The following is a 144179-nucleotide window of genomic DNA, read 5'->3' as shown; positions in this document are numbered from 1 at the left end:
CCGTATATATCAACATATATCACTCTATGGCCCTTTCTATCTGTATTATATATATGTATATATGTGAATGTATATATATATATATATATATATATATATATATATATATATATATATATATATATATATCTGACAGGGAAAGTGACAGGCAAGCTACACCTTTCACTGTGGACTTGTCGGTGTATACTGTTTCCTGGACTCCGCACGTTTGTGTCTGTACCTGTCACATTACACACCTGCCATAGGTTAGGGTTACCAGCTGTCTCACTTTGCGAGGGACAGTCCCTCTCTGGGTAGTTGTGTCCTGCAAAATATTTGTAAACATGGCAAATGTGCTGAGACTGTAGGACATACTTATTTCCTATAGTTTATGTAATAGTTGCATAAAACAGTTATTCTGTATCTGAACCACCTATATGTTATAGAAACAGAATAAGTAAGTAAGTAAACATTACAAGAATAAACATTTATCTAAGCAAAACAGTGAAGTTCTGATGTTTGTACTGGCCGGGTGTATGTGTTGGTCTGCAGACATCTGACGTATGTCCCACATTGGTCATTTGCAGAGGTGGCAACCCTACCATAGGTACATCTTGGCTAGCAATAGTGTTAGGTGATTCTATACATGATTGCATGTTCTACTGCTGGCAGTGGTTGTTTTACCCTTCAGAGCAGGTGCTATTAGTACAGGGATGAATAATGCTGGTTTTACCTGTTCTGGACATCATTGACTGTGATCTGTGCGATATTCGGAGAAGCTTATCCCTGTTTCACTTACCAGCAGTGGGCAATGCATATTCCCGCTAACGTGTGCTAAACATGATCTGATGACCTGCATCTGACATGCATTACTCGTGCCTTCGGGATTACATTACATCCCTTGCAGGACGTGGGACTGGGAACATGCACGACGGTCACTGCATTTAACACATGGATATCTGGGATATGTATACGTGTTATGTCATTTTGTACGTGGAGTATACTACGGCTGTTACTCCATAGTGCACTCACATGGGTAACTCAGTTAGTTTACATATTGATGAGTCCAGTTAATGGTGTGTCCATGTGATGTTTACTAGATGTGCTCCGGCATTGGGTATGTATATCACAGTGAGCCACACACAATACTGTGCTACACCTTCAAACGACCTTAGGTGGGGCATGCTGGGGTGACGAATACCTGTCATGGGTACAACCCATGCCTTGACACAACATCCATGATTTTATTATGAGGAGCCCCTCATTAACGCAGCAGGGACTCCATGATGAGTGTGTGCAGAACAGTGCTTACACACATGTGCTCCCGCGATTTCATCTTTTCCACTAATTAACAGTTGGTTACTCAATGTTGTGGTGACAGCGGACACTGTTTGCCCCATTTGGTGCATGGCCTCTGACAATCAGCCATGTACCTGGGAACCTATACACACAGCACCACCATATGCTGATAGGCGCATGTACTGTTCAGGTGTTGACATTCCGTGTTCCAATAGCTGTTGTGTGTACAGTGTTTGAGGGCTGCCTATGTAGGATTCACACAGTGGGCCACCTATACATTACAAATTACAGGTGGTCGTGTTTGTGTGCCATCCATTTTACTGTGTGTGCAGGTGGAGAGGTGTGTCAGTCCATAGGGGCCTACACTGTCAGAGCATGTGCTATACATTCCCTGTTTGCCAAGGCGTAGGCATATTGGGCATGCCTCTGTCTGCCTACTGGGACTGGCACAGTGTGTTCGTGGTCTGAATCCCTCTGTGCCTGTGATGGCCTTGGCAATTGTGGTGGGCTATGAGGGCCTTCACCATTTTGTCCCTGCTGCAGCTGGTTCCGCAGGATCATATTATGTAGCATGGCACGTACTATGACGATGTGGGCACACGTGCCTGGAGAGTACTGCAAGGCTCCACCAGATGTGTCCAAGCACCGGAACCATGATTTCAGCATCCCAAACGCATGCTCTATGATGATTCTGGTTTGTGCATGTGCCTCATTATGGCATTCTTGCATGGGTCTGTGTGCATTTCTGATGGGAGTCATCTCCATGGCTCCAATGCATAGCCAGCATCCCCCACAAGGTGGCCATGTGGGATGTCCCCCCTGGCAACTACCTGATACAGCTGTGAGGCATGCCAGATATGGGAGTCATGGTAGCTTCCAGAGCTGCCAGCACACACATCCATGATAATGCCCTGGGCATTGCACATGACCTGGCAGTTGATGGAGTGGAATCCCTTGCGGTTTATGTAGTGCATACCATGCTCACCGGGTGGTGACTTGATTTGTATGTGCGTGCAGTCTATCGCACCCAGTACCTCCGGGTAGTGTGCCACATGGTGGAAGTGATGCATATTGCTGGCCAACTCCTCCTGAGTTCAGGGGAAGTATATATGCTCATTGGCATGTGGTAACATGGCATCCAGGAACTGGTGTAGTACCCTGGATGCCGATGCCTGTGAGATCCCCATTATATCTCCAGTTGGCCTTTGAAAGGTACCTGTGGCTAGTTTTCGCAAGATTACACATACCTTCGTGTCCACTGGGATGGGTTCCCCTCTGTTGTTTCTGGTTCTCAGGTGTGGCCGGCACAGCTCCACTATTTGCTGTAAAATGTCCCTGTTCACCCTGTAATGGTCTACTATCTCCAGATCATGTAGCCCCTGGTAGGTTACCCTTGGTCTGAACACTCTTCTCCTCCTCCGGGGCCTGCGGTGGTTGTCGGCATCCTCCTCCACAACACCGTCAGTCTCTAACACATGCTGATGAATCACAGCTATGGCAGCTCCCAACATGTACATTTTAAAAGTTCCCCGTGTGTTTACACCTATGGTGCAGTGTTTGGGAATACACAGGTGTGTGTAGCGTGTTTTCACACTTTATACTATTGTGCAGTGAACACCGATGATGTCATAGGGTGTGTATGTACGATCGTAGCTACAGGGTATCTTATGTGTTTTACTACCGGAACTACTATTGTGGTGCCTTTGGTGTTGAATTACATTTGGCTGCCGTGGATTACCTCTTGACCTTCCCTTTACATTTCTGCACGTTCCACCTATCATTTTCTGGCATGCATCCAGCAGCCTGCTTTCATTTGTACTTTCCTAGACCAGGCTTATCTTGCGTAATGTGTGCTATTGCCGGTCTACTGTTGGTTTGCTTTGCTCTGCTATGACAGATCTCCTATCTTTGCAATCCAATGCCTCCCCTCCTTTCTTTGCATTCCAATGCCTCCCCTATCCTGTTTTGCAGGTTTCTGCGAGCAGACTTGTCAGCTGCCGTCGATTGGCAGCCGTGCGGTGATTGGTGTTAATTGCTCATTAGTACTCCAATTACCCTACTTTGGCATTTCCTTCTTTTCTTCCCCTGACCTTCCTGTTTGTGCTATTGTTTGCGGTGCGTGCATCCGCTTACCGGGTTTCGGGCATGTTTTCATCCCCATACACATGCGCTTTCGGGCACCATGTGTGCTCTCAGCTAAACAATTCTATACCTTCCTCCCCACCCCTGTCCTGCAGCTTTGCTTAGCAACGGCCAGGCCAGATTTGCATTGCTCCAATGTGCTTACTGCTATGGTGGCACACCCCCTGCTGATGTCATGTATCTGCTCTAAGCCACTCCTTGGTGTTATAGTGCTGCGCCGTATGGTACAACCTTCATCCGGCAGGCCGTTTGTGATTCAGTATTACCTGCCTCATTTGCATGGCATTGACTACTAATTCATAGTTACCGCGCCGAACACTGTCGCAGGCTGTTAGCAACCCTTGCACCTTGGTTGTGGTGTTCCATGCCTACCATTGCGTATTATGGTGTAAACCTGATTTATATTACATTGCGATTTTATGACATTTTTATGTAATTTCTTTATGTTCCTGTTTGCGCACACATGCCCTGCGGTTGTACTGTGCGTTACTGTGGACATGACATTAAATGTTGTTTTTATGTGTTTTGCATCTTTTCTTATGCCATTGGCTGTGTATTTAGCCATTGGCATATGTTACCTTTGTAATACATGAGTCTGGTCCGCTTCCATAGCTCCGATGTTCTGTTTGGGAAAATGTAAACCGTGTTTTTTGGTTTACATTTCTGTGGGCTTACGCTATGCCTGCACCACTTCATGAATCGCTATCTGCCTTCATTTGCATGGTGCGACACTGCGCATGGGGTGATTGGCATACCTATGCCGTGGGCTGCGCAGTTCTGGCGTACGCCGGTAGTGCACGTGGAATTGGATCGTACCTGAATCGCTCGATGGCCATATTTGGCATTATTCCACCTACGCTACGCCTGCGCCTGGCGCAAGCTTCATGAGTCCCGGGGATAATTGCTTTAACAGAAGCCTGGCTAAATAAAACATAGCTAACTCAGAAGTTGTCCCTTCTGGCTACAATATCATTAGACAAGACAGACCACTTCTTAAAGGGGGTGGAACTGCCTTACTGTATAAGTCCAACTTAACTGTATGTCATTTACCAAACGCCTACCCCTCCCCCAATAACTGGGACATATTTATCTCACAACTTCAACTTCACCCTAAAAAGGTCATCACCACAATTGTGATCTATATTCCACCTGGTAATACACCTACTAGCCTTGAAGACTTCTTATCTTGGTGTTCTTCCACATACTCACAAGAAACCCTTATTCTGGGAGATTTCAACCTAGATTGGTTCACCTGCATATCAGAACCACAAAGTAATCTGATAAATCTCCATGGCTACCAGCAGCTAGTCCAAATTCCAACTATATGTGATAAAAAATCTTAAAGGGAATCCATCCTTGACTGGGTCCTAACTAACAACCCCCACATTTTACCCCCACGCAGGCAGTCTCCCAGACACCTTAAGTGACCACAACATAATTTACTTTATACGTAGTAGAACAAGCATATGCAAAACCACTAACTATATATCCACTAGAAACACAAAAAAATCTCTCCTGAGGTCCTCAATACTTTACTCTGTAACTGTGTCTGGACCCCCCCTAAAAACCCTCCTACTCCTATATTTCAACAAAATATTTCTACAACACCTAGACACTGTCGATCCATTGTGCAAAATCAAGCTTAGAACCTCTATAAACCCTTGGCTCAGTAAAGAAACCAAACAAATCCTCAAGTCCAGAGACACGGCCTGGCTTTACTATCAAAAAAACAAAGAAACACAAAACCTAACTAAGTACCAAGAACTGAGCAAACATCCAAGAAAATGCATTAGGCTGGACAAAATATCCAACTACGCGACATTGCAAACTAAATACCAACACAACCCCCAAAAATTTTGGAAAAAATGTAAACCAGCTACTAAAACCCACCCAAAAGGCTACCCCCAAACCAACAACCCCTGACACTAAAGTTACCATCGAAACACAATTCAACTCCAACTTTGTGAACTCAATTCTATCCTTAGTATTGCAGGACAGTTCCTTCCTTACTACCCCCCCAATACAAATAACACTAATACAAGCTTTACCTTCAAAACAGTTTCCACCACTTCAATCAAAAGCATGCTCTCCAAGCTAAAAACCTCATCAACAGCAGCCGACCTACTCCCCAGCTATTTCTTGAAACTCACAGCAGATGCTATTGCTATCCCAATCTCTACATAAAGGTGGGACCTCCACTGAACTTAATAACTACAGACCCATTGCTTTACTCTCCCCCCTTGCCAAAATCCTAGAAAAATGCATCCATACCCAGATGCTAAAATATCTCCTAGACAGCAACATCCTGTCACCTACTGAGCATGGTTTCAGACCTGCCCATATTACCACTAAGCCCTCCTCTGCTTCACAGACACAGTAAACCATCTCAAAAATGAAGGCCTGCAGGTGTCAACTCTTTTTCTTGGATATGTCCAAAGCATTTTACACAGTCTCGTACCAAATCCTGCTAAACAAACTAAACCAATATCACCTATCAAATTCCACTCTTACCTGGTTCCAAAACTACTTAACTGGCAGGTACCAAGCTGTGAAATGGTTAAATTCTCTCTCTCCTCAGCTGCCCATAACTATAGGAGTCCCACATGGTTCTATCTTAGGACCACTAGTATGCACAGTCTTCACAAATGACCTCCATACCTCCACACAGCATGCATCTATCATTCAATATGTAGATGACACTACCTTAATCTGTGCTGCACAAAACATTCCCACCCTCCTGCAAACAACTCAACTAGCATTCTCTGATGTTGAAAACTACCTAACCAAAGCCCAACTTATCCTCAATCCAAAGAAAACTCAGCTTGTGATTATAACCAGTTCTAACAAAAACACTGATATGAGTCAATTCACTATCTACTCCACAAATCCTACTTCAGTCACTCCAGTGGTACAGGCTAAGCTACTGGTAATAACCATAGACTCCCACCTAAAATGTGATAGTCATCTCAACTTAACTATTAAAAAAGTACATGGCAAACTGGAATCACTCTACCATATCAAACAATATCTTACCAACAACACAAGATCAGCCATTGTTCAGTCCCAACTTCTATGCACCCTACTCTATCCATCTCCCATTCTGACTAATCTCAACAAAACTGAACTAAGAAAAATGGAAGCCTGCTATAACAGAATTGCCCGCTTTGCTGCAAATTGCTCATATAGAACTCATCACTGTACTGCTTTGAGACAGCTTCACTGGCTTGAACTGCCCAAACTCCTAACCTACAATCAGCTCTGCCTCTGTCATTCTATTACCTCCCCAATAAGTGTCCTACCCTCAAAAACCTAGTACATCACTCAGCCAAAAGGCCTCTTAGATCATCAAGCAAACTACAGGAGGCCCGGGGAGAAATGCTCCAGATGCATGTCTTTGGAACTACTACTAGAAGTCACAAACAGCTACAATAGAGTTGGAGATGCACTATATAGTAGTTAATTGGCTAAAAAATGGAACTCTGTCCCCACTAGCATTCAAAACACATAATCCAAAACCTCCTTTAAAGACCTCATCAGGCAACATCTTAAGCAAAGTTGGCAGTGCCATGATTGCTCCCCAGGCTAGTGAAAATGGATAAGGTACACATACTAAACCTAGAGTACTTGATTAAGATTGATAACTCTTCTCACAAACACTGGCTAATCTACAATGTATGTACTCTACCTGTGTACTATGTATGTATTCTACTTATGTTCCAAATTTCAGCTGTACACCACAACTCTATTAAGTACCTTTATTTTTAAATTTTTTGTTCTCTCCTCTGTAACTGTTGATGTGCTGCATACCACTGTAAAAACATGTCTTTTGTAATTTGTGTGTATACTGATCATGTCTAAATGTATCTGTAGTTTTTCTATGTGGAGCTTTTCTCCCTGGGTCTCTGTTGAAAAAGGGCCTTTTCAGCTCAGTCAGACACCCCCGGTTAACAAATGTAAAACAAATAGAATAAAATAAATATGAATACTCTCAAAGGTTAAAATATTCTCTAAAAGATCAGCCACAATCAAAAGTTTAAATATATTTAATAATAAATAAGAAAAGAACATGAAAATACGATATATAGCAAAAAAAGAGAAAGCCAGAAGTCCACCACAACTTGCCTTTAATCAGCAACAAACAGCACAGTTTTCGAGTATCGCTCTTAGGTAGCGCTGTCACCTCACAGTAAGATGCTGTCCAGTTCGACTCTCAGCTAGAGCGTCTTCTGCGTGGAGACATGCGTGAATAGCTGTACCTTCATTGAAGGTTGTGCGTTAGGGCTGGCAACTCAGCACGTAAAAATCAACTGCCAATCATTAGCGGACCGGAGTTCCACTGTGGCGACCCCCAACCGGGAAAAGCCAAAAGACACACACACACTCTTCATCAGTAATTCAAACAGACAATTCAGTGCATTAAATAATACAAAGCAGCCAATCATTAATTATAAAATTGCCCTATTCATATTTAAAGTGCCCTTATTAACCATGTCGCCACCACTTTTATTCAAGAATATTACCTGTAAAATTCTAAATTTAAGCTTATGCCCTACACCCTCCATCTCTACATGTTTCTCCTGGGCATTAGTCAAGACTCTCCTTCTTATGTCATATAGATGTGCACTTATTCTATCTTTCAACTTTTTTATTGTTTTTTCCAATATAGAAACTTGCACATTGTACACAATGTGCAAAATAGACCACATTTTCAGATATAAAGTCTCCTTTCACTTTAAAAAGTAATGCTCTCCACTAATCGGATGCTTAAACTTAAATCTGTACAAATACCACTACAGTGTGCACAGTTATAACAAGGAACTGTTCCAATTTTTCCACAGTCCTTCACAACCCCTATGTCCTTTCTCATTTCTTTAAAGCATAGTTGTTTCAGATTTCTCTCTCTTTAATATGTAAAATAGGTTCTATCCCCTATTATTTTACCAGTCTCATGATCTGAAGACAAAATTTTCCAGTTCTTCTGAATTATCTTTTTTATCAAATCTGTGTACCTATTATATGTTGTTATATATTGTATATTATTATTCTTAAATTTTCTATTCACAGAAGTAGTAGTTACAACATTCTCTTCAGTTGTCAAAAAATAAGGTTGTGCTCCATCATTTCTTAAAGACTTTACTATATTTTTAGATCTATCAATCAGCGAGGCATTGTATCCTTTACTTTGAAATTCAAATGCCATACTTTCCATTTGTTTAATAAGACAGAGCTATCTGAATACAGATGGATAAATTATTTTAGGGCCGATCACCCCCCAGGTCTGAATAGCACTGTAAGTATTAAACCTGCCTTAAGAGACAGGCATAATAATATATAAATGAAATGTATTAATTAAATGTTTATTAGTGCATTTTAGCTAGGTTTTTTATAGAAATTTTTTATATAGAGAAAGTATGTTTTAAATTTGAAATGGACAATTTAAATTTGAATAGGGCAATTTTATAATTAATGAGTTAAGTAATGATTGGCTGCTTTGTATTATTTAATGCACTAAATTGTCTGTTTGAATTACTGATGAAGAGTGATACTCGAAAGCTTTGCTGTTTGTTGCTGATTAAAGGCAAGTTGTGGTGGACTTCTGGCTTTCTCTTTTTTTGCTGTTTACGTTGGTTTTTGGTTGGGAAGACCTTTGACTCCAGGAGAATTTTTCATTTTTACTGAAATACGATATATCTATTAACAATAAACAGCAGAGTTTCAGCCACAGGAAATATTAAAATAACACAGATGAATAGGTTCACACAGATACAGAAAAACAGTACTTAACTAATCTCTATATATTTGTCTGACTAATCTAAAGTGTTACTATTCCCTGGTCACTTACTAGAGCAAGGCAAGATTAAGTTGGTGAGTGATCCTCCTATGTAAGGTTGCCAAAACAGAGTGCCATGAGACTTCAGTCTCAACTAATAGTAACACCTTATTTTTGTCTTAGATTACAGAATGACATCACATGCATCTGGTCATCTGACTTCTGGTTCCCATGCAACTCCCCTGGCTAGAATCTGTCAGGATTTATCACCTAGTATGTGTCGATAATGCACACACAGAGAGTGCCTTGCTAAGATCTGCTGCAGCTTCTTGAAGTAATAAAACAATTTCAAACTTCCACCATTTCAGAGTAGCAAATAGTTCACCCCAAAGACAATGCAGAAAGCTTCCTAGTACAGACTTTTTGTCTCTGGCTGCATTGAGAACTGTAAGATACAATCTTTATGGCCTAAATTACTGATGTAATGTCTTACTATTTCTCAAAGTTAGCTGGAGCTGAGGTTAACCTCTTTTCTTCCAGTATTCTCTGTTACAATGGATACATTTAATCAGTACAGTCTGATGGACATGTGTATTACTTTTTCTGGCCAGCAGGAAACACAGTTGATACATTTTAACACAAGCAACTTTACAAATAAAATTTCAACACAAGCATCTGTACAAATCAGTTCTCTATACAAATGGCATATAAGTCATTACAAGCTTCAAGCTAACTGTGCTGGCACATGTTGCACATCTACTGCCCTACTTCTCCTGGCATAACTAGCAATAGCTCACATTGTCACACTAACCACTGTATCATTTGGCAAGGCAAATATTTCTGACAGGTAAAATTATCAGTTCAACAACACAAATGCAGATATACTAGGCATTTATGTGGCTATGCACCCTGTGCATCAGACATAAAGATTTTGTATCCATGAATCCAAAAGAGAGAAAACAGGGATATAGCAGAGTTATCATCACTTGCACAGGGTATTGTGAGGAAGGAGGCCTAGGCTGACACAAAAGGTTGGTGAGTGTGTGTGTGTGAGAAAGGGAAGCATACAGGCTGTGTGTGTGTGTCTGTAGGGGCTCTTCATGTGAAAGTGGTGTGTGAGAGTCTGCATGAACACAGCCAAGCTCAGTGCTAGCTCTATGTCTTGGTATGTTGGACAGGTATGAGCTGTGCATGCTAGAGGTGGCAGTTCATTGTTGTCACCCCAACCATGGAAAATGGCTCTGACAGGTGTTGCACTGGCACCTCCATGCCAAAGGTCAGATGAAGCGCTGCTACCTGAGCATGACCGATGTCTGATGGATGTTCTCCCTTCATGGGAACACCCAGGGTGATACCCCCCATGGGCTGCCATGCATGGGTGTAGACAGCACATTCCCCAATGGACCAGTGGAAGTACTGCCACTATGGGAGCATGATTGGGAAAGGCCATGTTGGGTCTCAGCAGATGTTGTGGCTAACCTACACCCAAGAGGATGCTATTCCTCTCCCAGCAGATGTTCCATCACAGACTCTGCTTGTTCTATGACAGACACCCCTCGATCCATCACAGACACCCCTCATTACAACGTGTCATTCATCTGATTCAAAGAATTGGTGACACAGTGGAGGTGGTCACACATGTTAGATTGTGCTACATCCACAACCCTGAACCTTTGTCTGGAACATCTTTCTGGATGTACCTGTGCCTCTGTGATGGCCCTAAACATACATTGAGTGACACAGAAAGAGACGCAGCAGGTGGAGGAGGAATTGCAGGTGGAGGAGGGACTGCAGGACCCCTCTGAGCACCCCGATCAACCATCCTGAATGGCACCTCACTAACGCTTTGAGTATGGCCAGACTCAATAGTTACTGAAGCCACAGTAGCCATACTTCCCTTCCCAATGTCATTAGCCTCTATCTGTGCTATATCTGTGGACTCAGTGGACTGGGTAGGCAAACGCCTACTGACTATATCTGGGGAAGAAGAAAAGGATGTATGTATGTCAACCTCTGTGTCAGATTCAACCTCTGCACCCCAAATGGTTCCTCAGTTTCACCACAATAATCATCAGTGCCTGATGAGACACTGACATCAGATGGCATGGGGCCCACAGGCTCACTGTCATGATCACCTGTGATAAAAAGGAAGAAACACTGGCAAACATTAATACCTGCACTACTATGGTGCAGTATATGCTAAACAACTAACAGTGCTACCACTATTACAAAAAGCACAGCAATACACACAGCAAGCCAAAAACGATGCATTAGATTTCTAGAAAGTGATCTGCAGTACTGAAATAACTTGATTTGGCTTACTACCTGCAGGAGGCCTACTTTGCTGGATTTCTGATGGTCCTGAAATAAGTTAAGCAAGAGGTAAGGCCAGCATTATCACATTTAACAATAAGACAGGGGGTACTACATGTACTCCATGTTACTTTAACAAGAATGTGGCTGACAACTCCAAACTGAACTTATCACTGTACTAATATTCAATCTCACCCCAAAAAACACGTGACACAGAAGTAACTTTTATGTTAATTGCTTTGCTATACAACAGTATTGAACTGATCATAACAAACCCTACCTGGAAGTTCTTCCTGTGACTGAGAAGGAGGTGCACCCAAATCAATGACATATTGTAGGCCACTCGGCTGTGAGTTGTCATGTGTCAAAAGATTCACCAGGAATTCCTCATTGGAGGTGAGAGATGGTTCTGCAGCAGGGTCACCCTCAGTTACCCTCTGGTCTCAGGTAACAGCAGCTGCACACCTCCTTGCAGATGTAAGCATATCAGTGGCCCTGTGGCTCACCTGCTCATAAGTACAGCCATGGCTCCCCATGGCATTTATGTTAGGAATTATTTGCTGCCATATCCTCAGCCTCTCTGTCATATTGGGGCAATCCCTTCCAAGAAGAAAAGCATCATGTTGAGGTAGTGCATCCACTATGATTATAGGTTCATAGGTAGGTACTAGGCTATCGGCCCTGGGGCCTATACAAGCCCAGCCAAAAAGGTACCCTGGCTTTTGCCACCCAAGAAAATTATTTTCCTGTGCCACTGTCAAGCAGAGCCACAGAGGTGATCGTGACATTTTCAGTCCTGACACACAACAGAATGATAATACACATAACTACAAAGTAACTGTTACCAGAAAAAAAACAGTTAAGGTAGGCAGTCAGTAATATCAACTGGAAAAACATAACACATACATCATATGTGAAATACTAGCAACAAGCAGGATGCAAAACAAGGAGAGCAGAAAGGGCAACATATCCTTGTATGTGCCATAGCAGTAACTCAACTGTGCCACCCCCAATAGAACAGTCCAATCTAGTTTGTGACATAATAGTAACTTCTCTTTGCTTCCTCTATCCACTAAAGAAAAGGCACATGAACCATTTTGCTAAAAATCACATTTGAAATGCTAAACATGCATTCAAAGGACCTGTCCCTGAAATATTTGTACATATGTATCACACAGCTTACTATTTTCATGTACTGTCAATCATTTGTACCTTTGAAATGGCTTGACAAACATGGCCATGCCATCAGTGCACTTCTAACTAATGCATACAGATAACAGTGTAAAAGGCTTTGCTTCACATTATTCATTAATATATGCCAGCTTATGCATCATGCACATAAAAAATGACAGCATACATGCTAGAATTCAATACTTCTCTGTAAAGATAGCTTGGGAAATATTTTGCTTTGTTGAACATGCAGTAAGTATCCTCACCATCAGTTTGGCTAGCTACACATTAGCCTTTTTATAATGGAGTAGATTACTAATGGATATCATCTGTCAGGGCTATATTTCAGAGATGCTAATTACAGCATAAGCAGCTGAATTGCATGCTAATCAACCAATCTGGTGGAGCTTTTCAAAAAGTTATAAAGCAACCATTTAGACTCCATGCTGTTTTTTCCTGTGGATTTCAAAGGTAGTGGAGTACAGACACAGAAAGTCTACACAGACAGAATGTTAGGAGCTGCTGCTGCTGCTTAACTCCATTTGGATGTGCTACAGGCTACAGCAATGCTGCTCCTGCTGCCAATTGGCCTAGGCTGAGACAAAGAAGATTTTTCAGGATTTATTTAACTTATCACAGCATACATGACATGGACATTGTACAGTGCTACAGGTTGGACAGGGACACAATGCAGAACCCTGCAACCTCTGCTGGACTCAACTCAGAGCTACAACCTTTATCTTCCCATGTATTGGCTGTGTACTGCTTGTATCACAGTCAGCCCTGAACTAATACTGTGTCAACATCTGCATTTACAAGGTAAGTCCTGAGCCTGTACTGTATTGGATAATAATATTATGACATGTCTTTGTATTGCATCACTTGGTAGAGTAAGCAACTACAAGGTGGGAAATTTGTACAGAAATGTATGTCACATATGACAACAGAGACTTAATTGACTTCTATGTGTCTATTAGCAAGTAGTAGGCCTCAGGCCTCAAAGATTCATACCTTGATACCTCCCCAAAATAATGACAATCACTGCATTCCCTCAGTTTAGCACCATACATTTGAAATGGAAAATCATAGCAGAGAAGTTTGAAAGCAATGAAAAACATGTCAGTTTCCAGCTTCACCACCCTCACAAGATCAAACTGGCAGGATGCAAAACAAGGAGAGTAACAATTTTATTTATTTATTTATTTTTGTTTTTATTTTTATTTTATGTTTGTTTATCGGGATAGTCCGACTGGAAACAGGTCCATTTCCAGCGGATGCCTGAGGAGAAAAGCTCCAACAGATATAATACATGAGCAAAGATTTAACACCATAAGTAGAAGTTCAAAAACACAGAAGGTAACAATAATAAAAACAGAGACAATATTTAAAAAAAATTTTAAAACACATTCATATTATAAAAATGGGCATGACATTGTATCAGAAATCTATAGCATGTGGTACTTAATTATGACAACTGATGGAGTTTTTTGAGTATATGATTAATAGGGCCTCGTTCTGTATATAAGATATGTACAGTAGTTAAACTTTAAAGTATGATCATATTTACTGTCTTGCCAGTGAAACTGGAATCCCATAACAGTTTCCCTAATATAATGGCTTATATTTTAACCCGAGAAGTAACATGATCATAGCCAGTTGCTTGAGAAGTGGGTTTTCAGGAGTTTTTTAAATCGAGTAGTGGCATTATATGAAGTTATATGGCTAGGTAGAGTATTCCGGGTCTATATTAGAACATCGAGGTTTCAAAACTTCGAATGTTCTAATATCGAACCCTATTCATCGAAAGCTGAAAACATCGAACATACAGAACAGCAAATTTTTTCCTAGGGAAAAAATTTGCTGTTCCAAAACACATACACACAACACAAGCACACCAAACAAACAGCAATCCACACACATACACCTAAAATCTTACACCTAACCCTACACTAAACTATACACACACCACTAACTATCCACTTACTTTAACCCAAACCCTAACCCTAAGGTCCATCACTATTGCATACTCACCTCACCCGCACCCTAACCCTAAATCACCTACCACGCCCTAACACTCACATCCACACAATCGCACACTTACCTGACCTGTGCCCTAACCCTAACTGACCTAACCTACCCTAGCCCTCACGTCCACACAATCACACACATACCTAACCCGCACCCTACCCTAACTAACCTAACCTGAAACCGACCCATAACTTTCCACCAGAGCACTGAAAATACCGAAGCAACAGAAATGGACAACCAAATTCTTTCCCTAGGAAAAAATTCAGTTTTCTGTTGCTTCGATATTTTCAGCTTTCGATGAATAAGGTTCAATAGTAGAACATTCAAAGTTTTGAAACTTTGATGTTCTAATATAGACCCATGTATTCCAAATTTTAGCAATTGAACAGCCAAAGAGAGACTTACCAGCATTATTCTTATATTTGTTGACATTTAGGAGGTACTGATTAGTAGATCTTAAGGGTCTAGTAGTAGTATAGGTTTGAATTAGATCTTGGAGTGCAGAAGTTTTGTCAGGAAGGTAGTATAACCTGTGTGCTACTGACAACTGAGTAAATATCAAAAGTTGAGGCAGCTCAAACCAGTTTAGCTGCTTAAGGGATAGACAGTGGTGTGACCTATATGTGGCTTCAGTGGCAAACTTGGCAATCTTGTAATAGCAAGATTCCATCTTGTTAAAATCGGCTTGGTGGTGATTAGTCAGGATTGGGGAGGCATAGAGGAGGATGGATAAGTGATGAGTCCTTGCTATTGTGGCTTTGGTATGTTTATTGATAAAGTGTTTATTCCTGTGGAGGAGCCAAGCTTTTTTTTAACTTTCTTGATAGTTTGAGCTATGTGGATGTCCAATCTAAGGTTGTTGTCTATTTCTACACAAAGCAGATTGATCTGTGTGGTTGGACTGATTTGGATATTATCTTTAGAACATATGCTAAAATTATTGTCTAGAGGGGGGCTCTACCTGGGCTGAAAAGAATAAGGTTTTTTTTGTGGGGGTTAAGAATAAGTTTTGCATTAGTAAACCATGTTTCAGCTAAAGTAAAGTTAATTTGGGTTAGGGTGTGCAGTTCTTTTATTGTGGGAGTGGCACATATAAGGGTGGTGTCATCAGCATATTGTACTACTGAGGTAGTACGTGTGGAGGAGGAGAGCTGGTTGGTGAAAAGAGAGAACAGCAATGGGCCAAGGATGAAGACTTGAGTGACACCTAAGGTTACTGGTAACAGAGGGGATAATTTGTTTTGCCATAGGACTGCTTGTTGCTGGCCTGATAAGTAGTTGTTAAACCAAGAGATAAAGGAGGGGATAATTTTCAGGGTGGACAGAGTTTTGAGAAGTATATTGTGGTTAACCATGTTAAAAGCTTTTAATAGGTCTAAGAATATGGAAGATACTAGTAGGCCCTTGTTACTGTAGTGGTTAACTGTGTTAGTAAAAGACAGTAGTGCTGTGGTGGTGCTATGGGAGGGTCTAAAGCCATGCTGTGCTTTGGATAACAAGTTGTTATTATGGAGGTACTGCATTAGTTGAGTATGAACAACTCTTTCTAATATTTTAGATAAGGGTGATAGAATAGCGATTGGTCGGTAGTTAGTGAGTTCTAAGGAGTTACCTCCTTTGTGTAACAATAGCAACATAGCCTCATTTGTGCTATAACAGTAGCTCAGCCTGACTCCACTCCCCATTATACCCTATCATGTTCCATGATAAGAACCCACCTTTGCTCCCCACCTCCAAAACAGCAGTCTGTGCTTGTTTATGGCATCCAGCCTTCCATTAATTTGATGGCAAGTGCATATCATATTGTCCCTAGTGAATATCCTCACACATTTTAAGGTAAAATATATAGACTGCCTTACACACTGCATGTCTCTGAGTACTGTCCAGATAAATGACGAATGACCAAAAAACACAGAAAGGTAGGACACAGCTGTATATTTGCAAGGAATAATCATAGCAGGTTGTGTGATCAAGTGCACTACATCCAAATATATTACAAAGAATGCATTTACAAATAACAGATCATGCCTTGATTTCAGTGTACATTCAGATGCACTTGGTTGTGTGAGGAATTATATCTGCAAAGGCATTTGCAGGGCAAAGATGGATTAAGTCCTCCTCCTGCTTTGTGGCAATGCATTGCAGTGAGAGTTGGGATCTAGACCTATGTAGTCATATCTCATTTGTACTAACTGTATGTCTGTATGTCATAAATTGATTTTTCACATATTAATTAATTCTCCATGTTTTATACTTCTTTACTTTTTTTGTTTTTAGGTGGGAGCCACTGTTTGCACGTTGCTCCACTCAGCACAAATGGCTTTGGCTATGTGTATTTCATTTGCACGTAGAGCAGCTCTGCACAAACCAGATGAATGGATTACCCAGGTAGCAGACAGGATCCAAACAGCCAGAATCATACACTGGATACATTCAATTAATACTATTGGCCAACACACAAATACATTTCCTGACAGAGCACATTCTCAGTCAACGTGTTTGCATGTTAGTAAGCGATGTGCAACACTTCCAAATGTTGCAAATCTAGAAAGTAACACTCCCAGTAAGCATGATACCTGCAATTAGCAGGAAAACATCATTCTGTATTGGTCTTGATCTGTGATTTGCATAGCTGGTGTTCCTGGAGAGTTTTTGAGATTCCCTGCGGAAAATGTTGTGTCCAGGAGTCAAATGTGTTTGTTGAACTTCTAGTGAATGAACATGGGCCCAGGCTGTTGCAGATGGACTATCATGGCTCAAATTAAAAGGCAGAGTCATGGAATAGAATGCAAAACACAGAAATCCTCTACCAACTAATAAAACAGCTGGTGTAAAATAAATATAGTTGAAGTAGCAAACAAACACCAACTGTACCACAGCTAGGAAGTTTATTATAAAACAGGTATGGCTTTCAGGGATGTGCCCCTTCATCAGACAACTCACAAAAACAATTCATTCCTTATATAGTAGAAGCACCTGCTATCAATTAAGTCTTAAAGATACCTAGCTGTGGTACAGTTGGTGTTTGTTTGCTTCTTCAAGTGTCATGGGAATACTCTGACCCTGGCTCTGACCTGTACTATAGGTCTATTCCGCACTTGCGGACAATGTAGGAACCATTACAAAGATCTCAGAATGAGGAAGAGGGATACACTTAATCATTGGATCAAATAATGTAGGACTGGGGGCACCCCAGAGATTTGTAAGTATCACAGAGACTACTTGTCAGAGTTAAATGCTAGATATAGTCAGCATTGATATGCTTAATGGTATTCTCTTGTGTTCTGTTTTTTCTACAGCCATTACAGACCAGGAAATGAATGTGTGAACTCATGCCACTAGAATGGCACAGATATGAGGTGCATGTGGTATGTATGCATTCTGACAGTGGGGTTATTTTAGAATTAAAAGTTACAATGCATGTATTTGTTACTTATACAGTTGTATCAAGTTGAGCATTCATTTCTTAACTCTAATAGGGAAGTATGCATGCACTACTCTGGAGGAGAGAACAGCAGTCCATTATCATAAAGGCTGTGCCTTCAAAATCCACACTTCTGAAATATACAGTATTGCTAAGGTTTCATCAGTACTGCAATGTAACATCAGAGCTGTAAAGCAGTGTCACCACTGGCTTGCTGTAAACTATAATCGGTATATTTGAACCACACATATGTCCACTGTATGCACACATCAAGGATTGCTTACTGCAATCTGTAGTATATTGTGCAAATGTTAGGAGATGGGTAGTCTTAACAGTAAGCAAAGGAATTTGTTAGGAGTTTGTAGTGTTAAAAGTAAAAGTAACAGAATACAGTAGAATAATTGTATCAATGCTTTGTATGCCACCTATAACATTACTAATGTTCTCGCTTTTTTTTTCTCTCACCCCAAACTTTTTTCTCTTTTTTTGTGTTTATTATTTTCTTTTTTGTGTGTTTATTTTTTTTTGTTTTTCCCACAGCAGGGTAGGACTGTCCCACGTGATCCACATGCCCTCAATCCTACAGCACCACTGCCCAGCACTTCTAGTGCAGACCCTAGTAGCACCACCTCTGCTGCCCCTGTAATAGTAGGTTCCTCAGGTAGTTTTGCCCTGGAGGATAGGCCTGTGACTACATCTGGGAGCAGTGGCAGAGGGGATGAGTTTATCACCATTGATGAACTACTAGGGATAGTGCGTAGGATTGTGCACAGCACTGTTGGTGCATGCCTATGCCAGATGGAGACAATGCTCTTCATCATTGTATTAAATAACACAAGGAGACACAGATGTCAGACACTGCAGCCATCTTTGCAGTGAGATGACAGTGATGACAATCCACTGGGTGAAGGCTTGATTCTCACTGTCACCCAACCTGGCATCAATGGTTTTGCGATGTCCCCACCCTCAACCCAACTATGGTGTTCATGCACCCCATGTGTCCGTCAATGTCCCTCTCTCATGTCTTGTTTGTCTTGTCTGTCTATAACTGCTTCCTCACCTGCCCAACTCACCACACCCAGAAATTCCTACAGCCCTTCCCCAACATTCCTACCTCTCTCCCTCTCACAAAAACCCAGCACCCATCCCAGAAAAAAGTATCATTCCATACATAGCTCTCCATTGCACACATCTTCATGACACACATGATTCTGTCCAATTCTATATACAACAGATTGTGTTGTGGTCACTCGTCTCTCTGGAGGTGACAGTCCAAATTCAGCAAAATTTGTGCATATATGTTCATGTTTTATTCTTGAAGAAAATGATAGCTATGGTTCTTTCTTACATCCTTGATACATATTCCTACCTTGCTTTCACTTTATTCATCCCCTTGCTCATTCCCTATTTCATCACTTTCCTGTCTTTCTCATTTCTTTTCTTTAAAGCATAATTGCACTAGGGTACAGATTGTGCACTAACACACAGCTATGGCAAAAATCAGTTCTAAGTATTATATAGTTGGACTGGAAACCAGTACCATCTAGCCATATTTTAGACAGTCCATACCAACTATCACACTTCAGAATTTGGATTTACATGTAAAATTATTTGGCACTGTTAACATACAGATTCAAACAAAGTACCATCTGAACAAAAAGAATGTGCATATTATTACATTAACAAGTGGTGCTACACACTCAGTTGATTAGCAGGGGTATTTTAAAGAGTGTATAGCAAATGGCAGACTTAGCTGCTGTTGTATACACCTGCTAGTTAACTGAATCTCTGGTTGCAGTAACTAATGCACTTAATGCAGTGAGAAGTTCATTTTTGGGGCAGATGGTTTAGCTATAGGTAATACATTAAAGTATTTTGGTAGTTGTGTTGCTTATCAGTATTGCACATCACACCACTCACTACTGCTGTACAAGACTAAATGAGTATTGTGCAATGGTGCTTTATAAAACATTACAGGGGATTGTGCAATGCTGCATCAAAAATGTAATGAAGAATATACTGCATTAGTGATATTAGTAGCAAGCATGAGGAAATACAAAGGGAAATCTTTCCTAAACTGTGTCACTTATAATTGAATGTATTAAATACATCTTCTAGGTAACTTAATCCATGGCAGCAGGTGTTAATGCATTGTTGATGGAGGCAGGGGATACTGGTTTGAATATAGGTGGAAATAATTTTACAAATGTGTATGATACTTTAAATATATCTACTTATATTGCTGCCTTTTTAAATGAATTCCATGAGCAATTAAAACTATTGGAAGATAACTTGTATCAGATACATAGGTATCTATGGCAGAGACTACATCTGGAAGCCTGCTTGTTCCATAAGGTGGTCCCCAGAGGCATGTGGGTTTTCTGCATGCCTACTTATGGGGACACACATCCATCTTTACTTAAACAATGGCAGGACCTTAATATAAATTTGGGCTTTGACTATGTGAAGTTGCTACTTAAATACTTTTTACCGTTGGAGACGGATCTTCGTAGTAAAACTGATATGCTGTATCAGAAATTAACTGAACGTTTCAACTCTGATTATTGTCAAGAGAAACTGTGCTCTATCTTTTCACAAGTAAAATTATTTAGTGACAGACTAGGAAAAACAAAGCAACGCAAACTGAGAAGGGACTTCCAAGATTTTCAGAATGGCCATGTGTTTGTATGGCCGAGGTCACAGGTTAATCGACAGACAGCACAGGCATCATCCCGTAATCAACCAGCCAATGTTGGTATTAGTGAGGTTATGAATGTGATACCTAGCTCCACATTGATATCCATCAACATTCATTCATCCAACCAGACTGATGTATCATCGACCAGAATCAACAGTTTGGATCCTATCGAATTGCCCCATACTGATACACCTCCTCCGAATCAGGAAGCGTTGTTTGGGCATCGCAATTCAGGAGCCATACCTAAGAGTAATGCTCCATCTGCAACTGCTGCCCCCCTTTTTTTACCTTTCCAAAAGAAATACACACAACAACAAAGGGGGCGTTCCAACAGCAGAGGGCCAAGAAAGCGCAAGTTTTCGGAAAAAAGGAATGCATCGAACAGAAAGATGAGGTATTGACTTCCTTGGTATTCAATCATTCTAGTGCTTGCTTGGGTGCTCATACGCTTAGTCTCCTTGACAGAGGGCTGAATTTCATCCCAGCGGCTACATCATCTTTGGTAGAGTCCCTTATTGACCTAAGGCTTTTTTGTCGATGTTTATGTTTAAAATTATTCTTTTGTAACAATGGTGAGCCTACCACAGTGACTGAATCGCCTATACCGTTCAGGAACAAGAGCACCTTTGTTCCACCGATGCCCCCTATGGTGGAATGTTTCCTGGACTTGTGTGAGAAGGATCTTTATGAACTTTTCTCAGGAGCCCACCATAAGAAAGGGAGATTTTACAACCTTACCAGGCATGAAAACCAAGCACTTGTTGATCTAAAGACAAATAGTATGTTGGTAGTGAAACCTGCGGACAAAGGGGGGGGGGAGTTGTTGTTTTAGATACTGATGAGTACATAAAATGTATGACCAATATGCTATCTGATGAATTGACTTACAAGAGTATATCCAGCAGTGAAGTATATAATATCATACAAACAGTGAAGGATACCTTGTATGATCTTTTACTTTGTAGACAGATCAGTGTGGAGTTGCATGAATATTTTTCCAGAACTCACCCTGTTGTACCAGTACTGAAGGGGTTACCCAAAATCCATAAACAAGCCTGGCCTATACCAATGAGACCAATAGTGTCAGGTGAAGGCTGGATAACCTCCAAAATATCAGCCTTTTTGGAGAGTATTCTACGACCTGTAGTCGACAGTTGTCCTACCATTCTAAAGGACACGTACCAACTGTTAGAGAGTATAAAAAGTTTACATCTAGATTTGGATAATAAACAACACTTCCTTATAACTATGGATGTAGAAAAATTGTTTACTTCAATCCCTAATGATGTTGCGATACAATACGTTAGAGAACTTTTACATAAAGTAACAACTTTCTCTAATGACAGGGTTATACTTGTCTGTCAATTACTTGACATTATTTTGAACAACAATGTCTTTATGTTTGGTGATAGGTATTTCTTACAAACATGGGGGGTGGCCATGGGCACCCCCTGTGCTAATACCTACGCCAATTTGGTTGTCTTCTGGTGGGAACAACTATTTTTGTTCCAACATGAGTCATCCAAATCCATAAAATTTTATAAACGATTTGTGGATGACATACTTATTGTATGGGAAGGCACCATTGAAGACTTTGACAGGTTCTTGGGATACTTGGAATCTACAACTGATTTCCTTAGGTTTACTAAAGAATATTCTCCTGAACAGGTTCATTTCTTAGATGTTACACTTAGGTTGACTAATGAAGGGAGTATCCTACCAACCCTGTATAGGAAATCGGTATGGAAGAACGATATTCTAGCTTATGATAGCATGCACCCCAGGCATACGTTCCAAGGCATTGTTAGAAGTCAGTTCACCAGAATATCTAGACTTTGTTACGATGAACAAGACTTGCTGAGAGAGGCTGATACAATGGAGCTTTTATTTAGGAACAGGGGTTATGACTCAGTTATGGTCAGGAAGATAAGACATGAGGTCTTGGGAGACGTAGAACCTATGGGTTTACATGGCCCCGTGGTCTCCGACGGCTATAAACACAAGAAATTCTATGAACATAGGAATTATGGGTTCATGGTGAACTACACTGTCAAATACACGAGTGATATTGAAAGAATAAGACATATAATAAGGAAGAATTGGAATGTTTTAGTCATACATAAACAGGTCAGGGATATTATAGGTGTCAGGCCCAGGTTTTGTTATAAGAACAGTGACAACCTTAAATTTCTTCTGTGCAATGATCAACATGTGACCAATGTTAGAGGTCCCGATAAATTGGTCCTTGGGGAAGTTGTGACTAAAGGCACGATTGCTACCAATGCAATAGGTGCAACAGCATCACTAAGACACAAACTTACCAACACCCTACTATGGACATCACCTTCCAACCCAATTTATATGCTAGTTGTAATACTAGAAATGTGGTATATTTGGCCACATGTTCTACATGTACATCTTTTTATGTAGGGCTGACCAAGAGGAAGCTGAGAGATCGTATCTATGACCATCTCTACAGCATCCGTAGGCAAGATGATACTAATGCCCTGGCCAGGCATGTTAAAGAACATGACACACATTCCTTTACCTTTAGGGTGCTGCAAGTATTGGCAATGAGCATGAGAGGGGGAGATAATGATAATGCTTTAGCTAGAGCTGAGCTTTATTGGATCTTAAGGCTGGCAGCTCATTTACCCCCTGGATTGAACAATTTTATCTCTATTAAGCCAGTACTGTTAGACAGAAAGTGACATCAAATGTATGGTGACATAGGTACTATTGACTATTTTAGTTTTTGAAACTTTCGTCCTATTGATTTTGATGGTTTAATACAAATTTAGTTATTGTTTATGTTTATAGTTTTGTTTTAAGTTTTGTAAATGAGCATAGCAATTTAGTATAATAATATTCTAAGTATAATACATATTATCAGTCGTTTTACATACTATTTTTTTAGTTTATATATGTGAAGACATATGTCATTCATATGAAATTATTATTCATGCATATTTCTTCCTGTATTTGGTGTTGAATGGAATTTTCCAACATATATTCAGTGTGCTTTCACACATGTGTTTTTTCCGTGGGTATATCTGATAGTTTTGGTTCACTTTAGTCTGTATTGTGTAATATGGTGCTTGATGTATTGAACAGTTGCACTTTCCAGTTTTCAAAGAGTGTGTTTGTTCTCAGACACTCAGCTTCATTTACTTTTTTGTTTCTTGTATAGTCATGTGACCTATAGGCAACAACATGTCTGCCTAACAATGTGTTTACTTGCGACATTGTCCTTGGTTCGTATTACACTTTGATGCTTGTTGGGACTAATCTATTACAAGATCGTCTATTTTGTCTAGTCGCTTTGTTGGGTTCATGCTGTAACAAGTTGTTGGCCAAAATGGTTTATATTGGGGCCCTTAGGATCTGTTACCAGGTATGGTTCTTTACTAATATGTTTGTTTCTAAGCGGATACATCAGTTGTCCTTTTACATGTTTGTTTATCGTTTTGTTTTACTGCTTCGTACGTATGGAGCTTTATGTATATCTCTATAACGGCAATATTTGTATCTGTCGTTTTATGTTTTTGATTATCAAAGGGTTGCTATGTAGCTCCATGTTTGTGGAGTTTGTTATGTATATACTATAGTTTGTTTGTTGCACTATGGTTATACAATTTAAATGGTTTTACGGTTACCATTGAATAAGAGTCTATTTAACATCAGTGCATTTATATTGAGCCGTATACTTTGGCAATGACAATTTGGCTTCTTCTGTTTTGGGTTTAAACTTATATTTAAACTGATTCAACAGGGGATTGTATGGGATGTGATCTATTCATGTGCCGATTGGATATATTTCCGGATGTGTTTCTTTTGATACCTGTGAGATGTGTTTATTTAATATATCTTTGCCGGTTCATTAGTTTTTGTTATTGAAGCTTGCAGCTTTGATTGTATCACCCTTATTGTTACGGAAATGGTGCATTTAGTTTCCAGCTTCTGGAAAATGAGACATGAGACTATGCTGTACATACAGAAGTTTTATACTGTTGTTTTTAAATACATTTTCTATTTTACTTTGTTATTAAGCCGTAAGGCTGATAACTCTAGCAGTAATCATTGATTGATAGACAAAATAACTAAGATATATTTCATTAATTCAATTATTGATTTATTGGCTAACGATCCCGCCAAAATGGATTGTATTTAAGTCTGTATTATTCTTTGTGAATTTATCTGATGAAGCGTAGCTTTGCACTCTGTAAAGCGCGCTTATTTATCTTTTATTAAAGAGTTTTTTGGACTTTTACGGTGTCTCATGCTTGGACTTTGACAATAGTGAAGATCTAGAATCGTGTTGGTGTCTCCTACTTTTGCTTTTGTGAATTTTACAAATGTGTATGATACTTTAAATATATCTACTTATATTGCTGCCTTTCACCATTGCTTTGCAGTCATGCACACGGTACACCACTGTGCAATAATTCTTTAAAGAAAAGAAATTGGGAAGACAGGAAAGTGGTGAAATGGTAAGCAAGCAGGGGAATGGACAATGTGAAAACAAGGCAGGAATGTGCAGGAAGGATGTAGGAAAGAACCATAGCTATCCATTACTTCCAGAATAAAACATACACATTTTGCTGAATTTGGTCCGTCAGTTCCAGAGAGAGGGGTGACCACAACACAACCTGTTGTAGAGAGAACTGGAAAGCATCATGTGTGCCATGAAGACACATGTGTAAAACGGAGAGCTATGTATGGGACAATATTTTTTTTTGTGGGACAGGTGCCCATTTTTTTGAGAGATAGAGAGAAGAATGTTGGGGAAAAGCTGTAGGAATGTCTGACTGAGGTAAGCGGGGCAGGTGAGGAAGCAATTGCAGAAAGACCAGATAAACAAGACAAGAGATGGGATGGTGAAGGATACGTGAGGTGGGTGAACACCATGGATGGGGAATAGGGTCAGAAATCTTGGTTGCATGCATATTTAGTTGGTTGACAGTGAGAATCTAGTCCTCACCCAGTAGACTGTCATCATTATCACCTCATTGCACCACTGGCTGCAGTGCCTGATATCTGTACCTCCTACAGGTCTGTGCACTAGGATGGAGAGCAGGCACTCCATCCAGCATAGGCATGCAACAACAGTGTGACACACAATCCTATGCACTATCCCTAGCAGATAAACTCACCCCTCCACCACTGCTCCCAGAGGGTGCCACAGGCCTATCCTCCAGGGTAGAACTACATGCAGGGCCATGTAGTGCAGGGCAGCAGAGGGTCTGGCACCAGGTACTGCACCAGACATGCTGGGCAGTGGTGCTGTAGGCAGTAGAGGGGGGTAGATAGCTCCTGTGGGCAGTCCTAGCCTGCTGTACTGTGGGGAAACACAAAAAATAAAAAAGTAAACATACATACACAAGAAAAGAAAGTAATAAGCACAAAAAGAGAGAGAATGGTTAGGGTGAGAGAAAAAGGGAGAACATTAGTAACTTCATATGTGACATATAGAGTATTGATATGATTATTTGACTCTATTATGTTACCTTTACTTTTCACACTACAAACACCTAAAATGTTTCTTCCTCACTTTTATAACAGAAGCACACTATAGTACAGATTGTAGCCACCAACCCTTGACGTGTGCATATATTGTACCTATGGGTGTTCCAGTTATACTGACTGCAGTTTACAGAACTTTTACAGAACTTGATTTGTGCCACTTGTATAAATGCATGAAGTTATATTCCAATAATGACGAAAAGCTAATAGTATTGTATATTTGGAAAATGTGGCTTTTAAACCCACAACCGATGACTACACTAAAATACTGTACTGTTCTTTTGTCCTACAGACTACACCATGCATACTTTCCTTTTACAGTTTAGAGATGCATGCTCACTGTTATTTGAGAATATGGCACCATTGTTTTGTGCAACAGACTTAGGCATGCATAGTTTATTTTACAGTTGGGCTATGCATGCTCTATTTGACACAACTCTATTAAATACCAACTAAGTGGTCCTTAACTGTTAATGCTACAGAATTACTGTACAAATTATTATTATTAAAATACTATTTAGACAGTACTGTTCTGATGCATACATACCACATGCTGGTCGCATCTTTACTAGATGTGCAGCATGGGACCATACATTCGAGTCTCTCTCCTCAGCAGCTGTGGAAAAAACAGAACAGAACACCATTATGAATACCAATCTTGATTATATTTAGCTTTTAACTATTACAATTGCTAAATAAATTTGATACTTACACATCTGTGGGGTGTCCCCTGCCTAACATTCCCCAATCCAAAAGTTGAGGGTATCCCACTTCCTCCTCTGGAGGTCATCAAAAAGATGTCTGCATTGCTCACCTATGCGGTGATACCTGTCGCACTGGTTAAGGTCCTGACAACACTATTCCAGGCTTCAGACTTATATTCTGAGCCTGAATAGTCCTGCTGCAGCAACCTGGGCCCATGCTGTTTAACTAGGAGTCCAACAAAAATCTTGGACTCCTGGAGACATCAATGTTGATCCCAAAAGCACATACCCTCTCCAGCAGCTCCAGACATGCCTGTCATAGTTTAAGCTCAATGTCCAATGAGCATTTCTCACCTATTGCATTTTATATGCTGCTGTTTCTTGATTATTACATGTCTTGTGCTTACTGAGAGTGTGCACATTTTGGTTTTGCAACATTTGAAAACTTTACGCATTGCTTACCATCATGCAAATGTAGTAAGTGAGATGGCATACAGCCTTGTACGGTGTCTGTGCAATATTAAGTGATGAGCAACAGTAGCAAGCACTGGAATTTGAAGATTATTTTGTATACGGGCAGTTGTGTAAATGTGCTACTCAAATGTACCATGTCTATGGTTCTCCTGCACTTACAGCTATTGCTCCAAGAAGGTTGAGAAAACAGTTGTATATGTTGCACTCACTTAATTACTATAATCTGCAATCTCACAAGGATAAAACAAAATTTGCAAAACCTGCACCAGAACCCCAGACCATCTGCACTCCACACCTACACTTAACATCAACTGCCATGGGATTAGTGGGATGACATTAGCTATCTTAGTAGTTATTGTATGGTTCTTGCTGTTAATTGTAGTGCAATGCCACTTACCGTGTTTGCATGCTGCACAATATTATTAATTGAATGCATCCGGTCCATATGTGTGGCTGTCTGGGTCTTGTCTACAACCTGGGTGGTCCATTCCTCTGGTTTGTGCTCTGCTGTACTTCATGCAAGCAAGGTGAGCACAGCTAAACATGTTTATGCCAGGTGGTGCATTGCTCAAACACTGGCAAAAAAAAAAAGAAAACAAAAAGAAATTAAGACACAAAAGGCAGACTGTCCAGTTTTGCATAAAGTCCAGATATTTGCATCATATTTTTAGCCCGTTCCTTGTAACATGTGTGGTTTATTGTGAAATCACTGAAGATCGCAGTCAATATATATAATGACATACATTTCTGCTCCATGCTTCATAGCCTTCAAAACTGTGTGACCACATTACAGGCACAAAAAGTTTGTGTGTATTTGTCTTCATTCAGTATTCAGATTTTGCAGCCAGTAACTCCAGTGTGAGCAATGAAACCTTGCTTACACATGCTACACATCATTAATATTCATGTTGCGAGGCTGTGCGATGCAGCTCAATGAGCAGTATAGCATACACAAATATACTCTGTGTAGGCTCTGCGCAGAACTTACATGGAGTTTATTGACTCTAGATCGTAGTTTATTTCAACATAAGAAAAGTATGTTAAAGATGTGCAGAAGTTTGGAATCAGTCTTAACTGGCATTCGGTATCAGTGATGCAACAGGTAGCACACTTGTCTTTAGTGCCAGAAAACCTGATGTGTGTGGGTTTTATTTGTACTTCAGGTGATTGGATTCGGTGCAGCTTTAGGGGGATGCTGCATGCCTGAGTATATCATCCTTCAGATGAGATGTTAAACTCAGATCCCATCTGCTTGAGTTGGTGGTAACTGGGATGGAAGTAAATAATACTTTGGCACCTATTAAGAAAAGTAGGGGAATTTCCTAAATGCCATGGCAAATTTCCCCTTTGCATTAGAAATACCACCTCAGTTCTACCCTAAAAAGAGGTCCCTGTCCCAGTGGGACTATCACAGCTGACAAAGGGTAAATAAATAAAGAAAACAAACTGGATAATTTTTGGATAGAAATATGTGGTATTCTTTTTTTCTTTTACAAAGGTCTCCAAGTTAATTTGAAAGAGAAACAAGAGCTGAAATATGTCAAATAATAATTTATATTCACAAGAAAAGTTATTTAAGCAATTTAAAGGTGATCTGATAGAAAAAGATTTTAGCTTCTCCTTTTTTTCACTTTCTCCACTGGATCCTGAGCAACTTACAGAATGTCAGGAAAATTATACCGAGAAACAAATTGATGAAGATTAAATGAGTTACTTCATAGCTTAAGAGTTTTAAGTTCAAGTATTGCCTGGTTTCAGGTAATGTATGCATACCTCTCAAGTTTACCTCACTATGAGAAACATTCCTTATTTTGAATCTTAAAAGGTCCATCAAAGGGGCTGTCACGCATTCATTCCAAATATCTAGTAATTCATCAAAGGATTTTTTATAAGCGCAACATAACACGTTTTAACCATCCTATACGCTTCCTAGTTGAAGTTGTTGGTCAAACTTTTAGTAAGTGTTCCACATTTTCCCCATTTGTTCCACTTTATGAGAGATAGTATTCTACATCTTGGAAATGGAAGGTCAAAAGCTATGAGTGTAACTTCTTAAAGAAATGTGACTGATTTGTTTTGAAAAATGAAATATGGTATAATTTGTTATTGCAAAAGGCCTTCTCAAAATCTTTAAACTGCATTGTTTGTTCTGCAGGTCATTCAAAGTTCATGGTGGAGATTCAGTAAAACCTACATGGAAATTTTTCACCATGTGCACATAATGTTACGATGTGCACATGGCCGCAAAAAGTTTTAGATTCAATAAACTCTGAGTAGCGAGGTACACTCACGTGCAAACATGGTAAATTCCATGGCATGCAAATTACGGCATACGTAGCTGAATTGCATGCTAACAAACCACATCAACACAGTGGAATGATTCAACAATCTGTAAGGCAACCATGTAGACTCTCTACTCTTGTTGTATACCAAAACTTTTCGAATACAGTCATGGATAGTAGTCTACTCAGAAACAAGGGCATGTAAAACTCATTAGATTTGCATAGAACTAACATGCAACAGCAGACACATTATTACATTATTAGACAGGGTGAATGCTACAATAGTAGAGTAGCAATAGCAACAAGCCTTTTTAAGTGCCATGACATAAATGTAGCTTCGCTCCCCTACCGCCAAATGAAGAATATACTCATAAGAGATGTAGACAGCTAAAAGTGTAAACCCCGTGAAACAGAGTAATCATACTGTCATGTAAGTATATGCAGTATGTAGCTTATGGAATACAGTCACATTTTTTTCAAAAACTGTATTCCTCTGTGCAGATATATAACAACATTTACAACATTGGGCTTCCCTTCAGTTTCCCTTCCTACATGGTTACCAACCATGCAGATTCAGGTTTGTTAGCATGGTGAAAATGCAAATGATGTCAAAACTCATTAGAATTGCTGAATCACAAAATACTGTAACCATGTAGGGATGTTCACTATGTGCAGACACTTCCACAGTGTTTGTTTTCAATGGATGGCAACAGTGAATGATGACATCGGGGGGGGGGGGGTGTCAGGTTCCACTTACAGAGATAACCATGTAGATCTGTGAAAGTGCATGTAATCAGTGCAGAATTCACAATTATTTTGTTTCATGCTCTTTATCTTTTGTTAAAATGTGTCATCTCTGTCCACTTTAAGTTATTTTTTAATTATTTTTGTCACTGTTTGTGAAATATGGTGCTTAGGGCAATCACAGAAAATGGATGAATAAATGGCAGGCTTCTCTGTGCTTGACATTCCTCTAGCTGCACGAGTATGTGTAGAGCTGGAGTACTGATGGTCCTGAGTTCTGCTACAGGGTACACAAACCTTAAATCAGATTTTGTGCTCCATGTTTGTGTGATATCATAGGAATGGAGGAAAGTAACAACAATATTGCCTGTGTTTACCTTATTTAAGTTGTAGAATATGAATGACCAAAGTATGTGCTTAAGGAAATTGAGTATGTGAAAATCTGTATGCATTGAGATGAACTTTGTACTGTGAACTCTGAGTAAATTGTGAATAGTGGAAAGCACTGAAAAACAGGAGCCTGCTTGAAAGCAGGAAATGTGCCTTATATGGAAGTGTATCAGATTTTCTTTCTCTGCTTAGAGATGTAGTAATGTGAACTGCTTTAAGACTACGGGTAAACCATTCATTGGTTAATTGTCTTTTGTACTAATATAATTGGTCTAGTTTATATTTCTGTACTGTCAGCAGTATCACCAGTATATAAGCGTATGCATTCCTTTGTTCTGGGAGTCTCCCTGGTACTTTCCATGAGACTCCCACACGTGTGTAATAAATACCACTGAAAGAGAGGAAGAAGTGTCTTGTCCTCATTTAAGGTAAAATGTTAAATGCAACACAGTGTAGGTGCGAGCAGTGGTGTGAAGGTATGCATCATGCACTAATAAACAACAATGGAGTTAACACACTCAGTTAAGCAGCAGGTGTGTTTCACAGGTGTTAATTACAGCATAAGCAGGCGATTTTCAGCATGGTGGAGCTATTCAACAAGCTATAAAGCATCCATGTAGCCTCCATCCTAGCTTCTCCTGAATACGTCAATACCTTTGGAGTAGATACAAGGAAATTTCAAATAGACATAACTGCTAGGGTCTGCTGCAGCTCTGCTCTATATGTATGTGCTAGAAGTTGAAGTCAGTGCTTCTGGTGCTGGTGACAATAGACCTTGGAGAAGGAGAAGAGTGTTCAGACCCAGGGTAACTGTTCAGATGCAACATGACCTTTAGATTGTAGATTACTACAGGGTGGACAGGGGGATACTACAAGAACTCTGTGAGTTCTGCCACCCTCAACTCAGAAGCAGAGCCAACAGAGGGGAACCCATCCCAGTGGAAGCTAAGGTATGTATAGCCCTTAGAATCTTAGCTGCAGGTACCTTTCAAAGACCAACTGGGGACATGATGGGTGTGTCACAGGCATCAGCCTCCAGGATCCTCCACCAATTCTGGATGCTATTCTCATACATGCCAGTGAGCACATATGTTCTCCCCATAGATCTGAGGAGAGGGCCAGCAATATGCAACAGTTCTACTGTGTAGCACACTACCCTGAAATACTGGGTGACATAGATTGCACTCATATATGCATTAAGCACCACCTGTTGAGCAGGGTAGAATCTACATTAACCCCAAGGGTTACCACTACATCAACTGCCAAGTCATGTCTAATACCCAGATAATTATGTTGAATGTGTGTGCTGGCAACCCTGGCAGTTATCATGACTCCCATATCTGGCAAACATCACAGCTGTACCAGATGTTTGTTAAGGGGGAAATCCCACAGGATCATTTACTGGGAGATGCTGGCTATACATTCATGGCACATCAGAATTGCACACACAGACACAGAAGAATGCCATAATGAGGCACACACTCAAACCCAAAACATCCTAGAGCATGCGTCGGGCTGCTGAAGTCATGGTTCCAGTGCCTAGATGCATCTGGTGGAGCCCTGCAGTATAGTCCATGCACATCTACACAAATCTTCACAGTATGTGCTATGCTACACAGTCTGATCCTGTGGAAACAGCAACAGCAGGATTAGTAAGGGGAATGGACACACATCCCCCAACAATGCCTAGGTCAACACAGCCACAGTCAGAGAAGGAATTGCGAAGGCCACCAGCTTCTATGGCTGGAGGCAGATATAAGCATGCTTAGCATGCTCTTGCTTTGGCTAACAGACAATGCATAGTACATTTACTGACCATCTAGATGCCTAATACCTTTTTCCTACTCACATATAGCAAAATCAATGCCAGGCAACTCACACAAACTTTACTTTCCCATGTATTGGCTGTGTACTGCTTAAATCTTAAAACTGTAGAAGGTAAGTTCTAAACCTAGAGTGTATTCTTTAATAAAATTATGGCATATCCTTGTATTTCTTAACTTGGTGCAATAATCAAGCAAATAGTGGTGGATTTGTAAAGAAAAAACATTGGCATGTGACAGCAGAGACTTATTTTACTTATATGTGTCTATTAGTAAGTAGTAGGCCTCAGGCATGAAAAATACGCACAGTCATACCTCTTAAAAGTACTGGCGATCAGTGCATGCCCTTAGTTTAGCACCATCCTTTTGTATTGGTAAATCATTAAAGAGAGAAGTTAGAAAGTGATAATGCGCATTGCAGTTTCTGACTTTACAGCCCTTCACAAAATCGAACAAGAAGCAGGATACAGAACAAGGAGAGTAACAAGAGTATCATATCCTTGTTTTTGCCATAGCAGTAACTCACCTTTGCTCCCCACAAAAAGAACAGGCTATGCTTGTTTGTGACATAAGAGTAACTGAGCTTTGTTCTCCCCAAAGATTGCAGTGTACCCTTGTTTGTGCCATAACAGTAACTCACCTATGCTACCCCAAAAAGAACAGTATATGGTTGCGTTTGCCATTTGACCTGGACTTCAGTAGTTGGCAACTGCATATAATTTTACTCCTAAAGTTAATATACTCATACAACTTATGGTCAAATATATTGAATGCATTACACACTGCATGCTTCACACTACTGGTCAGATAACTGATGAATTACCAGGAAACCAAAAAATGTAAGACACAGCTATACATTTGCAAGCATAATCATAACGGGTTGCATGCTCAGTAAGTACACTACATTCAAATATAATAATAATTAAATGTACAAATAACAGTTGATGGTTTGATAGCAGTGCACTTTCTGTTGCAGTTGGTTGTGTGAAGAATGACTTCAGCCCTTTGCTGCAAAGCTGTTTCTGTGGCATAAAGGAATAAGGCACCCATCTGGTTTTCTGAAGATGTATTGGTGTGAGAGTTCAAATCCTGAGCTATGTAGAAATATTTAATGTGTACTATCATGTTCTACTGTGTATATTATACATTGGTTTTCCTCATTTCATGTAGTTCTGCTTTATTTTTTTATTACTTTTACTGGACAACAAATACATTACAGGTTTAGCTGTGTTCATTTGTTTTGTGCAAGCAGCCACACTGAGGAAGCAGGACAAACCAGACTACTTAGAAACAAGACAGCTACAAATATAAACCAGATGTACTCCATAAATGCTCTCGGGCACAGCAAAAAACAGGCCTGGAGTACAGATGGAATTATCAGATGTTTGCAGTGCAGCTCTTGTTTGTACACTGCTTACCTCAAGCAGGTATATCTCACATGCATGTACACTTTGTTCACCATCACACAAACCAGCTGCTCACTGCTCTATGGGACTGTATATATATATATCATGTTTCATTACTGGTGTTTATTCTCCATTTAATTTGTCTCACATAAAACTACATGTGGAAACATTCCAAACCAAGGGTTTGATTTAATTATGCATCATATATTTGCAATACATTCATGTGTTGGCCTCTCCAACACCACCACGCACTATAGCACTGGGATCTCAGTACTTTTTCCACACATATATCAACCATACTACAAAGAGTAATATATAATATTGTGTTCTCTATCATAGACAGTACCAGTTGACGGTGCTCACAACCTCACTCTACTAAACTCAAACATCCAACTATGCTCATTAAGGGTACTTGTGTTGCTACACAGCTAGGCTTCTAAACAGCTGAGTACTATTAGTGCTATTAGGGTACTAGCCTCATATAATGCTATGAAGCTATGTGAATAGGTAGGCCTTCCAAGCTGTTGTACACCACATAGCCTGCTGATCTCTTCTACTATAAATGCACTTGCACTCTTGTATAAATTGGACTGGTGTCATGGTGCTTGAATAAAGTACTGTGTTTTGTATTCTGTGCACTTAGGGGTTCAGTTCTCACTATAGTCGACTGTGTGTGTGTGTGTGTGTGTGTGTGTGTGTGTGTGTGTGTGTGTCTAGTTAGCAGACCAGATGCATCATCCTACAGTTACTTCTCCAAGGGCATTGATTGCCAGTATTTTGATACTTGCACATGTCTACACATCCATTTCATGAAGCCCTCCCATACTATTGTCTCCCACATGGCCTACTGATGTTATCTATGATAATTTCACCTGCACTTCTGTAAAAGTCAGACTTGTACAGTGGTGCTTACATTAAATACTGTGTTCTGTAGTCTGTGCATTTAGATAGGTAGGGGTTGTACTTTCACTGTAGTCAACTGTGTCTGTTAACTGTTTCTTGACATTACTGAGAGCCTTTTACACCATCATGTGGGACATTTATTTTGTCTTTAACAGACATTGCTGATGTCATCAGCTATAAACTGTTTGTCTGACACACTCCAAGTCAGACTTGAGCTGGGGCGCTTGTGTAAGGTACTGTATGCTCTGTACTTGCATAGGTAGGGATTCTATTCTCACTGTAGTGAATGTGTGGGTCTGTTAGCTGTTGCTTGACACATCTACATTATAAGAACGAATGCTTAAAATGTCAAACACATCTTTGTCGATGCGTTTTAAGTGAATGCTCTTATAGGCGAAAGCTGACAAAGTTGAAACTGACATACTCAAAATATTTTAGTTGTCCAACTCCAATCCCCCACTGCTGCATTGAACATGAACTGCAAACATAGTAAATTTCACTTGTTATGAACACCATCAATATATGCTACAATCCTTCCTGTCTGTAAAGTAAATGAAGTAACCATACCAATTGCCAACAGTAAATCTCCAAAATTACACTTGACCAAAATGGCACTTTCCCGAAACACAAATCAGTTAACCCACATACACTATTTTTTCTCTAATTTTTGAAGGGGGGCTGTGCCCCCCTGCACCCCCATGTGGGGGGTTGTGCCCCCATACCCCATGCTAATTATATATACCAACTCCGAGATCACACTAAAATTGAGGTAAACGTGCATAATTCATAATGTACACATCTTTATGTCACTGCTACAATTTCATGTGCTGGCCAACTATGACAACTCAAACTTGAACTTAATGTTTTAGATCTTTAGAGCTTTCACTTATAAGAGCATTTGCTTAAAATCTGTCGACAAACTGGTGCTCGACATTTTAAGCATTCGTTGTTATAATATAGACCCTTGCTTGACATTACCAAGAGAATTTTACACCAGAATGTGGGACACATATTCTGTCTTTAATAGACACTGCTGATGTCATCAGCTATAAACTGTTGTCTGACACACCCCAAGTCAGGCTTGAGTTGTTGCACTTGTGTAAAGTACTGTGTTCTATAGTCTCTGTACTTAGATAGGTAGGATTCTGTTATCATTGTAGTCAACTGTTTTATGTGTTTGCTAGCTATTGCTTGGCAGTACTGAGAGCTTTTTACACCAGCATGTGCGACATTTATTCTGGGCTCAACAGTCTATGCTAATGTCATCAGCTATATGATAGTTTCGCATCTGCAGTAATCCCAACAGGCCATGGTCAGACAGTGGGCTTGAGGCCAGGCAGATATGACCTAATCCTATACCACACAGATTACAATGACATGGCTTTTAATCTATCCACATACAATATGGCATGGCTTGTTGCCTCTGTGTTATGTTGATGAGAAAGGCCTGTGGTCTATCCAGCTACTGCATGTGTCCATTGAGAATAATGCAAAGCAGACCATTATACTGTTTTACTGTTTTGATCAGGTTTCACTGTAGTGCTGTCATACAATCCTAATATCTGCATATGATGGTGTGTCTTATGCACACCACATGTCTGTACTGGGAAATCCTTAAAGAGAAAAGTTAGAAATTGATGATACACATTGAAGTTTCTTACTTCACAACTTTACCAGTGAAATCAGCATAAGGTTGTGACATTTTGATGCTGTAAACTTTTGAACTTTTCAAGAAGATTTTAAGTTCATGGTAAATTGACCACTTCAACAACACAAATAAAGATATACTAAGCAATAAGTTACCTATGCACTGTGATCATCATTCAGAAGATATTTGTATCCTTGAATTCAAAAGATAGAAAACAGGGATATGGCATAGTTATCATCATTTGCAGACAATGCTGTTGAGGGGTAGAGAGCAGGAAGCCTAGGCTGACACACAAGGTCAGTGAGTATGTGTGAGTAAGAAAGAGAAGGCAGGCATATGTATAAAACAACAAATGGCCATTGAGACTAAATGAGTAACTGTAGAGTATGTGTATCTGTATGGGTTATTCAGGTGAAATAGTTGTGTGAGTGTGTGCATGACCACAGCCAGTCTCTGTGCTCACTCTATGTCTTGGTCTGCCAGACAGGTGTTATCCATGCTTGGTAGAGGTGGCAGTTCATCACTGTAATTCCCAACCAGGAGAACTGGCTCTGACAGGAGCTGCACTTGCATGTTGACATCCAGGACAAAGGTTAGAGGCAGTGCTGCCACTTAAATGTGACTGATGTCTGCTGGACTAGCCTCCTTCATGGGGATTCCCATGACCATAACCTGCCACACCTGTGTGTGGACAGCAAACTCACTGATGGAAAATTGAAAATATAGAACTGTTGCTTTGTGCCACAGACTAAGGCATGCATACTTTCATTTACAGTTGAGATTTTCATGCTAAGGTTTGATACAACTGCATTAAATACCAAATAAGCTATTTTTAACTTTTAATGCTACAATAACAGTACTGTTTTGATGCATATATACCACATGTGTCTCTCATCCCTGCCAGTCATGTGGCATGGTTCCTGACATTCAAAGATCTCCCAGTGGGAGCTGTGGAAAAAACAGAACAGAACAGAATACCAATATGAATACCAGCCTTGCCTATATTCAGTTTTTAACTCTTACAAGTAGTCACTGTATTTGATACTCACATATCTGCGGTGTATCTGCAGTCCTAAATTCCCCAATCCAATGATTGAGAGTATCACTCTTCTAACTCCTGAGGTCATTAAAATTGTGTTGACATTGTTCACCAGTGTGGGGGATACCTGTAGCACTGGTCAAAACCCTGACAACACTATCCTTTGCTTCAGATTTGTACTCTGAGCCTGAATTGTCCCTCTGCAGTAACTGGGGCCCATTATGCTTAACTAGGAATCCAACAAATACTTTGGACTCCTGGACACTCCACCTCTGAGGTAGGAAGTGCACTCCCACCCCGCAATAACTACAGGAGATCATGCCCAATGTAGCATGAGGTTTTCCTGCCAATTTCATTTTGTATCCTGATGTTTTGCTGCCACTTCCAGTTATTGCATGCTTAATGGGTGTGCGCAATGTTTGAAAATGTTGCTTGATGCTTACCATCATGCAAACATGGTGCTTGGGAGTGTGCAGTGTTGAGAAACATTGGTTAGCAATGGAAGTTCAAGTTTATTGGATGTACAGGTCTTTGTGTATTGTATGTGTTTTAGGCAAAAGTGAAGGCCATGCCAGTCCAAACAGCAGCAATACACTGCCAACAGACTAGTTTCATGACATATCCTATTCTACTATTTTTGGTTTTGGTAGTCCACTTCCAGTGTTTGCTCTACATAGCACATTATGCAAGCAGTGGCAAAAAAAATAAATAAATGAACAAGACTAAAGAAAGGGAAAAACAAATGCTGTGCTGTCATACAATCCTTGAGCAAAATCAGTGCTGTCTGTGTCATAGCACTCAACCTTCCATCTCCAAAATTAGGAATAGCAACCCTCATAATGTAGAACAAATGGGCAAAATGTGGAAAACATACTAATGGCATACTAACATCTGAAACTATGAAAGTTATATGATGGTTAAAATGTGCTGCTTTTACCTACATAAAAGATCTCTTAATGAATTAATGTGATTAATTTCTATTTACCCTAGGTATCAGTAAAAGCTTTCATAACACTGGATGTGTGACAGACCCTTTCAATGAGGAACTTCATGACACATGAACTTTTTAAGACCCCAAATGAGGTACATTCCTCTTAATGAGGTACAATTGCGAAGTATGATATGTGTAGTCCTGGTGGTCGTGGCATTTTGCGCAAATGCGCACACCAGAGCAGCTTGGATTTACACAGAATTGCTATCTGTGTTTGCTTCAAGCTTTTCACAGACAGCATCCTTCCACATACATGCTCTCTGCATTCATCTAAGAGGTTTCACAGCCAGCAACACTACTGCGAGCCATGAAACCTTGCTTAGGCACACCAGGCCTCATAAATATAGGCTCATAGGTTCATAGTAAGTACTAGGCTATCTTCCCAAGGGCATTTATAAACCTAGCCAGAATGTGTTGTCTTTCACCACACCCTTAGATTAGTTCCCTGTGCCTCTGTCCAGCAGAGCCATCAGTTGCCTGGCCACTGTCCAGCAGAGCCATTAGTTCCCTGCACCACTGTCCAGCAGAGCCAGTGCAGTTATCCCCCGGGTAAATTTTCTGTTTCCCATCCACCCATCAAGGCTTCTCTTGAAGAGTGTTAGTGAGGTGCTCTGCCTGATGTATACTGGAATCCTGTCCCAAAGCATGGGGAGTCTCTGGGATAGGAATCTATCCCTCCAGCATGTCCTATTTATCATTGGGGTGAGGTTTATATCTGTAGAGCGTGTGGCTCTCTGGGATTTGTTTTTTTTTAGGTGGAGCATGTCCATCAATTCTGGGTTGAATGTGGCCTTGTATGTCAGGCAGAGATCACCTCTGAGTAAGCGGATTGCAACTGAGTACAGCTGGAGTTTCTTGAGTTGGGCTGCATAGGGCATCTGTTTGAGGCCAATAATCCTCTTGGTGAGGTACTTTTGTGGCCTTTCCAGCTGTTGCAGGTGTCTTGTAAGGTACATCCCAAATGGGGCATTGTATTCTATGATGGGTCTAATGCGTGATGAGTAGAGAGGCACAATAACCTCTTTTGTTCTAGATGCGAACCCTTTTGTGATTAGGTGGGCCACATAGAAGGATTTTCTAACCACCTTGGCAATATGATTATCAAAGGAGAGATTACTATCTACTTGGGTCCCCAGATCCCTTATTACATTTTATGTATTTAGGGGACTACCACCTATGTGGTAGTTTGCGGGTATTTTGTTTTTTCCAAAGGGAATGACTATTCACTTTTTGGCATTTAGCTTGAGGCCATGAATTTGACACCAGGTATCTGTCTCAGTGAGACCCATCTGAAGGGTGTCTGTATCAGCTGAAGAATCAATTATGGCCCCTAGTTTGCAGTCGTCTGCAAACTTTGTCAGCCATAGTCCTCCTATGCTTGCCTGTACCTCTGAAAAGTATATACCGAACAGGAGGGGTCCTAGGACTGAGCCCTGAGGAATGCCACTTGTAACCAGTTTAGAGTCGGACATAGAGCCTGCAACTCTCACCATGTGGGTTCTATCCATGAGCCAGTTGGCAACCCATCTCATGACATAGGGGTTTATGTTCAAGCTGGTGAGCTTGTCTATAATACTAAAATGGGGAATGGTGTTGAAAGCCTTTGTGAGGTCTAGGTATGCTGTGTGGACCTCCTTTCCCTCGTCTAATGCCTTGCCAACCATCTCAAAGAAGTCCACCAGGTTTAGGAGGCATGATCTGCCCTTAACAAAACTAAACTGGGTAGGGTCCAAGGTTTGGAGGTTCCCAATGTCTCTGTTAATTAGTTCCATGATGATGTGTTCCATAGCCTTGCAGACCAGGCTAGTCAGGCTTATAGGGTGATAGTTCCCAGGGTCCGTTGTGGCTCCACCTTTGTGGAGCAGGATAACTGTTGCTGTGCGCCACTCTATGGGTACATAGCCTGTAGAGAGGCTGAGTTTGAACAGTGTGTTTAGGTGAGGGGTTAGTTCATTTTGGAGCTCTTGTAAGACACAGCCTGGGACCCCGTCCGGTCCCATTGAAGCTGTGTTTTTGGCTTTGGTAAGGGCTGTTTTAACCTGTGCATCAGTGACTTGATGGGGCCCTACATTCGTCTGGTATGCTTATGGGCCCTTTAGGGGTGAAGTGTGCACTAAACCTGTCTGCCAGAATGTTTGCAATATCAGTTGGTTCAGTGTATTTTGTGCCATTTTGCACTAACTCAGAGCAGATCTGAGAGTTTCCACTTAGGTTCTTGACATAGCTAAAGAACGCCTTGTGGTTATCTTTGGAGTCATTGGCAATTTTTCTTTCGAAACTAGCCTTGGATGATTTAATGAGGGATTGTAGTTTTTTGCTGATACTGATCAGGGATGTCTTTCCTTCTTGGGTATTTACTCTTTTCTGTACTAGTTTCCTCCTTCTGTTGTTTACTTTGTTTATGGCAGGGGTCCACCAGACTGGTTTCCTTTTCTTGGAGGAGTGAGTCTTGGTTTTACTTGGGATAGCACGATCCATGCATTCCTGCAGATGCTCATAGAGTGCCTTTGTACAGGTTTCAGCAGCTTGGACAGCATTGTCCTTTAGTATGGGGGTTGTGAACCTTTCCACCTCAGTCTTAAGTAATGTGAAGTTTGCTTTTGAAAAGGTTTTCATGGTGGTTTCCTTGATTGGGGGTGGGGCAGAATGTGGATATCCAGAGTGATTAGTCTATGGTCTGATCTAACCAGTGAGGGGTTGACTTCCGGTGTGGAACACCGGTCGCCCATGTTGGTGATGACCACGTCCAATTTGTTGTTCCCTCTGGTGGGGGTGTTGACCAATTGATCCAGGGTGTTTGAGTTTATAAATTCTAGGAAGCGTTGGGCAAGGGAGTTAGTACTTGAGTAGTTCTCCCAGTTTATGTTTGGGTAATTGAAATCACTCGGTATTAAGGTGTTTGATAGGACCTTCATATTTCCCAGTGTCTCCAGAAATGCGGAATGGGGGGTCCTGGGCCATGGTGGGTGATCTGTAGCAAGCTACAATTTGGATTGCAGTTTGGCCCATTGTTAGTTGCACATGGATGATCTCTGATGCATTGTGCTGTGCCACTAACCTGGAGGTGTGGGTATCCTTGATGAATATGGATACACCCCCGCCTTTTGTGTTTCGGTCCTGGTTCTGTGGCCAAAAGGTATGGTATGAGTTATAGCCTAGTAGTGCTGGGGTGCTCTCAGGAGCCTTAAACCATGTTTCTGTTATTGCACAGATGTCGATGTTCTCTATACTGAGGAGAGCCTTGAGTGCATGCATTTTGAGGTTTAGACTTCTGGCATTGAGCAGCATTACCCTCAGTTTTTGGTTACTTGTGCTATTTATGGTGGTGAGTTTGTCTTTTCAGCCTTGCCTAAAAAAGGCACTATGGGGGGAGCAAGAGCCTTGGCCAGTATTCGAAAGCCTAAGGGTGACAAGTGCAAGCCATCTCTTGCGAAGCAACGTGGTTTGTTGAGCATGTCATCCCAGGTGGACAGATACTGGATCCCCTTTGAATGACACCAAAAACTTAGCCAATTGTTGAAATTGATCATTTTTTCTTTATACTGTGGCATCATTCTTGGTGAGGGCAGGATGCTACTCAGAGTCAGGGTCATACCGGCCTGGGCTACATGATCAGAGAGCTCTTCCATGTCTCTTTTCATGTAGTCCAGTTTGGTACGTCTCAGGTCATTTATACCAACATGGACAATGACAGAGTTGTATTTGTACTTGTTCTGGAGTGACCTGAGTGCTTGTGTTATGTGGCAGATCCTGGCACCTGACAGGCAGTTAACTGTAACCTTCTCCTTGTCCAGCCTAGTTAGTGGGACATCAGTATGCCTGACTATAGAGTCACCTATTACTAGTGTGTTGGGTATGTTATTTTGCGTTAAGGTCTGTGATTACATGGTACACTGATTATGTGAAGTATGTGTTTCATGGTTGGTGATAGGGTGTGGAGGTTGCTTGGATGTCTGCTTTGGAGGTCTCTGTTGCTTTCGCAGATTTTTATTTAGAGCCTCCGAGTATGTTTTCATGTATTCATGTGTGTTATTTGCCAGTGTTGGTGTATTAGGTCTATGTGAGACTAGTGGTGTGTTGCAAGTATTACCTTTCTCCTCTTGACTGTCAGTTCCAGTCTTGGGTTGAGAGAGCTTTGCCTCCAGTTTGCCTGTATAATTACATCTCTCGCATATATTAGTGTTTGGTGGTAGGAGGAGAGGGTTGTCTGTGTACATGAGGCAATTGTAACATTGCCTCAAAATGCCCAGATTCACCAGTTGGACTGGAGAGTACACTGGAAACTGCCCTTTGGACATGCCTGAATAGATAGAGTAAGCTGTTTTTCTGATTGGCTGGTGGGGACGAATAGAGAGCCTTGTCCTTCTGGACAGTATGGGGGGGGTCTAGTGCTAGGGTTAATTAGTGCTTGCTATGAGTTTTAAGCAAATGCTTGACTGTGAAATGAATGGTTTGAGTGCTAAAGTTGAAGGTTTGTCTAGTTCCAAGGGAAAAATTAAAGAGTAGACCTCGTGGAGCCGAGAATAGTTTAACTCTAGCAAAATGGTGCTGACCGGTGCACAACACAAAACTGCACAAATACGGTTTTTATAGCAGAGAAGTGAAAGAGATAGAAATTAGCCTAAAATGGCTGATAGGCTGCTCAAAGCTCCCCTCTCTCACAGGTGAACAGAGAAACTTCCTTCTTGCCAAGTAAGATATGGGCAACACAGAAACTTGTAAGTCAGCTCTGGATTCAGCAATAACCTGAAAACTGGACTATACTAGTTCAAAAAGGCGGGTAACAAGTATATATATTTTTTTTCAGAAAATACAGTAGATACAATCAAAACAACACTTTACATGCACAGAAAAGGCTATTGCACTTTAGTGTGTAGCCTACAACAGTTAAACAGATTATTTAAACACAAAAATGACTTAATGCAAGTGCAGGCAGCAAATAAGTAAATATGTAGCAATAACAAACTTTTTAAATCACAGATTTGCTAAAAAAAAACTGGAGCTTTAGGCGGAATTAGTTAAGACAGCAAGAAAAGCAGGAAAGTGATACTTAATCACTCCAAAGTCACTCCTTTGTCTCACTGCTGCTGTAGACTCTGCAATACACCTAGAAGGCACTTGCCGAGTGGAATACAAGTGTAAAAACTGTGCCAATGAGGTTTTTATAGCAGGGAAGTGAAAGAAATAGAAATTAGCCCAAAATGGCCAATAAACTGAAACCACTCCTCCAGGGACAGATAGGCTGCTCAAAGCTCCCCTCTCTCACAGGTGAACAGAGAAACTTCCTTCTATCCAAGTAAGGTATGGGCAACACAGAAACTTGTAACACAGCCCTGGATTCAGCAATAACCTGAAAACTGGACTATACTAGTTCAGAAAGACGGGAAACAAGTATTCTTTTTTTCAGAAAATAGAGCAGATAGAATCAAAATTAGGCCAAAATGGCCAATAAACTACTAATTTGTGGCCTGAAACCACTCCTCCAGGGACAGATAGCATGCTCAAAGCTCCCCTCTCTCATAGGTGAACAGAGAAACTTCCTTCTATCCAAGTAAGGTATGGCAACACAGAAACTTGTAACACAGTCCTGGATTCAGCAATAACCTGAAAACTGGGCTACATTAATTCAGAAAGGTGAGAAACAAGTATATATATATATATATATATATATATATATATATTTTTTTTTTTTTTTTTTTTTCCAGAAAATAGAGCAGATATAATCAAAACAACACTTTACCCAATTAACCAGTTAAAAAGCTTAAAACTGAGCCCTGTTCCAGCAGTCTTCAATCAGACAAGTTCTAACTGCACAGTCCTGCCACTAGGGTACAGAGAAACCTTCTCCAAAATAGACAGCCTGGATCAGTGCACACGTTATACAAACAAAGCTAGATCCAGCCAGCCTGAATCTAGTCTATGCTACAGCAAACAGTTCAAGTAAGCATGCGCAATAAGCCTTTAACCAGAAATTCCCAGCTCAGAAGGGCAGAATCTAGCCTCTCCTCCCACAAGAGTGCAGACCACAAACCTTCTTAATATAAAATAACTGGCCTGAAGCCCAAGTGCTTAACCCAGAACTAATACACTTTTAGAATAACAGACACTGGGCCTTCAATCAGCAGTTCCCAACTTAGAAGATTTATGCTACCTGTCCTGCCACAACAGTGCAGACCACAAACCTTCTTAATGTAAAACAACTGGTTTGAAGCCCAAGTGCTTAAACCAAGGGCCTTAGAATAACAGTTACAAATTAATCAGGCTACTAACAAGCAGTAATAAAGGCAACAGAATAAATTCAATCGAGTACTTTTAAGAAGAGGCAAAAGCAAAATAAGGTAATAAAGTAGGAAGAAACACAAATACAGTAAGGCAGATGAAGTGCAAATTTTTTTTTTGAGACGGAGGAAACAGAGCAGATTAAGATACTATATTGGAATGTCCTTCCCAAGTGCTCTCTCTGTACACCACAGAGGAGACGGGACTGGTAGGAGTATCCGAAATCAAAATATGATCTCACTGTACTCAGCTGAGTGAGCAAATGAGATGGGTCCAGGAGGAGTGTGCAAAAATAGATTTACAGCAGGGGCAGGCAATTCCAAAGTCACTAAGATTAACACCACCAGGAAACAGGGAGGCGGTTGGGGAACTAACTGCAGAGAGACAGAGACACAATATTTACTGAATCAAAGACACACTGACTCAAATCTTAAATAAGTGCAGAGAAAACTATACTTAAATCAGTTTGTGTCAACTGCAGAGAGACAGAGACACAATATTTACTGAATCAAAGACACACAATATTTACTGACTCAAATCTTAAATAAATGCAGAGAAAAATATACTTAAATCAGATTGTGTCCAGTTGATATATGCAGACAAGTCTCAGTAGCCAGCAACTCGATTTAAAATGATTCACAATGCAAAGTGATGAGCAACATTGTGTCCATGGCAAATTTATGTGTAGGCTTGGTGCAAAGCCTACACAGAGTTTATTGAATCCAGGGACATATCTTATATCCATTTAAGCTTCACAGTGTATTTTTTCCAGAAGATTTGTATCATTTTGATAAGATCAAAAAGCTTAAAATTTGCAACATCTGGTCTTGATCAAGAACCAATGTCAAGTGGCATTTTTACAACTCTATGTGCTGCACCTGTGGGAAACTGGGCAGTGCATTCTTTTGGAAACAGTTTTTTTAAGTACAGAAAGCAACTCATTAAACAGAAACGGGAAAAGGACACACTCCATCTTATTTCTCAGGTACTCATAAAATAAAAGATTGTAATAATTTGGTCTCTCAAACTGGGATTTTTTGGAGCTGAACATTTTGAAACTCCAATAAATCTAGTCAAAATGAACAGTTAAGATTGTTACTGACTAAAGCAACTATTGCATAATTTTGAATGGATTTGTTAGTTGCAATAAAATGAACAGCTGTAGTAGTCAAGGGTTTTAAATGCACATTATGATAGTTATTTTTTTTCAAATAGTTGTTGCATTTCTTATTTAAGTAGCCTGGAAGAAAAAATGGTTTTACATTATTTATAAAACTAAATCACTGATGGAAGCCACAGTGGTACAGCGGTAACGTTGTTGCCTCACAGCAAGAGGTTCTCCTGTTCGATTCATGGCTGGAGTGCTTTCTGTGTGGAGTCTGCATGTCCTCCTCGCAGTCGAGTGGCTTCCGAAAGACATGCGTGAATGGGTGTGCCTTCTCTGAAGGTTGGGCATCAGGCTAGCAACTTGGCACCATAAAAAAATCTACTGCCAATCATTAGCGGACCGGAGTTCCGCTGTGGCGACCCCGAACCAGGAAAAGACAAACAATAAAACTAAATCACTGATATTACTCTGTCCATTACATATTCAGACTTTCAATCACATCAGCTGCAGCCTTACCAACTTGAACCATAGCAGAAATGTGTCTTGAATATCTGTATCATTGAACAAAAGGAAAGAATTTGGCATTGAAGTAGTTGTAGAATGGGTGGTATATTTTTGGTAAAATCAGTTGCTTTATGTAGAGTCACAGCCCTAAAGCTCAGTCAGTGTTTCTTTCTTCTTCTTGTTTTTTTTCTCCTTTTGTCTCCTGTTGTGAATTTGATTTTGTGAATATGTTAAAGTAATTTCATTTCTTCAACGAAATCACTTTGTGAAGCACAGCCATGTAACTTACAGCACTGATTCATCAAGGTACATAATCCTGTCCTCGCCGTGACTTGCTAATACTTAGGTAATGCCCAAATTGAGGTAGATGAGAAATTTATATGGTTCACAGGCTTCACTTTTGATAAGCCGTACTTTTTCTAGAACACTAGATGATCATCTGGGATACTACTGTGGCTGAGCCAATATAGTGCTGGAAAGTTTCAGAATCCAGTATGCCCAATTACATTTTTGGGAGCTTTTAGGGAAATGTAATCCTCTGAGATGCATGTATGGTATTCACATTTGACTCCAACCTTGTACCAGTTCTCTTTCCAGTCTGTGTCTATGAGCTACTTCCTGGTCAAAAAGAGGATTGAGATATAGGCAAATGTGGCAACCAAGACTTCTCTGTACAGTTCTCTCTTTATAGCTGGATCAATGCAAAAATAAATATATTTTGTTAGCAAATAGTGTTTTTTTGACATGTAATGCATCTACACTTTCTGGCATTTGCTACTAGTTCTTCCAACTTTTAAGCATGCAACAAACCATCATGGTGTTTTGCAGTCACACACAGGGCACTATTTAAACCACTATATTCATAATGCTTGCCATTTGCTTTCATCCTTTACACAATAACTTCCAGTATTGGAAACATTCAAAGTCTGCTCAATTACTTTATTGTACTCTGTCTATGGTAAATTGTATTGGACTGTTAATCATAATTGTGCTTTTTAATGTTTCCCACTATTGTTAAAGATACAAGGCAATGTTTATTAAATGCTGACCATGGATTCAGCTTATGCAAAAGATCTTGTATAAACTTGCTTTAAAAAGCTAATCTTATGAAACTATTCTAGAGCATTGAGTTAGACTATTTTAATGTTTGACTGACTTTTAAATTATTTTTGTTCTGTACCTGCTGATTACTGCCTGCATGTAAGTATAGATGTGCAGTGTCTTGCAGCTTTTATGTCGTTAGGTGTTAATGACTGAGCAAGCCTTAATGCTCATTAATGGGTAATTTTGCACTTAGAATGTTGTTGCAAAGATGTGAGTGTAGCACATCATATTAGTCACTGGGGTATATTTAAAAAAGAAATCTTGGCAGGCAGTGGCAAACAAAAAAACAAAATACAGGAAGATTATGTTGCAATGCTGATTTAGCTTTTTAATATGATAAAGGTGAATATGGATTATACTAACCACCATCAGCATTCATCTCCCCGTGAAATCCCTTTGCCATCTAAAAACTACTTGACGTGTATTTAGCAAGCATTTTCATATTTATTTGATGATTTCATAACAGATGTAGCATGAAATAAACTCATATGTTGTGTTTTTATCATGTAAACAAAACACTTAAAACTAAAAATAAAAGAATAATAGACCGAGTAGCCTATCAGAGTATGTTTTTTTCAGTATCATAAAGCATCTGACTTTCTTATATTATGTAGTTTTGTTATTCTTTTGAAATATTTCATAAATCTGTCTGATAAATTCCCTTTTACTCAGTCATAATTTTACTTGTAAAGATTAGTTTCATTTTCATAGCATACTATACCTGCTGTGTATTATAAATAACAAGCGAGGTAAAGGACTTGTATTAATATGGGTATGGATACAGTTTTCTATAAATGAATATTTCAATTAAGCTACAAAATGGTACAGCATATGTGAAATGGATGCATTAAAATGCTACTGGGAAACAAGGTTGTAGACCATGGTAAATTCTTTATATATATATATATATATATATATATATATATATATATATATATATAGATATATATGATTATCATTTAATTTTACATTTTTATATTTTAAAATACCTGTTTAGGGTTGGCACCTTCCCTTTCCTGCCTTCTAAGCTACTGGCAACATTCCCCCCCTTCAAGGTGATGTACGAGTGGTGATGTACGTTTTTAACCTAGATTGGCAAACATCTTCTTATCCCTCTTCAGTGCATCATATCTTCTGGCTCCCAGATAAGCTTCTAATAAGCAACAAGACCCCGGTGCCTCTTCTACTGCTTACATCCACTGGACACCTGAATCTTATTTTGGACCCTGCTTCCTCATATGGTTTATGTTAAACACCTTCTTATCCCCCCTCAGTGCATTGTGGCTTCTGGCTCCCAGTTAAGCTTCTAATAAGCAATAAGACTGCAGTGCCTCTTCTACTGCTTACATCCACTGGACACCTGAATCTTATTTTGGACCCTGCTTTCTCATATGTTTTATGTTAAACACCTTTTCATGCCCCCTCAGTGCATCATGGCTCCTGGCTCTGAGATAAGCTCCTAATAACAATAAGACCCAGTGCCTCTTCTACTGCTTACATCTGCTGGATGCCTGAATCTTATTTTGGACCCTGCTTCTGCATATGGTTTATGTTAAACACCTTCTTATCCCCCCTCAGTGCATCGTATAAGCTTCTAATAAGCAACAAGACCCCAGTGCCTCTTCTACTGCTTACATCTGCTGGATGCCTGAATCTTATTTTGGACACTGCTTCCTCATATGGTTTATTTTAAACACCTTTTCATCACCCCTGAGTGCATCATGGCTCCTGGCCCCTAGATAAGCTTCTAATAAGCAATAAGACCCCAGTGCCTCTTCTACTGCTTACATCCACTGGACACCTGAATTCTATTTTGGACCCTGTTTCCTCGTATGGTTCATGTTAAACACCTTCTCATCCCCCCTCAGTGCATCATGGCTCCTGGCTCCCAGATAAGCTTCTAATAAGCAATAAGACCCCAGTGTCTCTTTTACTGCTTACATCCACTGGACACCTGAATCTTATTTTGGACCCTGTTTCCTCATATTGTTTATGTTAAACACCTTCTCATTCACCCTCAGTGCATCATGGCTCCTGACTCCCAGATAAGCTCCTAATAAGCAATAAGAGCCCAGTGCCTCTTCTACTGATTGCATCCACTTGATGCCTGACTCTTATTTTGGACCCAGCTTCCTCATGTGGTTTATGTATGTGTCTGGGAACTTACCTTCCACCCAACTTTAACTTTATCTATCTCATTGCTATTGTTTTGTGGTGCCCTAGTACATCACCTTGCCACTGCTATCCCTACTCTGTCACTTAACTCAGTATTCCCAGCTTTCATAGTCTATACTGTCCTATCTACCCTTCTTTGCTTCCTTCTGGGATTCTCCTAATATTTTTCTCTCATTCTCCCTCCTTCAGCACTTTTCCTTCTCTCCCCATCCCCCTTAATTGGTTCTATCGCTATCTACTCTCCACTACTTCTTGTACACCCTCTAAAACAACTACTTATAATTTTCTCTTTCCCATTTTTTACCCACCTTATCTCCTCTATTGGCATTTTTCAGTCATATTTCCTCTGCCCCTACCTTCTTTGCTGCAATGTTTCCTCCCCAATTCCTCTCCTTTCCTTAAGTTGCTGATTGTTTTTCTTTTCTTCAAAGCCTAACTGGAAAGGACTTGCTTGCTCCATTTGCCCTTCACTCCACTCAGGCTCAGTCCAGTCCCCTACCCTACCCCATTACCACCCACCCCATAGCAATTACATGTATGGTTAACCATAGCCCACCCATAATCCAATCAAGCCATCTACACCCAGCCCCACCCACTCAATATATCTAACTAACCAACCCTCTAACCAATCACTCTACCATCATTATTTACTACTTCCTCCCACTTTCTATATTAGTAACTGCCCCCCACTCCCCACAATCCTCCTCTAGGACTTCTGCATTCATCTCATAACTATGACACTACTAGCTATGACCATACTATTCCTGCCTCTGTCTCTATCTCTTTCATTCCTTTTTTATCTCACACTTCTTTCCACTCACACACAATTTGTATCCACCTCTACCACTTCTGCCCAATTCCCCAACCACGATCGTACTCCAAAATATCTTCTGGTCTCTACTCCACAAATACATTGATATTCCTTAAACCCAAAATCCTTTCATACTCACATAACACTCTACTTACCACTCCTCACAACACAGTACAACTTTAAGCGCAAACTGCTATCAGCACTACACTCAGAGAGGACCACTACCCTATCTCAATGTGGGGGCACCCACCCCAACCCTGGACCTACTCCATTTGCCTCTTCAACCTCCCAAATCTCACATATCCCTAAAGCTCACCACCATTAACATACAAAGTATTAGAAACAAATCCCAGAATTTCATGCTGGGATATCCTATTCCAGACCTGATATAATTACTGTAACGGAGACATGGCTAAAGCCATGCATAAAAGACATGGAATTTCTCCCTCCATATTTCTCCTGTCTAAGATCAGACAGACCTCACAAGAAAGGGGAGGAGTTGCACTTCTGTACCCTAACTCCTTTACCGTCATTCCCCACTCAAACTCTATTCCACAATTCTCCACAGTAGAACTCATCATAGCACATTTACAAATGAACAAATTCAAAAGTATCTGCCTGGTAGTCATATATATCCCACCAGGTAAAAATATTCCTATATTAGAATAAATCTTAGCCTGGACCTCAAACAATATCCACAAAGAAACAATAATCTTAGGTGATGCTAACATAAACTGGTTAGATCATACAAATACCTCTCCCAATATAGCCATCAATCTCTGTAACTTTATTCAACTTATTACTAGCATAACCCGACCTAGAAATAATAACAACAGTGGTTTCATTCTCAACTGTATTTTATTTTCTGACCCTAACAAAATTTCTTCAGCAGGAACTCTCCCCTGCAATATTAGAGATCATCAGCCTGCCTACATAACATGCAACACCTCCACTACCTTAACCCACCACCAATACAGACCCACCAGAAATCTAGCTAACTTCAACCCAACAAACCTCAATGATACATGCAGTAAAATAAACTGGAGTACTCTAAAATTCCTTCCCCTGGACAAAGTCATTGAATTATTCAGTTTAACATTCCTAAACATCCTCAATAGAATGGCACCCCTTCGAAACAAAAGAATAAAAACAAATCATGCAATCTGGCTTTCTAGAGAAACCAAATAACTTATGACAACAAGAGACAGAACATGGAAAAAAATGGCAGAAAAGCAAAAACCCCATTGAACTCCAGCTCTTCAAACAGCTCTGCAACCAAGTCAAACGTCTAGTCATTAAAAATAAAAAAACAATATTATCTCCATCTCCAAAATAGCTGTAACTATAACCTAAAAAGATTTTGGAACTCATTCTCTACTCTACTAAATCCTGGCCAAAAGCAACCCATGCCCAAATCCTGACAAAACCCTGCTGAACTCGCTTCACTCTTCAATTCCTACTTTATAGAGACTATATCCAAACTGGCTGCCAGCTTTCCTCAAACTAATCATAACAACAACCCCACAACTCATTCTTCATCAACAAACTCTTCTCCCCAACCTTTTACTTTTGCTCCTGTTCCTACTTCCATTATAACCAAGCTCTTACTAAAACTCAAACATGGTAGTACTGGCCCAGACAATCTACCCTCTGAGTAGCTACAAATGTCAGCCAAATCTATAAGCTACCCCATCAGTATTCTCATAAATAGGTCTATCCAAGAATCCTACATACCCTCCCTCTGGAAAAAAAGCCTGCATAATTACCTTACATAAAGGTGGCAACAAAACAAAAATCTCTAATTTCTGCCCTATTGCCATACCATCCTCCATCTCTAAAATAATGGAAAATGCATCCAAACCCAACTTATGAATTATCTACTCCAAAATCAACTCCTTTCCACCACTGAGCATGGCTTTTGACCTGGACACAGCACTATAACTGATCTCCTATCCTTCTTGAACATTGTCAACCTCAATTGCAATGATGGCAAACTTATCTTTGCACTCTTCCTCAATCTATCTAAGGCCTTTGACACCATCTCCCATTCTCTCCTCCTTTCTAAGCTCTCATTCCTAGGCATGTCCACTTCTGCTCTTGACTGGTTTACCAACTATTTTACTAACAGACAACAATCTACCAAATCCAATAGACTGTTTCAGCTGAGGTGGCAGAGTGTCTATTAAACTGTGCTTTTTTGTTTGTACTCGCCTTAGTCATTCTTTGGATTTCTGTTATTTTTGTGGTTCTGCAACAATTTACCAAATGGCTTCACTTCCTCTCACCTTTTCTCAATACTGCCACAGGAGTTAACCAAGGATCAATCTTAGGACCCATTCTTTTCAGTCTTTTCATTAATGACTTTCATTTTGCTATCACTCATGGATCGGTAGTATAATATGCAGATGATTCTACTATTATCTGCACCGGCACCTCAGAATTAGAACTTCTTACCATGACCCAAAAAACTTTCTCTACTACTGAACTTTGGTTGACAAACAGCCATCTTGCCCTTAACCCCAATAAAACCAAACTCCTGATCTTTACACCCAAACAAAAACACCACACTTATTAAATCAAACTTTACCATCTAGTCATCCAACAAAACTGCCATAGAGGTAGTCCCCCATGCCAAGTTACTCAGCGATATTGTAGATGATAACAACATTCAACTAACACATCCACAGCAATATCAAAAAATTGCACCAAAAACTCGGTATCCTTTATAGACATCAACACTTCTTAAACTACTCTACTAGAAAAACATTTGCCCAAACCTTTCTCCTACCCTCTCTCCTCTACAGTGCCCCCATTCTTAAAAACATCCAGTCCTGCTTAAAAACTAAGATGGACACCTGCTATAACAAAATTGCTAAGTTTGTGACCTGTGCAAAATACTCTTCCCATCACCGCCATTCTTTACAATCTCTGAACTAGATTGAACTCCAACAACATCTCACATACATGCAACTGTCTACAGTTCACAAAATTTCTGCATGGGGGATTGATACAGTGGGGTTAGGAAATTAACTTTTTCCCACTGTAATGCGATCTTGGAGTTGGTATATTTAATTTACGGGGTGTGTGTGGGGGGTGGTGCAGGCAGGCTTACACAAATGTAGTAAAAAGTGTATTTGGTAGTTTGGTGTTGTTATATGTGGAGAGGATGTTATTTTCTTGTGATGTGTAGTGTTAGATCTTATGAAATTCAATGTTTTGGGTTTTAGATGTTCTGGTCTCAATGTTATGAAATGAGATGTTATGGGTTTCAGATGTTTTGAAGTAGACCCATTAAACACTATATACATTGGATACCTTTACATGCATCAACATTGATTTCAAAACTTCTAGCAACATAATTGAACTAAGTTCCAAGTATTTCTCCTGATTGTATATAACTTACAAAATGATTATCACTTTGGAAACTCTTGTTTAGCTAACTTCTATTATTTTGTATTCTGTTATGGAGCTTTTCTCCCAGGGCCTCCACTGAAAATTGGCACTGATTTCAGCCCAGTGGACTTTCACAGTCAACAAAAGCAAATAAATAAATAAATAATAAAATTGAAGATAGCTTTGACTGCAATACCTGTATCACATAAATACCTGCATCACATAAATAACCCTAGATTTTCCCTATTTTCCTTTACCTAATTTTTGGATTACATAACTTAAATGGTTGTAGCCTATTAACTTGGCAAACAGATGACACTAGATAATTTGTAAATACACTTGTTAGTACTACTGTATGTGCCTTTAATGTTTCACTGATTTATATGTTATATGCCTTCTTTAATATCTCACTTGTTCATTTGTTCTATGCTTGCTTGTTTATCCCTCTGCTTTTAATTATTGTTAATAAACTGTGGAGCTTTTCTCCACGGGCCTCCGCTGTAAATGGACCTCTGTCCAGTCTGACTATCCCTGTTAACAAATGTAAAATAAAATAAAATAAATAAATAAAATAAAAATACCCATGGTGAAAAAAAGACAGAGGTGCAAATTCAATATAGCTTACATGGTCCAGTAAAATCATGTGAGTGTCGTGTTGTTTTGCATTCAGTAAGAACAGCAGTTCTACATGCTGTGTAGAGAATCTCAAACTCGGTAAACATTGTAGCATGCTAATTATACCACAAGCAGCTGAATTGTATGCTAATTAACCAATCCAAGATGGAGGAGCTATTCAACAAGCTATAAAGCAACCGTGTAGACTCAGTGCTGGTTTTCCCTGCTAATTCCAAAATTTGTTGGAATACAACCACAGAAACTAGGCTACACAGAAAGAATGTTAGGGGCTGCTGTTGCTCTTATTCATGTTTATGTGCAGCAGGCCCAAGTCTATGCTGCTGCTGCTAATAGACCTTGGCCAAGAAGGAGAAGGGTGTTTAGACCCCATTTAACTTCTCAAAATCTGCATGAGGTGGAAATTATAGAGAGCTACAGGGTGGGTAGAGACACACTACAGGAACTCTGCAAACTCTGTCATCCTCAGCTGACAGTAAGGGCAAACCAGTGGAACCAATCTCAGTGAAGACTAAGGTATATGTAGCACTTTTAGCTACAGGAACCTTTCATAGACCAACAGGGGACATGCTAGGGCTGTCACAGGCATCAGCATCAAGGATCCTCCATCAATTCCTGAATGCTATATTACAACATGCCAGTGAGTACATATATTTTCCCAGAGCTATGCAGGAGTTCTACCTGTAGCACATTACCCTGAAATCCTAGGTGCCTCAGCCTGTACACTTGTAGAAATCAAAGCACTACCCAGGGAACAGGGAAGGGTGTATATAAACAGAAAAGACTTCCACTCCATTAATTTCCAGGTCATGTGTAATGCTAAGGGAATCATCCTGAATGTGTGTGCTGGCCTCCCTAACAGTTACCATGACTCGCATATCTAGGACAACTTTACAACTTTTAACTGTATGAGGGTCATTTACTTTGGGATGCAGGTTATGCATTGGAACCGTGGCTGATGACACCCATCAGAAATGCACACACACCAACTGAAGAACACTATAATGAGGCACACACTCAAAAAAGAAATACCATACAGCATGTGTCTGGGCTGCTGAAGTCACAGTTCTGGTGCCTAGGTACATCTGGAAGAGCCTTGCAGTACAATCCCTGTACATGTGCTGAATTATTTACCATATGTGCCATGCTTCACAACATTATCATGAGAAAGCAGCTTCATCAGGAACAGCAAGGGGAAGAGCCACACATCCCACTACAGGCAAGGTCACCACAGCGACACTCAGGTGAGGTGTCAGAGAGGGAACCAGCAGCCACTGTAGGTGTAGGCAGATGTAGATGTGCACAATATGCCCTTGCCCTGGCCAAGAGGCAATGGGTAGCACACACATTCACCACCTAAGGGGCTAAAACCTTCATCCTATGCACATAAATACAGTAACATTGATGCCAGGCAATACTCACAACCATTACTTACCCATGTTATGGCTGTGTACTGCTAGCATCAGAGAGAACCATCCCAGAGCTAAAACTCTTGCAACTTCTAGATGTCAAAGGTAAGTATTGAACATAGAGTAGTAAAATAAATGTTTAAGAATACAAAGGAATGGCATATCATTGCATACTGTTACTTGGTAATGTAAGTAAGTATAAGGTGGGTGATTTTTACAGCAATTACATCAAGACTTGACAGCAGTGACTTATGTGAATACATATGTCCTCTATCAACTAATAGGCCTAATGTATCAAAGAATCACACATTCCTACATATAAAATGTTCAGATTGTCACTGCATGTCCACAGTTTGGCCTCATATTTTTGTACTGGCAAATAATTAAAGAGTGAAGTTAGAAAATAATAGCAAACATTTCAGTTTCAGACTTCATGTCCCTCAGAAGAAAACGCAAAAATAGTAATGCAAACCTGTTATTCTATCTACTGTCTAAGTTTGTAAGACCATGATTTTTAAATCTCTCCCCATTGTTGGGCCTTTATCACACTTTATTTTATGGCTTGGTCCAGCTTTGTTGGTCTAAGGGGTTTGGAGGGATGTACATATTACACAAACCTATAAGAAAGCAGTACAATTTGCAAAACAGCATCACAAACATAAATATACTAAGCACTAAGTCAGGTATGCACCCTGAGCATCAGACAAAAGACTTATGTATTCCTGAGTCCAAAAGATAAAAGACAAGGATATGATACAGTTATCATCATTTGCAAAGAGTGGTGTGTGTGTGTGTGTGTGTGTGTGTGTGTGTGTGTGTGTGTGTGTTTGTGTGTGTGTGTGTGTGTGTGTGTGTGTGTGTGTGTGTGTGTGTGTGTGTGTGTGTGTGTGTTGGGGGGCAGGAGGTCTAGGCTGACACAAAAGGTAGTATGTGCGTGTGAGTAAGAAAGAGAACAGACATATATTTAGATAAAGTATCAAATGGCCACTAACACAAAATTAGCTTTAATCCTCACAACTAACCCGTGTAACTTTTATGTGTGTCTGTATGGGCACTCCAGATAAATGAGTGTCTGCAGGAACACTGTCAAGCACTGAGCTAGCTGTACATCCTGGCATGTTAGACAGGTGTGAGCCATACATGGTAGAGATGGCAGTTCATCCTCTTTGTCCCCAACCCTCAGAACTGGCTCTGCCATGAGTTGCACTGGCATGTCCATTCCCATGGTCAGATGCACTGCTGCTACCTGAATGTGACTGATGTCTACTGGATGATTTCTCCTCACAAGTATGCCAAAGACCGTGACCCCTTGGCCTGCCACCTCTGATTGTGGACACCTCAACCACTGATGGAGCAGTGGAAGTAGTGCCACTACAGAAGCATGATCAGGTACTGCCACATCAGCTAGCATCAGATAATGTGACTGACCTATGTCCATGTGGATGCCATCCCCCTCCCAATAGATGTTCCATTGCAGACACCACCTGTTCCAATGTGTCATTCATCCGATCCATTGAATCAGCAACACAGTGGAGGCAGTCATGCATGTCAGCTGGTGCCACATCTACAACCTTAAGCATTTCCTCAAAGACCCTATTGGAACATGCCTGCACCTTCATGATGGCCCTAAATATAAGTTGGGTGGCACAGAAAAACACACCAAGATCAGGTGGATTATAGACAGCAGGCTTCCTCTGAGCACTCCTAACAACCTTCCTGTGTGCTATGGCCAGAGTCAACAGGCAATGAAGCCACAGTAACCAGACTACCCTGGTCAAGTTTCTCACCCTCCACCTGTCCAATATCTGAAGGTTCACTGAAATGGTTTTGTGCAGGCCTACTGGCTATGTCCAATGGAATTACAGGAGATGGCTGAAAGTCAACCCTTGTGTCAGATTCAACCTCTATACCACCTCCCTCCCCAGACTGTATCTGTGTTTGGCCACCATCATCATCAGAGTCTGCTGATACTCTGATATCAAGTGGTAAGTGTCCTAGACTTCCTCTGCCCAGATCACCTGTGATAATAAGCAACAAGCACAGGAAAGAAAATAGCTACACTACTACAATTTAATATATGCTAAAAAACTAAGACTGATGCCATCATCACAGATTTACAACAATACACACACTGTCCTAACACCCACCTCACACATATGGATAAATGCATTTTTATGTCCAATGCTCATCAGTACTGAAATAAAAATATTTGGCTTACCATGTGCAGATGACTCCACACTGGCTAGGGAAGATGGTCTTGGAAGAAGTTAAGCAAAATGTAAGGACACCATTATTACAATACCAATAACAAAGGGGAGGGTTGACTTTATATATCCATTAACAATACATTTAACTGAAACTTGGATGACACATCCACCCCAAGCCTATGTGTAATAAACCAAAATATGCTGTTAACTATATCAATCTGTAGCCTCCTCCAAAAAATATTAAATCAACTTAACTATTGCTTTCAATATTTTACTATACAAGAAATCTTTAAATATTGACAAATATAAGCTACCTGCAAACTCATACTGAGACGTACTCATCCTCCATGAAACATCAGCACCAACATCAATCACATGCTTTTGTGCACTTTTCACTGAGCTCCCTGGATCCCAGACAGTGGACAGGAAATCTTCATTTGATATCAGTGGTGGTTCTGTAACAGCCTTCCCAGTAGCCAGCTGTCAACGGGCCACTGCAGCTGCTCTCCTCTGTGTCAATTAAATCATGTCAGTGGTCCTGTGATGCACATGATCATATGTTCTCCTTCATTCTCCAACAGCATTGATGTAATTCACTATCTCGTTCCAAATTTGCATTATTCCAGACATATCCCCACGTCCTTTCTCAAGCAGAAAGGCACCATGTTGATAAAAGGCTTGTATAATCACATTGTTCTCTGAGTCATTGAAGGTGGGGGTTTGTGGGATTCGGATGCTTGGATGCCATAGCCCTAGGTGATGTAAAGCACAAAAGAAGAAAAAAAAAAAAAAAAAAACTACAAGGGGAGGGGTTGGGGCAACCCCGTACTGAGACAGGAACATTGGAACCAATAGAGGAAATAATTAGAGTGGGTGGAAAGTGGACTTTCAATGATTTTAATATTTTTAACTATTCTTATGTTATTCCGACAAAAACCCACTTTGATTTGTTTTCCAAAGGATTTGGTTTCATACCACAAAGGAAGGTGAACATTTTTAAATTATTAGTTGATTTTAAATTGTTTATTAGGAAGAAGAATCTTGAAATATTTTTTAAAGGAAAACATTTTAACGATACTGGTGGCAAATTGGTGCGTAAGAGTACTTTTAATCCCCCTTTGCACCCTCAGTTGAAAAATTTTTAATTGACATTGGAGAAGGAAATAAGAAAAACGCTTGGCAAGCATTCAGTACACCCAAATTTAACACTTGCAGAGAAAGATATTTTAGGCAACTTGAGTAATGATAGAAATGTTAGAGTTATGAAGCCGGACGAGGGTGGCGGAGTAGTATTCATGGACCACATTATTTATGAGGGCAAAATGTTGGATATTTTGAATGACATAGACAAATATAGTAGAACATCTATTCATGAGATAAATCTTGCATATAAAAAAATAAATATTTTATTAAACGATTTGTTATTAGAAGGGTCTATTGATTAAAAACGTACAAATTTTTATATGTAGAAAAAACAAAAATACCATCAATTTTCAGGATCCCTAAGGCACATAAGGATACGAATGATCCACCATTAAGGGCTATTGTATCTTCTGAGGGATCAATAACAGCACCACTTGCTAAATTTATTGACACTAAGATTAAGACACTTATAGATGAAAATGGCATCATATTAAAAGACTCATGGGATTTTTTTGAGGAAGTTAGACATTTCTAAACACAAAGAAACAATTTTTTTGAGGAAGTTAGACATTTCTAAACACAAAGAAACAAGAGGTTTTGGTACACTTGATGTTGTTGACCTGTTTACCAGTATTCCCCATGAAGTAGGACTTGAGTGGTTCGAAGAGATGTTAATATCTTGTAAAGGCATTTCTAATAATGATTTTAGAACTATACTTGTTCTTATGGAAGTTGTTCTTAAAAACAACTTTTTATTTTTTGAAGGGGAATACTACAGACAGGCTAGGGGTGTAGCGATGGGTGTACATTGTGCACCAACTTATGCAAACATCATTATGGCATATTGGGAAAGTAAATATATCTTAACTCCTAATTATGAAAATATGTGGACATTGTACTGTAGATTCCATGATGACCTATGTTTTTTATGGAACGGTACTGAAGAAGAGTTTGACCTATTTGTAGACTACATTAATGGGACTACTACTTTTCTTAAATTCACAAAGTATTTTAATACTCAACAAGTGAATTACCTAGATGTGAATATTGTTAGGTCTGAAGATGGATTTGTTTCTAGGGTACACAGAAAGGACACTTTCTCCAATACATATCTACATTTTACAAGTTCCCACCCTTTTTACCAGAAGAAAAGTGTATTAAAAGGGCAGATGGTTAGAATAAGCAGAATGACTTCTGATGATGCCATTTTTGCAAAAGAGTGTGACCTTTTGAGATTTATGTTCCTTAATAGAGGCTATCCTGAGGAAATGGTTGATGAGATTTTTCAACAAATATGTGAAGGGAGGCAGGACAGATTTGCCCCAATTTTGGGCAAATGTGAAAATATAGTACCTCTCGTTGTGTCCAACACCAAATGTGATAATGGATATACATCTGGTATAATCACTACCTATGATGGACAATCTGGTATTGTAAGAAAGATTTTTGACAGAGAATGGAAACATTTTGCCAAGGTGTCGGATTTAGATTTTATTTTTGAAAATGAAATTAAATATATCTACAAAAGAGGAAACAATATAAAGGGTCTGTTAGAAAGGGGTAGTGATAGTAGGTGTTACAACAATAACAATAAATACAGTAAGAAAAAAACAGGTGTATTTAAATGTGGAGCCTGTGGTTACTGTAAGTATTTAAAAACAGGTGAATCTTGTCATTTATTGGCTCGGCAAAGAACACTAACAGTAAAATCTTTTGTGAATTGTAACACTAGGGGAATTATTTATATTGCATTGTGTAAAAAATGTGAGGCATTTTATATAGGAAAAAGTGAGAGAAAGATTAAACAGCGAATTTATGAGCATCTATATGATATTAGAACAAGATGCGAAACTAATTCCCTATACAAACACACTACTACATGCAAGGAAGCAAGTTTTGAGTTCTTTGTGTTGGAAGTTGTTCCAACGGACCCTAGAGGTGGAATGTGGGAAACGCTTGTAGAATACAGGGAGCTTTATTGGCAGATAGTGCTAGAATCTAATAAACATCCAGATATCAATGATTTGATTTCATTAGCCCCTGTGTTGAAGTTAAGATCAGCAAAGTTATAACTTTATGTTGGTATTTGATGCTTTGTATGCATCTTATACATATACACACATATCCCCTTTATTTACATATATATACATTTTTTCTGATTGTAGTTCCTGTTAACTCCAGTAGAGGGAAGTATGGTATTACATTATATATTCCTATATGTATTTATCTGATTGTTTTTAATTTTTAAATATATATATATATATTTATTAGGTAGTTTTAACAGATATTTTTATTGTATTAATATTTTATATACACACACTATTTATAAATTAGATTGCTGCTATTTTCATTCTGTACTAACTATATTTTACTCTGTACTAAATGCATTTTCACTTAGGTAATTGGAATTGATTAATTAAAGTGTTTTATTGGTTGTTTTTTAGGGTGTGAGTATTTAAACTAGTGTTTGTTTCATATATATTGTATCTGATGAAGTTTTTGACGAAACGTGGAGGTTGTATTAGCTACGTATTATACTGTGTTTGGTTGTTGTCGTTGTTTATGTTACCTGCTGCTCAATAAACTTTTAATGCATCTTCGCTGAAGACCTGGTACCTTTCTTTCGTTTATCCCAGACAGTGGACAGGAAATCTTCATTTGATATCAGTGGTGGTTCTGTAACAGCCTTCCCAGTAGCCAGCTGTCAACGGGCCACTGCAGCTGCTCTCCTCTGGGTCAATTAAATCATGTCAGTGGTCCTGTGATGCTCCTGATCATATGTTCTCCTTCATTCTCCAACAGCATTTATGTAATTCACTATCTCGTTCCAAATTTGCATTCTTCCAGACATATCCCCACGTCCTTTTTCAAGCAGAAAGGCACCATGTTGATAAAAGGCTTGTATAATCACATTGTTCTCTGAGTCATTGAAGGTGGGGGTTTGTGGGATTCGCATGCTTGGATGCCATAGCCCTAGGTGATGTAAAGCACAAAAGAAGGCTAGAACACATAAGTATCACATAAACGTCCTGCTTAGATATAACATGTTATTAACTTTTCAAAATTACCCACTGGAGAAACCAAAAAAAACTTCATTTATTCAAATATAAAAAAAGGTTATGTGGTTGTAACATATAACAGTCACATAGAAACCAAGGATTGATCCAAAACAAGGACTAACAATAGGAAAGGAAACATTTGTAAAAACATTTTTGATTGTGGCAAAACAGAAATGGAACTTGGCTCTCCCACACCCAAAATAACAGGCAAATAACATTTTGTACCAAACAAGGAATAACACCTCAGTCAATTGTTATAAGTGCTTTCACACAATCTGTCCCCAAAACATGTATACACATTTACCACAGAATAGTATTTTTTATGCAATTGCCAGCGCTCCTCTAGAGATGTCTATGGGGCATCCTAGAAGGCTAGCATCCCTGTGTCATTGACAACATAGGACATTTATGTTTCACTGAAATAACATAGAAGAGTGTAAACAGAAACAGTTATAAGAGTAACACATGTAATGAAAGTTAGTTAAGTCTGTCAGGGCAATTCAGTAAAGCCTACAGAGTCATTTTTCACAATGCACACATGGCTGTAGGAAGTTTTAGATTCAGTAAGCGCTATGTAGCAGCTTGCACCACCATGCAAACAATATGAACACACTGTGGCATACTAATTACTGCATAAACCACTGAATTACATGCTAATTAACCAATCCAACATGGTTTAGCTATTCAACAAGCTGTAAAGCATCCACGTAGACTCTGTGTGGGCTTTCACTGCGAATTCCAAAACTTTTGGAATACAGCTATGGAAAGGACTCTACGTGGACAGAAAATAAAGTTAAATGTGGGAGATTTGTACAGAATTGACCTTAACATGTAACAGCAGAGACATATTTCAGTTAGACAGGCTGGATGCAAGAAAAAGAGAGTAACAATAGCAAACAGAACTGCAGCTTTGCTCCCCAACAACCCAAATGAACAGGCAAATGACACATTTGGCTAAGAATGCATGATTGAAATGTTAAAAGTGCTAAGAAATGACTTGTCCCTGAAACATGTTTACAGATTTAGTAGAGAATATTCCATGTGAAGATATTGCCAAACATATATACCTGTGAAGTGCCCTGACAAATGTGCACATGCCATCAGTACACTTGTAACTAATGCAGACAAATAAAAGTGTAAAAGCGTGTGCTAATCAAAATAAATATAAAAACCATTAAACAGACTATTCATAGTTACATGTCATGCACATTATGTAGCTGATGAAATGCAGGCATGTCTTGTCAAAATCAGTAGTCATCTGTGCAGATATATCACAAAGTAATATCCTCTCTTCTCTGTTTAACATATAAACAATATGGTTCCCTTTCAGTATCCCTAGCTACATGGTTGCTGTCTGGTGTGGATTCAGGGCTGTTAGCACGGTGAAGATGCAAATGAGGTGTGAACTCATTAGAATCCCAAATCCTTGACTCCATGTATCAAATGTAAACATAGTGCAGGCACTCTCTCAGTATTTGTGTTTAATGGCTGGCAGCTGTGAAATGATTATATCAGGTGGGTGTGTCAGGTTAGACTTAGAATGTGTTACATCTATGTCTGTCAAGGCTGGAAATGCAAGTTAGCAGCGCACAATTCACAGGTTCTGTTTCATTGATATCCAACCTCATCTTCATTTGTTGGCAAATTGTGTTTTCACTGTCAGTTCCTTATTATTATTTTATTATTTTTTAGCCATTGTTTGTGTGATGTGGCATTTAGAGCAATCACAGAAAATGGAGGAATGAATGGAAGGTTTGTCTGTGCTTACCTCATTTGTGCAGTGTTGTGCAGCAGGCAAAAGGGAAACCTTAAGAATGATTAGTACATAAGGGATTGCCATGTAAATATTCCAATGGCAGCATTGCTAAAGACTGACAGTTAGTATTGAGTCTCTGGAATACACCTGCTACTAAACTGACTCTGTGGCAGCATGTGTTAATGCAGTTAATGCAGTGATAAATTCCTTTTTGAGTCCAGATGATACTGGGTTTGAATACAGCTGTACCTAATACTTTTAACTACTATCGTATTACCATTGCTGCACGTTGGTGCATGATGTGCACCATTGCACAATAACACATTAAAAGAAAGAATGGGGAAGATAGGGCAGTGGTGAAATGGGGAGCAAACAGGGGAAGAACAAATGGAAAGCAATACAGGAATGTGCAGGATGGAGGTAGGAAAGAACCATAGCTATCCATTACTTCAACAGTAAAAACTGATAATGTATGCAGAATATTACCTAAATTTGGACTGTCACTTCCAGAGAGAGAGAGAGGTGACCACAACACAATCATGTTGTATAGAAAACTGGACCAAATAAAGTGTGTCAAGAAGACATGTGCAAAATGGAGAGCTATGTATGGGACAATTTTATTATTATTATTTTTTTTGTGGTACATGTGCCCATTTTTTTGAGAGACAGAGAGGCATGTTGGGGAAGGGATGTAGGTACATCTGGGTCTGGTAGGTTGGATAGGTGAGGAAGCAACTACAGAAAGACAAGACAAAGAAGACAAGGGACAAAGATGGTGATGGCCACAAGAGGTCAATGGACACCATGGATGGGGTGAAGGTGGGGACATCCTGGACCTATGGTCATCAAGATGGGTGACAATGAGAATCAAATCCTCACCCACAGGACTGATATCACTGTCACCTCACACCACCACTGGCTGGAAAACTTGATGACTCCTTCTCCTCCTTCTTCTGGTACTACATAAAATGAGGGAGAGCAGCATCTCCAGCCGGCACAGTTATGCACCAAGAGTGCAGTGCACAACCCTATGCACCATCCCTTGCAACTTGATAAGGATGGTAAACTCACCACCTATGCCACTGTTCCCAGAAGGAACCACTGGACTAGCTAGCCACCAGGGCAGAACTACCTGAGGGGTAAGGTAGTGTAGGGGCAGCAGAGGTGGTGCTGCCAGGTTGGATCCCAGATGTGATGGGCAACAGTGCCATAGCCAGTGGAGTGGGGGCAGGCAGATCCAGTGGAGCAGGGTACCCCGCTGTGCTATGGAGCATTTTGTGATGTGGTATACATGGATGACATGGATACATTCTGATGACATAATAAAATAAAGCAAAAAAATAAAAAAGAGAGATAAGGATTGGGGGTGAGAGAAAAAAAGAGAGATAAAATTGGTACCTTCATATGTGACATACAATGCATTAATACAGTTATTTGACTCTATTATCTTAACCTATAATCTTAAGACTATCACCCCTAACAGATAACTTTTACTTTTAAGACTACCAGCTCCTAACAGATTCACACTATACTGCAGATTGCAGCAAGGACTCCTTTACATGTGCATATATTGCACATATGCATGTTCCAATTATAGAGATTACAGTTTACAGAAGGGCATGTCTGCCACTGGTATAGAGTTTTTACTTTAAACCTTTAAGTTACAATTCAATTGTATCATCGCAATTGGAGATAGCGGATGGTTTGTCCACCTATAATATGTCTCCTAATAATAAACTTTTTATGGACACTACTAATGATATTGCTTTTAGTAATGCTGTCTGTGAAATTGTAACTAATAGCAGTGGGGATTTTAAAGTGTGTAATTTTACATCTATAGAGATTGATGCTGAAACAATTGACCTGTTATCAAAAGGTATGACATATGTTCCTTCCAGAAATGCAAATATTGCTAATTTATTAATGGCTATTAAAATATATATCAGGATGTTTAATTTTAGGGTAATGTCACCTGCTTCAGACCCTTTCAAGATTTCTAGTACATTCAACACTCCTTTCCATCCAGGTCTACAATTATATGAAAAATTATGTGAAATTGACTTAAGAAATGTGTTGAATAATAACACACATAATTCTAAGTCTAATATTTTGACTAGTGAAAGAGAAATAATTGAAAAATTGAGAAATCAGGGCTTAAGGATTATGAAACTAGATAAGGGTGGGGGGGTTGTGTTAATGGATCATGCTGAATATAATAAAAGGATGTTGGATAATTTGGATGGAGAAGTTTATGTGTTGGTAAGCATTAATGAATTAAATTTAGCTTATAAAAGAATCAGAGAACAGATCAAAGACATGTTTATAGAAGGCATAATATCTATAAAAGAATTTAATTATCTTAGTATGCCTTCACCAATTATGCCTACTATCTTTGGAATTCCCAAAATCCATAAAATTATATATTTTCTACCTATGAGACCAGTAGTTGATGGTAGAAGGTCTATAACTAGTGCCTGCACAAAATATATAGGCACTAGTTTAAAGGGGTTATTGAGCAAGGAAGAACAGGTGTGCAGTGATTCATAGAACTTCTTGGAAAAAAATTAATCAGGTGGAATTTCACAAAAAAGATCTACTTGTTATGATAGATGTTAAAGACCTTTATACTGTTATCCACATGAACTAGGTATACAACGGTTTATTGAGGTCTTACAAGAAAAAAAATGTTCTCCAAGAAACAAATTAACACATATGAGGAAATGCTTGAACTTATTTTGAAAAATAATTTTGTTTACTTTGAGGGCAAGCATTATGTGCAATTATCAGGGGTGGCAATGAGTTCTAATTGTGGTTTACTCTTTGCATATTTGGTTATGATACATTGGGAAAAAACAATTTGTCATGAATAGCGCCTACAAGGAAGGTCTCAGATTTTACACAAGATACCAGGATGACATTGTTCATATTTGAAAAGATTCTAAAAACACATTGGAGAAATGTATTACTTTTTATTAATAGTAGCACTGAGTTTTTTTGTTTTTAGCTACGAGTATAACAATATAGGTATACCATTTATTGATGTATATTTAGGGAAAGATTTTAATGTTAAGGCATATATAGCAAACATTTATAGCAAACCTGCATGCTCAAACACTATGCTTCATTATAGTAGTGCACATCCTCCACATCAAGAAAGAGCCGTCATAAAAGGACAGTTCGTTAGAGCTACCCAAATGATTAGTAGGGAGTCTGATTTTTTTTGAAAGAATGTCACCTGATGGAGAGTATGTTTTTACAAACAGGTTAGAAGGCTAAAGGAAAAGGTGATTCATAAAAGGGAAATGGAACATTTTAACCTGATTTTATCAGAAGGACCCCAACATTTTAATAAATTTCAACCAATGGAACTTGTGCAGAATAATGTTTATAGTTGTTGTCTTGCCACTACTTACAACATGGAAAGTGATATCTAATGATGATGTTGAAACAAGCATGAAGTTAGGAAATAGTCCAGTTACAGTTTACCAAAAGGGTAGTTGTTTAAAAAACTTATTTGAGAAACACCACCATGATTTGGGTACTGGTGTAACAGGTATGAGTAAATGTGGCTGTTGTCACTATTGTAAATATGTTATGGTTGGTGCTGAATTTATGCTTAACAGCAGACGAGCTAGGATGAAACAATTTTAACTGCCTAACAGTGTGGTCTCTGTTGCTTTATGCCAGATTTGTAAAACGTATTATGTTGGTAAAACTGAGCAAACTTTAAAGCAAAGGATTTACAAACATATTTATGATATTAGGAGTAATAAGAACATTAATGCACTCATCAAACATATTATACCTAACCCTGACCACCAGTTTAAATTTACTGTTTTGGAACAGATTACACTGAATATTAGAGGCAGTTGTTGGTCCCTGCTTCTAGAAGTTAGACAGCTATATTGGCAATTCAATTTCAATGCTATTAATTATCCAGGTCTCAATGAACACTGTTCCATAGCATGTCTATTAAAATTGAATGATTTTGATGGATAGACTAAAATATTGTGATGAACCTGTACAGCAACAGTAATTTTTGAAGTTGTGATTTTATTTAATTTATAATATCTCTTTTTCTTTTTCTAGGGTACTGTCTGTATTTGAAAATGGAATAGAGGAACACTTAGTTTAAAGTGTGTTGGTATTTTTTTATTTATATAACAAAATGTTGTGATCGCTGTTTTAAAACCTGAATGATTTTTAATGTATCATGTTACTTGCTTTCGCAGTCTATTTAAACTTACAATTTTAGGTTAGTATTATTTCTGAAGTCCCATGAAACATAAGATGAAAGTGCTTATTGTTGTTATGGATTTTTGTACTTAGTGGTTGTACATGATTAAAACTTAATTTGGATTATATCATTGATTTGCTCTGTTCCTCATTTGTCTGGCATTTGTGCTCAGTTTTGTTTTTGTGGTTTTATGGTGCTCTGCTATTTCCTCATGGATGGTTGCAACAGAGAGAAAGTAATACAAAATAGTGATGTAAATCACTACTTAAGTATTATGACATCATCACAGCTATGAATTCAGCAGGTTTCTGAACATGAATCAATATACCAAAGAAACCATATAACATCCCACCTAGTCTGGTTTCAGAATGCTAAATGCAAAAATATGCTACAAGTAATTATTTATGTAATTGTTATGCCTTTTATCCTCTGGCACAAATCTACTTCCATATAATTTGTATTTGACAAGATAGTATACTTCATCAACTACCAAATTATTTGGTAGTAAACAAAGTGCATTGAGGAAACCATGTTCAGACATGGACAGGTCATACAAATTCCACAAGATTATGTTGTAGACCTATAGCTCAGAAGCAATGCTCATACCATTGAGCACTGAATCTTTGCTTTGGGGTTTTGTAAAGTCTGAACAGAGTGTGTTTGTGATATAAGTGCAGCCCTAAAATGCAAAATGTTGAGGGTTGTGTATTTGTTTAAATACGATGCAAATAATTTGACCTGCATAAGATTTGTACTCTATATAAAAAGGTATAAGGATTTATATATTGCTACATGATATACTGCTATTTAATTTTATGTGATTATTATTACTGGTGCTAACTTCCAGTTTGCTTTTGTAGAATTTCTTCATTAGATGTATATAAATTATTCAAGATGTAAGTATTTTATCTCAGAATAGCATGTATTGCGTTTCCAATTAATTAAATATGTTCTCATTCAAATTGTATATCTCAGTATTTATGCATTTAGTTATCTGTTTTAGTTATGTGTTTATTCTGTTTGCTTGTTTTACTCTTTCTTTCTTTTCTTCTTTACTTATTTCTCATTTTCTGTGCTCTCTTACCAGCCAATCACAAAGCTTTCCATTGAACAAATATTACCCTGTCCAAGGTGGGATGCCATCCAGGCAGCCTTGCGGGTGTTTTGAGGTTTTGACAGCACTTCAGTAAAGAGAGGTTTTATTCATTTCTTTTAAGTATAACCCTCCTCCAATGGTCATCTGAACACTTGCATCATTGCAAGGGCTATCTATGCCATCTTGTGCATATATGAGTGTTCCCCACATGTGCTAACAGGAGCTACCATCACCAGCTTTGGAAACCACTGTCATACTTCCCAGCACAATCTTACTTCATCCTGATAGGCCTCTGATATTCAGTTGCAGCCCTTTAATAAGCACAGTGCCATGAGCCAGATGGTAACCATCTTCCCTCACCCACCAGAATGAGCTTGTCCCAGTCTCTCTGCCTGCACCATCAAGCACCTGAGTTGCTATTCAAACTTGGGTTTCCTGGGTTGGAGTCAGAGCTTTATCCCTCTGTGCATCTGGCAAAAACATTAATTGCTTACTTTAGTATTTATTAGTTTTTTACTTAAATGAGTGTGGTATTGAACCTATTGGCATGCTTTTATGTATTTTGAATACTAACTGTATTATAATACTAACTGTATGTTGCATAAATACATTGAATCTGAGGGTCATGCTGCTCAATGCTAGAAGTCTAAATCTCAAGATGCTCAAAGCACTCCTCAAAATGGAGAACATCAACATTTGTGCTGTAACAGAGACCTGGTTTAAAGCAGCAGAAAGCACTCCTGTGCTACCAGGCTATAACTCATTCCACACCTTCTGGCCACAGAACATGGACCAAAGCTCCAAACACAGTGGTGTCTCCATATTCGCTGACATGGGAGGGTTTCAGACAATTAGCTACCAAACACTTACTAGCTCACAATTATTTAACCTACACTGAGAAATCCCACACTCACTTTACAGAATTTTGGAAATCATTTTTTGAACATATTCTAGCTTGAAGTTGGCATATACAATCAATGATGGAATTTTGTCATACTGTTTTGCATTATGTTTTATTATTCAGCAATGTATTCTCTGGTCATATTACTACCTGTCTATTAATATTGTTAAATTTTACTGTATCTGTTTTCACAAAAAAAAAGGAAATAAAAATTTAGATACTTGTCATTGATCTAATTAATTTACTTTAATATTAAGTGATATCTAACTTGCTGTATGTTATTGAACTCCTGGAATGTACAGTGTGGTGCATCATAGTTTCACTGTCTGTTTATCATGCATTCTTAATGAGACAATCTTACTTTTGTGAGGACTTTAGTTGTCCAAAAATTAACAGGTGCACCCTCTCATGTGCAAATCATTATGAAAGTGAGTTTTTAGTGGTCGCACAAGATAGGAGCTTACTACAGTTGGTAAGTTTTCCCATGACAGAAAATAACATTATTGATTTAGCTTTTAGTAACATAATTAATTTTTATAAATTCAGTGAAGCGAAATGCAATCCTTGGAACTTCCGATCATATACATATAAAATTATGCTTACTTTGAGATGCTATTAAATTAAGCACTGTTATAGAATATAACTAAAACCATTACACAATGTTAGAGGTTGTTATTAAGAATATTGAATGACTGGCTGTTTCTAGAACACACTGGGGAAGATGTTTTGGGAAAACCTGAAGAGACTGTGTGTGGAATCTATCTATGACCCTTCTTTTACAGCTAATTCCTCCATGATGGACTATGTATAATCAGTGGCTAGAAAAATTAATTAAGAAAAAAAGATGTTTAGTTAGGCCCAGCATAGCTAAGAAACTCATAGATGGTGATGTCAGGCCTGTCAATTTAACTGATAGTACAAAGTTGTTGTTTTTTTATATGCAAACTCTAAAATAGAGGAAATGCCTGCTGAAGGGCCTTTTTGTTTTAGTAAAAACTTGGTGTTTCCAACTCTCAGTCCTACATTCAGTGGTTGACATTCCACCATTAATGTCTCTTTTATTTTTATTCATTTTTTTATTTGGTTTTAAAACAATAGATACATTAATCAATTATAAAACAAAATTATAAAACAAATAACTATTTATAGAGCTCTACAGCTGATCAATGCATCAACGTTTTATATATCAACAGCAATTAATATTTTTCAAGCAAGTCTTTAAGTTTAAGCCAAGATTTATATAAATGTGTAATATTAGAAGTTCTTATCTTTATAGTGTGCAATTCACTACTGCAAGCAATTTTTGACATACTAATATGTTCAACACTAGTGGGGGTAACTTTACTTTTCCAATTTTTAGTTATTACTTTTCTGGGTATATCAAGACTAGACAAAAGAAGAAGCATTTGTTGTTTTGGAATTATATCAGGAATCTGAGCATTAAATAAAGGTAAAGAATTAGAAATAATACATCTATCTGACCAAAGAGCCTGAATGAAGTTATTCATTTCATTCCAAAAAGGGGAGATGACTCATATTCATATATCATATGCATCCAATCAGCTATTATTTCAGAATCACATCTCCAGAATTTAATTCTATCTGATTAATACATAATTGTAATTTTGTTAGGCATGACAAAAGCTCAGTGTAAACATTTCCAAGTGAAACCTTTCCAGTATAACAAAGATGTGGTTTTGTCTTGCATTCTTCAGTGGAATATTCATTATTAATTGTCTAAAAATGTGAAATTGCACCTAAGAATTTTATAAATTTGTGGCAAATATGGTTTATTTTGCATTGCATTATTATTGCTATTTACTAAGAACTCCAATTATTTGGGGACTTATTTCTTATCTAGGTTAAATATCTTATTTATCTCTGTGTTCACAAAGTCTCTAAATATTTGTAAAATTAACCACATCTCAGAATCGTGATTGTATATGGATCTTAAATTTTCAGCAGTACATATATCAGTACTATTTAAAAATGATGCTAATGGTGGAGTTCAAAATGGCCGCTGTTCTGTAAACACTGCTATCACCTAACTCTCTGATATACCCTGGATTAAAACAAACACAGAAGGCAATGCAGAATTAATAATACAGAAATAACTGTAGATATTTACTGCTAATATCATCCAGCAAATAAAAGGGGAAGAAAAAGTGACAGATTCAGCTCAGAAACAGCAGGATTAACTAAGACTTCTGAATAACAGCTTAAGCCATGTCCTACTAAAGCCCTGCATCTGACTACAAGATTGGTAAAACACTGTACAGCAATATCTCAAAAGAGGAAAATAATATGGAAACAACAACAACTAAGACCAAATTCTCAGTACTAGCCTCACATGAGAAAGACACAACTTCAAAAAGACAAAAGACAACTAAACAAACTGACAACTCTAAAACTACAAATAAATCCAAGACAGACCTGCCAGATAATCTGGAAGACATAAAAACTACCTTATTACCTATTCAGCAAGCAATAAAGGACTTAGCATTACAATTTCAATCCTTGGATGACTCATTTAGCCAAATAATATCCAGAATGGAAAAATCTGAGTCCAAAATAATAGAAAATGAAATAAAAATAGACCATATTTCTCAAAGAACTGTTGCCCATGACAAAGAAATATAAAACTTACAAGCAAAAATAACAGACCTAGAAGCACAATCTCGAAGGAACAATATCATCATCAGAGGAATACCTGAAACTGTACCTCATAACAATCTAATACCAACAATCAAGCAAATAATAAATTCCCTGCTAGAGGAACCTGAAGAAATACAGCAAATAACAATAGAGAGAGCCCAGAACCCACAGAGCCCTGAGGGAAACGCAAACATCACTGAAACCAAGACCTGTCTATATTAAAATATTAAACTATCAAGATGTAAATAAAATCATACTGGCAGGAAATAAAAAAGCACACTCACCTGGAATAATAATAAAATCTCCTTTGCTCAAAATCTCCCAATACAAATAAGACAAGCAAGGTAACTACTATCTCCATACTGCAGGTTCCTAATAAAAAAAAAAATCAAATTCCAGATGAAATATCCAAATTGATTAATCTTCTACATCAAAGAGGTTAAATACATGGTCACTAACCCCAAAGGGGCAAAAGAGACTTTCCTGCTCGATTTCAAGCAAATTCCACCTTCATTAATGAAATAAATCCACAAAAATTATAAACAACCCTTGGGTGAAGAAACAACCCCATTCACGAGCACTCTAGCTGGGATCCAACTCTGAAAGCTTCCCCTTGCTGTCTAGGCCCTTAAATCCATGATGTGAGCCATGAGGAACACAGGAAAAGGAAGTACAGCCTGGGTAGGAACCAAAAATCAACTGCCATTTCCGATGCTCGAATACAGGAAGGAACCTTCTCCTGGGACATTGGTCTGCAAAAATCGGTCCCCCTACGATTTTGAGGGCTCCATTAAGAAGAACAGTCAGACAAAATGGATCTCAGCAAGCTCCAAAAGATTTTACTGTTTGAAAAACGAAAATTGATTTGCACCAGCTAAAAGAAGAAAGCTGCACCATATATGTCAACCAACCTGCAAGCAAAACCTTGAAGAAATAAGGTACTGTTGAACTGAACCATTCAGTAAAACAGTACACTCAGTACTGTGAAGGTGAATGAATATCCAGCCTTAAAATATCAAGAAATAAACTGTCAGAAACAGGCTAGCTCATAGATTAATATTGGGAAAAAAATGTTAAATGTTTTATGTAAATACTAGAAATATGTTAAAAGATCCTGGAGAGAAGTAGTCTCAGGAAAATAGTAAAATAACCTAACAATCTTGGGATAATGTAAATATAGTCTTAATATGCTACCTATAGCAGAAGGACTGTTTGGCTAAGCTTTTTTTTTTCTCTATGTATATACTTCCTACCCCTGATAAATAGAAGCCACATATATATTTTATAACCCATACAGATTGATGTGGAAAAACATTACAGGCACCAAAGAAGGCCAAAATCTGAATAAATAAAGGGGAGGAAAAAGAAGTCAAATGAAAGAAAAATGTAAAAATAACAAGATTGATTGTTTAACAATATTACTATGGTACATATATTGCTATAATTTCCTGAGGAATGTATATTAATTTGCTGTTTTAAAAAAATACTATTAGAAAGAATTAGTCACAAGACAAAAACAATACATGCTGTACCTTAAATGCAATACCATAATTGTATAAATAGTATGTTGGAAGAGGCTAGGGACATTAAGTAGCAGTGTTTGTTGAGGGAACTAATATGTTCAGCTTTGTCTGCATTGTATATAGTAACACAGAGGGGATACTATGGATTAAATCTATATCTAAAAAGAAAACACATTCCAAGATTAGACGTAAAGGTAAACCATATAACAAACCTTCATCCCCTCCTTGATTATTCCTGGTCCAGGGATATAGTGGTTAGGCAAAGAGTAGGGACGGGGATAAATAGATGATTTCCTAAACCATCACACAGTAACACATACAAAGATAACAAAACAAAACTAATATACATGACATATCTAAGGAATACACCTAATGAAGAAATGTGGGAAATATTATCATGGAACGTTAAAGGGCTCCAAAACAAGAAGAAAAGAAAACTATTCTTACACCTTACATTAAAAACCACAACCAACCTCATACTAATACAAGAAACACAATTGACTGCAGAGCAATGGGCAGAAATTAGAACAAAGAAATGGATAAGTCAAATCATAACTTCAGAGGGGAAAACAAACAGTGCTGGAGCAGCCATAATAATTAAAAAAGAATTTAAGGAAAAATACTTAAAACCAAAAACCAAAGCTGACAAGGAGGGAAGATGGTGTTACATAACATTCACTAGTCCTACAATACCAAAACCTATAATGGTACTTAATGTTTACGCACCTTGTAATACCCAAAAACACTTTTTTATGTCATTATACCCAACCTTAAACCAATTTAAAGATCACTACCTAGTGATTGGAGGTAACTGGAATACATATCAAAACCTAGAAAAGGATAAATCTAATCGGACCAAATCACATAATAAACAAGCCACATTAGCCCTTAGTGAACTCAAACAAGATTTCAAACTATATGACCCTTTTAAATATAGGAATAGTGAAGATAAAACAGGGAAATTCACATTCTATTCGCAATGCCACAAAATGTGGTCAAGGATAGACTTCTTCTCAATCTCTGACATATTCATTAACATGGACCCAACAATAACTATACATACCAGGTTCTTTTCAGATCACTCCAAAATCACACTGAACATTAGCTGGGACAAAAAGATATATTTAGAGAATAGGGGTCATAATTGGTCATTAAACCCTAATTTACTTTCCAAAATGGATGTAATAAAAGAAACAGAAGCAATACTAAAAATAGCTCTTACAAATATCACTAACTCCCAAGTACCAACTGACATAGAATGGGCTGCAACCAAAGCACAAATTAAAGGATTGTTTATCAAAATAGCAGCATACTATAAAAAAAATACAACTGAAAGAGGAGCCTACACTGACAGGGAAAATAGAGCATCTTGAAAAAGAACGAATAAATAACCCCAAGAACCAAACAGAAGCAGAACTTTTAAAACTGCAAAGGGATCTATATATGTTAGAAACCAGGAACCTATTTTTTTATGAAGCCAAAATGTTAGCCACTTACGCAGAAGAAGCTCAAATACCATCTAGAGCTCTGGCCAGAATTATCTCCCAACACAAAAATGCCTCCAATATATCAGAAATAAACTACAGAGACAAAAACTACACAAAAAAATGAAATTATTTTATTGATTTCCAGTTTGATAACCGGGGAGGTCCACTGGGCCCAGAGGGCCCATTTTCAGTGGAGGCTCGGGGAGAAAAGCTCCATATTACATACAATTAAAACAAGCATAGAGTTTTACATTTAGGCCTGGAGAGAAAAGCTCCTTATTGCATACAATTAAAACAAGCATACATTTATGCAATTATACATACAATTATAAATGTTTTAGAAAACAAATGTAAAATTATATATGGAGTTGTATCAAACTGAAAAGGTGAACAAAGAAAGGAAGAAAAAGGGGGACAAAAGTAACAGAGAGAAGGGATAGAGAGCTATGTACAATATTTACATCTAACCATTCTTTAGATTCAGAGCAAGGCATTTGTAGGGAAAAAAATAGCATGTGCATGAGGGAGTACATATATAAGTGATATTAGGAGGAGTTAGGTAGGAAGAATGCAATTACATTTCCAGTTTTGGGAAAGGTGGGAGTGGAGCTGGGATTTGATGAGTTTGAAGCTTGTAATGATTCTTAGCAGGGGTGGGAGGGAGTTCCATTTTTTGGCTAGTGAATAGAAAAGGAGAAACTGGCCAGGGGGATGTTTTGGTTTACATACAGAAAGTAGATTTTGTTGGGCAGATCTAAGGGGTCTGTGCGGAGTGTAGAATGGTAAGATATTAGTAAGAGCAGGGCATGCAGTAGGTTTAAAGACTATTTTGTGGGCTGTAGTAAGCTGAAGGTAGACAAGGTGGTTAGGAAGCTCTAGCCACTTTATCATGTGGAGAGAGGCACAATGATGGGAGGAGTGTTTAGATTTAGTAGTAAATTTAGCAATTTTGTTGCAGCAGGTTTCTAGTTTCAAGGTGATGGTAATAGAAAGATTGGTTAGAAGTGGAGACATGATTAAAACATTTGAACAAATATACTCTCAAATATATGGAGCACAAATACTACAAACCTCAAAGGAAGATAGAACTCTTTTCCTTCAAAAACTGAAATTCCCTAAACTAAACTGAACCGATATCCATCAGTGAAATTATTACAACAATCAAACACTTAAAAGCACATAAGGCTCACGGTCCGGGTGGACTCACATCAGAATTTTACAAAGCATTTTCCCCCTTGATAGCCAAACTACTATACTATACACTGAATTACATAATAAACTATAAAATAAATGATATCCACTTTAATGCCTCTAAAACCATCTTTATATTAAAAGAACACACAGGCCCCAAAAACCCCGACAGCTACAGACCCATTTCCCTCTTAAATATAGATACTAAAATATTTACTTCTATACTTGCAAACAGAATGAAACATCTGATAGAGAAAATCATCTCCCCAGAACAATCCAGTTTTACACCACATAGACAGACTAGTAACAATACATTAACATTAGATGCACTAATATCCTACGCTAACTGATACAATATCAACATCTACACAATGGTAGTGGATGCCCACAAGGCATTTGATAGGGTTAACCTAGAATTCTTACTCCAAACACTACCCTACTTTAATATAACAAATAACTTCATTCAGATCATCCAGACTCTCTATAGCCACCCATACACATCTCTCTATATAAATACAACTTAGGCAAATAGGATTCTAATAAAAAATGGAACAAGGCAAGGATGCCCATTATCACCCTTCCTGTTTAACCTATACCTAGAACCACTCTTTCTATACATTAAACAAAACACATACCACAATCTTCCAAAAACACACAACTTCAAAATATACCTCACTGCATTTGCGGATGATCTGAACATATACTGCACTACACCAAATTCAGATATAAACAAAATAATAGCTGCAATTGAACATTTCTTGACTATGTCTAACCACAAACTAAACCTCAATAAAACTAATATTTTCCCCCTAAAAACACCCACACTCATCTCACTAATACCATTGTTAAACACAATAAAAATAAAAGAAGAAACTAAATACCTGGGAATCACCTTTTTCCAGAATAACAAAGACTTCTGTCAATACAATGTAAACCTTAAATGGCAAAACATAATGCAAGACTGTAAAAGATGGAACAACCTAAAACTACCATTCTTGGCCAAAGTATCAATAATCAAAATGAACATTTAACCTAGACTAATGTATATATTCATGGCATCACAGACAATAATACATAATAAATTCTTCAAACAAATTCATACCTTCCTAGCAAAATTTATATGGGAACCCAAAAAAAACCAGGATCTCCTATCCAAAATTAACACTCCCTAAAAACAAAGGAGGACTAAATTTATCAGATTTTAAAATGTACTACTCGATCATTAACACTAACAGAATATTAAGAATAGCTGAACATAACCCGTCAATGGAATATTGGTCTCCTCTTTGGGTGACAATCTATTATAGATATATTAAAGCTCTAGGTTTCAATCCCAAAGCACTTCCATTCCTGAATCAGAAAGAAATACAAACTTATAACATTATAGAGCCCTTAAAACATCCTATCAACTTAGTGCAAAAGCTATTTCAATTCTTGAACCTTGGACAAACCATGACAATACTGCAACCCCTTCATAAAAACCCAAATTTAAAAATAAATAATAAGATGCTGGACTTAGTCCCTTTTCCCAGACTGAAAGATAAAACAATCCAAGATATTTATCCTTACCTTAACTGCTCAATACGAAAAATGAGGACCAACTTAAACTTCCCTAAATCACACATAATAGTCCTAAGACAAATCAAAGAACTGTGTTTTAGTTACCTCCAAAATGCTACTATGACCAATAGTGACATAGAAACGTGTAGCAGGTTTTGGAAAACTATTATCACAACAAAGAAAACTATTACTAATTCATATAAAATGATAAATGAAATCAAATAGCAGAAAGACCTCATCTTCTCTAACTACTGGGGAAAATTAAACCATCCATAGATGATCAACAAATAAGCCAGGCAATCAATCTAACACTGAAGATTATACCCCTCAAAAAGTTAGCATACACTCAGCTCATGATCAATAATAATGCATATTTTACACCTGCAATCCTACCAAATTTAACACATCAAAAATCATCTTTCTGCCCACACTGTAAGGACCAGATAGCTGACGTAATCCATGTATTTTGGAGCTGTAAATGTGTCTATAAACTCTTGAACTCTCTCAAGGTACAAATACAAAAAATGGTTTATCAAACATCAACATTAACTTGGGAATTCACTCTATTACACATTCTCCCACCCAACATACCAAGAAAATAAGCAAATACACTTTTAACAATCTTCCTACTAATGAAACTGTATATAGCTTTTAAATGGCTAGATATGATAAATATCTCTTGGGAGGGTTTTAAACAAGTAGCTATACAACACCTTTTAGCTCATAAAATAGTAATAGATAAAAGAAAAACATGAAATCCAGAGAAATTTGGGAACAAACCTTTAATATCATATTAGCATAATTCATCACACAGCAACTTAGAAATGCACTCTAATGGAACCGAAGAACACATACAAGTTCAGATATTAAATAATAACTTGGATATTACGAATGTATATACTGCCTGTATAACTGTGGAATTAAGAGTGAAAGCATCTATGTACATAGTGTAAATAGATATGTTGTACGACCTATATCCTGTGGTATTGACATCAATGCATAACATATATATATATGGTCATGTTGTAAAAAGGTTTTTATCTTTGACATTTATTAATGTAAAAAGAAAAAGAAAATTTGTTGAAAAAAAAAGAAATGATGCCAATAAATTAAATTACTTTGTTGTTTCAGTGCTAGCATTTTATTGAGATTATGGGTTTCTAAGCAGTCATTTGTATATGCAATTGGAAACATAGAAAATATTTAAATATTTAATATAATGGTTAGAATATATGAACTTTTGAGAAAAGGAAATGCTGTTGTTTAAATAGGGAATTTGAGAACATGGTGTAATTCCATTTATGCAAAAATATTTTAATAACCAGATAAAAGTATTAGGGACTAATTGTTTATGACTAGTTGTGATATATTTATTATTTAGTAATAATATTTCTTGATGTATTTGTTTCTCTTTTGAATCATACGACAAATTTGTCCATAACACTATAATTTTTACAACTGTTGAAGCATACAATTAAATATGAAGTGATCCTATTCTACCATTATCCCAACCTTTTCTGTGACAATCAAAGGAAACTCTTGGTTTATTAGGATGCCAAAAATTAAGTAGAATATTATTTAGTTTCTACATCTTTTTGTTGAGATAGTACTAAAGATTGTAAAACAAACAATATTTTTAGGGAGAATTTCCATCTTAATAAGCATTAATCGTTCTTCCATGGTAAAGAAGAATCTGTTCCAATTTGTGACTAAACTTAAAGTTTTATCAACAGCTTGTTGAAAGTTTGTATCATTTCATTACTATTAGACATAATGGTTATACAAATGCTATTCCAAATGAAGATAGAATATTTTTGTATGAAACTATTAATTTTTATAAATTAATAATGTACTTGTTTTATTATGATTAAATCTTAAGTTTGAGATTTCTTCAAACTGACTCATAGAACTAATTATATGTTGTAATGAATTTTCTATATTTCCTATTGTTAGTAAAATATCATCAGTCAAAAAATGAATCTTTAGTTTGAAATCTTCTATTTTGATACCATTAATGAACTTATTGGATCTAATACAATTAGCAAAGGGTTCTATAGCTAAATCAAAAAGTAAAGGTGATGATGGACAGTCTTGTTTTGTGCCTTTTTGTAATTTAAAGGAATTAGAAATAAAAGAACCAATTTTTACATAAGTGCAAGAGTTATTGTATAACTTAGAAATTAATGCAATTAGCTCTGGTGAGAAATTATACACTTTAAGTGTTTTAAACAGGTATGACCAATTAACTGAGTCAAAGGGATTATCTAAATTGAGACTAATCACAGAAAGTTTGTTTCTATTTTTATTTGAATAGTGTATTAATGTATTTTATTATATTTATCCTGTACTTGTCTATTTAAATCAAACCCAGTTTAATCATTGTTAATTAGTTTAGGTTTAAGTAGATTAATTATGTTAGCTAAAATGGACATGAGCATCTTATAGTCCACATTTAAAAGTAAAATGGGTCTGTATGATGAACACTTTGTAGGATCCTTATCTTGTTTTAAAATAGGTGATATAAAGGAGCATTTCCATGATGGGGGACTTCAGCACTTTTTTTATAGACCTTATCTACTATTGTAACTGAATCATCCTGTAGTATTTCATATAGTTCTGGTATAAGACCATGTAAGCCCGGCACCTTATTATTTTTTAACTTTTTTATTTGATCTTTTATTTCTGTTAAGGTGAATGGTCTATCATTTTTTTTATTTGTTCACTTGTTATTTTATTATTTATATTTCCCTTAGAAAAGTTTCAACTATGTCATCATTATCTAGGTTATTTATATTATTCATATTTTCATAAAATATTTTAAAGCCCTCAAGAATGCCTTTAATATCGGTTCTTCTTTTCTAATTATTTATGTGTGATAATTTCTATGATATGATTTAGTTTATTCATTTTCTTTGATCTAAGAGCAAGTTTATGAAAGCTTAAGGGATTTACTGAATATGCCCGAAGGATAAGTTTTTCCAGGTTTATTGAAACTTTATGATTTAGAATTTTAACATATTTTGTATTTAAGTTTTTACATGCAGACTCACTGATAATTTCATTTGGTTTTAGATTTAGCTTTAGTATGCCTATTTTGGCCTGTAGTGTATTCAATTCTTTGCCGCATTCTCTTGTTTTACTAATATACCAGTTTGTATTTCTTCCATTTAAGTAAATCTTTAATGAATCCCAGAGGGCAATACCAGATACTTCACCATTCATGTTTATTTCTAGGACATTTTTGATCTCTTTAACATACCAATCCTTGAATCCTTTTATTTTAATAATGTACATTGATAATCTCCTGTGATGTATGAAATTGTCAGTTTTTAAGTAATATTAAAGATTATAGCATTATGGTCTGATAATGGACATGAAACTATTGAAACATCTCTGATTTGTGATAACAGCATGTATGAGATAAAAATTGCATCAATATTTGTTTGTATTTCATATCTATATGAATAATGGGTAAACTGAAGTCAGTGTGTTTTCTTTAGCTCATATATATCTTTTAAATTCATTTGATTTACAAAATTCATTAAGTCTTTGTTTGAAAATGTGATTCTCAGCTTTCTACCTGTAATGAAATCTTTGTCTGATAAAATGCAATTAACATCACCGGACATTATGACTTCACCTTTCCTGTAATAGGCTATAGTATCTAAGTATTTTTTTTTTTGCATCTTAAGCTCCAACCCCTGGAATCCAATAAAAGTTCACCAATGTATATAGTTTCTGTTCCACTCAATTATAATAATGCTTAATATACCATTTTTATCAACATTGGTATCTTTTACTTTAGACATTACTGGTGAGTTCTTCCATAAAATGAGAGTGCCACTTCTTTTAGCTCAAAAGCAAAAACCTGCTAAAGTCAAATAGTTATTTAATGGAAGTTTATTTACATCTTTATTAAGTAAATGTGCTTCCTGTAGAAATACTATTTAAGCTTTATGTAATTGCAAGTATTTGAACATACTTCCACTTTTTGCTGGATTATTCAGATCATTAATATTAGCAGATATGCTTTTAAAATAAGACATTTATACAAGAGAAAGAGAGAAAACACAGGTATAATGAAATCACATTTATGTACAAAATTTATTATATACTTAATATATAAAAATATGAAATCTTGAACTATGGACAAAACGTTTGGGGTCTACTTCACCCTGTCAAAGGCCGACAGTATCAAAGCTGATATTGGCACCAGAATGTAGAAAGTGAAAGTCATCGCGCGTGTAAACGGAAATCTCCATAAGGGGAGATTTCCATTTACTGCAATGTAGTGCGATCTCAGAGTTGGTATAATTTGTGTTGTGTTTGGGTGGGGGTTTTTGTGTGTGTGTTTGATGTTCAGGGATTTTGACATTTTCATGTCAATTATTATGTTGTCGACAGTTTGAGTTTTCGACAGCGTAATATAAACGCAACTTTTGAAAATAATAAATTACCAAATTATATGACCCTAAATCATTCTACCTTGGAATAACATATTCCTAGGTTGTTGAAAATGATGAACTAACTACCTAAACTCTCCATTAGACTAACAATGCTTAGCTTATGCTTCTGATTCATAGTAATGTGTCATATTTCTAGTGAGCATCATCTTAAAAAGCCCATCAGTAAGTTATTATGAATAAGAAAAGATAAACAAGTATTCAAACTCTTTATTATAAGTTGACTAAATTAAATATCTCTACAATTATCTTTCCCAGTGCCTGACATTATCTCCCTGGTCTATTATATGGAGGAAGTCAGTTGTTATTTTTATATTTATTAATTTATAGGTCAGATGATTTTATATTTTTACTATTTTATTTACTATGTGTAAAGTTGTTCATAGGATCATAAGTTCATAAATTAGTATCAGGCTAACTGTCCTTGTTGGCCATTCTAAGCCCAGCCAATTATTCCATGTGAGATTCTGACCCTGCACCTTGACTCTGTTATAAAGTGAACACCTTAACCACTATGCCAACCACCCACCCTTGTAGATTGATTTATCTTTTTTAACTATATACATGTTTACTTATTCTGATCTCTTTCTACTTATGTTTGTATACTGTCTTGTACTATTACTAGTCCTAGGTTTTATATTTAAGCTACAATCCTAAAGTAGAGTATCATATAATAGAATATTTATATTTATCCTTATATATTTGATAATCTTTAATCTAGCACTACTGTTAAAAACAGTCCTATTTTTTCCTTAAATGTTATGGCTAATGGTATGTGAACAAATATTTGAAAATCTTCCCTTTTAAGATTCAAACTTTCCATAATAAATTGTTCTGAGATATTAGGTTTTGTTATCATTAAAAAGAGACATTAACAGAGAAACAAAATCTTATTTTTTATCAGAAGTGTCATTCTATAGGCTAATGTATAAACTATACTTTTGGTATACTTCAAGCATTCGGACTTATGTAATAACTGACAGTTGTTTAGTATGCAATTCATTGTCTTTTGCTTATTATCTAACTTGTATTTTTTGACATATTAGCATATGATTCAAAATATTGTGATTATTAATTTGACACAGAAGAAGTAACCTGGAGAGCTCTTAGAATGTTCAGAATTCCTGCAGAATCACAAAAGTGCTCATGACACTAATTAAGCTGCTTCTAACTGGTCCTCATGACAAGGGCTTCCAAATGAACAGTTTATCAGCTACAATCCACACAAAAATACTTACAAGTGAATCCAAGCCACTTCTGCATTATACATCAATCTCTCAAACCCATCCAAACCACTAAATAATAAGAAAAAAATTGCAAAGTATGTCAACCACTAAAACGCTATTGTATTTAAAGAAATAACATTTAATGATTCAATAAGCACTATTTGTATAAGATGTTTAATATAAAACTGTCATTTTTTTTAAAGGAGGCATAGCATATAAACTTGCATTAAAAAAAATCACAGTTATGTGTGCTCCAGGTTTAACTTGTAAAAACGTGAATGTTAATCTAATTATTTGATAGCATTTCAATAATAACTTTTATATATGTAAAAACTCTCATCAGGATTCAATAAACTCCATGTAGATTTTGCACAGAGCCTGCACAGATTGTATTAGTGAACGAGATACTGCTCATTGTGTGACACCTCTCAGCCTCATGCCATGAATATTAATGATGCACAGCACGTGCAAGCAAAGTTTCATGGCTTGCAGAGGTGCAGCTGCCCACAAAAACCTGTACACTAATTGTGGATCATTCCATACAACCTTTTAGTGCCAGTAACATGGTCAAACACTAAACTAATGGGGGAAAGGTCCAGCATGCATTTTCTGAAGGATATGAAGTACTGTACAAAAATACATGTCATTATATATTGACTTCAGTCTTCAGTGATTTCACAGTAAACCACACATTTTACAAGGAACAGGCTAAAACTATGATGAAAATATCTGGACATTATGCAAAACTCTGGACAGTCTCCCTTTTGTGTTTTAATTTTTTTTTTGGCCAGTGTTTGCACGATGCACCATGTGGCATAAACATGTCTAGCTGTGCTCACCTGGTTTGTGTGAAGCACAACACTGCACAAACTGGAGGAATGGACCACCCAAATTGCAGACAGGATCCAAACAACCACACATATTAACCGGATCCATTCAATTAATAATATTGTGCATCGCGCAAACACAGTAAGCAGCATTACACTAAGATTAACAGTGAGAACCTTACAATAACTACTAAGATAGCAGATATCTCATTAATCATGTGACAGTAGGTGTTTAGTGTAAGTGTGGAGTGCAGATGGTCCGGGGTTCTAGTACAGGGTATGCAAATTTTGTTTTACTGGTGTGAAATTGCAGATTACAGCAATGAAGTGCAACATGCACAACTGTTTTCTCAACCTTCTTATGGTAATAGCTGTAAGTGTTGAAGAACCATATATATGGTACATTTGACTAGCACCATTACACAAGTGCCTGTATACCTAACAATCTAGAAATTGCATTGTTCTCCACTATTGCGCATCGCTTACAGTCACGCAAACACAGTGTCCGCCAATGTGCACCCTTGCCTACTCTGTTTGAGCAATGGTAAGTGATACGCAACATTTTCAAATGTTGCAAAATCAAAATGTGCACACTGTCAGTCAGAGTGAAACATGCAATAGGTGGGAAAACAGCAGCATATAAAAAGCAGTTGGTGGGAAATGCGCATTATACATTGAGCTTGAACTATGGCAGGCATGTCAGGAGTTGCTGGAGATCATGTGTGATTTTAGGTGCAGAGGTGGGGTGTCCAGGAATTCAAAATTTTTGTTGGACTCCTAGGTAAGGAGCATGGGTCCTGGTTGCTGCAGTGGGACTATTCAGGCTCAGAATATAACTCTGAAACCTGGAATAGTATTGCCAGGGCTTTAACCACTACTACAGGTATCCCCTGCACTGGTGTGCAATGCAGGCATTACTTCAATGACCTCTGGAGAGGAAGCGGGATACCCTTGACCTCTGGATTGGATTTGGAAATGCAGAGAGGGAGAAATGTACTCAAGTGTGGGGTCATTTATTGCACTGTTGTGATTATTTTGCTGCTTGTGTATCTCTGCTACCTTTAAACTACAACAAAAAGAAAAAAAAAAAATCTTGCTTTTTTCCCACTTTCTGAAAGTTAAGAAAGTTTAGTTACAGATTTGCTGTTCTGAACTGTTTGGAAGTTTCTAGAAGGCCAGTGCTTGCTTGGGCTAAAGGGAAGTCTCTGTGTTCACCAGTGGGAGTGGTTAACACTGAACAGCCTGCCTGTCCCTGGAGGAGTGGTTACTACCTAGAAGCTGTAGTGTTATTGGCCATTTTGGGTCAATTCTAAACTCCTTGATCTCTCTCTCTTAAAACCCTACAACTCTCTTTTTGCGCGGTTTTGCGCACTGAGCAGCGTCGGGCAGCACCGCCTAAACAGGTTTAAACTATTCCAGGCTCCACAAAGTCTGCTCTTCACTTTTCCCTTAGAACTGTTCAAACTCTCAAAGTAATCACTCTATTCTCTTTCTAAAGCCCTGCACTTGCTCAGCTCTTATAAGGAAACACTAACTAACTAAAGCACTACACCCTCCTTGACTTCTCATAAGTATTAGGCTCCCGATTGGTCCTTCCTGAGCAAATGAAAAATCAGTTCCCTTCCCTAATCTGATCAGTAAAAATCCAGTTCCCTATACTAATCTGGTATGTCCAAGGGTCAGTTTCAAGGTTACTCTCCAGTCCAGCTGGTGAATCTGGGAATTTTGAGGCAATGTTACAATTGTCTTATGTACACAGACAAACCTCTCCTCCTTCCAACAAACTCTAATACATGTGAGAGATGCAGGTACACAGCCAAACTGGAAGCAGAGCTCTCTCAACCCAAGACTGGCACAGTCAGTCAGGAGGAAAAGGTAACCACCCACACCACAAATCCAGTCTCACACAGACCTATTGCATCTGCATACCCAACACATAAACACACAAAAACATACTCAGAGGCTCTAAATAAAAATCTGCCTAAACAGCAAAGACCTCCTAAGCAGATATCCAAGCAACAGCCACCCCTCAACAATACCCACGAATGACATATCTCACAAAATCAGTGTGCCTCACAGTCACAGCCCTTAAGGCCAAACAACACATCAAATACACTTGTTATAGGGGACTCTATTGTCCGGCACACTGACGTCCCGCTCACCAGACTGAACAAGGAGAAGGTCACTGTAAGCTGCCTGTCGGGTGCCAGGATCCACCACATAACACAAGCACTCAGGTCACTCCAAAGCAAGTACAAGTATGACTCCGTCATTGTCCATGCTGTTGTGAATGACCTGAGACGTACCTCCCTGGACTACATAAAAAGAGACATAGAGGAGCTTTCTGACCATGTAGCCCAGGCTGGTATGACCCTGACCTTGAGTAGCATCTTGCCCTCACCAAGAATGATGCCACAGTATAAAGACAAAATGATCAGTTTCAACAATTGGCTAAAGTATTGCTGTCATTCAAAGGGGATCCAGTGTCTGTCAGCCTGGGATGACATGCTCGACAAGCCACGTTGCTTCGCTTGGGACGCCTTGCACCTGTCACCCTTAGGCTTTCGTATACTGGCCAAGGCTCTTGCCACCCCTATAGTGCCTTTTTCAGGCAAGGCTCAAAGGACAAACCCACCTCCATAGACAACCCAAGGATAAAAAAACTAAAGGTAATGCTACTCAATGCCAGAAGTCTAAACCTCAAGATATACACACTCAAGGCTCTCCTCAGTATGGAGAAAAATCAATGTCTGTACAGTAACAGAAACCTGGTTCAAGGCTCCTGAGAGCACCCCAGCACTACCAGGTTATAACTCATACCATGCGTTTCGGCCCCAAAACTCAGACCGAAGCACAAAAGGAGGGGGAGTATCTATATTCATCAAAGATACCTACACCTCCAGGTTAGTGGCACTGCATGAAGCATTGGAAACCATCCATGTGCAACTAACAGTGGGCAAAACTGCCTTTCAGTTTGTAGCCTGCTACAGAACACCCTCCCTATTACAGGAACCCCACTTGGCATTCCTGAGAACACTGGAGAATATGAAGGTCTCTCCAAACAGTATGTTATTGGGTGACTTCAACTACCCAAACATTGACTGGGAAAACTACTCAAGCCCAAACACCCTCGCCCAATGGTTCCTTGAATTTATAAACTCTAACGCAATGGAACAACTGGTCACCACTCCCACACGAGGGAACAACATATTGGACCTGGTCATCACCAACATGGGGACTCTATGTTCCATACCAGAGGTAAACCCCTCATTGGTAAGATCAGACCATAAACTATTTCCCTGATCATCCATATCCCATCCCCACCCCCAGCCAAGGAAATCACTGTAAAGAATTTCTCAAAAGCCAACTTTGCACTTCTCAAGACTGAGGTGGAATCCTTCAAAGCCCCTGGGCCAGAGGATAATACAGCCCAATCCGCAGAATCCTTTACAAATGCATTCTATGAGCACCTGCAGGAATGCATGGATCGTGCTATCCCAAATAAAACCAAGACTCACTCCTCCAAAAACAGGAGACCGGTCTGGTGGACCCCAGCCATAAATAAGCTATACAACAGAAGGAGGAAGCTATTACATGACAGAGCAAAATCCCAAAAAGGGAAGGCATCTCCGATCAGTATTAGCAAGAAACTTCGATCCCTCATAAAATCATCAAAGGCAAGTTTCGAAAGAAAAATTGCCCTAGACACTAAAGATAATCACAAGGCCTTCTTTAGTTATGTCAGGAACATGGGTGGAAACTCTCAGATATGCTCTGAATTGTTGCATAATGGTACAAAATATACCGAACCTACAGACATAGCCAACATCCTGGCAGACAGATTTAGCACAAACTCCCCCCCCCCTTCCCCCCCAAAGGAGCAAATGCCTATCACAACTGAATGTAACCTCCCTGACATCACAGATGCACAGGTGAAAGCTGCCCTCTCCAAAGCAAAAAACACAGCATCTATGGGACCGGACGGTTTCCCAGGCTGTGTCTTACATGAGCTCTAAGAAGAACTGAACCTTCACATTAAGTCACTGTTCAAACTTAGCCTTACTACAGGATATGTACCCAAAGAATGGCGTACAGCTACAGTGGCCCCACTCCACAAAGGTGGTGCCACAATGGACCCCGGAAACTATTGCCCCATAAGCCTGACAAGTCTGGTCTGTAAAGCTATGGAGCGTATTATCATGGAATTCATAAACAAAGACATTGGGAGCCTCCAGACACTGGACCCTACCCAATTCGGCTTTGTTAAAGGCAGATCTTGCCTCTTAAACCTAGTTGATTTCTTTGAAACAGTTACCAAAGCCATAGATGAGGGCAAGGTAGTCCACACAGCCTACCTGGACTTTGCAAAAGCCTTCGACACAATACCCCACTCAGGCATCATAAATAAGCTTACCAGCTTAAATATCAACCCCTATATCACAAAATGGGTTGCAAACTGGCTCAGAGATAGAACCTACATGGTCAGAATCGCAGGTGCCATGTCTGAATCCAAACCAGTTACAAGTGTCATCCCACAGGGCTCAGTTCTGGGACCTCTCTTGTTTGGTATATACTTCTCTGAAGTTCAGGCTAACACGGGGGGATTATGGCTGACAAAGTTCGCAGATGACTGCAAACTGGGGGCCATAATTGAATCTCCAGCTGACACAAGCATCCTCACAGAGACGGATGCTTGGTGCCAGAGCCACGGCCTCAAGCTAAATGCTAAAAAGTGCATAGTCATCCCCTTTGGGAAAAACAAGGTGCCCACAGATTACCACATAGGTGGTAATCCATTAAGTATGGAAGAAGTAATTAGAGATTTGGGGATCAACGTAGATAGTAATCTCTCCTTTGATAATCACGTTGCCAAAGTGGTTAGAATGACCTTCTATATAGCCCACCTTATCATGAAAGGGTTCGCATCTAGATCAAGAGAGGTCATTGTGCCACATTACTCGTCACTCATCAGGCCCATAATTGAATACAATGCCCCTTTTGGGATGTACCTTACCCGACACCTGCAGCAACTGGAAAGACCCCAAAAGTACCTCACCAAGAGGATCATGGGCTACAAACAGATGTCCTATGCAGCTCGACTAAAGAAACTCCAGCTCTACTCAGTTGCTTACCACCTACTCAGAGGCAATCTATGCCTGACATACAAAGCCATGTCAAACCCAGAATTAATGGACATGCTCCACCTCAAAAAATCCAAGTCCCTTAGAGCTACACGCTCCAGGGACCTAAACCTCAGCACAAAAATAAATAGGACATGCTGGAGGGACAGATTCATTTCCCAGAGGCTCCCCTCACTCTGGAATAGAATCCCAATTCATGTTAGACATAGCCCCTCGCTGACCCTCTTCAAGCAAAATCTGGACGCGTGGATGGGAAATCGCAAATTCACCCCTGGGATCTCTTCTGTGTCCCTGCTAGACAGAGGCACAGTAAACTAATCTTAAAAGGGTACCTTCTGTGACCTACTTTGCAGAGGCACAGTAGGCTAATCTAATAGGGAGGCGGAAGCCAAATACACTCTGGCTAGGCTTATAAATGCCCTAGGGCAGATAGCCTAGTATCTACCTATGAACCTATGAGGGGACACCCCACAGATGTGTAGGTATTAATTTCAGTGACTAATTGTAAGACTTAAAAGCTGAATATAGTCAAGACTGGTATTCAGAATGGCATTCTGTTCTGTTTTTTTCCACAGCTACTGCAGAGTGAGCCTCAAATGTTTGGTCCCATGATGCGCATTTAGTACAGATGCAAGAAGCATGTGGTATGCATGTATCAGAAGAGTACTCTCTAAATAGTATTTTAATAATAATACTTTGTATATCACTAAAAGTTAAGAACAGCTTAGATGGTATTTAATACAGTTGCATGAAATTGAGCATGCATATCCCAACTATAAAGAAACTATGCATGCCTTTATCTGTAGCACAAAGCAATGGTACCACATTTTCAAATAACAGTGAGCATGAATCTCTAAACTGTAAAAGGAAAATATGCATGCAGTAGTTTGTAGGACAAAAGAATAATATAGTATTTAGAGAAGTCCTTGATTGTGGGGTCAAAAACTGTACTTCCCAAATATAAAATACAGTTAGCTTTTCATCTTTATAGGAATGCATCTTCATACCTCTATACCAGTGTCACAAATGACATCATTTAAACTGTAATCAGTATAACTGGAACACACATATGTGCAATATATGCACACATAAAGGATTGGTGGCTACAGTTTGTACTATAGTGTGCCTCTTTTATAAATTGATTAGTCTTAAAAGTAAGGAAGAAACTTGATATGAGTTTGTAGTGTTAAAAGTAAAGGTAACAGAATAGAGTCAAATAATTGTATCAATGCTTTGTATGTCACATATGAAGTTACTAATGCCTTTTTTTCTCTCACCACAACCCTTTTCTTTCTGTTTCTTATTTTTTTTTTTTTGTTTTTCCCACAGCAGAGCGGGGTAGGCCTATCCCACAGGATCTACCTTTCCCTACTCCACAGGCTATAGCACCACTACTCAGCACATCTGCAGCATGACCTGGTAGCACCCCCCCTGCTGCCCTTGCACTATCTGGCCCCTCAGGTATTTCTGCCTTGCAGTATAGGCCTGGAGCACCCTCCACGAGCAGTGGTGGAGGTGGTGAGTTTATCACCCATGATTAACTGCCAGGGATGGTGCATAGGATTGTGTGCCACACTGTGGGTGCATGCCTACACTGGATGGAGCACCTGCTCTCCATTCTTGTGCAGAGCTGTCATAGGAGGTGCAGACGTCAAGCACTGTAGCAAGTGGCACAGTGAGGTGACAGTAAACTTGGTGAGGATTAGAGTCTCACTGTCAACCACCTCAATGTGCATGAGACCTGTATTTCCCACCCTCTCCCCAACCATGGTGATCACCCAGCTCATGTGTCCTTCACCATCCCTAGCTCTTGTCTTGTTTGTCTTGGCTGTCTGCAATTGCTTCCTCATCTGCCCAACTTACCTCACCCAGACATTCCTACAGCCCTTCCCGAACATTCCTCTCGCTTTCAAAAAAAAAAATAAATAAAACAAACAAACAAACAAACAAACAAATAAGTAAATAAATAAATAAATAAATAAAAATGGACACCTGTCCAAAATAAATAAATAAGAAAATCATCCCATACATAGCTCTCTGTTTCTCACACGTCTTCATGACACACATGATTTGGTCCAATTTCCTATACAACAGATTGTGTTGTGGTCACCCCTCTCTCTGGAGGTGACAATCCAAATTCAGCAAAATTTGTGCATATATGTTCATGTTTTATTCTTGAAGAAATTGATAACTATGATTCTTTCATACATCCTTCCTGCACATTCCTGCCTTCCTTTCATTTTGTTCTTCCCCCTGCTTTCTCCCCATTTTACCACTTTCCTGTCTTCCTCATTTTTTTGTTTACTGTTAAGACTACCTAGCTCCTAACAAATGCACAATATGCTATAGACTGCAATAAACAATCCCTGATGTGTGCACATATGCGTGTTCCAGTTATACTGATTACAATTTACAGCAAGCCAGTGATGACACTCCTTTACAGCTTTGACTTTACATTGAAATATCAATGAAAACATAACAATATTTTATATTTGGAAAGTGTAGATTTTGAAGGCACAACCTATGATTACTCTGTAATACTGAACTATTGTTTGCCCTTCAGAGTAATGCATGTGTACTTTCCTATTACAGTTGAGAAATGAATGCTCATTTTGATACAACTGCATAATTTTCCAATAAATGCATTGTAACTTTTAATGGTAAAATAACCCTACTGTTGAGATACATACAAACCGCATGCGTTTCACATCCATGCCAATCTAGCAACAAGGGTCTGCATATTCAATTTCCAGTCTGTGATGGCTGCGGAAAAAAAAAAGAACAGAGCAGAATACCATTAAGCATACCAATCTTGAATATATCCAGCTTTTACCTCTTGCAAGTAGTCTCTGTAAATTATACTTACACATCTGTTGGGTGCTCCCAGTCCTGCATTCCTCAATCTAATGGTCAAGGGTATCCCTCTTCCTCATTCTGAGGTCTCTGTAGTGATTCCTATATTGTTCACCAGTACAGAGGATACGAGTAGCACTGGTCAAGGACGGGCCAATCTATTCCATGCCACTTCCTTGTAATATGAGCCACAATAGTCTATCTGCAACAGCCTGGGCCCATGTTCATTTGCTAGGAGTCCAACAAACACTTTGGACCCCTGGACAACCCATCATTGATCATAGAATATCTCAGCAACTCTCCAGAAATGCTTGCCATGTTTATCACAGATCAAGACTAATGTAGAATGATGTTTTCCCACCAGTTGCAGGTATTGTGCTTACTGGGAGTGAGCACATTCTCGATTTGCAGCATTAGAAAGTGCTTTGCAGTGCTGACCATCATGCAAATACTTTGTGTGACAGTCCTCTCTGCCAGGAAATGTGTTTGCATTATGGCCAATAGTATCAGTTGGATATATCCAGTGTATTTTTCTGAATGTCTGAGTCTGTTACCTTGGTGGCCCATTCGTCCAGTTTGTGCACTGCCATTCCACATGCAAATGAAATGCACATAGCCAAAAAACATTTGTGTTAAGTGGTGCATTGCACAAACAGTGCCCCTCCTCATAAAAAGAAAAAGGTATAAAACATGGAGAGTAGAAACTGTTAAAACACATGGGATATGACTGCATAGGTCTGGATCCCAAATCTCCCTGCAATCCACTGTTAGGAAAATAGGACAGGGGACTTATCCATCTTTGCCCCACAAACAGCTTTGCAGCAAATACATGATATAATTCCTCACACAACCAAGTACAACTGAATGTACACTCATGTCAAGGCATACTATTTGTAAATGTATTCTATGTAATATAGTTGGATGTAGTGCACTTACTGATCACAGAACTTGCTATGATTATTCCTTGCAAATATACAGCTGTGTCCTACCTTTCTGTGTTTCTTGATCATTCATCAGTTATCTGACCAGTACTCAGAGACATGCAGTAAGCAAGCTAGTCTATATCATTTACCTTATAATGTGGGAGGATATTTACTGGGAAGAGTATGATATGCAGTTGTCATCAAACTAATGGAAGGTTGGATGCCACAATCAAGCATAAACTGCTTGTTCGGGGGTGGAGAGAAAAGCAGGGTTCCTGTCATGGAATGTGCAAGGATATAATGTTCTTTCAAGGGGGGTGGAACCAGGCTGAGCTACTGTTATGACACAAACAAGGTTATGTTGTTCTTGTAACTCTCCTGGATTTGCATCCTGCCGGTTTGATCTTGTGATGGTGGTGAAGCTGGAAACTACTATACGTCTCATTATTTTCGAACTTCTCTCTGTTATGATTTCCCAATACAAACATATGCTGGTAAACTGAGGCATGCAGTGATCATCATTACTTTGGGGAGGTATCAATGTGTGAATCTTTGAGGCCTGAGGCCTACTACTTATTAATGGATTCATACAAGTCAAATAACTCTCTGCTATCACATGGGACATTAATTTATGTACAAATCTCCTACCTTGTAGTTACTTACTGTACCAAGCGATGAAATACAAGGACATGTCATAATGTTATTATACAATATAGTACATGTTCAGGACTTACCTTGTAAATGCAGCAGTTGACACAGTGTTAGTTCAGGGCTGACTGTGATGCAAGCAGTACACAGCAAATACATGGGGAGGTAAAGGCTGTGGCTCTGAGTTGAGGCTGGCAGAGGTCACAGCATCCCTATACTGTGGCCCTCACCACCCAGTAGCACTCTACAATGTCTATGTCTGTCTCTCACTCTACACTCCTTACTAAGCTTTCTGATCTACATCTCTCTTCCTCCTCCAACTGGTTCTCTAGCTACCTCTCGGGCAGACAGCAATCTATCTGCTGGCAAACTGTCTTCTCTCCATTCCTCCCTGTAAATACTGGAGTTCCTCTAGGATTGATTCTAGGTCCCCTTCTGTTTAACATATTTACTAACAAACTTAACTCTGCTACTAACCTCTCTACACTTCTACAATATACTGATGACTCCACCCTTATCACCTCTGCCCACCACATCCCTAAACTCCTAGCTCTCTCTCAACAAACATTCTCCTCTGTCAAAAGCTCTCTGATAACCATTTAATACTAAATCCAGAAAAAATAAACTCTTTCTCTTCTTCCTTAAAACTCGCACCCTGCACAAACTCTCTTTCTCTATCACCTCTTTTAATAACACCATCATCAAACACAAACCCCATACCAAACTACTTGGAGTAATTATAGATTATGAAGTACAATTCAATACTCATATCCAACAATGCATAAAAAAGACCGACCAGAAACTCGGACTTCTCTATGGCAACCAGAAAGTTCTGTCACCTTCTTCCAAACCTTCCCTTGCTCAGTCACTTCTTTTACCCTGTCTTCTCTATGCTGCCCCTGTCCTTACTAATGTTCAAACTTCACTTATCACTAAACTAGACAAACTTATTACAAAATAGCCAGGTTTGCCTCTAATCTCTCCTATAAATCCCACCACTGCCTCGCTCTTAAATCACTGCAATGGCCAGAATTCTCTAAACAATTACTTCTACCCCAACTGACATTACACACTCTATCCTGAATGACTCCTCTTCCTGCCCTTCCATCTCCAACCTAGTCTCCTACTGCAACCCCCATCATTGCCTTCATACTTCCAGCAAACTCCTCCTTGACATATATAAACCCAATAAAAATATAGGAAAGTCCTTCTATAAATACTCTGTTGCATATGGAACTCACCCCCTCAAAATATAATAAGCATTGATCAACTACACCTGTTCAAAAAAGGACTTAAATTTTTTCTTCAGAGTACATGGTCCTGTCCTTGTCTAACCCCCAATTGATCTAGCCTCTTCTCTTCTCTTCTCAATTTTAACTCTTTTTCCCTATTCTACTCTTTACTTCCTTGTACTTGCCTCATATACCTTTATACCTCCCTCTCCCCTCACTTACATAGCATATATAGTCATATATATCTTTATTTAAAAAAATTAGATTGAATGGTTGATCTATTTGAATGTACTTCATGTGTGATGTTCTCTAGACTTGTCAATTGTTATTTAACATACTCTATTTACAGATATTCTCTAACTGTTAATTTTCTTATTATGTCTCATGATGGTTTTAATTTTTTACTCTTTTTATTTTTGATTGATTTTTATTGTAAAAATATGTAATACTTTTGGAGCTTTTCTTCTTGGGTCAACACTGAAAATGGGCCCCTGGCTCAGTTGAATTAACCCGGTTAACAATGTCAATAAATAAAATAAATAAATAAATAAATAAAATGCGCATGTTGTAATAAGTTAAATGTGGCCTGAAAACTCTTCTCCATCTCAGCCTAGGCCTATTGGCAGCAGCAGCAGCATTGCCTGCAGTCTGTAGCTCATACAAATGCAGTTAAGCAGCAGCAGCTCCTAACATTCTGTCTGGGTAGACTTTCTGTGTCTGTACTCCACTACATTTGAAATCCACAAGAAAAAACAGTATGGAGTCTAAACAGCTGTTTCTAACTTCTTAACTTCTTAACTTCTTAAATAGCTCCACCAGATTGGTTGATTAGCATGCAATTCAGCTGCTTATGCTGTAATTAGCATATATGAAACACAGCCTAGACATATGCAATCCACTCCAGCAGGTATGCTATCATTTGTTACCAACATAACGCACACACTGGAATATATTAATAAATAATGTGAAGCAAATCCTTTTATACTGTTATATGTATGCATTAGAAGTGTACTGAAGCCATTTCAGAGGTACAAATGATTGACAATACATGAAAATAGTAAGATGTGTGATACATATGTACAAATGTTTTGCGGGCAGGTCCTTTGGATGCATGTTTAGCATTTCAAATGTGTTTTATTAGCAAAATGGATCATGTGACTATTCTTTAGTGGGTGGAGGAGTAAAGAGACATTACTGTTATGTCACAAACTAGAATGGACTATTCTTTTTGGGGAGCACAATTGAGTTACTACTATGGCACATACAAGGATATGTTGCTCTTGCTACTCTCCTTGTTTTGCCTCCTGCCTGTTATTAGTATTTCACATTGGCAGTATGTTTTATGTTTTTCCAGTGGGTATTACTGACTGCCTACCTTAACTGTTTTTTCTGGTAAGTTACTTTCTAGTTATATGATACTTATGTTTATTATCATTCTGATGTCATTGAGGTAGAAACCCCCCTTCAGTGAGGCAGACAATACAATAATTGTAGATGCCCTCTATCAACATTGCACTTTTCTTCTCAGAAGGGGTCATCCCAATATGCCAGAGAGGCTGAGACTATGGCAGCAAATCCTTGCAAAAATAAATGCTGTGGGCGGCCACAGCTGTACTTATGAGTAGGTGTGCCACAGGGCAATTGACATGCTAACATCTGTACAGAGGCATGCAGCTGCTGTTGCCCAAGACCAGAAGGTAACCAGGGGTGGGTCTGTGGCAGAAGCACCTCTCACCCCAGCCCCAATGAGGAATTACTGACAAATTTTCTACAACAGGACAACTCAGAGCAGAGTGGCCTACATTATGTGACTGATATGGGTGACCCTCCTTCTCAGTCCCAGGAAGATCATCCAGGTAGGCTTTGTTATATGACCAGTTGAATACTGTTGTATAGTAAAACAATTGAAATAAAAGTTACTTCTGTGTCACGTCTTTTTGGGGGGATTTGGCGGGGATTGAAGATTGGTACAATGCTAAGCCCAATTTGGAGGTGTTAGCCATATTCTTGTTGAACTAACACATCAAACAGATTGAGAACAGTACATGTAGTACCCCCTGTCTTACTGTTAAATGTGGTGATGTTGGACTTACCTCTTGATTAACTTATTTCAGGACCATCAGGAATCAAGCAATGTATGCGTCCTGCAGATGGTAAGCCAAATCAAGTTACTTCAGTACTGTAGATCAATTTCTAGAAATATAATGTGTCATTTTAGGCCTTTTGTGTGTATTGCTCTAATGTCTGTAATAGTGGCAGCACTGATAGTTGTTTAGCATATATTGCACCATAGTAGTGCAAGTATTAATGTATGCCTGTGTTTCTCCCTTTTTATCACAGGTGATCATGACACCTGGAGTCTGGGCCCTGTGTTGCCTGATGTCAGTGTCTCATCGGACACTGATGATGATGATGGCAAAAGTGAGGCACAGTCAGGGGTGCAGAGGTTGAATCTGATACAGAGTTTAATATCCAGCCACCCCCTTCTTTTTCATTGGACACAGCCAGTAGGCCTATACCTACCTGGTCTACTGAGACCACAAATATAGGACAGGTGGAGGGCAATGACATTGAGCAGGGAAGTGTGGCTACTGCAGCTTCAGTGCCTCTTGAGTCTGGCTGAAACCAAAGTGTTAGCAAGGTATCAAGCAGGAGGGTTTATAAGGCGTGCTCAGAGGGGGCTGCTGTCCCTCCTCCGCCTGGTGCAGGTGTCTCTTCCCATGTCACACAACATATATTTAGGGCCATCATGGAGGACAGGCACATTCAGAAAGGCACTCAGGACAAATACTCAGGATTGTGGATGTAGCACAGTCTGACATGCTTGACTGCCTCCACCATGTCGGATTCCCTGGAGTGGATGAATGACACATTGGAACAAGGGGTGTTTGTGTTAAGCAGAGAGGTATCTGTCATGAAACAAGCAGTGTCTGTGATGGAGCATGTGCTGGATGGGGAACACCATCCTCATGGGCGTTGGTCAGCTACATCTACTGATAGCCAACATGACCATTCCTGATCACAGTCCCATAGTGGCAGTACTTCTGCTGGTCCATCAGTGAATGTGCTGTCTACAACCAGACATGGCAGGCCATGGGGTCATGGTCCTGGATGTTCCCATGAAGGAAGCATGTCCAGCAGGTATTGGTCACACTCAGTTGTAGCAGTACTCCATCTGACCTTGGACATGGAGGTGCCAGTGCAACTACTGGCAGAGCCAGTTCTCATGGCTGAGTGTGACAAAAATGAACTGCCATCTCTATCATCCATGGCTCACACATGTCCAATGTACCAAGACATACTGAGGTTGGTTATGTTCATGTAAGCTGCCACACAGCACTTTCACATGGAGGACCCCTACAGACATACACAACCTGCTTGCTTCATTTTCTCCCTCACACACATTCACCAAATTTTTGTGTCAGCCTAGGCCTCCTGCCCCACCCTGTGCAAGTTATGATAACTGTGAAATAGCCATATCCCTGTTTTCTCTCTTTTGGATTTCGGGATACAAAAACTTTGTGTCTGATGCACAGGGTACATAGCTACATTAGAACCTAGTATATCTGCATTTGTTCTTTTGAACTGATAATTGTGCCTATCAGTTATATTTGCCTTGCCAAATGAAACAGTGGACAGCATCATCATGTCAGTACTGTCTAGTGCATTCTCTTGTAAGGGTTGTGAAGTCAGGAACTGTGATGTATGTTATTACTTTATAACCTTTCTATTTAATGTTTTCCATTGCATACATATGGTGCACATCATAAGAAACTCCATCACATTCAGATCTCAGCACTCTAGTCAAACTCATGAAAACAGTAATACAGTATAATACTTTCTTTTGCATGAACCTCACCAGACACATGCAGCCTCTAGACTGACCATGGGGCTTTGTTATCAAAAAAACACAGGGCCTACTAACCATGACATGGTGTATGTGCTTGGATTAAAAGACATATCACTGTCATCTCTCTGATTTCACATTAAACTGTAACTGATATTCTAAGCCTACTGCTTTTGGTTTAAGCACTTGGGCTTCAGGCAAGTTGTCTTACATTAACAAGGTTTGTAGTCTACACTCTTGAGAGAGGAGACGGTAGCCTCTGCAACTCTGAGCTGGAAATTGCTGGTTGAATGCTTATTGGGGCTGTTGTTCTAAGTCTTTTGTCATGGTTTAAGCACTTGGCCTACAAACCAGTTTTTTTACATTAGGAAAGTTTGTGGTGTAGCTTGTTGAGGCAGGGGAGGATAGCCTACACCTGTCTAAGCTAGGAAATGCTGGTTGAAGGCTTATTGTGCCTGTTATTCTTTAATTGTCTTAGTTCTGTTTTAAGCACTTGGGTTCCAGACCACTTATTTCACATTGGGAAGGTTTGTTGTTTACACTCTTGTTGCAGTATTCTACTTAATTGCTGCTTTATTTAAACTGTTTGCTCTTCTGTTATGATTTTGATTTTCTGCAGTTTGGATTTCCAGTACTTCTGCATTTTATAGCATATGTTAAATTCAAGCTTGCTGAATCTAGATAATTTAGTATCATTGGAGCACTAATACCAGCCATCTTACATTAAGAAGACCCCCTCCTGCATTCTTTTGGCAGAACTGAGCAGCCAAAAAAACATCTGATTTGGGGATTTCTGGAATAAGGCTAACTCTTGGTCTTACTCTTTGTTTACGTTTTTTAAAATAGTTTAACTTCACTTGCATTCCAGCATTGTGTTTTGGCGGGGGGGGGGGGTTGCACTCAATTTACTGTAGCTGCTCAGAGCTTGCACTGCTGTCCTGCAAGCAACTCAGTTCTGCATTGTGAAACATTTACACATTTTTGTAACCCTAGTCCTCCATAGAATATAACATTTTGTTAGTCTTACACCAAAACCTGGTTCATATAGCCTTCTCCCCACTAGTTACTACAGTATATACCTTCCATAATGGATGGACAGATCCCTACGCTACCATTTCTCCAGGCAGCCTGATTTACATGGGCATCCTGAGGCAACAGAGCAATTGCCTTATGTAGACCGGCATCCAGTTACTGCTAAAATGAACTAATACAACATGTGAGAGCTGTATCTATACTATGAATTTTAAATCAATTCTCTCACATAACTATAAACCAAATATCAAACATGTTGTCACTACACATAAATCACCTCTTGCACATAACAAGCTCACCTAACTAAAGATCAGAAACCTCTCAAGTGCAAACCTACTGCACCCTGTGCAGACTGAACAGAATCCACTAAACGAAAAAACAAATGTCTTTCTCATAAGCGACTCCATACTGAGACACACAGATACCCCCCTCACCAGGCTGGACAAGGAGAAGGTCACAGTCAGCTGCTTGTCAGGTGCTAGGGTCCATCAGATCACACACGCATTCAAGTCACTCAACAAGTACCATTATGACTCTGTAATTGCCCATGTTGCAGTGAATGACTGGAGACATAACTCAGTCATGAAGATACTTGCCTCCCCCATAGTAGACTTTTTAGGCAATGTCAGAACAACTAAAGTCCCAATGTAAAAGAATTCATTAGAGACAAACTGAATGTTATGCTTCTTAATGCAAGGACTGTAAATCAGAAACTGCACTCATTGGAAGAATTCCTTAACTGGGAAGATGTCCATGTCTGTCTAATCACACAGACATGGTTCAAGGCTGCAGAAAGCCCTCTAGCCATGCAATGGTACAATGCCTTCCACAAGTTCAGACATCAAAATGAGTGTGAAAGAACCAAAGGCAGAGGTGTATACATCTTCATTAAAGACAAATAAACAGCAAGATTGTCAAAGAGCGTGACTACTTAGCACAACTCCAAGTTCAACTAACTGTATGTAAAACCCCCTTTCCTTATCATTGTTAGCTACAGGTCCTCCACCATGAACCACAAATACCACTCTGCCTACTTGGACCTACATGAGTCAGTCACTATATGGCCAAACACCTTCGTCATGTTGATTTTAACTTTCCTTCCATCGATTTGGAGTCATACATGTGCACAAACATGCTCACTCTAAGGTTCCTGGACTTTATTAATACATATGCTGTGTAACAGATATTCTGCACCCCCACAAAGGGCTTGAATGTCCTAGACTAAGTACTTTCCAACATAATAGTTCTCTGCACTAACCTCTGTGTTTTGGTCCCCCAGGTCAGGGCAGATCACATTTCAGTCTTGTTCACATTTACAATCATACCCGACACCCCATCAAGAGCTGAAAGGGAGAAACCTTTATCCAAAGCAAACTATAGCCTCCTAACTGATGCCATAAGTAGTTGCAAACCCCCTGCTACCACTGTCAAAAATGACTGCTATATAGAGGTGTACAAAAAATGGCCTGTATAAACACCTATACAAATGTATAGAGTTGGCTGAATGTGAATGGATCAAAACAAGGTCCTCACAGAAAACAAGCCATGCTGGTGGGCATCAAGCAAATATATGTTATACAACAAGCAGAAGAAAGTAATGTCTAAGAACAAGAGGAGAAACTAATTCAGCAGAGGAAGGACACCCTCCACAGTTGCTTCTATCCCTTTCAACTTCCTGCTTTAAAACACGTTTGCCCGGGTTTATGCACCGCGCAGTGCTGCTTAGCTAGGGATAAACTATTCCCGGTGCCAGAAAGTCTGCTCTTCAAATTTTCTCTTAGAACTTGCTGGTTTTTCAGTAGTAGCACTAAAATCTGAATCCCTGTGATTAGCACGTGCTCTAGTACTGCTAGAATGCACTAAAGAAGCCGTAAACTAATACAAGCACTAAAATCCAATTGTAAGCACTAAACAACCTAAAGTTGTGAGTACCTTGCCAAGGTAAGGAAAAACAGCTCTTGTACTTTACTAAAAAACACCTAACTAGGCATGTCCAAGGGTCAGCTTCTGATGATTTCTCCTGTCCACTTGGTGAATCTGGGCATATTGGGGCAATGTAGCAATTGCCTCATGTACACAGACAACCCTCTCCTCCTACCACCAAATACTACAACCTGCGAGAGATGCAATTGCATAGCTAAACTGGAAGCAAAGTTCTCTCCAGCCAAGACTGTGCTAGACAGTCAAGAGGAGAAGGTAAACATCTGCACTGCACCTCAAGCAACACATAGCCCTACAAAACCCACAGCATCAACACCCACACATAGTAACATGAAACCCACATATGCAGAGGCCATTGACATTAACCTACCCAAGCAATGAGGACCTCTGAAGCTGAAACACAAACAAACACCAATCACAACCAAAGCAACACATAGCTCACAACACCAGTGTGCCACCCAAAAACAGCCCCTAAAGCAAGACAATGTACCAAACACTTTAGTCATAGGTGATTCTATAGTCAGGCACACTGATGTCCCACTTACCAGGCTGAACAAGGAGAAAATTACAATCATCTGCCTGTCGGGTCCCAGGATCCGCCACATAATGCATGCACTCAAGTCATTCCACAACAAGTGCAAGTATGCCTCTGTCATTGTCCATGTTGGTGTGAATGACCTGAGATGTACCTCCCTGGACTACATGAAAAGAGACAGGGAGGAGCCCTCTGATCTTGTAGCCCAGGCAGGTATGACCTTAGCCCTGAGTAGAATCTTGTCATCACCCAGAATGATATCACAGTACAAGGACAAAATGATTGACTTCAACAATTGGCTAAGCTTCTGGTGTCATTCTAAGGGGATCCAGTATCTGTCTGCCTGGGATGACATGATTGGCACATGACGATGCTTTGCCAGAGATGGCCTGCACCTGTTGCCCTTGGGATTCTGGATACTGGCTAAGGCTCCTGCCACCCCTATAGTGCCTTTTTAGGCAAGGTTCAAATGCCAAATTCACCACAACAGGTGCAAGCAAGCAAAATATGAGGGTAATGCTACTCAATGCCAGAAGTCTAAACCTCAAAATGCATTAATTCGAGACACTCCTTAAAATGGAGAATATCGACATCTGTGTAGTGACAGAGACCTGATTCAAGGATCCAGAGAACACCCCTGCATTACCAGGCTATAATTCATACCACACCTTTTGGCCACCTAACCTGGACTGTAACACTAAAGGTGGAGACATGTCCATATTCATTAAGGACATCCACACCTCCAGGCTAGTTGCTCAGCATAATGCATCCGATATTATCCAAGTGCAACTAATTTTGGGCAAGACCGCAATCCAAATTGTAACTTGCTATACATCCCCCACCATGCCCCAGGATTCTGACTCCTCATTTCTTGATACACTGGAAAATATTAGGTTACAACCCAACACCCTAATAATGGTCGATTTCAACTACCCCACCATTAACTGGGAAAACTACTCATGCACCAACTCTTTTGCTCAACGTTTTCTGGAATTCACAAATTCCAACACCTTGGCTCAACTTATCCACACCCCCACCAGGGGCAGCAATATCCTAGATCTGGTCATTATCAACATGGTCAACTGGTGTTCTACACCAGAGGTCAATTCCTCCTTGGTCAGATCCAACCACAAGCTAATCAGCCTAGACATCCACATCCCGCTCCCACTCCCCCATTAGGAAAACCACCATAAAACATTTCTCCAAAGTCAACTTCACGCTTCTTAAGACAGAAGTGGCAAACTTCATGACACCCATGCAGATGGACAATAGAAATACGACTGCTGAATCCTACACAAATGCACTTTATAAGCACTTACATGACTGCATGGATCATGCTATCCCTAAAAGAACCAAGATTCTATCCTCCAAAAAAAGGAAACCAATTTGTTGGTCCCCTGCAATAAACAACCTCTACAACAGATGAAAGAAACTGTTGAAAAAAGAGTAAAATCCCATGATTGGAAGAACTCCCTGGTCAGCCTCAGTAAGAAGCTGAGATTCCTCATAAAATCTGCCAAAGCTAGTTATGAAAACACAGTCGCCACTGATTCTAAAGACAAGCACAAATCATTCTATAGCTATGTCAAGAATCTCAATGGCAATGCTCAGATCTGCTCTGAGTTACAGCACAATGGCACTAAATATACAGACCAACTGATATTGCCAACATCCTGGCAGATAGGCTCAGTGCTAACTTTACCCCCCCACCCCTAAAGGGCCCATCTGTATACCTTGAAGAATGCAAAGTTCCTGTAATCATGGCTGCACAGGTAAAACCCACACTCTCCAAAGCCAAGAACACAGCATCCATGGGACCTGACAACATCCCAGGCTGCGTTCTACTTGAAATACAGAATGAACTGTCACCCCACCTAAACACCATGTTCAATCATAGCCTCACCACAGGCTTTGTGCCCACTGAATGGCGCACAGAGATGGTTATCCCACTCCACAAAGGGGGAGCCACCATGGATCCCAGGAACTACTGCCCCATTAGCCTAACAAGCCTGGTCTGCAAGGCCATGGAACGTATCATCATGGAACTTATAAAAAAGGCCTTGGTAATCTCCAAACTCTGGATACAACCCAGTTCAGCTTTGTAAAAGGCAGATCATGTCTCCTACACCTGATTGACTTCTTTGAAGTAGTCACCAAAGCCTTGTATGAGGGTAAGGTGGTTCACACAGCCTATCTAGATCTCACCAAGGCTTTTGACACCATCCCCACTCTGGAATTATAGATAAACTCACTAAACTAGGTACAAATTCCTATGTCACAAGATGCATTGCCACCTGGTTCGCTGACAGAACCCACAATGTGAAAGTAGCAGACTCCAAATCCGACTTCAGACCAGTGACAAGTGGAGTACCACAGGGTTCAGTCCTGGGTCCTCTCCTGTTTGGTATCTACTTTTCTGAAGTACAGGCTAACACAGAAGGTCTTTGGCTAACAAAGGTCACAGATGACTGCAAACTAGAAACCATAATTGAAACTCCTAATGATGTGGACATCCTACAAAAGGGCCTCACTGAGCCAGATGCCTGGTGTCAAAGCCATGGCCTCAAGCTCAATGCCAAAAAGTGCATTGGCATCCCCTTTGGTAAAAACTCTGTACCCATGAGCTACCACATAGGTGGTAGTCTTCTTTACACCAGAAGTATGATAAGAGACCTTGGGACACAGGTGGACAGTAGTCTCTCCTTTGATAATCACATCACCACAGTAGTCAAAAAACCCTTCTACATGGCATACCTCATCACAAAAGGTTTCTCATCCAGGAAAAAAGAGGTCATTGTTCCCCTCTACTCATCACTCATTATTGAGTACAATGCCCCTTTTGGTATGTACCTCACAAGACATCTACAAGACATCTACAACAACTGGAAAGACCGCAGAAATACTTCACAAAGAGGATTATCGGCCTCAAACAGATGCCCTATGCAGACCATCTCAAAAACTCCAGCTTTACTCCATCACATATCGCCTACTCAGAGGGGATCTCTGCCTAACATACAAAGCTATGTCAAACCCAGAGCTGTTGGACATGCTCCACTTTAAGAAATCCCAATCCCTCTGAGCTACATGATCTAGGGACCTAAACCTTGTCACCACAATAAACAGAACATGCTGGAGGGATAGATTCCTGCCCCAGAGACTTCCCATACTCTGGAACAAACCACCTATCTATATAAAACAAAGCTCCTCATTAGCACTCTTCAAAAAAAATCTTGATGATTGGATGGGAAATTGGAAATTCACCCCAGGGATCTGTGGCGTTGCTCGACAGGGGCACAGGAAAATAATTTTCTTGGGTGGTGAAAGTCAGGGTACCTTTTTGGCTAGGCTTGTATAGGCCCTAGGGCTGATAGCATAGTACCTACCTATGAATCTATGAATTTATTAGCTGTCTTGTAAAGTCCTGTAAAGCCACATACAAACCTAAACTAGCATCCCTAGCTAACGATAATCAGGAGGCATTCTTTAGCTACATCAGAAATCTGAAAGTGAAGGGCCAGATTTGTGCCGAACTAGTAGTGGATGGTACCACTCATACTGACCCTGAGGATATCACCAACCTGCTACCAGACAGTTTAGGGCAAACCTCAGTCCCCCCATCTCCAACAGACATACCCCAAAGCATACCTGTCACCAGTCAGCTACCTAGAATCTACAAAGAACAGTTCATAACTGCACACCCCATGGGAAAAAATAGCCTGCATGGGACTGGATAACATCACAGGCTGCCTACTAAATGGTCTGAAACAGGACCTAGCAGAAACAGTTGGCACTTTCTTCAACCACAGTGTAATTACTGGCTTTGTCGCAGGAGAGTGGAACACAGCAACAGTAATTCCCTTGCACAAAAGGTGCACGTCAATCAACCCTGGAAACTATAGACCTTTAAGCCTCTCCAGTTGTATCAGCAAAACCATCGAGAGAATAATCATAGCCCTTATCAAGAAAAACATAGGTGACCTTCAAACTGTTGTCCAGACACAATTTAGTTTTGTTAAGCAAAGATCATGTTTATTAAAACCTGGTGGATGACTTAGAGAATGTCACCAGACCCTGGATGAAGGTAAAACAGTACATCCAGTCTATCTTGACTTAGGGTTCCCTATTATATGATCGAAGACACATTCTTCTGAATGCATCTTGATCGAACTTGAAAGCATGAAATGGCAAAATACCGAAACGGCATATAATTAAATTCTTTATCTGGGAAAGAAATCTCTTGGCCACCTTCATTATTTTGCCATTCTTGTCACCGTAGTGCAATCTTGAAGTTGGTATATTTAAGTAGGGGGGTGTGGGGGTTGTGGGGGGTGAAGCCCCCCACTTTATGTAATGTTTTAAAGTTTTTTTCTTTTTTGGAACAGTGATTTTTTTTCCCTGGGAAAAAATCGCTTTTCTAAGTGTTTGGGATTGTAAGCTTTCACTTACATGGGGTCGATAAATCAGTGTTTGCTTTTTTAAGCATTCGCTGATTTAATATAGACTCCTTGACTTAGCCAAAGCTTTTGACACAGTCCATCACTCAGGCATCATCGCTAAACTCATACAGCTGAGAATTAACCCATATAGCTCTAGATGAGTAGCCAACTGGATCATCAACAGAACACATAAAGTCAAATTTGGGGATTCCACCTATGATTTGGAATGTATTTATCAGATGTCCAGGGGAAAATAGTTGGCCTGTGGCTTACCATGTTTGCCAATGACTACAAACTGGGTGCAATCATTGAGTCCCCAATGATGTTGACATACTACAAAATGGCCTTACACAGATGAAAGATTGGTGCCAAAGCCAGGGACTCAAAATAAATGCTAAATAATGCATTATCACCCATCAGGGCCAATGGGAAGTCCCTGCACATTACAGTATTAACAGTACTCCCTTTTCTGAAACCCTGTGGTGAGAGATTTGGGAACAGAGGTTGATAGCACCCTTACTTGCAATTACCACGTGTCCCCAGTGGTACAGAAGGCCTTCTATGTTGCACATCTCATAAGTATGAGCATCACAACCAGTGCTAAGGATATTATTACTCCTCTGTACTCATCCCTCATCAGACCACTAATAGATCACAATGCTCCCTTGTGTATGTACCTCATCAGACACCTGCAGCCACTGGAGAGACATCAGAGGTTTCTCAGCAAGATAATTCAGGGCTGGCAAGACATGATCCACATAGACAGACTGAAGGCCATGTCACCATACTCTGTATCTTATAGGCTGCTAACAGGCAACTTGTGCCTGGCCCACAGAGCAGTCTCAGACCATGTCCTAATAGAAATACTGCACATCCACAGCCTGCAACATTAACAGAACATGCTGGAGTGACAAGTATGCATCCCAGATATTGCCACGTCTCTGGAAAACAATTCCAAATCACATAAAACAGATCTTCTCAATGAACCTATTTATCGTTACTTAGCACACTGGATGGGAGCATGTACATTTACCCCAGTTGTGTCACCCATGTCTCTCTTGGATAAGGGCATTTGGTGATGATCATACACTTGCACTGCAAATATAGACTATACAAGTTTGTCAGTAAGGGAACAATGATATAACATGGCTAGACTTATAAAGGCCTTACTGCCAATAGCCTAGTAACTTCCTATGAACCTAATGTGATGTCTGCCTGGGCTCCATGCTAGTGTCTGATCCTGCCCTGATGGGATGGCTGTATATGCAATAATCTGATGTAGCTGATTACATCAGCATTGTCTGTTGGGCATGTGGTGGTAAATCAGCATGATCTGTTGAACATATGGTGATAACAGTGTCCCACATGGTGGTGTAAAAGGATCTCTGCAATTTCAAGTAACATCTCTCTCTCTCTCTCTCTCTCTCTCACACACACACACACACACACACACACACACACACACACACACACACACACACACACACACACACACACACACACACACACACACACACACTCACAAAGCTGACTACAGTGAGAACAGAACCCCTACCTATCTAAGTATGCAAACTATAGAACTCAGTAGTCTACACAAGCACCACAGCACAAATATGACTTTTACATATCTGCTGGTCCACTTATAGTGTATGACATCAGCAGTGCATGTTGGAGAGAAGGTGGAGCTGAAATGGATGTGTAGGCAAGTGCAAGTATCAAAATACTGGTGGTAACTGCAGGATACACAGTTGGTCTTCTGGATGAACACACACACACACACACACACACACACACACACACACACACACACACACACACACACACACACTTGACTGTAGTGAAAACAGAACCCCTAGCTATCTAAGAATACAGACTACAGAACTCAGTACCTTATGCAAGAGCCACAGCACAAGTATGCCTTTTACATAGCTGCAGGTTAACTTATGGTAGATGACATCAGCAGGCCATCTGTGGGACAACAGGTTGGGAGGACTGCATATGCACATAGAATCATAGGCCGTATGAGGCCAGTAGCCTAACTGTAGAGTGTGTCCTAGATGTACAGGAGTCTATCTGTGTAAAAACACAAGTACCCTTATTGAGCATAGTTGGATGTCTGAGTTTAAGAGAGCAAAGTTGTCATCACCACTGACTGACCCTGTCTTTGAGGGAACACATAACAGTATATATATTACACTTTGTAGTATGGTTGTTATATGTGTTTAAAAAATACAGAGCCACCAGGGTTATATTGCTTGAAGGACAAGACATGTATGTATTGTGAATATATGACTTATACTGAAAATGTGCCATGAATTTCTAATGTTTCCTCATGCTCTATGTAATACAAAGGAAATGGACAATAAGCACCAATAAGAAAGCAGCATATATACAGTTCCATAGTGCAGTGAGCAGTGGATTTGTGCGATGATTAACAAAGTGTACACATGTGCGAGTTATGCCTGTTTGTATGTTGATAAGTGGTGTGCAAATGTGAACAGCATTGCTAACATCAGTAAAAAATAATACTATGTAGCATATACTGTATGAGAACTCAGGACCATGTGTATGCCAGTCCTACACTTCCACCTGTTGCCACAAGGATGTGGAGGTAACAGTTGTGTATGTTGTACTTCATTGCTGTGAACTGCAATGTCCCAGGAATAAAACAAAGATTGTACACTTAGTACTAGAATTAAGTACCATCTGTACTCCAGGCCAGGATTTCACGATGGCCAAGGGCATTAATTGAATGTATACGGTTACTATGTTTGGCCATCTGCTTCATAGGTGGTCTGCCACACTTCATGCAAACCCAATAAACACAGCCATTACATTACACTATTTACGATATTCTTCCCATCACACAAAAAGGGCAATGAAAAAGGAGAGGAATAAGAAAAAAAACTTAGTAATGCACACATTTGAGTAAAATAAGTGTCTGCTGTCACATGTTAATGTATTTTCTGGACAAATCCACCACTATTTACTTCTTTACAGCACCAAGTTAAGATATACAAGGATATGCCATAATATTTTTACAGAATACATTCTAGGTTCAGCGCTTACCTTGCAAATGCAACAGTTGAGACAAATTTATTTCAGGCCTAGAATTTCCTTGTGTCTACTCCCATGGCATGGAAGTATGAAGTTAAAACAGAATGTAGGCTATATGGATGCTTTAAAGCTTGTTGAATAGCTCAACCATACTGAAATCACATGCTTAAGCTGTAATTAACAGCTGTGAAAAACATCTGCTACTTTACTGAATGTATGAGCTCTTTTGGTGCCCATTGGTGCATGATGTGCACCTACTCACTGCTGCATGTACCAATGCTGCATGCACTGACACTGCATGCACCGACCCTGAAATAAGGTGAATACAAGGGAACTTATTACTTTTAAAAATACGACAAAAAGGCCAGTAAAAAAATATAAAATTCACCAGCTTGCACTTTATTAACAAGAATGTCTCAAGTCTCTAGCGCTATTGTGAAACAACTTAAAATGCATGTCAACAGGACTAGCAACTTTTTCCATTTTTATGTCTCTAATGTGCTCCTGCAGTCTCAGTTTAAAACTTCTCTTAGTTTCACCTATATAAAACAGACTACAGGAGCATCTGAGAACATAAATAACATTAGATGTTACACAAGTAAAATGTCCTTTAGGACTAAAGGGGACACCATTAATATAACAAAAAAAATTAACAACATATTTACATGCTGAGCATCTGGTACAACCACTAGTGCCCAGTATACCTAAAGTGCTAAATAACTTATCCACTGGCTTAACAAATTTACTGTGTACAATAATATCCTGTATGTTTCTACCTCTTGTGTATGAAAATATAGGAAAGCTACATACTGTATCACAAAATACTTTAAATTTAAATAAAAATGACCAAAAATTGCTTGATCATCTTAACTATCCCTAGCCTATCTGCCCGTCTTGCATGCTGCTGGCCTGCCCGTAGCTCATCCACTGTAGTGTTTGCTAGTCCTCTCCTGTAGCAGCTACCTGCCCAGCAGACTACCCTCCATTGAAGCTCCATTGAAGCTCCTCAAGTTAGAGTGGAATATCAGTTCCATCACGGAACTCTATACAGCACCTTCCCTAAGGATTGCTGCATCTCGTCCACTGTAGTGTTTGCTAGATCTCTCCAGTAGCGGCTGCCTTCCCAGCGGACTACCCTCCATTGAAGCTCCATTGAAGCTCCTCAAGTTAGAGTGGAATATCAGTTCCATCACAGAACTCTATACAGCACCTTCCCTAAGGATTACTGCATGTATGTACTTTCTCTTACTGCTATCTACTTATCAATCTTTATTGTACCACTTTTTGGTGGCATATTGTCCCAGGATAGGGCTCTGCCTCATGTCTGCCAGCAGCTTGCCACAGTCCTAACTTTCTTATTTTACTCCCGCTTACCTTTTCACCCGTGCCCATTTTTCTATTACCTTTGTAAAATTGGGAAGTAATTGCTAACCAAGGCCATTAGATGGCAGTATAAGACATTTCCTTCCCTATTTGGAAATCCCTTGCATAGAGAAACAATCCAATCCAATTTCTGGTAAATACCCCACGCAGTGCTACCTTTCCCCCCCTGAGACTTTCTCCTTACCTCTGCTTTCCCACACCTATTAAAACAAAATATATAAAGGAACCTGTATCCCTAACTCAGTTCTCATATCCTACAAATAGTTTAATGTAAGATATCTGTTTAGACCCTCCTGCCCTCCCAACATTGACCCCTGTATTTCTGGTAATTCTTACGATTCCACAATAGTTTAGCCCTATCTGTACTCTTTAAATTCCCTATAAGGCTCTCTGTTCTACCTCATATACATCCTACTATTTCCTTCTCCCTCTAGGACAGCTTACCTGACCCTGGGAGTGATCCCAAACTAGCTGACTGATTGTTTTTTTTTTCTTCTGGCTTTGCTTCTCCTTTGCTCTACCCACTCCGTTCACCCTGCAGGCACACTCCGCTCCCCTACCCTACCCCCAATTACCACCCACCCCCAGAGGTCCTAAACTTATAGCACAATAACCCAACCCCCTACTTCATCCCCCAATAACCATATCCTTCTATTAACACATTTAACTAGTCCCACCCACTCGTTAATATTTCAATCTGTTCCTCTTTTAAACTCCCTCTTTTAAAACAACCCCACCCTGTTAACTCCCTATCTTCATACATATTACCTGCCTCTTAGAACACACCATCACTTGCTATGTCTAACCCAAACATTTATAAATATAACATCTTACTCTCCTCCTTCTTACTCCTCAACACTCTTCTCATTTCTTACTCCCTCACCTTCTAGGAAAACAAAAATTTAATTGAATCTCAACTAACACTAAAACAAACTACTCCTCACTATGATTACACCCCACAACCACACAGCAATATAACTTCATCATCTTCCTACCTCATACCTCATTACCATAGATCTACACATATCAAGTTTTTCCAAAACAGGAAACCTTTTCCAATTTCTTCCAAACTTTCCAAATACTTACATAGTCACCAGCAGCTAGTATTCCTTTATGGTGACATTCATTCTAATCCAGGCCCAAACAACTACCACCCTACTATCCTCTCAATAAACCAAGCTAATTCTATAAATCCTACCACCAATCCCATTTCTCTCCAGATAGCCCACCTAAATATTCGCAGCCTGAATAATAGAATAACTCAACTGCATGCCCTTCTTGACCTATATTCCTTTGATATCTTATGCCTAACTGAAACATGGCTAAAAGCAGAAACCAAGGATAATGACATATTACCACCAGGATATAACATCATTAGACATGACCGTCATACCAAAAAGGGTGGAGGTGTAGCTATACTTTACAAAACTGAATTACTGGTTACCCTACTAGATATCAAACCACCCTCACAAAGTAATAGTGAAATTTTATTCACCAAACTACAAATTAAAACAAATAAATCCATTTATATCAATTGCTGTTACATCCCCCCAGGTAACAATATTAATACCCTTGAAAACATAGTGAGCTGGTTCTCGGCCTCCTTCCCTCAGGAAACTATACTACTAGGAGACTTTGATATTGATTGGAATTGTTGTATTTCCCAAAAACCTACTTCTCACATAAACCTCTATGGCTTTAATCAAACCATTACTGTCCCCACTCGAATAAACAAAACCAGCTCCAAACAGAGCACTCTGGACTGGATCCTAGTCAATAGCAACCCTATGACTTATACCACAGGCACACTACCTGATAATATCAGTGATCATCTAACCACTTTTATCAACAGACAAAAAAGCCCTATCTCCAACAATACACAATTCAGAACTTCCAGGAACAAAACCAATTTCAACCAAACTAACCTCCAATTAGAACACAAAGCTTGCAATTGGTCTCCCCTAAAATACTTACCTCTTGATGAGGCAGTTTTATACTTTAACAACAAATTCCTTCAAATTCTCAACCACCATGCCCCCACTAGATTAATTAAAACCAAAGCAAAGCCTGCTCCTTGTCTAACCAAAGAGACCAAACAAAAAATGTTACATAGAAATAGAACTTGGGCCAAATGGCGTAGTACTAAAAACCCATCTGACCACCAAACCTTTAAACAACTTAGAAACGAAACAAAGAAACTAATATTTCTTGATAAAAAAATGATTATTGGAAATTCCAACACACACAACGCCAAAACCCTCAGAAATTCTGGTCAAGTATCAACAAACTACTACAGCCAGGTAATTCTAAAACACCTACTCCTTCTAACCTCACTCAGAATACACCTAACCAAATTGCTGATACTTTCAACAAATTTTTCTCTGATACTGTTACTTCTCTAGCTTCAACCTTATCTCCTCAGTCCACACAAGCACCTTACTCCCTTAACAAAAATCCCCTCTCTTTCAAACTGCAACCAGTCTCGACAGATTTCATCTATACCCTACTTACGAAACTTAATCTTTGTACTCCCTCAGCTGACCTCCTCCCAGCTGAGTACCTACAAATTGCAGCCAAAGTACTTGCCTTTCCTGTCTCCATTTTAATTAATCAAACCATAACTGAAGGCTTTATCCCAGCCCTCTGGAAAGTCTCTCATATCATTTTGCTTCATAAGGGTGGTAACTCTAATGAACTCTCCAACTTCCGTCCCATAGCCATACTTTCTCCATTAGCTAAAATCATGGAAAGATGTGTACATCGGCAATTAGTTGACCATCTTCTCCAAAACAATCTCCTAGCAGACTGCCAACACAGTTTTAGACCTTATCACAGCACTATTACTGCACTCTTGTCATTCACAGACCATATTAATAAAAATCAGAATAACAACTTGCTGTCCTCAGCTCTCTTCTTAGACCTCTCTAAGGCCTTTGATATGGTCAACCATACTCTCTTACTAAACATCCTTAAATCTTTTGCTTTGGACACTCAGGCTATCCAGTGGTTTAATTCCTACTTAGAAAATAGACAGCAAGCAGTTCTTTGGGGCAATCACATATCATTTCTTCTTCCCATCAAAATAGGAGTGCCACAATGCTCAATACTGGGACCTCTCCTCTTTTCTATTTTTATTAACAATCTAAATAAGTCCCTTCCACAATCCATCTGTATTCAATATGCCGATGACTCAACACTGATATGTTCAGCATCCTCCCCAGCTGAGCTTCAGACTACTACACAAAAAGTCTTCACAGCAGCCAAAAACTGGTTCTATCAATATTGCCTCTTACTGAATCCCAAAAAGACTAAATTATTACTTTTCACACCTTCACAGAAGTCATCTACTTTTACCTTCAATATAACTTCTAACAATAGCATAATAATAACGCCTGACACTACTACCAAACTTCTAGGTGTCACAATAGACCACAATCTCAACTTTGTTTCGCATATTAACTTAACCATCGTCAGTCAATAGAAAACTTGGATCTCTCTATAGTCTGAAACCCTTCCTTAATGCCTCAGCCAGAAGTACTATCGCACAAACGCACCTGCTTTCTACCCTTCTTAATGCCTCAATGATTTATATAAACTTATCTAAATCTAATTTCAATAAACTAGCAACATCATATAACAATATTGCCAGATTTGCAACAGGAGCCCCTTTTTGTACCCATCATTGCTCTAATCTTAAACAACTAGGCTGGCTGGAATTACAAAATCAAATACTACTACAGCAACTGACCATCACCCCACAAAATCAGCCTTCTAATACTACGATACTTAGTACCCTCATTAGTCCTTATAAAAACCTCTCTTCCTTGTGCTCTGCTACCAAGCTTCTAGCTGCCTCCTATAAATCCAACAACAAAGCTGGGGACTGTTAGTTCTCCAACTGTACTGGACCTATCTGGAACAAGCTTCCAAGTGAACTTACTGCACTTACTTCTTTACCGACTTTCAAGAACCATCTAAAAACTTTGCTTAATTCCCACTGGCTCTGTCCTTGTACTAACCCTGACTGAACTTTTTATTCCCTCTACCTTTTCTTAGTCACTCAAATCTTTACTAGGTTTCTACAGTACTATTTTTCTCTACTCTCAATTTATCAATTCCACCGAACTAAAAAAAAAAAAAAAAAGCAATTTTTTTCACCTGTTGTATTTTCTTGGTTATGCTTCTGAAACAGTCTATGTACTAATTTCTATTTGTAAAATATTTCTTTTTTGTATTATTACTGAGTTTTTGTGGAGCTTTTCTCCCCGGGCCTCTACGGAAAATGGACATGTATCCAGCTAGACTAGCCTGGTCAAGAAATGTAAAATAAAATAAAATAAAATAAATAAATATAAATTGTAAGAAATAATTATATACATTTGCCTGACTTCTAACTTATCTTGTCTAGTAATACTGCCAGTATATCTTACGTAGTGTTTCATAACAGAGGTACTGGCTGCTGACAAATTATTTTGTACTAATGAATTATTTTTTAGTTTAACCAATGCCTTCTTGATGTCTTTCATGAAATAACCCCTTCTCAAGAACATATTTATAGAAGTACATATTTCCTTGTATAATTCCTTTTCATCATTACATAGTCTATAGACTCTCTGTATCACTCCATAGGGTAAAGAATCCAGCAGGTGAAATGGATGGCAACTGGTTCTATGTAAGAAATGATTATTGTTGTCAAATGTTTGATGAGTTTTAGTTTTAATCTTTTCCCCCACTGCACCCGTTAAATCAATATCCAGAAAACGTATAATATGGACCTGTTGAAGACCATCAAATTTTATTTGAAACCCATTTACATCCAAATCTTTAACAAAGGTAGATAAATTAGTCAACTCACCCTTACACCGAGGGGGCTGCGTGCATTTAGAAATCCATCTAAACCTTTTGATGTTTCAAATGAAACAGAAAAATGGCTTCAAGATATATGGATTGCAGCCACCAATCTGTGTGCCACTGAGTGGGTGAATATCTCTATAGATTGGGGCAATTTATTGCAGCGAAAGCTAAAGGAAGACATTTCTACTTTGTTTAATTCTTTGGCAGCCAAAATTAGTTCAGCTCACTTACAGACCCAGCTAGTTGACATTAATGACAAACTGATTGATCTTGAACAGAATCTCATGAAAAAGAAAAAAACAAAACTACAAAGAGACTCAAGGGACTACAATAACCATAAGGTTTTCATTTGGAAAACAAACAAGACCAAATCACATCAACAGTTTGTTAATAGTGCGAAAAGGGGTTATAATGGTGCAGGCAGTTCACATCAAGTATTTTCGGATACATCTAGAGGCTTCACAGACTGGGATACGGATGACCAGCAATATCCACCTTTGCCTCAAGCTCAAAAGCCTCAATATTTGAACAATAATTTTCGGAATGGTAAGAGAACAGCAGATTTGGAAAAAAACACTGGGGATGGTTTTCGCTACAAACAGCAAATGTTTAGAAATAGAGGAGCTTATCAACAGCATAACAAAAGGACTAGATGGAGCTGAATTTATGTATTGTGATTCTGGTGTAAACTGTGAGAATAACATTGTTATAGCTTTATCACAAGTGGAATTGAGTGAAATACAAATGTATATTTTAAATAAGGGTCTTAAATTTGTACCTACTGTGATGCTTAGACCCTATATGTTTAAACTTGAAGTATATAGAATATAAAAAATTACATTTACTTAACTATTTTTCTAGAAATAACTCAGATGCTGGCATTCATTATACTTTAATTTCCACTGAAGATATTTCAGATACAGATGACAGTTCTTATTCATGTTCTTCTGATATATATGAGTTAAATGGTTACTGCTATCTTGACACTACCTCTGTAAAATGTTCCAGTGATTTTGTCCCACCTTTTTTGCATGAGGGTGTGCAACAATTTTCAGCTGTGGTCAACTTTTCTTTAGAACATACATATAAAGAATTTATGCAAACAGGGAATTCTTTTTCTTACAATTTATCTAAAGATGAATGGAAAATTCTTAAAAATATGGGGGAACAGCATGAATTGGTCTTTAATCCCTCTGACAAGGGAATCGTTTAGTAGTAATGCATGCTAATCAGTATATGGAAATGTGCATGGAACATCTTAGTAATACTGAAGTATATGTTAAGGTGACAGTGAGTGATTATCAAAATGCACAAAAAGAATTTCAGCATTTACTTTTTAAAGGTTACAGACTTGAATATTTTTCTAAACAAGATGTAGATAAAAAGCTATATAATGAAAATAATTATATAGCATATTTTTATTGTTTACCCAAGCTTCATAAAAGCATGCAACATCCCCAGGAAGGCCCATTATTTCTTCTACTCATTCTTTTTTTTATGAAACATAGGTGTATTTCTGCATAGTTATTTATTACCCTATGTAATAAAGCTACCATCATTTATAAAAGATTCTTTTGAGTTTTTAGATAAAATTAAAGTCACTGAGTGGACTGAAGATATATTGGGTGTCTGTTGATGTTAAAAGTCTATACACTTCTATACATCAACATGGTTTAGATGCTACTAAGTTTTTCTTAGGAGACAGTGCATTAAGTAATTATGTATTAGAACTGATAGAATTTTGTCTTACTAATAATTATTTTTGTTTTTGTAAAGATATTTATGTTCAGAAAATAGGCACCTCCATGGGTGCATCATTTGCACTTGCCTATGCTGATCTTTTTATGGGCCTTTATGAGGTGGGATATTTATATAGACATCATTTTTTCAGAATTTATGTTGTTCCCTCTAATAGATTTATAGATGACCTAGTATTTTTGTGTAAGGGTGGGTTGACTAATTTATCTGCCTTTGTTAAAGATTTGGATGTAAATAGGTTTCAAATAAAATCTGATGGACTTAAACAGGGCCAAACTATAAGTTTTCTGGATACTGATTTAACAGGTGTAGTGGGGGAAAAATTAAAACTAAAATTCATCGAAAGTTTGACAACAGTAATCATTTCTTACATACAACCAGTTGCCATCAATCTCATCTGCTGGATACTTTACCCTATGGAGAGTTATTGAGAGTCTATAGACTATGTACTAATGAAAAGGAATTATACAAAGAAATGTGTACTTCTATAAAATGTGTTCTTGAGAAGGGGTTATTTCATGAAAGACATCCAGAAGGCACTGGTTAAACTAAAAAAATAATTCACTGGTACAGAATAATTTGTCAGCAGCCAGTACCTCTGTTATGAAACACTACAGAAGATATACTGGCAGTAATACTAGACAAGATAAGTTAGAAGTCAGGCATATGTATATAGTTATTTCTTACAATGTTTTATTCTCATGAACAAGTTAAAATAATCAAGCATTTTTGGTAATTTTTATTTAAATTTAAACCAAAAGCTTAAGAACGCTAAATCCACAGACTCCTGGGACGCCGATAATTCACCCACATAAAGCGAACAACTGGTAGTTGGGCTATACAAAAACTGTATAAACGCACACCAACCACCCAGTTGAATAAAAATCTTCTGTTTAATGATACAAGTTAAGTGCTTTCACCTGCACAAATGCGATCTTCATCAGAACATCTCAACACTGAAACTGTTGCAGTTTAAAAACTGCATTTGGGGCCAATTCACAATGTATACAATGGCTATACAATGGGTATGGTGAGCCCAGTGGATAGATGCTGTTGTAAATTCTCTGTATATTGATACAGGAAGATTATTTTCATTTAATACAGGTGTGTTTTACATAAAAAGTTTGTTGATTATCATAAGGGGCGTAAAGTTATTATTTTTATTTTTATTTTTTATTCTCATTTCTTATTTTTATTCCTTTTACTTTTCATTGTTTATGAACTTGAATGATTATTAAATTTATAAGTTAGTAATCACATGGATGTTGAAATGGCTGGAATTTTTGTTAGTATCAAATGTTTGTATACATTTATATATTTTTATATATACTTACATATTCTGTGCATGTTTACATTTTTTAAGGAATAGTGAGGATGTTCGATTTGAATCGAACATATGTAGTTGAATTGATGTCAGAATGACCTATTTTATGTATGGAATTGTTTGGTGCACTTGTCACTTTAAATACATTGTGTATTGGCGCCAAAGGCAGTTTTTAAACTGCAACAGTTTCAGTGTTGAGATGTTCTGATGAAGCTCACATTTGTGCGGGTGAAAGCGCTTAACTTGTGTCATTAAATAGAATATTTTTATTCAACTGGGTGGTTGGTGTGCATTTAAACAGTTTTTGTATAGCCCAATTACCAGTTGTTCGCTTTATGTGGGTGAATTATCGGCATCCCAGGAGTCCGCGGATTTAGCGTTCTTAAGCTTTTGGTTTGTTTAACAGTTGACGGAACACTCATTTGGTTATTTAAATTTAAAGTATTTTGTGATACATTATGTAGATTTCCTATATTTTCTTATACAAGAGGTAGAAATGTACAAGACATTATTGTATGCAGTAAATATGTTAAGCCAATGGATAAGTTATGCTGCATTTTAGGTATACTGGGCACTAGTGGTTGTACTAGATGCTCAGCATGTAAATATGTTGTTAATTTTTTTAGTTATATTAATGGTGTTCCCTTTAGTCCTAAAGGACATTTTACTTGTGTAACATCTAATGTTATTTATGTTCTCAGATGCTCCTGCGGTCTGTTTTATATAGGTGAAACTAAGAGAAGTTTTAAATTGAGACTGTAGGAGCACATTAGAGAAAGAAAAATGGAAAGAGTTGTTAGTCCTGTTTCCATGCATTTTAAGTTGTTTTACAATATCAATCCAGACTCTCTGCAAGCCAGCATCCTAGAACAAGTTAATTGGGGTGTTGGCAATTCTGAGTTTAAGAATAAACATCATTTGTTATATAAAGAAAGTATTTATATTTTAAAATACAATACTTTAAGTCCTTGTGGACTTGATACTGAATGTTCATGGAAAAGTTTGATATAATTGTTTTCTAAATATAATAGAACTACAGTATTTATGTTTTTGATATTAATTAATCAGTTAAGTGTTTTATAATTGAGAGTTAATGTCTGCATAAAATGGCACTGATGTACTCCTAGAAGGCATTTCTTGCCGAAGTGCTAGAGACATGAGACGATCTTGTTAAAAAAGTGCAAGCTGGTCAATTTTATAATTTCATTACTGGGCTTTTTATCATGTTTTTATACTTTTGGGACTTTCTTTTTGTATTTTGAACATATTACTTGTGTCCATGCCTATTATATCACCCAAAGATACAGTTCAAAAAGTAGTGGGAAGGTTGCAGACCCTGTAGTAGAACCCAGGACCTTCTATTAGAATCCAGGACCATCTATTTTTCTAGCTCAAGATGTACACATGCTCCCACCGGAATAGTTATGCAACATGCATTAAGAAAACTTGACATTCATTTCACCATTTCCCACGATTGCGCTACATGCTGCATCACACAAACAAGGACGGAAATTAAAAAATCAATTTTAATGTAATGCAGATAGATGAGATACATTTTAACAAACATTAAAAAGGATGACACAGAACTTGTGAATTGTGCACTGCTTGCATGCACTTTTACACTTCAAAGACTTACATGTACACCTCTGTAAGTATAACCTGACACACAACCCTGATGTCATAATTCACTGTTACTATGCATTCAACATGAACATTGTGGAAGTGTCTACATATAGTGAATATTCCTACATGGTTACAAGTTTTTGGGATTCAGCAATTTTAATGAGTTTTGACCTCATTTGCATCTTCACCACGTTGACAGCCTTGAATCTACACAGCTGGTAACTCTGTAGGCAGGGAAACTGAAGGGGAGCCCAGTGCTGTACAGTCAAGGGAGGGTATTAGGTGAAAATATATGTGCACACAGGAATTCAGGTTTAGGATTCTATATTTCATGTTGTTTACACTTTAACTGTCTACATTAGTTACAATTACATTGTTCACTTTGGATGGGCATGCAAAGCAACATTTATGTCACTGCACTTAAAGACTTTTTGCTATTTTTAACATAATTTTCTAGCACCCAACATGTCTGGGAATATCATAATGTGTGTGAGGTTACATGTTAGGGTCTGTTCTGTACAAATGTATGGAAAATTACTTGCTCTAGTTTCCGTGTAGACTCATGTATTCATTAACTTTCACATACATGGCCAACATGAGCATGGAGTCTACACAGTTATTTTACAGCTTGTTGAATTGCTCCACCAAGTTCATTTCCTTCATTAGCATACAATTCAGCCACTTATGCTATAATCTGCATGCCATGAAAATTTCTGTGTTTGCACGTGAGTGCGCACAGCTACATGACGTTTACTGAATCTAAAATGTTTCATGGCAGTGTGTGCATTGTGCTGTGACACACACACACACACACACACACACACACACACACACACACACACACACACACACACACACTCACACACACACACAGTCAAAATTATCTTGTAGGCTTTATTGAATCCCCTCTGTATTTTTATAGTTTGTTTATAACACAGCATAACTTTCCTGTGTGCTATTGCATATCAAGTATATTATCAGTAGCGAAGATTCAGAACTATGTGAAAACTGACAGTGGTTTAAAATGCAATTCACAGTCTTTTGCTTATTATCTAACTTGTATTCTTTGAAATCTTAGCATATGATTCAAAATATTATGACCTAAATAAACTGCTTCAAACTGGTCCTCATGACAAGGGCTTGCAAATGAACAGTTTATCAGCTACAATCCACACAAACACATTCACGAATTAATTTAAGCCACCTCTACATTATACATCAAACCCTCAAACCATTCCAAACCACTAAAAAAAAAAAAAAACATTTCAGAGTATGTTAACCACTAAAAAAACTATTGCATTTAAAGAAATAGCATTTGATGATTCAGTAAGCACTACTTGTATGAGATGTTTAATATAAAACAGACTGTCATCTTTTAAAGGAGACATAGCATATAAACTTGCATTAAAAGAATGACAGTTATATGTGAACCAGGTTTAACTTGTAAAACGTGAATGTTTAATTATTTGATAACATTCCAATAATAACTTTTATATATGTAAGAAACTATATTTTCATACTTTGTTTATAATATAGCATTACTTTCCTGGTTGCTATTATGTGTCAAATATACTATCAGTAGCAAGCACTCAGAACTATGTGAAAACTGACAGTGGTACTGAATGCAATTCATTGTCTTTTGCTTATTATCTAACTTGTATTCTTTGACATCTTAGCATATAATTCAAAATATTATGAGTATTTACTATTCGACAGAAAGAAGTAACATAGACAGTTCTTAGAATTTTCAGACTCTCGCAGCATCACAAAAGTGCTCATGACTCTAAATTGTTTCAAGATAGTTTTCATGATAAGGGCTTGAAAATGAACAGTCCATTGGTTACAATTCATGGAAAAATGCTCACAAGTGAATCCAAACCATCTTCACACCACACATCAATCTCTCAAACCCATTCAAACCACCCCCCCAAAAAATCTGAAACTATCCCAACCACTAAAAAGCCATTGCATTCAAAGAAATAACATTTAATGATTCAGCAAGCACTATTTGTATAAGATGTTTAATCTAAACCAGACTGTCATTTTTTAAAGGGGACATAGCATATAAACTTGCATTAAAAGAATGACAGTTATGTGTGATCCAGGTTTAACTTCTAAAAGTGTGACTGTTACTTTAATTATTTGATATCATTCAAATAGTAACTTTTATATATGCAAAAAGCTATATTTCATATATTGTTTATAACACAGACTGACTTTCCTGTGTGCCACTGCATGTCACGAATACTATCAGCAGTACACTACTGGACCATTTTAAGAACCCAGAATGTAACTTAACATGCCTATTTAGTGTCATTTGTTGCACCTTATATTATATTTAATAGTACATTATTCAACTATGCCAATATATCAGAAAGTGTACCACCTAACATGTTTCATCATTAATAATGAGTAACTTTTAATACAATTAATAGTTTAAACTTTTAAACTCTAAATGAATATAATTGTTGCCATAGTTAAAATATTCAAACTCCAACATTGTATAAAGGGAACTAGTAACCATATGAAGTAAAAAAAGAAAGAAATAATTTATCTTGTAAAACGTAATATTCAGTACCTACTCATAATTATTCAAGCACTATTCATAACCATGAAATGCATTGATTTTCATTTACCCTTCAGTTTTTTCTGTTTTTGTCTTTTATTAACCGACCATCTACTTTTGCATTTCTCTTCAAAGAAGTTGATAGATTCTAGTCCATTTCTTCTGTTTTTTTTTCTAGAATTTTATTTTTTCTGTATAAAGTCCATTGCATCTTCCAGTGTGTTAAAAATCCTTATGGAAAGTTAATCCTTATTTTTGTGGAAACAAGATTTGTGCTTTAATATTGTTTTTGTTTAAGCTTTTAACAAGTGGCACACATGCTTTTCTCTTTGACATCACTAATGTTGAATAGTCATTTTCAAATCTTATAGTATTTTCTTTAATTTGAACAGGATAATTAGTCCATGCAGCTTTTAAGACTAAATCCTTATTTTGACTTGAGAAAAATACTATGACCTTGGTGAAGTTTTTTTTTTTAGATGAATTAGAAAGTTTTCTATGTGCCCTTTCAATGCCAATAGATAAAGCTTCAGGCAGGCTCAAAGTTTTAGGCAGCCAGGCATTAATGAATTGAATCATACTGTCTCCCTCTTCAATTTCAGGAATGTCATATATCCTGATGTTATTCCTTCGAATCATACTGTCTCCCTCTTCTATTTCAGGAATCTCATATATCCTGATGTTATTCCTTCTGGATCTGTTCTCTAAGTATTTCTTTTTCTCCTGGAATAAGTTGCTTTGTTTCAGAAGAAATTCAGAGTTATTCTCATTTTCAAATAATCTTCCATCAAAATCAGACATAGCCTCTTCTATAATTGAGATTTGTGATGATTATTGTTTTTTTGAAGATTCACTCGGCACTTCAACTTGTGTTTTATATTCCACTTTAAAATTTTCCATTTTGCTTTCTAATTTATCTGCCTTTACAGATAACTCAATGCTGTTACTTAATATAGCCTGTATGCCTTTTTTCATTGTACTGTCCTGTACACTGGGCTTAGAGTGGCTCATTCTGAGACAATTAGTTCTTTCTAGTTTTCTTGACAGGAAAAAGCAATTAAAAGAGTTCCAAAATTGTTATTTTTGTGGTAAATATTTCATCAGGTGTTCTACTATAAATCCATCAAGTTTTGAAATGTTCTACTTGAGTTTTTTAGTAAAAGTCCCGTCAGAGATTTTAAAATCTGGAGCATTTCTCCCCGGGCCTCCGCTGAAAACAGGCTCTGTGGAACCTAGTCGGACTTTCCCGGTCAATAAATGATAAATAAAAAATAAAATAAATAAAATAAAAATAAAAAATGAAGCAGAGCTAAAAACAGTGCTGTTAACTGCTCACAATATTGGCAATGCCCCACCATTAATTTCTCTGATGTAGTGCCCTACACAGGGAAGGATCAGGTATATGGCTACTGTCTTCAGAGGCTACAGGCTTCAGTTGACTTAGGTTTTATTTATTTATACTTGGGCACTGAAACAAAGCACTCATCACAGTTGACTAATTTCATGCCCATCCTGAGAGCTGCATGTACTCAATTCACAAAAGACAAAGTAAAAATCAAACAAATTTTTGAGAAAGCATGACAGAGTGATGGCAGAGGCTATATTTAATATTACAGCATATGCATTCAGAAGGTATTTCTCTTATATATAAATCTGAAATGATTTCATCAAATAACAGCAGACATCAGCAAATGCTAAGAATGCTATAAAAGAGGTGATAAAAGGGGTAGAAGGGATGACAATGTGACTTTGTGGAGTGAAATCTTAGTTATATTTAAGAAAGGTTATGCAAATAGGTGGAAGGCATCCGCTTCTAGTGTATAGATGAAGATAGATTATATGGCCTGAGGGGAATCACTTGGACTTCAAGAGATGTAGATTCAAATGGATTCTGAACATGGAGTACAAGGACAAGTATTTTTGGTCAGTGAGTGAATGATTCTCAGAGCTCTTGCATTAGAATGAAGAAGCTATGGCATGCATATAGTAGCTTTGTTTTGGGATTTACTGAACTAGACCTGAACACATTTGTGATCAAAGTTGATAGGGGAGGGTTTTTCTGAAGAGCTTCACAGCTAGTGAAGAAAATGTTTTTAATTGTAAAAGCATAAAAATTAACTAACCTAGAAGGAGGTCTGCTCTTTGTTTTACAGGTAGCCATTTAGCTTTGGTAATTATTGCTAGTGATATTCTTGTCTATTTGAGTCATTAATGCATCTAGATATTTTGATGGAAATGTCTTTTTTAATTTCTCCAAATCTTTTGGGTTTCTAATACCATGATGGGAATGGACCCCATTCCTAAATCATGATTAAAGTTCATGAAATTAGTATTGTTTTAATCTTTGATGTCAGCCAAAAGTGCTCTTCCAGCACCTGCAATGTGCCCAGTAATGGCTCCTTTTGCAATTCATATGGGGTTACATGGATTGGTAACATACCTAGATAAAATTGTAGATTCTTTTTTATAAGACCCGTTGCTCCTACTACTCTTGGAATTGTCTGGGTATCTTTCTTCTACATTGCTCTCATTTCTGCATGCAGATCCTATTTTTTGACTTTGTGTCTGTATACACAAGACACTGTAATCACTGGGTGCAGCAATTTCAATGATAAATGCTACTTTTGTCTTATTTTCATAGACCACTATATCCAATTTTCTAGCTTCTATCTTTTGAACTGTTGGCAACGGGTGATCCCATGTGATATAAACTTCACCATTTTCTATGATGCTTTGTGGCTCATGTGTCCAGTGTTTTTCAGAAACTTCAATACCATAATGTTTGCACAATCCCCAGGGTAACAGTCTTGCCACATTATTATGCCTTTCAGTATACAGTCCTTCTGCCATTAGTATGTCACAACCAGCAACAAGGTGTGTGACTGTTTCCAGTTTGGTTTTAAAAAAACTACATTTGTCTGTTTCTCCCACTTGTTCAATGGACTTTGTAAACCAGCATGTACATAGCCCACTATCTTGGGCTGCCAATATTAACCTTTCATCTTTTGGGTTAAATTTGCCTCTCCTTAACCATTCCTGTGTTCCTTCCTGATCAACATGAGGTTCTTCCAGAAGTTTTCTATACTTCCAACTGTATTTATGCTTTTTCTACATTTCTTGCCTTCTCATCAGGCCCTTCACCTTATAGTCTTTCTTTTGTTTTTTTGCACATTCAGTTGCTGCCTGATTTTTATCTACTTATGGTTTGATTTCCATTCCTGCTTGACGCCAATGTGCTTCTGCTAGATTAAGCAGAGAAGTCATCTTAGATTTATTTTCCTCATGTTTCAAAACTTTAACTATGTTTGGGTCTTCTGAGGTCAGCAGATATGTGTGGAGTCCCATGATTGCAGATCTATACATATAATCAATTTCAAGGAGGTCCATCCCTCCTTCAGAATGGGGAATATATAATCTTGGTATACACTGATTCTTAGTAATCATTTGGTGAGCATGAAGCATCATTCTTGTTTTCCAATCTAATCTATCCAACACATTTTGGGGCCAATCAATCACTCCAAAACTGTAAGAAAGGACAGGAAAAGCAAATTGGTTTATAGCTTGGATTTTGTTCCTAGATGTCAACTCTGTTTTCAGGATTACTTTAAGTCTTCTGAAGTATTCCTTACTAAGTTTTATTCACATTTGTTCATGCTTTATTGTTGATCCTTCATCAATTGCCAAATTTTATACACTCCCTCTTGCTCAAGTTCTTTTATATCACATTCTTGTCCCAAACTGATATTTTCCTGGAAATGCAGTTTTAAAGGTTGCTTTTGCACATTTATCAAGACCAAATGATATTCGTATAGCATCTGAAAAAGTTTGGTTCCCTATTAGAAGACCGAAGATGCATTCTTTCAAATGCGTCTTGGTAGAACTCAAAAGCCTGAAACGGCAAAATATTGAAGCAAATTTTAAGCAAATTCTTTCCCTGGGAAAGAATTCACTTGGCTTCGTTACTTTGCCATTCTTGGCACTGTAGCACGGTCTCAGAGTTGGTATATTTAAGTAGGGGGGTGTGGGGGGTGAAGCACCCCACTTAATGTAATGTTTATAGTGTTTTATTTTTGTTGTTGTTGTTGTTGGAACAGCGATTTTTTTCCATAGGAAAAAAATCGCTGTTCTGACAGTTCGAAATTGTAAGCTTTCGCTTACATAGGGTCGATTAATCACTGTTCACTTTTTTAAGCATTCAGTGATCTAATATAGACCCAAAAGTTTTGATGACCTGTAGTTGTGCTTACAGTAACATATCTGATGAGCTATACAATTTTAAATCATCTATAAAAAGAAAAGGAAAAGTCTTTGCTCTTTGTTGCTTTCTGGGAGCCAAATTGTAGCCATGACTTAATCTGTTAAGTAGACAGCGTAATGCATTAAGGGCAAGACAAAAGAGCAATGGTGACAGAGACTCACCCTGGAATATCTCCCTTTCAGTTTTTATCCTTGGAATAATAATTTGTCCTTTATCATGGTTTAGCTGTAAAGTGGTTTGCCACTGTTTCATGGTCACTGTGATGTAATTGATCAGTGTAGGGTGTATCTTATACATTTTTAGGACTCTTTTATCCATGAATGTGGGATACTGTCAAATGCTTTTTTTGTAGATTCTTCCCCTTTCTACAGTTCTCCATTATGACTTTAACAACAAATGGTCCTTTGTTCCATATGACTTTCTTTTATTACCCATTTATTCTATTACCCTAACTGAATTTTCTTCTAAATGATTATTAACTCTGTCGGCATCAAATCCATTGTATAGTTTATATGTCATCCAAAGGCAAGTTATTGGTCTATAGCTTTTAGGATAGCTTGCATGTTTGGTCTTAAGTAGGAGTATTGTTTTTTCCTGTTGTTAACCAGGCTGGTGTCTGTTTGGGGTGCCCATGTAAATAGTTCTTACTCATGGCCAAATTTTTACATAAATATGTTAATACTTTTAGCCAGAAGTTAGGTACTACATCCGGACCTGGGATTTTCCATTTGGGAGCTTTTCTTAACTTTGTTTCAATCTCTCTGGGCATTACTTTATCACATTTAATATCCTGTACATTTGAACGTCTTATTCTATCTTGCACTTTTTCTATCCATTTAGCATATTTTTTATGCTCCACAGGATATTCATAGATATTTCTCCAAAATGCCTCCACTGAAAATGGACAATCTGTCCACTCAGACATTCTGAGTAAACAAATGAAAATGTATCTATTTCTTCCCTTTTTTGATGGTGTTTCAATTCCTTATGCCTTGTTTCGCAATTCTCTATAAAACTTTATTGGGTCATCAATAAATTTCTTATTTTGTACTTTTCCTTTATATTTATCTGCATATCTTTTATGCCTGTGCTAATATTTTTAGTTTATTATTTGTGATAGTGCACAATAGATCTTCATCTGTTCTGATACTGCACATTGCTTTTATCACGTCTATCATTCCGACTATTTTTCTTGATCTGTTCCCTCATCTATCTAAAACTGACACTTTTTGTTTTAATTTCTTTATAGTTTTTTTTTCTATTCAATACTTTCATGACGGCATTCAATTTCTCCCCTTCCTTTCCCTTACTACCCTATGTTTTTTGGGGTAAGACTTTATCTGTTATTAATTTAGCTGCATAGTGGTATATCCTATTTACTTCTGTTATATTGCATGAATCTCTATGGACAGTCCTAATTACTGTGTTCATTTGTTTTATCAGACTTCTAACTTTTTAGGTTTTATTGACATTTTGTAGACTATTTATTTCATTAATCTTGATATGTTTATCCATCTCTATTAAATCAAGCAACTCTTCCCTTAGATCAATTTCTTCTAAACTGAGGGCACATTCTTTGTTTTCTGTTTCCTGTGGGCATTCTATAAAGAGTTCCAGAGCATCTTCCTGTTCCACATTCACTTCAGTTTCATCTTGTGTCATACTTTGCTCTTTCATATTAAAAGTCACTAGCCTATCACTTCACAACGTTAGCTGCATCACAGTTGCCGCAGTTTCCTGTTCCTTCCTTTGCTGTGCAGCTCCAACTGAACATTTTTACTGATTTCCTATGGAAGGCACAAGGTATCTCCATATAGCAACTAATCAGATGTTTCCATCTCCACTGGTTTATCCTTAATTTGGAGAGCCATTGCTCTATCCTACCATGACACTGTCAGAGCTAGATTTTCTGCACTAAATCCTTCACTTCACGGGTAATCCATAACCTCAGTTTCTATTTCTTTAACTTCTCAACTACTAATCTTATTTTAAACTTTTCCTCTTTGTTTTCTTATTTTTCTTGTATTGTAAAATGTTCCATGTCTGGTTGCCTTTGTCTATATTTCTCTTCAAATATCTTTGGTACTGCTCTTTTTGCATTGATTAGTTTTGCTTTCTCATTTGCACAAATATTGCACCATATTAAATCTCTTCTTCTTTCCCATGTCCATATTTCTTCTTCAGATGTCTCCTGCTCCTCCTGTTTCTCCTAACTTTGGGGACTCATTTTCCATCATGCTGTGATATAACATGTGTTAGACTTTCTACACTAAATCTTTCACTTCACAGGTATTCCATAACTTCAACTTCTATTTTTTAACTTCTACTTTACTAATCTTTTGTTCTGCATTCCCTCTTTGTGATCTTATTTTTTACTGTAAAATGTTCCATATCTGTATGCCTTTGCCTGTATTTCTCTTTGAATATCTTAGAGGCTTTTTGTATTGATTAATTTAACTTTTTTTCTTTGCATAAATATTGCACCATATCAGATATCTCTTTCTTTCCCATGTCCATATTTCTTTTTTTATATCTTTCAAAAGTCTCTAGATTTTGTCCTTTATGTTTTCAGACTTCCTCATTCACTTCCTTTTCCAAATGACCTAAGGTTTCTTGGTCTATATAATGCTTTTGATAAATCTGCTGTATTAAAGAACACAAATTTTTATATGAAGCTTCTGACAGTTTTTCTTTTGGAAGCATTTTTCTTTCCTCTGATTTCTCTCTTAATCTTTTTGTATATCTTCTGTCTGGAAATTCTGGGCTTCTTGCATAATAGCAACAATACATAATTTCTTTCTTATCCTCATTCATCCACTCTATCATCTTTATGGATCTTTTTTGGCCTATCATTTTGTTTTGTGGACTTCTACTTCTTTTTAAAACAGAATGGGGGGGGGGCATCCTCCCCCCTGGGCCTGACCCAGCCCCATTGTAGGAATTGTTCTGTTTCTTGAGGATTCTACACTGTCATTTTTTCCAGTCCTGCCACCAATGTGCCTACCAGGATTGGGCACTTTTTATCCTGGGTCTTGTGTACTCAGCTATCTTTTTTGTATTTTTAGCTTCTATCCATGATATATGCTATATAAAATGCAGTCTATATATCAGTATCGCCTTGGCGAGATTTTGTGAAAAACAGGGTTCACCTAATGAAAATACTCACCAAGACTTGAGGGTGAATTCAATTCCAGCAATACTACTCGGCTTTGCTTGCTGACTTATCATCTCTCCATTCAGGCACAATAAGCTCTTTCAGGTAGAAGGGACACAGACCATGAACTGAGAAATACTCTAACATTATAACTTTGTAGATGACTCTGTGATCCACTTAAAGCCATATTATAATACATAATAAAGTTTGGCAGGATTAAGGCAGTAGAGACTCCCGGGATTGCAAGAGCAGCCAAAGCCTTAGCTTTTCAAATACTGAACTTCAAACAGTGTTGGATTCTTAAGAATACATTGTTTCTAAATATTCAGGAAAAGAAAACCATCTTGCATGTGGTCTCTTAATGAGGTAGACCTGTGTTACCAGCATAGCTATGGTATGATAGTCCTATGTCTATAAGTCAGCCTCTTAATGGAAGCATATGTACTTCTTCTTCTTCTTCTTCTTTTGGCTTTTCCCAGTCAGGGGTCACCACAGTGGATCACCTGTCCACTCATGATTGGCAGTAGAGTTTTACGGTGTCGAGTTGCCAGCCCAGTGCCCAACCTCCCATGGAAGGCACACACATGCACGCACTCATGCCTAGGGTCAATTTAGTGTGTCTAATCCACCTACAGCATGTCTTTGGGATGTGGGAGGAAACCAGAGGAAACCCATGTGACCACAAGGAGGACATGCAGACTCCGCACAGAAGGCACTCCAGCCGTGGATTGAACCAGAGAACTTCTTGCTGTGAGGTGACAATGCTAACCGCTGCACCACAGTGGCCACCCAATGGAAGCATATGTACAATGAACAAAAAAAAAACTTTGGATAGCACCATATGGAACTCCAGAATCCAGAGACTAAGTAGATGATGAGATGGTCACCGAACATATCTTATGAGTGTGTCTAGAGAGCTATGAAGTAAACCATTTTAGGACTCTTACAGCAACACCCTAGTAGGTATGTATATGTCCTTTCAATATACAATTATTAATGGTAACAAATGTAGCAGAGAAATCTAGGAAAACCATCAAAGAGTGCTGCTTCTGGTCTCTTGCCAGAATAAGATCATTAATTATTCTAGTTAGAGCCATTTTTGTTCTAAGGTTAGTCCAAACCTCCTACTGAGTCCATGAGTCCACTAACTGTAAGATAGTTCTCAAGCTGCTTGTAAATTACATCCTTATTAAACTTCTATAGGGGAGGTTAGAGATTGGACAGTAGTTATAACAAATATTAGTATCCAAGGATGTTTATTGAGGATGGAAATAATAATGGCCTCCTTTAAAGCTGAAGGAAAACAACAATATCCCTGGAAGATGTGACCAGGACCTGAAAAATTGCTGGCATCAATGATACGAAGACAAGCCAGCACTAGCCTTAACTGGCAAGGATCCAGTCCACATGTTGTTAGTCGCATAACTGAGAGAACTACACCAAATTTTTCATCATCATATATTTCAAAAATATAAACCATGTGGTTGTCACTAAAAAGGTTTTGCTACTGCACTGGCCACGGGATTGGCTGGTGGAAGAAATGATCCATCAGTGGCAACCTTGTCAGCAAAATCCCATGCAACAGACTGACATAGTAGTTAATGCTCTTCCCTCAGACAGACAGGCTAGCTGGACTGCAGAGCCTCTTGAACTCCTGGAAGAGCATTACTAGACAGTTAATCACTGAAGATGTCTCCTTAGACAGTCTTTTTCTAGATCTACATGGTAAGTGGTGTAGTTCTCATCCAGATCAAACTTGTTGATTCACAGACCTGTTCGATGCCAGTGACACTCCATCATGCACCCTTCTCTGCATATTAAGTCTAGATCATAATAAAACCAAGGATCATACACTCACACATACAGAGACATAGAAATGAAACCCAGGGAAAGTGAGTTTTTGTAGTCCCTGACATAACCACACAAGGAATATTAATAGTAGAAAGATCTGGTAAAATAAGATAGTTCATTATAAAATATAAATACATCATGTTTGTGAGTTGGGTATAACCTTTTCTGGTGCATGCCACTGGATTTGGTTGGTCAAATTTCTCTCTCATGAAAAATTGATACATGAAGTATATAAATCTCAGTACAACCCACACCCAGAGTTAGTATACTTCTACTGCTGAACTTATTACATATTTTCAAGAATTGTCAACCTGTACATCACCACTCAATGAACGTTCTCCAGCAGGGTGTTCATGTATCAGTACTCCCCACTGAAAAACAAGTCTGTTACTTCACTGCAGCAAATTAAGTTGCTCTGGAGCTCAGACTTAAACAAAGATAATGTCCACTATTATTTACTTCAATAAGCAGTGCTTTAACTATTCAGTGAGTGTAAAATTAAAAAAAAAACAGAAATGTGTGTGTGTGTGTGTGTGTGTGTGTGTGTGTGCGCGCGTGAGTGTATGTGTACATGAAAGTAAGAGTGTAACATTATAATAAGGAAATATTAAAACAAACTAAGGAAATTGAGGCATTATTTTACAGTCACTAAGCAGTGATTTTGTTATTTAGCAAGTGTAAAATTAAAACAAACAGATAATAAAAAATAGAAAAGTGTGCATGAGTGTGTTTATGTTTCTCTCTGTATGTGTGAGTGTATGGATACTTATATGCATGAAAGTGGAAGTGGGTGTTTGTGTTTGCATGTGTGAGAGAGAGAGAGAAAGAGAGAGATTGATCGGGCAGTTGAAGCAACTCATTTAAAAGGTCTGTATACCTCTCAACTTCTTAGCTCAAGAAATCCAGTAAAAACACTAATATAATGGGGGAACAAAGGCTTAAAAATAGGAACAGATTTAAATATTGCTCATAGAAAATCTGAAAGTTACAATAATAACATGATTTTTGTTAACATGCATTCTCTGATAGATATGAAGTGCATAGTGCATACCTCTCTCCTTCAGGGACACCCCTGATTTTCATTCAAATTTTAGCTCTGCCTCTCATAATCCCTTCTAAAACTGGGGACGTTTGGTGAAAATGTGGTGAATTACACTTAATAAACAATGACAATAAATAGAGTTGATGGAATTTTTACTTCAGAAAATGTACATTTGTTCACATTCTTTTATTCTGTCAATGTTTCACATTAATAGTACTAATATTTTAAAAGTTTTCCTGATTACTTCTGGATTTATCCCTGTTAGTTGAGGCCTATGATAAAGTCTGAAAGTCAAATGTAACTCATTATTTAAGGACTTCAACCCCCAATGATTTGGCAGCATATACTACAGTAAATTTGAAACAGTAGGTGGAGCAACTATTTTACATCAAAATGATATAGCAATTAAAAAAACAAATAATTTAACAGATTGCCCATTCTCTAAGAGCAATAATGCTCCCCAGTATGTGTGTTATTGTTTAAATAATGCCCTTCCAAGGGTGTAGAGGTCCTCCAGCTGCGGAGCCGGGCCTCAGAACACCCCTGGATGTGTGCTCTTTACAAAAACACGCACCCTATTGGACATTATTGCTTGCATATCATGAGACTTATGCAAATCAAATATCATCAAAGAAGTGCTAGGATAATCAGATTCCTTGGCTACTTCATGCTGCAAGATCATATGCAAATATTTAAAGTGAAGGCTCAAATCTCTTCAAAGAGTAAGGCACTTTTCCAGATAGGACTGCAAAAAAAAAAAAAAAGGTGACCACTATAATATTTAAACACAGCTTTAATCTGCAGGTATTAGAAAACTGGCATAGGCAAATAAATTAATTTATCCTTTATTTCTGCCTATTTAACTAAACAAGATATGCAGTTTACCAAGCAGAATTCTAGACATACTTGCAGAAGGGCTTATTAATTAATTCTTCAATCAGTGCCACGTTTGAAGATAAGGTGATTGGAGATGCATAAATTTGTTTCTAGATTACAGTTCATAAGTCTTTACTAGGCATGTAGTCCTGGAGACCATTTAAGAGCCTAACCCAATTTTCCCAATTGCCCCTGAACATTACATGGTTAAAAGAGTTGCTCAGAGTCACACAGTAGGCAGATGAAGCCATGAGGAGTCAAACGCCAGGCTATAGGAATTAGCTCATTAACAGCAGACATTCCCTGGGATACAATAAGCTTAAAACTCCATGGAAGAACAATGTAGCTGCTCTTGCAGAGTCTGGCCACTGAACGATTCAGTAAACCCTTAAACTGCCATGCACAAGTCTGCCTACACTGTTCTTACACGGAAACCCATACAGAATGCTAATTACCTCATTTGCTGGTGAAAACCATGGAAATTAGGTGAATTAGTGATTCAGCAAGCAATCAGGTATCCATGCAAGAATAGTGTTAGTTGCAGAAATGTATTCGGTTACTGACCATGTACATTTCTGCAAAAATCAAAACGGAGGCATGACAGCTCAAATAAAAGGATGTATTATAAGCTGTAGGCATTCCAATGGCCAAATATATGACCATTGGCATGGAAAAGTGTTTTAATTTTAGAAAATATACATTTTATTTTGGCCGATCTTGGCCATTTAAGCATAGGGCAGCAGCGCATGAACAGGAAGGTGCTAAAAATAAAAATAAAATGTGAAAAGTCAATTATAATTGATGTCTGCATTTTGCCATTATAGTGTATGGCATGCATAATCAAAATAATACCAGGGAACAGTGGTTGTCAAGTGGAAAGGGGCTGTGTTAGTGCAGTAACTATGGACTAAGGCAGTGGGGTATGCAAATGAGGGGAAATATACTGAATCACAAAATATTTTAAGTCCACATACTGCACCTAACCATGTAGGTGCTAGAACACGATCGTGTAGGCAGGAGGAGCAGCTAACATGAAAAGGGGGTGTGTCATGCTTGCTGTAAGCACATTGGAACTCCACGGCCTGTGTTTGTGTGTAGCTAAGCAAGGGTGTGTGTCTCAAGCTGTATAGCTTTGTTTACATTGCCTAAATGGGTGTGCGCAGTGCACTCTGGGTCTTAAAAAAAAGAAAACAGGAAATGGCAGCACTGTGTACATTGTATTTATTTATTTATTTTATTTTACATTTCACTGGGATAGTCTAACTGGATTTATGTCCATTTTCAATAGAGTCTCGGGGAGATAAGCTCCAAGAGATTACTAGACTACTAACATACAGGTACTAGTTGTCATACAGTTAAATACTACAAATTTTAAACAGTTCAGGAATCTTCACAGTTTATACAAAAAACATGTTACAAGCATTATATAAGATATTTTAGACTTTATGTACAAGACTTCATTAGTGACTAGAAAGTAATTGTTAAACAAATACATACTTCAAGTTTCAACCATTCAGCAATGCTCACAGTTTAAACAATACTTGTTGCCTGCCTTAGGTAGGATGCATGTTAGCAAGGGTGTGTGTCTGAGGCTGTATAGCCATGTTTACCTTGCCTAAAGGGGTGTGCGCGGTGCATACCAGGACTTAAACAAAAAAATTAAAAAAAACAGGAAATGGCAGCACTGTGTACATTTGGACAATGTGTTTGCGAGGCATGCCTCGGGACATAAAATGGGAGGAAATGGCAAGTGGAACAAGAAAGAAAAAGGGAAATAGCAGAATACAGCCAGTTAAATGCAAGTAATATAGCTGACAGGTGGAATGAATCATATTCAGCTACCCACACAGGCAGCATCTGCAGCACATCATCATAAACTGTGCAAACACCTTTCAATCTGGTTTTTCCCACAAACTCTGCACCATATGGGGAAATTTTAACTGACAAAGCTAACAAAAAGTGTTAGGAGCTGCTGTCGCTTTGATCTATCAGTATGTGCTAGAGGCTGAGGGTGGTGAGGAGGATAATGCTGACAACCACCTCAGACCCAGGAAGAGGAGAAGAGTGTTCAGACCCAGGGTAATCTATCAGGGGCTACATGATCTGGAGATAGTAGAGTGCTACAGGGTGGACAGGGACATACTTCAGCAAATCATCGAGCTGTGCCAGCCCTGGCTCAGACCCAAAGCCAACAGAGGGGTACCCATTCCAGTGGATACCAATGTATATGTAGCCCTAAGAATACTAGCTACAGGTACTTTCCAAAGATCAACTGGGGATATCATGGAGGTGTCACAGGCATCTGTGTCCAGGATACTCCACCAGTTCCTGGATGCCATGCAACTCATGCCGCTGAGCACATTTACTTCCCCTGAACCTGTGAGGAGAGGAGTGGCAATATGCATTTCTTCCACCATTTAGCAAACTACCCAGAGGTACTGGATGCCATAAACTGCATGCACATCCACATCAAAGCACTACCTGGTGACCGGGGAAGGGTCTACTTAAACCACGGCATTATCATGAATGTTTGTGCTGGCAGCCCTCAAAGCTATCATGACTCCCACATCTAGCACATACCTCACAACTGTGCCAGGCATTTGCCAGTAGGAACATCCCATATGTCCATCTGGTGGGGAATGCTGGCTATGCACTGGAGCTGTGGCTGATGACACCCATCAGAAATGCACACACATCCACACAAGAATGCCATAATGAGGCACACGCACAAACCTAAGGATCATTATAGAGTGTGGGTTTTGGATTCTCAAGTCACGGTTCTGCTGCCTTGACATATCTGGTAGAGCCTTGTAGTGCTCTCCAGCCACATGTGCACACATGTTCATAGTATGTGCCATGCTACACAATATGATCCTGTGGAAACAGCTGCAGCAGGAACACAATGGGGAAGGGCCACAAAGCACCCCACCATTGCCAAGGTCCCCACAGGCACAGATGGACTCAGTGGAGGAACATCTTGAGACTGCCCATGTAGGCAGACAGATGCATGCCCAGTATGCCCTGGCCTTGGTCAAGAGGCAATGCATAACACATACACTGATACTGTAGGGACCCAGGGGCTAACATCTCTCTCTGACTCACACACACAGTAAAATGGATGCCAGACATCACACCATCTATACCCTACTATGTATACGCAGTGTACTGCATGCATCTGACATAGTCAGCCCTCAAGCACCGTCCTCACAACTGCCTCATACACAAGGTAAGTCAGTCTTCTTAACAATAAATAAATGTAGTAGAATGTTCTGATGGCATATCTATGGTATAAATGCAAGCATGCAAGGGAATTGGGTGGCTTACTGGGATAGCAGCAGACAACTGACAGTTATGTGGGACAGCAAGTGTATGGCCAGTACTGGCTTACCCTCACTATGCATTACCACCCTAGTTGACAAGTACCACTGCAGTATATGTGGTGAGCCAAATAACTTGGGGGGGGTCATAGGTCACATGCATGGATGTCAAAGTGAGGGTCCCATACTCACCCCCAGATTCACCCAGCAGATCAGCTGCAGAAAACCATGCAGACATGTCTGGCAAAGGCCCCAAATGATGACATTCATGAAATTCCCACCTACAGACTTTACAGAGTGATATCACAGCAGGTTAGGCAGTGGCAGTATGGCTCTGAAAGGTAAGAAGTCCAAAACTAAAAATGTTTATGCCAGAACAATCTGACCTGTGGTCAATACTGTTATGCCTGCAATCTCAAAGATAGGGCACACCACTATGCTAAATGGGACCAAAATGTTAAGGAAATAGCAGCACAGTCTATATAAATGTGTATCATATACAGGTGTGCCCCCACCCCCACCCATAGCCCCATAGAAATGCAGTAACATGTCCCTAGCCTTAAGCAGCATCCAGCTGTCACCCAGAGTGATGGATCAATATGAACAAAAAGCAATCATCAGTAACACGCTGGTGCCATCCCAGGGGTGTCCACTGCCTGGCAGCCTGGGAACATATGATCATTAGAATGCACTGCCTTGCTACAGATGGCCTGCATCTGTCACACCTGGCCTACAGACCTCTGGCAAAGGCCTATGCCTCACTCACAGTGAATTTTAGGGAGTTTCATGGGGTCCATAACACCAACATAACACAGTCAACCAAATGCAAAGAAAGGCTATTCTGCTAACTGCTAGGAGCAAACCTGCCAACCTCAGAGAGCCAGAAATCTGGACAAAGCCATGAATAATGGGCTGATAAAGGTTCAAAGAAGAGGACACCTTTGAAATACTGCTCTAATAATGTTAGAAGGTTGATGGAATGATTGCATTAGCATGGAATGTCTGAAGGATATGAAGTCTGAAACTGCAATGTCAACTGTCAGTAATATCTGACTTCAACCCTGAGTGAGTGGCAAAACACTTTTGCTTGAAAACCACACTTGTTTGGGTAACCGACCAGATATATGACTCATGAATCTGGACATTCTGTGAAACTCTGTACAGTCAACAGGTATGGCTTGGAATCTAAACATGGGAATGAAATAATTGCAGGCAGTCCTAACCCTGAAAGATGGTGACATGTCTGCACCCACTGAAACCTAGCCCACAGCCATGGGGAGTAACACATCCTTCCCTGATCACTCAACCTATACAACATCCTGACCCCAAAATGTGGGTGGCCAAGCCAAAAGAGGTGGGGCATACATATATGTGAGACACACACATATGCACACCTCCAGGATGGTCAAACAGTCTGACACACACAAGACCCTCCAAGATATTTCAACCCATAAGAATACCTGTATGCAAAGTTTTGGTAGCTGCAGGCCAACATATCTGACCCAAGAGCCCCCACCCCTCACATATCTTACCCCCTACAAATCTATCTGGAGTCTGCCTGTCACCCTGATCCTGTCTGACTTATATTACCCAACCTTGAAAATCAAACCATGCCAGAACAGAGATGCACAGAGATTCCCCCATTGTAACATATCACCAAGGTCCTGGACCATTTACACAGCTTCAGCAGTCAATTGGTTGTAGGCACACCTCTTAACAGGCTAGATTGTGCAAGAATGCCTAGCATTTGGCCCATAATATTGGCTTGTCCATCATTCATTCTGTACTCCTCTGGTAAATCACTGTGATGGTCTGAGGAGGTATGCCACAAGGTACTGAAACAATACATTACAGTGTCACACGTCATACATGTCAGATGTCTGCTAAACAAATCCTGTACCTCTAGTAACTCCTACATTACTAAGAGAAATAGTCACGATCACCCTATGTATGGCCCATTGTCTCCCCATTTTGATAGGCTATCTCCAGATATCCTGCAACAACAGGTTGAGAGGTAAGGCTGTAGCACAGAAAATGCTGGACTGGAGTACAACAATCTCTAGAATGGAGTCCCACATTTACTATAGAAGGTCACACTGGGCATACTTATACGCTTAGAGAATTGTCAATAGGATCTAGGAATTAACAGGCCTTCCCCACCCAGTGCACTTAGGAATTAACAGGCCTTTCCCACCCAATGCACTTCCCATCACCCTACTTTAGCAGTCCTGAAGATGTCTGTCACCATAGAAGCACCTCTTGGCAGCCCTCAGCTCTTTAAGCTCTGTGGTGCATGCGATAACTGTGTAGCACTATAGTATAGGCAACTAGTTAGGTAGGAGTTCTAATCTCAGTCCTGACAAATGTAAAAGTGTTTGTGTGTGTGTTTATAAGTCAACAATTTTGAGTCCAGTCACACCCAGTACACTTCCCATTGCCCTACTTTAGCAGTCCTGCAGATTTCAGTCACCTTAGAAATATCTTTCATCAGCCCCCAGCCCTATAAGCTTTGTACTGCATGTGATATATAAGTAACTAGTTAGGTAGGAGATCTAATCTCAGTCTTGGCAAGTGTAAAAGTGTGTGTGTTTATAAGTTAAAGATTTTGGGTCCACTCATACCCAGTGCACTTCCTATTCCCATAATTTAGCAGTCCTGCAGATATCAGTAACTTTAGAAATATCTTTCATCAGCTCTCAGCTCTATAAGCTCTGTGGCATGTGTGGTAACTGTGTAACACTATAGTATAAGTAGCTAGTTAGGTAGGAATTTTAATCTCAGTCTTGGCAAATTTAAAAGTGTGTGTTTATAAGCCAAATATTTTGGGTCCAGTCACACCCAGTACACTTCCCATGCCCCTACTTTAGCCATCCTGCAGATGTCAGTTACCTTAGAAGTATCTTTCATCAACTCTCAGCTCTAGATGCTCTGTGGCATGTGTGATAACCGTGTAATACTATAGTATAAATAACTAGCTAAGTAGGAGTTCTAACCTCAGTTCTGGTATTTGTGTGTCTATATTTGTACTTTACGGTATTTTGTGGTCTCTGTCTCACCCAATACATCACCCATTGCCAAACTTTGCAAGGCCTGGTGAGGTCCCTCACCTTAGAAGTACCTTTGGACAAGTGTCACCCTATAAGCTCTGTGGTGCATGCAATAAATGTGTAACGATGTAGTATCAATACATAGATAGATAATTAGGGGATATAATCTGAGTCCTGGCAAATGTGTGTGTGTGCGTGAAGTGTTTTGTCTCTTTGAGTGTGAACTATATCCATTGGGTGGGTAGGTTTTACAATTTAAGCTGTGGTACTCTGAGTACACATCCCAAGGTCCACTTTACAAGGCCCGCTGTCTTCATCCACCATACAGGTATCTGTTGACACTCTTCCGCCCAATAAGGCCCATGCTGCATGCAGAAACTATGTGACAATATGGACTGACTAACAAGATAGGCAGGCCTGATAATCCTAGTCCTGCCAAATGTGTGTATGACTGTAATTCTGTGTGTAAGTGTGTATAACTGTAGGGTAAGTTATATTGAGTAAATTCTCACCTAGTACATCACCCACTGTCATACTTTTCAAGGACTGGTGATGTTGCTCGCCATACATGTACCTTGGGACACTTTTCACCCTGTAAGCTTTGTGACACGTGTAATAAATGCATACCACTGTAGTAGCAATACATAGGTTGGAAGGGGTTCTAATCTCAGTCCTGACAAGAGTGTGTGTGTGTGTGTGTGTGTGTGTGTGTGTGTGTGTGTGTGTGTGTGTGTGTGTGTGTGTGTGTGTAAGAGGAGTATCTTGTGTTTGTGTGAGAACTAGATCCATTGGATGGCCATGGTTTTATATTTTACGCCATAACACTCCCAGTACACATTCCTAGGTCCACTGTATGAGGTCCAAGTTCACATAAACCTTAGTGGTATCTGTAGACACTCTTCAGCTGTATAAGCCTCATGCAACACTTTTGAACAGTATGGTATGAATAGCAAGATAGGTAGGGATGCCAATGTCAATCCTGGCAAATGTGTGTGTGTGTGTGTGTGTGTGTGTGTGTGTGTGTGTGTGTGTGTGTGTGTGTGTGTGTGTGTATGCAATGGTGTGTATAGCTATGGTTGTAAGTGTGCAGTCTTGTATGTGACACTATTATGCGTACTCTCACACCCAGTACACCCACCATTGCCATACCTCACAAGGCCACATGATGTTATTTAACTTACAGGTACCTTGTAACATAAAGAAAAATAAGTGCTGCTACCGTCTGAAGGTTGTAATTCCCAATGAGAAAAGTATCAAAACCAAAACTGGACACAACCACCATGATGTTATAAAACCAGTATGTTGACTTTGCTATGTGATATTAATACTTATGTAGAGATAGGTTTTGGATCACTCATGAAAATCATTAACAAAGTATATGATGATATTTATGATCTATTGATGTGCAGGCAAGTCACCAAGAAGCTATATGATTTTTTTATGGTTGAATTTCCCACAATACCATGTATTAAGGGCCTTCCCAAAATACATAAAAATGTTTTTCCCCTCCCCATGAGACCTATTGTAGCAGGTGAGGGCTGGGTGACTGAAAGGATATCACAATACCTAGAGAGAGTACTAGGACCTATTGTTCGTAACATTCCGAACATCTTAAAAGATAGCTACCAGCTAATCTATGATATATCAACCATCAAGGATAAATTTAAAGATACTTCTTACTTAATGGTAACTTTAGATGTAAGGAATTTATTTACAGCAATCCCCAATGACTACGGCATCGAAGCCATTAGGAGTATGCTATCAATAACAGAAGGGGTAATGAATGAACAAGGGATATTGGTATGTACTTTATTGGATATCATCCTCAACAATAATGTGTTTATATATCATGATAAACTTTATGCACAAAAGTGGGGGGTAGCAATGGGCACCACCTCTGCCAACTCTTACGTGAATTTAGTGGTACATTATTGGGAGAGGGAGATTTTATTTAGTAGCACATACTACCAACAAGTGCTACTAT

This window comes from Protopterus annectens, chromosome 6.part0 (genome assembly GCF_019279795.1).
Source record: "Protopterus annectens isolate FY-2018-M chromosome 6.part0, PAN1.0, whole genome shotgun sequence".
Lineage (NCBI taxonomy): Eukaryota > Metazoa > Chordata > Ceratodontiformes > Protopteridae > Protopterus > Protopterus annectens.
The sequence above is the reverse complement of the archived record's forward strand: the minus strand, read 5'-3'. Positions refer to the sequence as shown.